This window comes from Episyrphus balteatus, chromosome 1 (genome assembly GCF_945859705.1).
Source record: "Episyrphus balteatus chromosome 1, idEpiBalt1.1, whole genome shotgun sequence".
Lineage (NCBI taxonomy): Eukaryota > Metazoa > Arthropoda > Insecta > Diptera > Syrphidae > Episyrphus > Episyrphus balteatus.
The window spans coordinates 115,253,045-115,375,621 of NC_079134.1; the positions used below are offsets into that span (position 1 = coordinate 115,253,045).

General features: G+C 31.9%; 5 protein-coding genes across 10 annotated transcripts; 2 read left to right on the top strand and 3 right to left on the bottom strand.

Moving 5' to 3' along the window:
* The first annotated feature begins 18,641 nt into the window (after window positions 1-18,641).
* LOC129906579 (diuretic hormone class 2) lies at window positions 18,642-42,938 on the top strand. Of its 3 annotated transcripts, none has more exons than XM_055982393.1 (4): window positions 18,642-19,040; window positions 40,540-40,632; window positions 41,881-41,991; window positions 42,496-42,938. In XM_055982393.1, exons 2-4 carry the CDS (start codon window positions 40,541-40,543, stop codon window positions 42,629-42,631), a joined length of 339 nt encoding a protein of 112 aa, XP_055838368.1. In that variant the 5' UTR covers window positions 18,642-19,040; window position 40,540; the 3' UTR covers window positions 42,632-42,938. The 3 variants fall into 3 exon arrangements, with proteins under 3 accessions (XP_055838368.1, XP_055838366.1, XP_055838367.1); XM_055982391.1 differs by having other exon boundaries at window positions 18,653-19,040; window positions 40,540-40,635; window positions 42,496-42,935; XM_055982392.1 differs by having other exon boundaries at window positions 18,653-18,834; window positions 40,540-40,635; window positions 42,496-42,935.
* Window positions 42,939-49,113: 6,175 nt separating this feature from the next.
* LOC129906551 (unconventional myosin-Vb) lies at window positions 49,114-80,545 on the bottom strand. 3 transcript variants are annotated; one of them, XM_055982357.1, is made up of 8 exons: window positions 79,471-80,544; window positions 58,600-58,913; window positions 56,827-56,932; window positions 56,427-56,689; window positions 52,576-53,283; window positions 50,134-51,697; window positions 49,907-50,061; window positions 49,115-49,831 (listed from the first exon to the last, which is right to left on the bottom strand). In XM_055982357.1, exons 1-8 carry the CDS (start codon window positions 79,559-79,561, stop codon window positions 49,550-49,552), a joined length of 3,483 nt encoding a protein of 1,160 aa, XP_055838332.1. In that variant the 5' UTR covers window positions 79,562-80,544; the 3' UTR covers window positions 49,115-49,549. The 3 variants fall into 3 exon arrangements, with proteins under 3 accessions (XP_055838330.1, XP_055838332.1, XP_055838331.1); XM_055982356.1 differs by having other exon boundaries at window positions 49,907-50,079; window positions 79,471-80,543; XM_055982355.1 differs by having other exon boundaries at window positions 49,114-49,831; window positions 49,907-51,697; window positions 79,471-80,545.
* Window positions 80,546-94,051: 13,506 nt separating this feature from the next.
* On the bottom strand, window positions 94,052-94,986 carry LOC129906573 (zinc finger protein 271-like). Its single transcript, XM_055982384.1, has one exon. The coding sequence runs from the start codon at window positions 94,972-94,974 to the stop codon at window positions 94,195-94,197; it is 780 nt and encodes a 259-aa protein (XP_055838359.1). The 5' UTR covers window positions 94,975-94,986; the 3' UTR covers window positions 94,052-94,194.
* A 2,911-nt stretch (window positions 94,987-97,897) lies between these two features.
* On the bottom strand, window positions 97,898-107,138 carry LOC129906560 (zinc finger protein 883-like). The gene is made up of 2 exons (XM_055982369.1): window positions 106,869-107,138; window positions 97,898-99,591 (listed from the first exon to the last, which is right to left on the bottom strand). Exons 1-2 carry the CDS (start codon window positions 107,022-107,024, stop codon window positions 98,041-98,043), a joined length of 1,707 nt encoding a protein of 568 aa, XP_055838344.1. The 5' UTR covers window positions 107,025-107,138; the 3' UTR covers window positions 97,898-98,040.
* A 1,365-nt stretch (window positions 107,139-108,503) lies between these two features.
* LOC129906559 (transmembrane 9 superfamily member 4) lies at window positions 108,504-116,810 on the top strand. 2 transcript variants are annotated; one of them, XM_055982368.1, is made up of 11 exons: window positions 108,504-108,631; window positions 108,814-109,196; window positions 109,260-109,415; window positions 109,473-109,584; window positions 113,998-114,163; window positions 114,230-114,433; window positions 114,489-114,678; window positions 115,742-115,969; window positions 116,048-116,231; window positions 116,285-116,423; window positions 116,486-116,810. In XM_055982368.1, exons 1-11 carry the CDS (start codon window positions 108,626-108,628, stop codon window positions 116,584-116,586), a joined length of 1,869 nt encoding a protein of 622 aa, XP_055838343.1. In that variant the 5' UTR covers window positions 108,504-108,625; the 3' UTR covers window positions 116,587-116,810. The 2 variants fall into 2 exon arrangements, with proteins under 2 accessions (XP_055838343.1, XP_055838342.1); XM_055982367.1 differs by having other exon boundaries at window positions 108,631-108,754.
* Window positions 116,811-122,577: the final 5,767 nt, after the last annotated feature.

Below are 122,577 nucleotides of genomic sequence, written 5' to 3' on the forward strand. Positions count from 1 at the left end.
TGCCCCCTAAGCTGAAAGGAAGACTCTACACCGCAGTTGTGCGTCCAGCACTCACATACGGTTCACAATGTTGGACAATGTACAAAAAGTATGAGAGTAAGTTAACGGCAGCTGAGATGAAGATGCTTCGTATGACAGCAGGAGTAACAAAGCTTGATAGAATTAGAAGTACGAATATCCGAGGAAGCCTTCATGTTAAAAACACCATCTACCAAAAAATTGAACACGACCGACTCAGTTGGTATTGCCATGTTCAAAGGAGAGATCCTGAGAACCCCGTCAAAAAAGCAATATCATACAACGTTCCAACACGAAATAGAAAGAAAGGTAGGCCTAAAAACTCCTGGTACAAGCAAATGCAAAACCACCAGCATTCAGTTGGCCTTAGAAATGGAACAATACAAAACCGGGAGGCTTGCCGCCGATTTCTGAGGTCAACCCGGCGAACCCCACAGGCGGATCACTAGTGTGAAGCAGTTACGTGGGATAGTTATGATCCCCTCGACATCGAGATCATAACAGCGCCGAGAAAAAGGAAGAAGAAGATTATAGCAGTGTTTTTTTGGTAGCTCAGTAAAATTTTGCACGGGAAACAACAACAAATGATTGTTAAGGATAAACAAAAGTTTTTTTATTTGCTGCTTTATAGAGACATTTTTTTTCTATACTTATACATTTTTGACCCTTCAACAGTAAAGGATTTTAATAATTATTAATATAAAATAAAAGATATGGTTTGTTGTTGTTTACAGCATAAAATGTTTACTCAGCAAAACGCTGATTACCAATTAAACACGACCTATATATATATATATATTAAGAAAAGTAATATCGCAAGCAATCTAAATCTAGATGTAGATAGTGCCAAAGTATTCAATAACTCAAAAAGTCTTTGGTAACACTATATTACTAGCATGTCTGCATTTATCTTGCGCTTTGATATAAAAGCTGATTAAAGAATAGATAAAATTAGAAAATTATTATTTTAGAACGGCACAGGGACATAAGTCCCCGAGACACAAGTCCCGAATTTTTTTTCGGGATTAATGTCCCACTTTACTGGGTCATAAGTCCCGAATCCAATTCGGGAATTATGTCCAACCTATTGAGACTAAAGTCCTAAATTTTTTAGTGGAAAATGGGACATAAGTCCCGAATAGAGTAAAAACTATTTTACATATGAACAGATTTTTACTATAAATGTTCATTAGTGTGGTCCACGTTATAAGGCAAAAAAATAAACCATATAATTCATTAGTTCCCCACGCATTATTTTGCTACAGACATCAATACCAACACATGCTGAAAGTTTTAGCCCTCAAAAGTAAAAGGAAGAGGGCGCTCATCAGCTTTGGAATATTAGACTTTGTTACCCTTACCTTACCCTTAATATCTGATTATATTGTATTAGGACTTGGCTTGAGGTTGGAATTTGGCTTAAACATGATAAACACGCATGTTCCCGACAACCATGTAAATGATTTTCATGTTTCCTTGGTTTTGAGTCACTAGCTCGTATTTCATTGATTAATTCTGTTTTGTTAACTTTAAGCAAAAAATACTTACAGACGAATTTAAATGAACAAAAACTATTATCTGTGAAAATATCACTTAACTATTGGTTTTTTATGAAAAACTTTACCACATCATAACTTAATCCACTTGATAAATCAAAACAAGAGTTAATTACTAGGCATAAGGACTAAGCTATAACAGCATGTGAGCAAAAACTTTGAGCTTGTTGAGCGCCCACTTACACTTCACCTAAAAAGCTGAAATTTCACGTGTGTAATACAAAACACATATGCAACCAATTTTTGAGTGGGGAACAACGGAAATGTAAAAACCAAAAAATTGGACCACCCTAATGTTCATATAGGTACTAAGTAATCCATTAGATTATTTTTTTGTGCCATGAAATACGCCCAAGTGTAATAAGGAAGTCTTTCGAAAATTGGCATAACTTTAATTTTCAAAAGAGAAATAAAGCCATTTTTCAGCATTTGACTTTATTTCTTTTTGACGTCAATATATTTTCAGAAAAAAAATAATAAAGTGCGAGATGTCACCACTTTTTGCAAAGCATATTAGTGTAGAGTTTTTAAATCTATAGTACCTATGTATACTCTTTCGTCTGAACATAATGTCTTTTCTTAAAAAATTTTAAGTTTACGGTACATATTTTCTTAGTTTTTAGGTCAGCTGTTTAATTCTATTTGTTATATTGAACGTGCTATTTATAATTGGCCTAAGTTAGCTTATAAATTTGTTGGCGGCAAATAGGGGTTCTAACATTATACAATGTCTAAAAAATAAAAAATATAAATAAATATAATAGATGAATAAGTTTAATTTTACAAGTCTGCTGACTATTTCAGTTACTAGGTTACCATATCGGTGTGTTTTTTCCGTCCCGGTTGTCCAGTTGTGGTATTGATTGTGTTGAGCTGGGTGGGTTGGCAATTGGCATCAGCGTTACCACTTCCAGAATAAAATTCGAAGTAGATCTGAAGTAAAAATAGAAGTAGATTTCAAATAAACCTTTTTTTTTTATAAATCTATTAGTGGAGTAACTAAATCTAAAAAAAATGGCAATATTAGGACACCCGACCGAACACCATAACCGATTTTTATGAAAATAATTTTAAACAAATAGAGAGAACGGTAATTTACAAAGATTTACAATCATTATAAATTTTGGCAAAACACTAGAAAAAGATGACAAAATTTTGAAAAAAAAAAATTAAGATACGGTGCGAAAGGCTTAACTCTGAGAAAATACAGTTTAGGAAAGATAGAGTTACTTATTTGGGACATATAAACAGTTCTTTCGGAATTGATCCGGTTAGAGTTAAGGTTATTAGAGAAGTACAAGCACCTAGTACAGTAAATTGGAACTTCAGCGCCTTCCGTTCATTCATAACTAATTTATCGGAGAATTTATAGAATTTAAGTATTGTAAACGCAACGAAATGAAACGGAGTTACGAATACCAAAGTAATGAGCGAGAGTTAAGCGCTTCAAAGTTATGAAAAACCAAAGTTATGAAGTTTAAGTTTTTTTTTAATTTATCCAAAACGACAAGACATTTTTGGATCCATTTGTCTGTTTTTGTTTAAAAACAAATAAGAGCATTGAATTTTGAAAACTTAATTTGAACTTTATACATAAAATTTTGAAAAATAATTAGTTCGATATTTTTTTAACTTTTTTTTCAAAATTTTGATTTTGAAAATTAATTTTTAAAAAACTTGTCCATTAAACAGATTCATTTAAAAACAAGTTTTCGGCTTTACAAAAAGATGCAGCACGTTATTGTTGGTGTAAGCGGTTGATCCACCCTGCTTATCATGATGATTCTTAGAAAAAAGTGTAAAAAAAAACTAATTTAAAAATTTGAATATTCAGGATTTTTAGAAATTTGAAAATTTAGAAGGTGAAAGTGAGGTGAATTTAGAAAAAGGTCAAAAAGTAATTTTCTTAACAAAAAGATATACCTACAAAAAATATTGATAAATATTACTAATATACATATAAAAGTCACACATACAAACAAAAAAAAATGTAAAAATCTGCAACTCGAGATATCGACGTTTAAAAGTCAAAACCGTGAAATTCGATGTTTGAGAAATAATTCAACAGTATCAGCACGAAAGGTATTTGAACTAATTAAGGTTTATGAAGTCCAAATTATCATGAAGCAAATGACTTAGCGGAACGATTTGTTCATAAAGAAATTAATGCGTAAATTTAACATATTTGTCGAATGACCGAGATTGAGGTATTCAGGCTTAAGGAAAATTAAAGAGCATCAGTCCTTATATTCAGAATGTGAGTTTGTGTTAATTTAGCCAACTTACATTAATAGGAAAACCCACGTTATTTAACCCCCCGAAAACCATATAAGGTCGCGATTTAAAGCTGAAAGGCTTATAAATAGCGCTGAGATCAAATATAATAAAAAAAATAATAGGTAGGTACGTTTCGGCTTGTTTGACGAATGCAGCACCTAATATAGGTACCTAAATGTATTTTTTTAACGAAGTTAAAAGATATAATAGTCATAAAAGTCGGCATCCAAAAAAAAAAATATGTATAGAAAGATAGAAAATTGTCATAATAGTTGACAAGTCAAATTATACCAGGCATTTACAATAGCAAACGAGTGCAGTCGTATATCAAAGGGAAAACATTGTAATATAATAAACTTAATAATAAAACAATGGCATTGATACCATCCTTTATTATATCATCTTTTAATATCGTTATCTCAATAAATGTTTAGGAAATCGAAGTAGAAAGTTTTTTCTATTCGCTGTTTTATCATGGTTTCATTTGATTTGTAGCACCAATGCTAGGTACAGAAAAACTTGTGACACACTACTGCCATTGATACTCTCTTAGAGACAAAATCTGTGTAAAACTATTCTATCGCAATTATGTATAAAAATTTTTCTGTGTATTTCACCATATTTTGAGGGGGATGTTTCCACTTTTTTTATATTATTTTAATTAATATTTTTTCCGGGTACTATTAATATATACTATAGTGGGATAAGTCATTAAAAAAGTGATCAATTGTGATCTTTTATGAATAGACTTTTACTTAAAGAGCAAGGTCAGTATATAACCAATAACTCTTTTTGAAAATAAGTGGTGCGATGATGAAATTTTGTGTGAACGTTTCTTACATATTACCATTGAAAAAATAAAATGCACGACTGGGTTGCACGAACTCGCTCTTGTAGTTTAAAGATAAAAATACTTACGCTAGTTAACGAATAACCATTTACTTTCATTATTATATAAACTAACGATTTTGAATTAGACATTATAATGATTTAAAAAACGGAAAAATGGACCATATTTTCAGTATCCATATTTTTGGAGAAAAACTAAAAACACAGTTTTTCTAAAATTACCGACAGCATTAGGTACGTATATAAATTAAATCAAAATCGTTAGAGCCGTTTTCGACAAAATTGCAAAAACTCAAAAATTTTGTATAGGAGGTACTATGCGGAATGCGGTCGGTTAGTATTTGAATGTTGAATCTTTTATTCTAAGGTTTACTTAAAAAAATATATAAAAGAATAATTTAAAAATAATTTTATTTAATTAAAAAGTACTGTCAAAAATGTATTATGTTCCTATAAAATTTGTTTTTAAGATAACTAAACGTCTTTTTCCGAAATGTGAAAGGAGTTTTCTTTTTTAATATTCACACCTTTGTATTACAGTTACAGAGTCCCTCGTAGAAAAGTTCCAAATGTAAAGTTCCACCCACAGCGAATACGAAAAAATTATCATAATAAGTTTCGAACGAGAGCGGAAAATTATTCGGGCTTTGGAAGTCAGCTGAGACTTTCTCATTTGGTCGAAAACTTTTGATCGAGTTACGTTTGGTCACAAATTGCGATTAAAATTTCAAAGACTTAGTGCAAAACTGAAAAATTTCAGATTTAAATTTGATCGCGGAAAAATTTGATCGCCATCTACTCCTCTTGTCAATACTTTTTAACAGTCCTTTTTCGTACTAGATTTATAATTGAAAATTATCTCAAAATTCGATTTTTGACAAAAAATTGCTAACAAAATGTTATAGTAGTTATGGGCAATGTTCCTTAAATATTGCATTTTTTCAGTAGTCTATTTTCTACTGAAAATTATCTGAAGCCGCTCGTTTTTCTTCACTATACGTGATCTAGGCTCTGAGTACCCTCGTCGAAATTTCACGATATTTAATTTGGTCAAAGCTGATTCGGGAATGTTTTTTTACCAAAAAAGACCCTAAGGCGTCGTTATGCGTCGGTCCAGGCCTCTACGTGGTTCTGCGTTCGGGGGAAATTTTCCACAGCAGCGGCAGCTCCTGTCGTCCAAAACTCTGGAGTACCTATAGTAATGTCGTCCATCGGATGATCTGATAAAATTAAGTACTGAGCCACTCTTCTGGACTCAGGATGTCTCAGGCTGGCATAGTACTTAGTGAAGTACTCCTCCACACTGTTTGGAGGTACAAAGGCTAGTGCGTTCAACATCCCTATCTCCATGGAGATAGGAACTTGCACTTTCCTCCAGATTATTTGTCCCAAATGGAACAAACAGCCCCATGCTCTGGCTGGAATAAAGTCCGTCTGGTCCTGATGATGGCTTTCTCAAAGTCGGACAGTACCTATGATGTCTGGACTGAGGAAAATGTTATATCGAACTGCTGCTGCTGCCAGTTGTTGCCAGAAGATATTGTAGGCTTCTTTGGTTATTCTGTTCACTTATAAGAAGACCAATGGTACAACCGTGTGGGCGTGCCCTCGATGAAGCTGTGGGCAGAAAACAGTTGCTCCATAATGATTGGGACAACTTTAAATGTCTCATCTACAACCCAGCACCTCGAACGTCCCAACAGCTCGAGGACCTGGTTGCCATGAGGATCATAAATTTCTTCCGATTGCACTAAATCCTCTCTGTCAACTCTGAGGAGCTCCTCTGGGATGTTGTTTTAATCGAGTGTTTGTTGTTCTCGGATGGGGGAGGCGCATATCCGATTAATTTGCATTTTTTTGGCTCACGTTGTTGGCAGATTTGAGCGGCCCTCTGGTTCCACTGTCATTATAGTGTCCCTTACTATAACGCAGGGTGGAACCTGTCCTTGCGCCTTTGATTTCAGCAAGGAATTGGCGTTGCACATCTCTTTTTCATGTGCTAGGGGATCGTGGCAGTGGTCACCTTTCACCAATGTTGTTGTAAGGATCACCAAAAGCAACAGTGTGAAACTTCACCCTGCAGGTGAGGCTTTTATGCTCTGCCCACCGCCAAATATGCTTTTCGTCCTTTTTTTGGTAGACCAGGTAGTCGTTGTGTTCTAACATTCAATTCAATTCAATTCAATTCAATTTAAGTTTATTGAGACTTTCTTTTTTTTTAACATTTGATTTATAAAAGTAGTAAAACTTATACTAGGTTTTGTTGCTGACTTGGAATTGGTCTAGTTCATACATACAAATTTTTATAAAAAGATTTACATTATCTTTTGAAAAAGTAATAAATAACTTGACTAGTTACATATGTGTTTAAGTGTTGCTCAGGGCACTTTTCAGAATGTACATGTGTTCTAACATTCGATAACTTTTTTTTGACAACCTGCAAAATAAAGAAAAAGGTAAAAGTTAATAAATAATAAAATGATTTTGTTTCGAAATACATATAATAAAATAAGGATTGTTTTTAAACGATTTTCGAATCTTAAGACAACAAAAAACACGACTATTTCGAACGTACTTGTGCTGGTAGATGACTGTTCTTTAAGCATTTATTTATTTATTAATTAAAATATGTACACGAAAATTGAATAGCAATATGCTAATTAAGAAAATTATTGAAAATGAATTGAATATACAAGAAATACCTACATACTTCTGATTTTTTGGAATGTAATAAAATAATCAAAAGACACTTACGCGAATCCTTGATGATGTGCGCACATAACCCTAGTCCTGTTGGGCTTGAACATTTAAGATTAGGAAAAAGTAGTAAAATTCGAGTATTAATATTTAAATCCACTTTAGTGAAGTGGTTTTCATTCCCATTCAAGGTGGGATTGAATTCCACTCTCTAAGGCTAGGCGCACACATGCGATTTCAGTCGCGCGATTATTTAGTCCCAAAAATAGATCACACGGATTTCAATGCCGGTGAACACACATGCTTCTAAAAAATAGCCGCGATTTAAAAATTGAAAATTGTCCCATTTTTTTGGCGCCGCGATTGTCGCAAATTAAAATGGAACAAATGGACCAGTATGCACACACTTGCGACTAAACCGAAAACGACTAAAAAGTAGCAGTCGCAAAGAGGCCAAATCATGCGCACACATGCGATTTTCAACCACTCGATTTTTTAGACGCAAGAAATGAAACACATTATTTTAAATGAGAGCGCACAGACTTGCGATTTTAAAATCGCAAAGTTTAAAAAAATGGATCCGGTTCTATTTTTCGCGATTTTTTTTTGCTGTACATAAGGATATATTAAACAGAATATAATGCACCTGCCCGCACGTGCGACACTTGGAACAATTATTTTAAGTACAATAATGGATATTACTAGAAAGTGTTGTATAGTGGCTCTTTTTTTATAAACGATAGGAAATTTAAAAGGACAATTCCATAAAATTCATAAAAATTTAAGAGAAGGCCCTCAGAAATGAGTAAACAATGCTTTATTGAAATAATGGTACTCGTGGGGCCTTAAATAAGATACAAACATACACATTGCAGAGAATTTATTTCTATTTCTAATCTGGTAAACAAGCTGTCAAACCCTTTCCAAATTTTGAGACATTTATTACTTTACCACTTTTACCAGAGCTAACACCGTTTCATGAATTCACCTTATCATAAAATTCGATCGTAGATACCATTTGTATGAAATTTTCTATTACGAACGGATTTCGTGATTGTTTTCTTTGCGGTCATTTGACCATTAGATTTGAACTGGCTCTTTTGATCTTGAGATGATGCATTTTTTTTATCGAAAAACGTTCAACTTTCTTTCGACCAAACATAATGTTTTTTCTTGCAATAGAAAATAGTCGCGCGATTTTTTAGTCGCAAGTGTGTGCACGGTAATTTTAGGTTGCGACTGCGATTTTTTAGTAGCAACGACTGAAAATCGCATGTGTGCGCCTAGCCTAATGGGAACCTAGTACACACTCAAAAAAATTAAAAGAGAATTTATTTTCAACAACGATTTAATAACGAAAAACGAAAGAAATAAAATAAGCGTGATTTTTCATAAAAGTACTTTTTAGTGAAAAAAATCGCGCAGGAGCATAAGTCCCGATTTTTTTTCGGAATTTATGTCCCACTTTACTAGAATCCAGTTCGGGATTTAGGTATGTACCTCACTACTCAGACATAAGTCCCAAAAAAAAAATGTCGGCACTCATTTCCCACATGTATTTTTTTTTATTTTTGCGTATAAGTACCCGAAGAGACAAGTTTATATGACCACTGCTGATAAAATAGTAGAACCAAAATATTAGAACCGGTCTTGATTTATTTTCGTCGGTAGTACCTAGTTCAATGCAAAGCACAATTACAACTTAAAAGATAGAACAAGAAAAAACCAACCAATCAAATCAAATCAAATCAATTCTGAAGAAAACAAACGCATTCTGAGGAAAACATACGCCACTCTTTTCCAAAGAATTGAAATGTCAAGTTTTTTTTCTGTTTTTTTTTTTTTTTTTTTTTTTTTTCTTCGACACTGACGTTTGGCTTAAAAGCCCAATTGAAAAACAAAAATGAAGTTGGCAAACTTAATGGTTAGTCGAAATAGCATCGTGACAAAATAAGATCATGGAAAGTGAAAGTCTTTTCGAAAATATTTTTGATATGTATTCTTTTTGAGTTGATAACAGGGTGAAGTGGATAAACTTTTTCTCACATGAGAATCTATTTAATTTGTACAACCCAAACGCGAAGCGGAAAAAAATTTTGCCCAGGGGAGAATCAATTTTGAGGTGTGAAAATAAAAATTCGCGCCACTCTTTTCCAAAGAATTAAATTGTCAAGTTTTTTTTCTGTTTTTTTTTTTTTTTTTTTTTTTTCTTCGACACTGACGTTTGGCTTAAAAGCCCAATTGAAAAACAAAAATGAAGTTGGCAAACTTAATGGTTAGTCGAAATAGCATCGTGACAAAATAAGATCATGGAAAGTGAAAGTCTTTTCGAAAATATTTTTGATATGTATTCTTTTTGAGTTGATAACAGGGTGAAGTGGATAAACTTTTTCTCACATGAGAATCTATTTAATTTGTACAACCCAAAATTGATTCTCCCCTGGGCAAAATTTTTTTCCGCTTCGCGTTTGGGTTGTACAAATTAAATAAATTCTCATGTGAGAAAAAGTTTATCCACTTCACCCTGTTATCAACTCAAAAAGAATACATATCGAAAATATTTTCGAAAAGACTTTCACTTTCCATGATCTTATTTTGTCACGATGCTATTTCGACTGACCATTAAGTTTGCCAACTTCATTTTTGTTTTTCAATTGGGCTTTTAAGCCAAACGTCAGTGTCGAAAAAAAAAAAAAAAAAAAAAAAAACAGAAAAAAAACTTGACATTTCAATTCTTTGGAAAAGAGTGGCGTATGTTTTCCTCAGAATGCGTTTGTTTTCTTCAGAATTGATTTGATTTGATTTGATTGGTTGGTTTTTTCTTGTTCTATCTTTTAAGTTGTAATTGTGCTTTGCATTGAACTAGGTACTACCGACGAAAATAAATCAAGACCGGTTCTAATATTTTGGTTCTACTATTTTATCAGCAGTGGTCATATAAACTTGTCTCTTCGGGTACTTATACGCAAAAATAAAAAAAAATACATGTGGGAAATGAGTGCCGACATTTTTTTTTTGGGACTTATGTCTGAGTAGTGAGGTACATACCTAAATCCCGAACTGGATTCTAGTAAAGTGGGACATAAATTCCGAAAAAAAATCGGGACTTATGCTCCTGCGCGATTTTTTTCACTAAAAAGTACTTTTATGAAAAATCACGCTTATTTTATTTCTTTCGTTTTTCGTTATTAAATCGTTGTTGAAAATAAATTCTCTTTTAATTTTTTTGAGTGTGTACTAGGTTCCCATTAGGCTAGGCGCACACATGCGATTTTCAGTCGTTGCTACTAAAAAATCGCAGTCGCAACCTAAAATTACCGTGCACACACTTGCGACTAAAAAATCGCGCGACTATTTTCTATTGCAAGAAAAAACATTATGTTTGGTCGAAAGAAAGTTGAACGTTTTTCGATAAAAAAAATGCATCATCTCAAGATCAAAAGAGCCAGTTCAAATCTAATGGTCAAATGACCGCAAAGAAAACAATCACGAAATCCGTTCGTAATAGAAAATTTCATACAAATGGTATCTACGATCGAATTTTATGATAAGGTGAATTCATGAAACGGTGTTAGCTCTGGTAAAAGTGGTAAAGTAATAAATGTCTCAAAATTTGGAAAGGGTTTGACGACAGCTTGTTTACCAGATTAGAAATAGAAATAAATTCTCTGCAATGTGTATGTTTGTATCTTATTTAAGGCCCCACGAGTACCATTATTTCACCAAAGCATTGTTTACTCATTTCTGAGGGCCTTCTCTTAAATTTTTATGAATTTTATGAAATTGTATTCTTTTTGAGTTGATAACAGGGTGAAGTGGATAAACTTTTTCTCACATGAGAATCTATTTAATTTGTACAACCCAAACGCGAAGCGGAAAAAAATTTTGCCCAGGGAAGAATCAATTTTGAGGTGTGAAAATAAAAATTCGCGCGAATTTTTATTTTCACACCTCAAAATTGATCCTCCCCTGGGCAAAATTTTTTTCCGCTTCGCGTTTGGGTTGTACAAATTAAATAGATACTCATGTTAGCAAATGTTTTTCCGCTTCGGGTTTGCCAAATTATAACACTGCACTAATATACAAACATTTGCGTCTGCCTGGCGATCCAACATTACCTCAGCAGAGGAACGAACTTGCGTGAGCGGTCCACTTAGGATATTTAAAGTCGCCAATGTCGGCGTCTTTTAAACTAACTGAAACCTTGCCTGGCTCTTCACGGGTTCTCAGTATTTTAAATCCTTTTTAGGGTTCTCTGGTCCCGCTCACGTAACTTCGTTGCTCCGTAAAGGGTATGTAAAGTCGCCAGGAAGGCGCTAATAACAACACTTTTTTAACTAAACGGTGCCTTGTCCCGTGGATGTTAATTCCAAATTAAATGGAACTAACATAAAATTGGGTTAGTTTCGTGGGTGGAACACTCTTTTCAGTTTCTTGAAAACTGGATTTCGAAATGAACTGCTGATTTTCCAGATTCTGTAAAAAGTCAAATTAAAAACTCGTGACTCTTTTTCTTCTTATTTAACTTCTTCTTGTAGAAATGGGAATTAAGTTAACATTCAGAGGGAACGAAAACCACAAGTTTTTTTCCGGAATTAGATTCCCACCTAGCATGGGAACCTACTCCACTTTACTAAAATGGGTTTCGTTCCCACTGAGTGGGAACTAACTACCTCAGTGGAGTAAGTTCCCGTGGACCTAGTTCCCCGCACCGTCCATATATGTTAAAATAACTAAATCCATCCTTGAACCAAAGTTGATCTACAGCTAATCCGCCGAAATGGGCGAGTAAAATTCCTGATCCGAGGCTGTACTACGTTTGTACAACTGGCACTTATGCAGTCACAATTTTGCATCATCCCTCAATCACTAACTATTTTTTCTTTTCTCTCTTCCAGAAACTTTTTTGTGCAAGTGGAGAATCGGAAATCAAAAGTAAAATGCATTAGAGCTGGAGTTGCTCAAGGGTCTAAACTTGGCTCTTTCCTTTACAGCATCCTTACGTCAGACCAACTGCCTGCAAGTGAGTGCGAGAACCTGCTTTCGCCAACAATAGCTGCCAGGAAAGTCGAAGTTCACATTCGGAAACTGTATGAGTTCTGCAGTAAATGGGGTATCCGAATCAACTCATCCAAGTCGGAACTATTGTGCCTTAGACGATCAGGAGGAAGAGGTAGTCGATTGGCTGGAAGCTGTAGAAGCATCACATTGACACCTCAAAAAAGCCAACTTTGCCTTCCATCGCCTTCACCCTCTGATGAAAAGAAGAACAGGATTGAGTCAACCAACGAAACTCTTGATCTACAAGCAGCTTCAGCGACCATCTTACAGGTATGGACGTATGGTACACCATCTCCAAGACAGCCATGAAGGAACTACAAATGTTCTAGAGAAAAATACTGAGGATGTGCAACGGACTTATCTTCGACCGACAGCGGCAGAAATACTATTAGCCCAGTCGGGATGTACAAAAAATTAAGCTGAAATGGAAATAATTAGATCGTGCAATTTTTTTCATAGGACGGTAGAGGGGATCACTGAGTTTTTCGGGAAAATCGACCTTGTGCTTAAGCCGTCATCTTGGATTAAAGGTAAAACACGTTTTAATGAATAACTCGGCCATTTTTGATTTTTGACAAAAATTATATATGTAAAACTTGTAGAAAATTGTATTTTCTATAACTTTTATCTTAATAAATTTTTGTATATGACCCATATTTTTTCAGTTAATTTGAAAAAAACTATACCCCTACTCAGCTTAAACTTTATACCCGCTTTGATTATTTATAGACTCATAGATCCACGCAATATGGGAGTGTTTTTCTATGTTTTTGGGGATGATAAATCTAGCTGCAATGTTAGTTTTTGCAAATTTCTGATATTTTATAAACAAAGGGAACTATCTCAAAATCGGTAAGTGTCGTTTTAAACAAAATAAGTAAATATTATAATTGATGTCTAGCAAGACAATTAAGTCTTTGAATTTTTCAAATCGCTTTATTAATGCCTGAGATATGACCAATTGTTTATAATAAAAGCTTAAAAGAGAGAGTGAGTTATAAACAATTGGTCATATATCAGGCATTAATGAAGCGATTTGAAAAATTCAAAGACTTAATTGTCTTGCTAGACATCAATTATAATATTAACTAATTTTGTTTAAAACGACACTTACCGATTTTGAGATAGTTCCTTTTGTTTATAAAATTTCAGAAATTTGCAAAAACTAACATTGCAGCTAGATTAATCATCCCCAAAAACATATAAAAACACTCCCATATTTCGTGGATCTATGAAACTATAATCAAAGCGGGTATAAAGTTTAAGCTGAGTAGGGGTATGGTAGGTAGGTAGGTAGAGATGGCGGTCAAAGCAAACCATGTTTGATGGACCCAATTAGCGCAGGATGCGCCGTTTTGATACCTGTGAGTGATAATTGGATTTATTTGAAATACATTTTTTAATTGGTTTAAAAAAGGGAAAAACAAGTGTTAGGCAGTCCTAAATCCACTTTGTTGCATTTAGGAACGAGATCAAGTCTTTGATTCTGAGATGTTATCTATGACATTAAAGAATTCACTCCCCAGAGAGAGTGCTCTATTCCTAGCAGGGCGGGACATTGACATAGGAAATGGAAGACCGTTTCTTTTTCTTGCTGGCCCAAGCAGCTGCGACAGTAAGTATTGTGCGGTATACCCAACTTTGCTGCATGTTCCCCTATCGGCCAATGTCCTGTGCACACCGCAACGATTCTGCTAATGTCTTTTCTGGGTCTAGAGATTAGGTCATATGTTTTGGATTTATTATAGGTGGGCCAGATTTTTCTTGATATGACGCAGCTAGTCAAGTTGTGCCACCTCTTGTTAGCTTTTGTTAGGTATTTTAAGAAGATATCGCCCTTCATGACTCCTATGGGAATGTTAACTATTTCTGCTAGTGACTCATGAAGGGCCGATCCTTGCCTGGCCAGTTCATCCGCCTTTTCATTGCCTTCAAAACCACTGTGACCTGGGAACCAGATGAGAGTGATTGTGAGGCTTCCACTCAGCAATGAGAGTTCCTCTCTGCACTGCTGAACCAATTTGGAGGATGTCGTGACCGAAGCAATTGCTTTTATAGCTGCCTGACTATCTGTTAGTATAGCTATATTTTGGTTTTGATTTGGATATACTCTAAGTAATTTGCAAGCTTCTTTAATTGCCAGCAATTCCGCTTGGAATACACTGGCAAAGTTTGGTAGTCGAAAGGATTTTGAGATATTGAGGGATTCATAGTAGACACCCGAACCGACCCCACAATCCATTTTTGAGCCATCAGTGAAAATGCAGGTGTCGAAGTCTCTCGTCACAATGCCCTCTTCCCAGTCTGATCTCGACGGGAAGCTGACCTTGCAATTCATTGCAGTATTCAAAATAGGGGTGCATTAGTCCGTGGGTGTCAGAAGCATATCCGATGGTATTAAATTTGTTGTGTCACTGTGACCAAAAGGTTTTGCCTTCCAACTACCTGTTTCTTTTAGCCTTAAACCGCTGTAAGAGACCTGGTATTTAATATGAAGGTCTATGGGTAAGAGGTGCAAGAGAACGTTTAGAGCCTCAGTGGGGCACGACCGGAGGGCTCCAGTCGTCCCTACGCTTGCTGTTCTCTGGATTTTTTAAGTTTGTTGATGTTATAAGCTTTACTAAGTGTAGGCCACCAAACAATGTCGCCGTAGGTAAGAATGGGTCGTACAACCGCTGTGTAAGTCCATAGAATCATTTTTGATTTAAGACCCCATTTTTTCCCAAAGGTTTTACTGCAGGCATAGAAAGCAATGCTCGCCTTTCTAACCCGCTCTTCTATATTTAGCTTCCAGCTCAGTTTAGTGTCCAAAATTACACCTAAATATTTGGCGCTGGAAGAAAGTGATAAGATTTGGCCGTTGAGCTGAGATAGAGGGAAGACACGGATTTTGGTTTTAGTTGTAAAAAGCATCAGTTCCGTTCCGTTTTACTTTGATTAACTCCTAGGCCACAGCTCGTAGCCCAGTTGCTAACTTTTCTCAAAGCCGTGTCAGTCATTTCACTGATCACAGGTAAAAACATTCCTGATACAAGTACAACCAGATCATCCGCATATGCCACTGCCTTCACTCCACTTCTCTCAAGCTTCACGAGGATATTGTTCATGACAAGGAGCCATAAAAGGGGGGAAAGAACGCCACACTGAGGCGTACCCCTATTAACGCACTTAAAACAGTTTGAATTTCCTAAACTTGCTTGAATTCTTCTCTCTTTTAGCATTGAAATAATCCAACTTCTGATGTAGTCTTCTACTTCAAAAGTCACTAGAGCTTCGAGAATAGATTCGGTTAGGACATTGTTTAAAGCTCCCTCTACATCCAAGAAGGTAGCTATGGTATATTCTTTAAAGTGTATCGAGTTCTCAATTGTTCGAACGACTTCATGGAGGGCTGTTTCCGTAGATTTGCCCCTCATATAAGCGTGCTGCGAACTAGCTAGAGGACATCTTTTAAAAATGTCTCTAATATGAGTTTCTAAGATTCGTTCTAAGGATTTAAGTAAGAAAGATGTTAAACTTATTGGCCGGAAATCCTTCGCAGATTCATGTCCTCTTTCGCCCACTTTGGGTATGAAAACCACGCTAACTTGTCTCCAAGACTTGGGCATATGATTAAGAAGAAGGCAGCCTTTAAAGATTTTTTCAAGCCATGGAACTGCTATCTCTTGCTGATTTTGCAGCATACAGTACCTTGCCATATTATTAGGCCCAAGCGAAAAAAATACAAGTTTTTGGTTCATGTTCTTGGATTTTTAAAGTTTTTGTCGAAATATCTCAAATTTTTTTTTGTCTCATTTACTTACACCTATCATGTAGATACTGATTGACTAAAAAAAAGTTAAAGAATTGATACTTTTTCATAAAAAAATAACGTACAAAAGGGGAAAAGCTCCAAAAGACGACTTCTATGGAATTCATGCCCAGAAAATTACCAGACCGGTCTAATACTTAAATTTTTGTACCGAGGAATAACGTGACATTCTTAACTTTATGGCAAGGACCCCATCTTGCATAAATATAGAAGCTCTGATCGTCTGGACAGTACGTAATATTCTAAGATTTGTGGTAGTTTTTTCTTTCTTATAGGATCAGACGAGAAGAGCTATTCACAGTTCGTTATTTTATTAAAAAAACATCCTCTGATCATTATTGGCTGTTCTGCTATCTCAGTAAAAAGATAAGGTTCCTTTTATATTGTGGAAAACGCCCTAACTCCAGACCAATACAAAAAGGTGTTTGGGAACGTCTTGATTCTACGATTTCGAAATAGACTCGAGGCTCGAAGCTTCTGTATTTATGCAAGATGGGGTCCTTGCCATAAAGTTAAGAATGTCACGTTATTCCTCGGTACAAAAATTTAAGTATTAGACCGGTCTGGTCTCCCAGCTTTCCTTTTTGGCTGATGCTATGCTACGCTTGTAGACTCTTAAGCAATCTTTATAGGGTTCATAGAATTTATGTTTATGGCAGATGTTGAAGATTGTTCTAGTCATTTTCCTAAGATTAGACAAGTCTTCGTTCCACCAAGGGCGAAATATTTTGCTACTATATCTCACCGGACAAGAGACTTTAAAGGCAGTGATCATTGCTCGTTCAAAGGTCATTACCTTTGATTCAAGATCATCAATCGAATCTGTATTTATATTGGGTATATTGGCATATTGCGTAACTTTGCACTAAAAACTTGACCGAAATTCTTCCAGTCAGTTCTTTTGGGATTTCTATAAGGGGGTGGGATTTTGGTTTCAAACTTAAGTTGGAACAGAATCCAACTATGGTCTGAAAAAGATTTTAAAGGGGATACTCTCCAATTTTCAACCTGCAATGCAAATTGGAGTTGCTATTTGTAATAGTGATGTCTAGTACATCCTCCCATCTTTCATAGTTTCTTGAACTAGGAAACGTGAAGGTTGGAGTAGTACCTCTAATGCAAAGAGTAAGGTTATTTTCAATGAGTAGGGGTATAGTTTTTTCAAATTAACTGGAAAAATATGGGTCATATAGAAAAATTTATTAAGATAAAAGTTATAGAAAATAAAATTTTCTACAAGTTTTACATATATAATTTTTGTCAAAAATCAAAAATGGCCGAGTTATTCATTAAAACGTGTTTTACCTTTAATCCAAGATGGCGGCTTAAGTACAAGGCCGATTTTCCCGAAAAACTGGTTTTAAGCTCTCAGTGATCCCCTCTACCGTCCTATGAAAAAAAATTGCACGATCTAATTTTTTCCATTTGAAATGTTTAATTCGACTGGGCTATATAGCAACAAGCGGCTCTACGAGGAAGCAAAAATCATACCACTGAACAAGTATCTACTGCAATCGACGAAGATACTTGTAGGAAATATCGCCAATCAACCCAATCAGCTGATGAGAAGAATGACAGCCCAACAACGACATCCTGAATCTAGGTACCTTTGCGCTTTGGATATACTGGATGAGGAAATAATTTCAATGGACAACGAAGAAGCAGTTAACTTTTGATTACCTCATAAAATCCTTTGCACTTGAAAATATTTATTAATTAAAATATAAATACATAAATGTTATTTATTGTCCAACGTTACTTATTGTCCAAGGCAAGACTTAAATCTCCATTTAAGAAAATATCTTATTGTAGAGAGCTATGTTAATAAGCACAACTTACATAAGTAGGTACCTACACAAAAATATTTTTTAAGGAAATGCATACAAATCTTTATTATGTGGAGCCAGTGCCCACTAGAAAAACAAGAACTGGCATCAACTATCAAACAAGAAGAGGCATCAACTCAACACAAAAGGAATTCCCATAGTCCTTAGAAGGAGCCGACATTCTCCAAAGTTTAGTTATTTTAGACTTTCTTTCGATTGACTTACTCATTTATTTTCCTTCCCTTACTCCTTTTTAGTTAATGAATTTAGGTCGACATCATTAAAAAACCTTCATCAAGATTATATCTAACATACGTAGGTACCTACATTCGAAATGATCTACAACTTCCTTACAGCAATTATACAAATAAAATTTCATTTAAATTACTCTCCGGACACATATCTTAGCCACCAGTTGCATTTTACTATACATTCGAATGTCAAGTACAAAAATCCGAGTACATCAAAACTTGGATACAAAAATCTCCAAAATCTCAACGCGCACTCTCTTCATAAAATCTCACTCTCCGAAATGAAAAAAAGCTTTCGCTCGAATTCCCCTTTATTTTGTGTTTTACGTCCGAAAAGTCGTTAGGATAATCATAAGTGAAATCAAATATCATCAGTCGGTTATTAAAATCGTATAAAACCGACGAGTTGTTTAAATGCAGTTCACTGTTTGTTCTGATAGTCGCACGTGGTAGTTACTCCTAAAAACACGGAATTTATTATGACAGAAGTGATTAAAGTTCCTTTTAAATAAGTATTTAAGAATAAAAATAAATAAAAAATAAGTGATACATATATGTATGTATGTTTGTACATAATATTTGACTGATAGCAGAGGCAGTGTTCCTTTTTAATAAATCAAAGAAAGTGCAAAAAAAAATCACATCCTAAATACTTTATTTATTAATAAGATATCAATTGAAAAAGGGTCAACAGGTAAGTTTTGGATAAGCATTGCAAATTTGTAACGGATTTAAAAGGCGTTTGTTTAAACAAAACTTATGAATTAAAGTTCTTCATAAAACTTTGTGCAACAGTTAACTTAGACGAAAAAGTAGAGAATAAGTGTTAATGTTCAACTTAAATACCTATTTAAGTTTTGTTTCAGCAAATGACCTTAAGTGTTATAGATATTTAAAATTGAGCGTCTTGAGCAGAATTTGTCACTAAGATGTTATCCTTTTTGAAAACAAATACTCGTAATTATACTTGAAGTCTGATTAACAAAACTTATCTGAAAATGAAAAAAAAAATCAAAAATCAATTTTGAAAGCGGCTATTTTTGGCTCTAAGATTTTTCAAATTCGGCTCCTTCCATCTTTAATATTCTGGCAACACTATACACAATAATTTCTTAGTTGGCTTCAAATTTCAAAATATAAAAAAAAATTGCTTTTTTTTTAGAAATTTATTTTTTAAAGGTTTATTTATTTAATTAGTGCAATTTTTTACTATTGCTAAACTTGAGCAAACTCTAGAGTTGACTTCAACTTCAACTCAAGTGTAGAAACATAAGTTGAAGATTTGTTTTGTCCACTATTGTTTCTCAACTCTCGATATAAAACAAATCAAAAGTTGGGCATCTTTTTGTTTCTAAAATATCCTTGGGGTGTTTGTGACTTGTAACAGTAAACACAAATACTGTTAGTTTGTAATCATATTTTTAATGTTTAAAGTCATATCGGTTTCAACTAAAATATTGCTTGTGTTTTATTTTATATTCCTGGCGTTTAAAATTTCGAATTCATAAGAATTCTTACTAACAACGAATCCATTTTTGTCCGATTGTAGATTTGTGCGCCGTTGTTTTAAATCGTTTTTTTTTTTGCAAATCAACACATATTTAACAAAAAAGCATTAGAAATAATCATTTTTATCAAAAAAACAAAACCGGCTTCCGTGGATAAAACTGGGTTTTATGGTTTTTCTTATAGTTCCTATGGCCAGAACTGAACGAAATTGAAACGGGACCACATTGTAGCCACCAGCTTCTAAATAGTTCCGCATTTTAGTTCATCTTACTTTTAGCCTGTTTTGGTATTGATTGTTGTGGTACATCTCGTTTATATATGTAACGAAAGAACATCTTTATGCGCTTAGCTTAGCAGAAAAAAAATTGTCTTAGGGCCTACGGTTCTTCTCACACGGTAGCTAGACCAATTCTATTCACAAAAACAAGCATAATTTTTTGCTCATCTGAATAGGTTCAAAAGCAAAAATGTTAATAAATGATGAGTTGCATGGATCAGTTGGACTCAAAATTGGGTCTGTCAATAAATCTGATTTTGTATAACCTGCAAGGACGAAAACGGGTCGGGAAAATCTTAAGGCGCGGAAAAAATGGGGAAAATAAAAGAAGTCTTTTAATTAGCCCGAAACCAACGATGCATTGGGACATAAAGATGTTCTCTCGTTACATATGCAAATAAAAAAGATGTACCATTACAATAAATACCAAAACAGGCTAAAAGTAAGATGAACTAAAATGTGGAACTATTCAGATGACCACCAGTTTATGTCCAACCCAATCCCATTTAAGTTTTCTTCTTTTTTTAAGGACATCTTCAAATTTCGTTTGGGTTTTTAAATTTTTGTGGTTAATTCGTTGAGATAACCTCACCTTCAGAATTGACCTTTCCATCGCTCATTGACAGGATTGAAGCTTATTTTCGAGGGCTCTTGTAGATTTCCATGTTTGGCAGCCATATGTTAAGACCGGAAGAACTGTGGAGTCAAAAAGGTATTTTCTTGTTTTTATATAGATGTTTAGATCCAGCAAATTCTTCACGTTCCAAAATTGTTTCCAAGCGTTTGCTATTCTTTGGTTTACATTTTTTCTATCTTTATCGGTGAATAATATTATTTGGCCCAAATAATTATAGTGTTCTACGTAATCTAAAACGGTATCATCTATTTTTATTTCGGAATTAATGCCATTTGACATTATTTTGGTTTTTGTCGATTAGTTGATAAGCCGACTTTTTTGCATTCTAAACAAAGCTTGTTTAGCATAGTTTGTAATTAATTCTTGGACGTGGCTATTAATACAATATCATCCGAAAACCTTAGATTAGATAAATATTTGCCGTTTATATTCAAATCATTTTAATTTGCGAAAAATTTCTCCCAAAGTAGCGGAAAAAAGTGCTGGTGAAAGAGGATCACCTTGACGTACTCAACGCGTTATGGGAAATATTGGCCCAATACTTTCCGTTTTAATGCACGCAATATTATCATTGTACATATTTTGCAGGATACGAACAATTTTCGGATCCACACCTTGTTTAAATAACGCTTGCAAGATAAAAACTTGTCCAACTGTATCGAATGCTTTGGCGAAATCAATAAAAATGCAATAATAGCGTGATATTATACTCCTTGGATTTTTCTATGATTTGCCTCATTGTTTGAAGATGGTCCATTGTTGAGAACCCAGATCTAAACCCGGCTTGCTCAAATGGTTGATTGAATTCTAGGCTTGCTTTCATTCGATTAAAAAGGCATTTCCCAAAATTGGATACATATAACTGCACTAATTTAATAAGTTCATTCAATAAATATAACATACCTATTTGTTCTATAAACCAATATATTCATTGTAATCCAGTTAAATAAGGGTTTAACCTCGGAATGAATGTTAGTAGAATTTTTTTTTGCTCAATATCTTCCTTTTGCCATTCTATAACATATCTCAAAAGTCTAGAAAAATCTCATGTCCGCTTGTCGCGATTTCAAGGTCATATCGCGAAATGGAGATTTTCAATATTAGCAAAAATAGACTATGGTAGTATATACACATATGATACATGATTTCAAGGTATTTTTTAATGCTGATTCCAAAAAATCTAAAATCAAGGCAATCTGACGTCTCTGGAAAAAGTTATACCTGTTTTTCATCTGTCAACTCATATTATTATAACAGTTGCAAACTTACTGCCGAAAAACCCTTAAAAGTTATGGTAGATGAACCAAATTTTGCATGAAGATTTTAGAATCCATCATTATTAAAAATCAAAACAATCCCTTACAAAAAATATATATACCTACGAAATAATGGTATTTTTTGATGGAGGGGCAAATTTTAGGATATGCACTAAAGAAGATTCTTGTTCATCTTAGGAATAAGTGCAAATAGGCTAATTTTTTCATTTTAATCTTTGTTTGGATATTCTTTAACTACCCTCAAAAATCTAAAAAAATCTCATGTCCGCAAGTCCTAATTTTCTTGGTTTGAAAATAAGGTGCAGATTTTAAAAAATTAATAAGAAAAGTTTAAATTTTTATATGTATACCAACATAAGCGACATGATTTAAAGGTATTTTTTAACACTAATTCCAACAAAACTCACAAACAAGTCAACCCCTGACCATCCCTGAAAAGTAATGCACCTTATTCATGTTGATCTGACACAAATATCTGAAGTGTAGTTTTCCAATTTTTTAAAATCTGCACCTTATTTTCAAACCAAGAAAATTAGGACTTGCGGACATGAGATTTTTTTAGATTTTTGAGGGTAGTTAAAGAATATCCAAACAAAGATTAAAATTAAAAAATTAGCCTATTTGCACTTATTCCTAAGATGAACAAGAATCTTCTTTAGTGCATATCCTAAAATTTGCCCCTCCATCAAAAAATACCATTATTTCGTAGGTATATATATTTTTTGTAAGGGATTGTTTTGATTTTTAATAATGATGGATTCTAAAATCTTCATGCAAAATTTGGTTCATCTACCATAACTTTTAAGGGTTTTTCGGCAGTAAGTTTGCAACTGTTATAATAATATGAGTTGACAGATGAAAAACAGGTATAACTTTTTACAGAGCCGTCAGACTGTCTTAATTTTAGATTCTTTGGAATCAGCATTAAAAAATACCTTGAAATCATGTATCATATGTGTATATAATACCATAGCCTATTTTTGCTAATTTTGAAAATCTCCATTTCGCGATATGACCTTGAAATCGCGACAAGCGGACATGAGATTTTTCTAGACTTTTGAGATATGTTATAGAATGGCAAAAGGAAGATATTGAGCAAAAAACAATTCTACTAACATTCATTCCGAGATTTACCCCTTTTTTCTCCTTATTTTACTGTATTATTGATAAATCTATTTCATTACAATAGTTAGGTATTGAAAAGCTGAATACATTGTGAATTGTAAGGAGTGTCAACTGTCAATTCTCTTTTTTATTTGCCTTGCTACAAATATTGTGAATGCTTTTTTAACTCTTTACAAAGGACACCAAATAATTGAACAGAAGTATACTCAAGAATTGGACGAACTTAACACATAAACTGAATTTAAAGTTTTCAATTTAAAGCATCTTTGTGGTTTCGCTTTACGAAACCAACCAATCAAGCATATAATTTGCCTCCGCAGGTGAAAAGAATATCTCAACTCTGATTTGAAAATAGCATTAAGATCGCATACCTATTTGAATTTCATTGAAAATTTGGTGGTTTGTGCAACATTATGGTCAAAATACGACGAGTCGCGAATATAGTTTTGTGTGTTATAATAGGTCTACGTCGAGTAGACCAATTGTTTGCCATGCATCTCCTTGCGCCTTGTTATATATTGAACTGGGAGTGTTGCATTTTCCTACTCTTTTAAACCAAAATTTGCATCATATGCAACTTCCATTGAATTTGGTTTAAGTTTTTTTGACACAGGTGCCCAAAGTTGGTCTGGCTTGTAGGATGTTCAATTTTCCAACTCTGGGGATTCCTACATTTGTATATTTAATGTTCATACATATATTAGGTATAAGTTCTATGTAAAATAAATTCTTTTAAAACCACTTACATTTTCTTTATCTGTTGACAACACCAAATTAACAAATAATTTTTCGACTCAGTCACTATAAAAAGAATTGGGTAATCCATGCACAGTTTTTGGGTTCATAATTGTAACGCCAAAGCTTCTATAACAAGCCACCCCAACTCCAGATTGTGCATTGAAACTATTAGTTATTTTAACCCAGGTTTGTTCCTTTTCCTGTTTTCCTGTTGTCTGTTTTTTTATTTTCCACTATATTTTTTTCCTCTAACACACATTGGAGTAAAATTGACATTTCATGGCTTGAGAAGTTTAGATTCCTTTTTTCTGCCATTTGATATTATTATTTTCAAAGCGACAATTATTTTTTCAAACCCAATAAAATTTAATTTTAATTAATAAATTGTCAAACCAATTCATAGCTGAGACGAAATATTATTTTTCCTAGCTAGAATAAACTATGTAAGTGAACTTACATAGTTTCACTTAGAGCTATGTTTGGAAATTTCAAAAAACTTATTCGAGGGTGGAAATAATTTCCCGAAATCTGATTCAGAATTTAAATAAGCCTTATGATGAAAAAGAAATTCTGAATATTATTGTCCGTTAGTATTCTATCCATTTTAATTAATGTTTGATTACGTTTTTGGCATGTTTCTTGCATCGATTTTAACAGCTTATATAAAAGTATCGAATGGACATGTTTTAAGCGGGTTTCACATTGAGTAACATTATTTTCATAATGTGAACGACACAGACGATCTGTCGGGTTTGCCGGATTGTTTTCAAAAAAGTTTGATATTATGGTCTGACAGACATATTAGTCAATTGAAAAACATGTCTGTCCGGCAAGTAGTGATATTCCATTTTCATTAATTTGAGAGCAGTTGAGGCGAAAGGAAGAATAAAAATTAGCTGAAAAACGTGTTTTAATGAAAATTGTCTGATGTGTGTGAACGCAATCTTATGATCCGGCCATCCATCCAAATGACAATCGGTATTTCCGGTAAGTTAGTCAATGTGAACCCCCCTTTTGAGTGATTCCGACGTAGATGGTTGGTCATCTGAATTAAGACAACTTATAATATCACAGTGACAGTGAGGACTGTTTATTAATGTATTAGCAGTTGAAATTGAATCTTCTGTTCTGAGAAGCATCAAAACCATTGACGAAAGTTTTCCTTTTAGCGCGGAGAGCATAAAAACGAAATTTTACAACCTTCTTAAAACAACATTCAAGAGGGTTAAAAAAAGAAATGATACGTCGGCGTCGGGGCATTCGTCCAAATCCTGGATATATTTCGACATTTTCAATACCATTGCAGACATCACTCCTCCAGAGGAAAATATGTGTGCAAGTTTTCCGGCTGATTTTAGTGAAGATCATCCATGAGCAGGAGGTAATAATATTAACGAAGGAGACACACCATATGAACCGCAATCCAGGCAACCAAAACGACGACGTAAGGATCCCGACGACAAATTACATACTAGAATTCATCTAAAATCAAAATAAAGATGAGCGGCGAATCAAGAGTTTTTAGAACTAGAAATGCAAAAACTTGAAATTTAGAAAGGCAAGTTAGAACGCCTTAAAGGCATCCATGATTTGCTTCGGAATATCCAATAAAAGTTTCTTTTAATAAACAACGTAAAACAAAATCCTCCCAATAATAAATACTAATCAAAAAAATTAATTATGCATGGTTAGTTTTCCCACGAAAAATTCGCAGGAATTTTTATTTCCACATTCCACACCTCGAAATGGATTCTCCCGTGGGCAAAATTAGTTTCCGCTTCACGTTTGGGTTGTGCAAATTAAAGAGATTCACATGTGAGAAATTTGTTTAGCTTCACGTTTATAACACAAGCATATCTTCGGAACAAACATTAAACTGGCAAAATATTTGCTTTGAAGTTTGAGTTGTTATTTTTACTCGTTGGCAAAATGAAATTTCTAAAAATAAATTGGTTTAATTGGGCACGGTGAGGAAATATTAGGGACTAGATATCTAGGTAATGTCATTTTCTGAACGGAAGTTTGAGTAAATTGACTAAATTAGTTTGGATATGCCATTATTGTCAAATTCCGAAATTTACTTGAGACAGATTATTTGGATTACTTAGTACCTATATGAACATTTATAGTAAAAATATGTATATGAAATAGTTTTTATTTTAGTCTGCACGTATGTCCCATTTTCGACTAAAAATTCTGGAATTCTGCCTAAGGAGGGTGGGACATAAAAATTCCCTAATTCGATCCGGGACTTATGATCCAGTAACATTAGTCCCGAAAAAAAATTCGGAACTTGTGTCCCGGGGACTTATGTTCCTGCGCCAATTTTGTCATTCTAAAGTGGGATTAAAAAACATCATCTGGAAACAATTTGATTTCATTCTTAAATTTCTTCTGGATAAAATTAAAGTCATTGTGTGAAGTTTTCTTATTGTTCTTTACAATTCAATGCCCTTACTTATTACCATTCCCTTCTCTCTCTAAAATATTTGCACTGAAAATAATCACGAAAATTGTCTGATTTTCACTATCTTCAGGTGCATTTTATCAATTTCTTGAACAAAATTTCCTTGATAGCGCCCATACGAACTATGGTATCCTTTTTTAAGGCGATCTTATAACATATAAAATAGTTTCACAAAAATATAAACAACAAGTGTTAAGAATGACGAATGACCTATGACAGAAACACTAATGAGAAAAATCAAAGACAAGGAAATCAAAGATAGATATAAAGAAATATACATTACACATGGACTGCAAGAGGAAATTATAACATAAAGACAAGGTCCTCAAAATTTTTAAATTTTTTTTTGTTAAAAATAGGTAATAATTAAGTTGCATGGTAAAAATTACACTGCACAACAAGGTTTTGGATGAATAAACTATACAATACTTTTCCAGGGGTTTTTGGTGTGCTGAACTCGAATCCGGTTTCAGAAATATTCTTTCAGCTCTAGTTTTGGAAAATGCAAAAAAACACGTTTTTTGGCTGATACTCTGGTCAACAAAATTTGACTATTTTTATTATGAATAAACCAAACTATACTTTTGCAATAGTTTTTGGTGTGCTTAACTCGAATATGAAGCCAGAAATATTCTATCAATCTTAGTTCTTGAAATATTGCCGTTAGAATTTGCGAAAAAAACGTGTTTTGTCTGTTTTTGAGGTTATGCTATGATGTGGGGTACGTTATTTCAATATCATTTTTAACGGGTTCTATAAGAACTGTTTTTCTTCTTTGATATCTGTTTTATTATCCGATATCTGTTTTATTATCCGAGATATCTTAAGTTTAAGTACGTGTGTTTTGGCTTATTTTATCAATAACGTTATTTCAAACTCCAGTAACTTCAAATTAAAATATCTCGGATTATAAAAAAGATATCGCAAAGATTTAAACAGATTTTAAAAGAAGAAAAGCAAACCTTCAAAAAGAGTGTTGAAAAAAATTCCCTCACATTGCAGCATAGCTTCAGAAACAGGTGTTTTTGCATTTTCTAGCGGTAATATTTAAAAAACGGGAGCTGATAGAATATTTCTGAATTCGGATTGTTATCCGAATTTTTTTGACACGGGAAAAAAAATAGACTGAGATCCCGTTCCGATCAGCGAGGTTCAGCGACTTGAGAGTGCGGGGAAATCCACCGCAACATTATTTCAGAAAATTTTTCGATGCTGTACCTAGATTCCAAACTTCTTGAAATAAATCTCTTTAAGAGATTAAGTAGATATGAGACAAAATTATATGGGACTTGGGCCATAGGTATACAGCCTCTTTAAACTATGTATTAAGAATTTCTAAACTATGCGTTGTAGGGTTATTGATAGTCAATTAGGAAGTTTTACATTGATTTGGTTTGGATATACCTAAGGCATCACAACTTCACAACCCACTATCCTTGTGAAATAACATGTCACAAGAATAATATTTCTTTCTTATTCCTACCTAAATATAATTTAAATTCTCTTATAACCATGTTTTTTTTTATGTTAATACATTTAATTTCTCTTTATGCTAATTTATTCACTTTTCAATAAACTAAAAGTTACCCAAAGAAAAAAATAAGAAATATGAGATATAAAACAAAATTAATTTATTCAGGTTGTGAGTGATATTAATGCAGGCTCTCTTCATTTATTCATTTACCATTAAAGTTAAGAGAATTTTTAGTTAAAATGTCAAAATGCACCTTTATAAGGAGTTTTTAAAGCTAAATGAAGATTTTAAGGAGAGTTTTTTTTTATTTATTCACTATCAATTAGCGTTGACATTGACTGTGAGTAATTTTTTTTATCTGAAAGTATAATTGCGATAATAATTCACTGATTCACTGTGCCGATTCACGGGGCCGATTTTCGGTCCTGCAGATAAATATCGTTCAAACTTTGTCTTGCAATACTCCGTGCAGTTATCACTCCGAGCTTTGAGCTGTTAATGTTAAAAAACGTAAAATTTGGGCATAAATTTGGAACGCATTGAACCCTACATCGTGGCAGTTGATTTTTTCTCACCATCCCAAAGAATAAAACTAACATCACCCACACAGTTTACAATCAATTTCAAATTATTTGCAACAACAATCTCTCTGTGCTCGGATAGTCTTAAATTCTTCAATAACGCTTTGGATTTCGTCATGTGTGCCGATGTCCCTGAATCTATATACCAGGCATTTCCTAAGATTTATTTTTTTACTAAAAAAGATGAAAACAAAGCAATCAAATATGGCCTTGTATAGACTTGAAACGTTCAAAGGGTTTGTTGAATTTAAACAGAATGCATATTAGCTCCACCATAGGTGTTCTTACAGGACACTGTTTAATAGGAAAAAAGAATGGGCGTGTTCTCTAACAATTTCTGCAGAAGTTGCATGGACGAAGAAGAAGAGGAAACTGTTCAACATCTTCTGTGCACATGCCCTGCTCTCTCCAGCAGAAGAAAACTCCATCTAGGAGAATTCTTCTATGAATACACTAGCGATCTAGCCCCGAGTGGTTCGGCTAGTGAGTTCCAACTTGCTAGTCTTTTGTGGTATCACAATGGATCCATAAGGGTCTAAGTGTATCGGGTAACTTGCCTGACAACCACTGCTACCTAACCTAACCTAATCTCGTTTGATTTGTTGCCTAATTTCTTTTTATTCTGACATTGCCTTGCAAAGGGACCAATTTCACCACAATTGTAAATTTTGATTGTGATTTTGTTTAAATGGAGATTCGGTTCACCGTACATTGCATTTTCAGTTGATTTGGCATCGTATTTGACTTGTTGAAGTAAAAGAGTCTTCACAACATCACTAGTTAGCACCTTCGATGAATTTTCAACAGCCATAACTAGTGCTTCAAAATCTTCTGGCAACCACGCCAACATCAACGAAGCAACAATCTCGTCATCTATTTTCAAACCTGCCTTCCTTTTCTTTATTGAAGACATCACCATCTTGTTCACGTAGTCTTCCATGGATTCACACTTTTTCGGCTTTAATTAAACCTGTTGCTTCAAACAATCCATCTTCCTACAAAGACCAGTACCTATCTTCAAATCAAATGTATTCATAAGGCTATCCCATGCACTTTTAGCCGTAGAAGAGTCCGCTATGTATGAATAACTTTGCAATTCAAGCAGCAAAATGCATTCAGACTTCGCATTCAGATCGTTGGCTTTCCGTGCCTCAGTCGCTGTGGCTTCTAGATCATTCTCGAATTAACTCCAAAGCCATTTAATTGCGGAATAAGATCTGGCCGCAACCTTCTAGACATCGAAATTTTCTAGTCCCTTCACCTTTTCTAGCATTACAACATTTGAACCCTTATTCTTGCTTTCTTTTTAAACATTTAAACAAAATCTGCGAGACCTAGGCCCAAAACCTAATGAGAATTGAGAGAAAATATTTCGAAAGGAAAATACTAATTTAAAAGGAAACACGTTTTAGTCTAAGAGCCGACAGCATATTTTGGCAGTTTTGATATAACCGAAATTTGAGTGTGCACATATCTAGATATGCACCACAGTATGTCAACGGAACAAGTCTGGCAGTGATCTTTTTCAGCTTTCCCTTGGCAGACGCATCCAAAGTGCAGCAAAAAATCAATTTTTGGCGTTTTGGTATAACCGAATAAATGATACACCAAAAAATCATAAAAAATCCCCTGATTTCGAATCTGTGGGTACCGCAAGTTTCCTTTTCAGCTTTCCCCCCGCCAGACCGCTTTAAAGCATTTTTAAGTGCATTTATCTTATAAAAAACCTAATTACTTATTTTCTGTTAGGTATAACCGTATGATGGTAACAAATTAATATTCTATGTCTATTCCAGGTCTAGAAAATATAATTTTTAGCCAGCTATTTTTCAGCCTTCCCTCTGCCAGACGCATCCAAAGTGCAGTCAAAAATCAACTTTTGGCGTTTTTCTAGGTATTACCCCAATAAATGATACTCCAAAAAATCATAAAAAATCCCCTGATTTCAAAAATGTGGGTACCAGAAGTTTCTTTTTCAGCTTTCCCCCCGCCAGACCGCTTTAAAGCATTTTTAAGTGCATTTTTCTAATAAAAACCTTGATTACTTATTTTCTGTTAGGTATAACCGTATGATGGTAACAAATTAATATTCTATGTCTATTCCAGGTCTAGGAAATAAAATTTTTAGCCAGCTTTTTTTCAGTCTTCCCTCTGCCAGACGCATCCAAAGTGCAGTAAAAAATCAACTTTTGGCGTTTTACTAGGTATTAACCCAATAAATGATACACCAAAAAATCATAAAAAATCCCCTGTTTTTAAAAATGTGGGTACCAGAAGTTTTTTTTTAGCTTTCGCCCCGCCAGACCGCTTTGAAGCATTTTGAAATGCATTTTTCTAATTAAAAACCTAATAGCTTATTTTCTGTTGGGTATAACCGTATGATGGTAACAAATTAAAATTCTATGTCTATTCCTGGTTTAGAAAATATAAGTTTAAGCCAGATATTTTTCAGCCTTCCCTCTGCCAGACGCCCTTAAAGGTTTCCCAAATAGGTTTTTCCATAGAAAAAACACCTAGTTTCTGTTTTTTTTCTTATAAAATTGAAATAATATTTTTTTGTTTAGAGTAACCATATGATGGCCAAATATTAACTTTCTCTGCCTTTTACTGATTTAGAAAATGTAAGTTTAAGCCAGTTTTGTTTCAGCCTACCCTCTGCCAGACGCCCGAAAAGGTATTTCAATAGTACGGAAAAGTTAGATTTTGCTATATGGGGCATGAGGGTCTGGGAAAAAATCCGAAATGCATTTTAACTTCAGGGCTCGAAAGGCATAAAGACACGAGTCGTAAACCAAATTTTGTTCAATCGCACTTAGAGTCATTTGGTCGCCATTTTTTTTAATACAAATTTTAGTTTTTCACATAACTCGCGTATTTTTGAACCTACAAAAAAAAAACAATGTATGACAAACTTGAAATAATTTAATTTTCTACAATATATGTTAAGTAACATTTTTCGATTATCCCTTTGGTTTAAAAGTTAGGGTGTTTTTTTTTTAAACACGTCAAAAAGTGATTTTCTTATTTTTGTCATATCTCTTTTACTTGAGCGTTTTTTTTAAAATTTGTTCGTTGTAAAAGTTGTAGATCTTTTAATTACCTTCATTTGTTACAATATTGGTTTTTCGATTTGACAGACCGTTTTCGATCTGTAGGCAAAAAACTTCAAAAAATTGCAATTTTTTGTATAGGGACAAACAAAATATGATTCTTGGTGCGGTTGTACAAAATGTGGTTTTAGACTCTTTCGATCCCTGGGTTTATGCTCTTTTAATCCCTAAAGTCAAAATGCATTTCGGATTTTTTCCCAGACACATATAGCAAAATCTAACTTTCCCGTACTATTGAAATACCTTTTCGGGCGTCTGGCAGAGGGTAGGCTGAAACAAAACTGGCTTAAACTTACATTTTCTAAATCAGTAAAAGGCAGAGAAAGTTAATATTTGGCCATCATATGGTTACTCTAAACAAAAAAATATTATTTCAATTTTATAAGAAAAAAACAGAAACTAAATGTTTTTTCTATGGAAAAACCTATTTGGGAAACCTTTAAGGGCGTCTGGCAGAGGGAAGGCTGAAAAATATCTGGCTTAAACTTATATTTTCTAAACCAGGAATAGACAAAGAATTTTAATTTGTTACCATCATACGGTTATACCCAACAGAAAATAAGCTATTAGGTTTTTAATTAGAAAAATGCATTTCAAAATGCTTCAAAGCGGTCTGGCGGGGCGAAAGCTAAAAAAAAACTTCTGGTACCCACATTTTTGAAAACAGGGGATTTTTTTTGATTTTTTGGTGTATCATTTATTGGGGTTATACCTAGTAAAACGCCAAAAGTTGATTTTTGACTTCACTTTGGATGCGTCTGGCAGAGGGAAGACTGAAAAAAAGCTGGCTAAAAATTTTATTTCCTAGACCTGGAATAGACATAGAATATTAATTTGTTACCATCATACGGTTATACCTAACAGAAAATAAGTAATCAAGGTTTTTATTAGAAAAATGCACTTAAAAATGCTTTAAAGCGGTCTGGCGGGGGGAAAGCTGAAAAAGAAACTTCTGGTACCCACATTTTTGAAATCAGGGGATTTTTTATGATTTTTTGGAGTATCATTTATTGGGGTAATACCTAGAAAAACGCCAAAAGTTGATTTTTGACTGCACTTTGGATGCGTCTGGCAGAGGGAAGGCTGAAAAATAGCTGGCTAAAAATTATATTTTCTAGACCTGGAATAGACATAGAATATTAATTTGTTACCATCATACGGTTATACCTAACAGAAAATAAGTAATTAGGTTTTTTATAAGATAAATGCACTTAAAAATGCTTTAAAGCGGTCTGGCGGGGGGAAAGCTGAAAAGGAAACTTGCGGTACCCACAGATTCGAAATCAGGGGATTTTTTATGATTTTTTGGTGTATCATTTATTCGGTTATACCAAAACGCCAAAAATTGATTTTTTGCTGCACTTTGGATGCGTCTGCCAAGGGAAAGCTGAAAAAGATCACTGCCAGACTTGTTCCGTTGACATACTGTGGTGCATATCTAGATATGTGCACACTCAAATTTCGGTTATATCAAAACTGCCAAAATATGCTGTCGGCTCTCGGTCTATTTGCTTCGATATAATTAGAACAGTATGATAGAAAAATCTATACGTTTTAATAAGAGTATTCACGTAAACGCGGAAAACCCATAGAAACCGTAGAATTTTCTATCAGTAGAAATGAGCTGTCAAAATTTGTATGGGAAAAATTTTCCGCAAATCATAGAATTTTATCTCACAAATTTGAAGCAGAAACCCTGATAAACTTTGGGTGTGTTCAATCACCTATCGGATAGGCTATCTGGGATCCCCGTATCTGGAATATCTTTTTGAACGCGATTTATATCTTATTATTCAGATAACCACAAATAAAATTTGTTAATATTGAAAAGAGAATATTATTTTATGTGAGCATTTTTTTTTATTGTTTCATAGTATTTGCAAAATAAGCTTGACTTTATTTTTTTTAATTAAACAAATTTTATAAGTTCAATTTGACGTTTAACAAACAGCTGTTTGTTTCCCTTGTTTACGCAATTATTTTCTGCTGGGGTGTTCATTTAAACCTTTTGCGGAATTTTCTATTTTTCTGCAAAGTAGAAAATTATCTCGTTACGTGAATATCCTTAATAAAAGCTGTGTTTTATTTTCCTCGTTATCCAGATCAGATCATTGTTTTTATTAGCTTAACAACAAAAGTAGGATTTTGTTTTGTTATTTTTTCGCAGATAAATTCATGATCTGATCTGGATCACGAGGAAAATAAGACACAGCTAATAATGAAATTCAAACATACGCAGAAGAAGTGATTTAAAAAAGCAGAGTATTTTTGAACAAACTGAATTATAACAGTTTAGATACCTACAATTAACTCTTTAAAATTAACAATAATTGTAGGTATACCTATAAAACATAAGAAAAAAATAGATGCAATTAATTCTTTAAAATTAACAATTGTATATAAAATATAAGAAAAAATAAAATTAAATCTTAATCTAATAATTTCATTAGTTGTATGTAGGCAGAAACGTACTTTGAGCTGCCCTTTCACTTTATTTTGCTTTTAAAGGAATTTTATTCTGGTTAGTGTTTAATATTTATTAGGTCATGTTTGTATACCCAATTAAAATGAATGACGACATAAAATTGTTTGAAAGCCATATAAATACATAATATATCTGTTTGGACCTCTGTTTGGAAAAGTCTTCATTTACATTAACAACAAAATCATTTAATTTTTCTGGGAGCCCAGTCCAATAACTGTTTCTAATTCATTTTCCCAAAAGCTCAATGCAGAGTTATGTGCAATGTTCCTAAAATATTGCACCCTTCCAGTAGTCTCTCTTCTACCAAAAACTATCGAAAGCGGATCGTTCTTGCGCACAATGCGTGATTTTGGCTCATCTATCCCGCCTATGATTTTTTTTAAAATGCCGGGGTGCCAGACCTCTACGGAATTCTGCCTTCTTGGGAATTGTTCCTCAGCAGTGGCAGCTCCTTTCGTCCAAAACTGTTCATGGTATAGGGTCGCATCCACCTGATGGATCGATGTGATTGGCCTTAAATTACTCGGGACTCGGGATTGACTGGCTAGCATAGTTCTCAATCTCATTGTGGTAGTCCACGACACTACTTGGAGTTACAAACACATTTCTTTCGATCGATTGGATATATCACATTTAAACACTATTGCATAATTCTGGATGAATAAGCAATTTATATCTTATGCAATTAAATTATAGGTAATTGAAAAACAAATAAAGATAAGTGAGCCTAGATTTTCGGATAAACTAATTGCTTTACAAAGTGCAATTAAATTAATGCTGTTAGATAAGATAAAGATACTTTTCAAGAGCGCCATTATTATTTCCATTTAATAAAGGATTATAGATAAATTCATATATGTTGGGCTGTCTTTCAAAATATATCCAGGGATAACCCATATTTTATCATTTATTTACTTATTAGGCCTTTTGTTGTTTCCTAAGATAAAATCATAACCCATATTTTCATTGAAGCAGGAGCTTTTATTTGAACAAAGTAACAATGGATTTCCTTCAAGAAAACTGAATTCTAGTTTATTATTACTTATAAGGAATTTTTGAGGAAAAAAATGCTAAGGATGCATTCAATTTATTGAGTGAAATATTACGAATGTAACAATATTATTTTATTATTATTATGCAATTGATATAATATATTGTTTTTTCCTTTAAATGTTTATTTTTTAAACGTTACAATTCTAATGAAGGTCAACATTTTGATTTTCAGAATTTCAAAGCATCTTTTCAGCCTAAGAATAAATACATGAATACAAAACAATAAGAATAGCAGTAGTTATACACGAAGCAGTATACGACATTGTATAAACTCGTACATAGATAGAACTACCTCCACAAGTAGTTTTTTCCTTTGTGAATTTATCTGAAACAAAAAAACTTAACACATGACAATGTTATATTCACACAATACGAGAAAAGTATGATTTAAATTGGAAATTTAATTACATGTAACAGGATTGTTTTGTGTGTTGGCTTAGAAATAGGCTCTTCGTAAGGATAAGTTTTGCCTGATGTTTGTCCTTGGGGTCGGGAAGAGATAGAATATACCCGAATTAGGCAAAATATCTGCCTTAAGAGGCTACTGAAATAAACCCTCTGTACCAGAACAAATACACGGCGGAAGGGAGAGTTTTCGGAAACGAAACCCTCCACCCCTTTGTGAATTCTGAAACATTCAAGTTCAACTTACAGTAAAAGGCATTTATATGAAACTCAAAAATAAAAAATTTTTTTTGTTTCTAACTTAGATATTTTTTAATTATCATATTCATAATGAATGTTTTGTAGTAGTTATAATTTTATAAGTTATAAAAATAACATCTTAAAATTAAAGAGTACCTTACCTACTTCAAATTATATGCGATGCTTTTGCGACAAATTTGTGTCAATCACTTCTTGACACAACCGTCAATACTTCCATTATTTACAAAATTGTCCAGAAGTTACATTTAATAATATTAAAATTGATACTTTAAAGTTTAAAGTATTCCATTTTCTCTCACTACTTCATGAAGATTATTCTGTGGGACCAGAAGGTATTTCTGCAGCAGTTTTGAAAAATTATTATAGGTCAACTTTATCTCTTTCACTTAAACTTATTTTTGAATTATCTCTTAAGTTAGGAACATTTCTTAGAATTTGGAAACAAGCGTTTATCACAGTCCTGTTTTTAAAAAAGGAGACAAACCCAATATAGTGATTTATCGACCCATATATAAGTTGTCGTGTATCCCAAAGCTTCTTGAGCCTAGTTTTCCACTGTAAGAGAATTATGTGCAATGTGCAATCTACATTGCTTTATGTAAAAACGATCGACTGTAACAAATTTGCTTACTTTCGTACATAAGTGTTCAAATATGATAGAAAGCTAAAAACCTTAGGTTTTCCTTTAAGCCTCGTCTACTCCGGTCAATGACTGGAGGCTTCTGCAAAAGGATATGAATTATTTTGCTATATAGTGTAGTAAGAATAGCTTAGTTCTGAATTCAATAAAATGTCAGACAAATGACTTTTTTCAAATAATATCCTCCGTGATTGGATTTAATAGATATACCACAACACGGAACAATTATGACTTGCATGAACCTGTGCAAACTTTTAAAACCAAACTCAATTCTGTTTGACTTCAATATTAATTAAAATCAATTAAAACTTTCACCAATGCAAAACCAGTGTACCCGAAGTTTTGAAGAGATTATTTTTCAACTAAATTCATAAATCAGTTTTGAAAATATTGATTTTTGAAAAATAAAATTGAAATAGTTCAGTCTAGATACTGAGAACTAATTATCCATTATAAACAGTTTGTTCATACTATCTAATATTTTTCTCAAAGTCAAATGCCACAAAGACTTAACTTCATTGGCCCAAAAAATGAGAAGTATCTACAAGAGCGAAATTTTCTAAACTTATTCTTTGATAGTTTTTGAGACTGGAAAACAAAAATGAAAAATGGTTTAAAAATAGAATTTTTGTACTCTTGCAAACTTTTTTAGCTCGAGTCTAGACGCATTAGTGTTTATGGGAACCAGGTGTTCACATAACCTCATTGAATTTTTTGAGATTTGTTCTTATTTTTCAATTGAAGCTACTAAAACGTGTTTTTTTTTTTTTTTTTAAAACTTTCCTTAAAATCGGTTAGTGGTTTACGAAAAAGTCAGAAATCAAGAAAACTGTTCTATATCTATATGCATTTTTTTCGGTATTTTTGACACATTTTTTTGAGCTCAGGGGATTTTTCGGGAACTTTCTGCAATTCTTTCTTATTAATGAAACAAAAATTTTTACCAATTTTCACCTGCATACGTGTTTTGTATAGGTTTGCCTTTTTTGTGTTGTTTTAACTGAACTAATCAATGTAAAGATAAAGCGAAAAATCACTTTTGCCAACCGCTGTTTCTTGGAAAAATCAAATCAGAAAAGCCCTCTCTCAAAGTATAAGAAAGCCCTGTACAAGACCTTATAAAATAATCAACCCAGTTCTCCTGTATGAATCAGATGCATGAGCATTGGTAAGAGCAGATGAATATACTCTGGGTTGCTTTGGAATAAAGATTCTTCAAATAGTATTCGGTTTAGCGCGCATCGATGGGGATAGCAGTGCATTACAGCGACACTGTTCTTATCTATTACTTTATCAATAGCAACATGTTTTTTTTTGCTATTTGCGGCGGCTATTGAAGCAGAGTTAAGTTTTTGACAACTCGGCGTATCGATAGGTTTGAAAAATAATGAAAATCATCTCTCCAATATTCCCTTGTAGGTATTGGCCGTCATTCTCGATGATTGGAAGCTCAGTAGGTTACTGCTCCCTAAATCATAACTCCAACTTCTCGGCTAGTGTGTTTGAAGTAATGAAGTGCCACCTTGAACGAGGTCTCTCTCAACTGCACTATCTCTCTGGGTTGGAGTCGAAACGAAAACCATGTTATTTATAGTTCATACAGTTATTTTGACAGCATTGGACTTTAAAGGTCCTGCTTTATAAATATGAGTTATAAAGTTCTTACAGGTATCTTTAATTCAATTTATGGAGGTCGCAAATATTATTATTTATCAGTGTTGAGCAGTTTATAAAAACAGCAATAAAGATTACACATAATATAAGGACATGTAGCATCCTGCATCATTCCAGCCAACCCCTGGTACATTGTACATCATCCACTGATTCGATTATAAATTCCTTTAAGAATAAAACATTTTGCAGTTGACTGCAACAACCTCACCGTCATCTTCTACTTTTTTTTATAACGAAGGCTGAAGTGTGATAACAAATGAAAAATTATGATTAAATCCTAACTGAACTGCCCCCTTGAGCAATCTACAAAGGGAAAAAACAAATTAAAACTGGAACTCACATAATTGAACTGGATAGATGGTAGTTCGGACAGGTCTTGCTAGTTGATTTATGTTTATTAAAAATTTTCTCGTAAAAGGTATTTAGAGGATTTAGAACTATAAATAAAACGGTGAAACATGAAAAGCATTTGTATAGATTATAAATAAATTGAAATTGAGATTAAAAAATCGTATCGAGTGTTTCGAATCAAAAGTAAAAACGGCGGATTTAAGGGAAGGAAAGCACAACGCTTCAACAGGCTTTTCAAAGCGAAATCGGGATTTTTTCGCTTTTTCTTGATAGGGGATATTTTCTGTGATTTTAAATTTAAAAAAAAAATAGTAATAAGCAAAAATCTAAAAATTAGCAAATGAGTAGTATGAATTATTTCCTTAAGTCACTCAATTTTTGAGAGTAAAAAAACTATGATCTTAAATTACTTTTTTGCATATTTCTTGCGACTTTAAACATAATTGAATGAATGTTTTTTTGCGTTTGTAGGGTGATATTTAGACCTTTCCAAAACCGTTATTAAAAATGAAATTAGTCCATTTTAAGCTGATCTATTACAAAAAAGGTGAAAAACACATTTTATTTTTTTTTCTAAAAAACCCATTTTTTTATTTTTTTTTTCAAAACTGTTTTTGAAGTAAAAATTTATGATCTTTTCAAAAAAAATTATCCCGTTATGATTTTTACACTTTTAAGCTATTTTTTCAACGTTTTTTGTTGTTGTTTTTCTAGGCATACTTAGTATTTGGGTTATATCTTGAGTAATAAATGACTAATCTGAACAAAAGAACCAGAACCTGAAAGCTGAATAAGTAAGAAACACTAAAATAACTTTTCTGGGTAACTTTAGATGTTTAAGTGCAATGTATTTAAACATTTAAAAAAAATCGATATTTTAAAGGAAATTTTTGCAAAAAAATCAAAACCTCATAGTTTTAAATTTTTCGTGTATAGTACATTTTCTGTCAAAGATAAAAAGATAGTTTTCTTCAAAATCTATGGATAATTCATAAAGAAATGACAATTTTTGTAACGATCAATATTTTCGACTTTTTCTGTTACTTTTTGAGTTTTTGTCTATAAATTGAAAAGAAAGCCGAATTTGAAAATTTTTATTAAGTAATTTTTTGTAGATAATTAAATTTGCTATCGATATCTTATCGGTATTTTTTTAAAATAATTAAAATAACTATGAGGATTCGAAAGGTTTTGATTTTTTCTTTAAGTAATAAAGTTTTTTTTGCAAAAATTTCCTTTAAAATATCGATCTTTTTAAAATGTTTTAATACATTGCACTTAAACATCTTAAGTTACCCAGAAAAGTTATTCTAGTGTTTCTTACTTATTTATTCAGCTTTCAGGTTCCGGTCACGTTTCATACCTTTCTTTGCCTTTGAGCTATTCAGGTACAGATAAAGGGGATACTGGCCCCTATAGTATTAAAGGCTTACCAGCCACGCCAGCCAGTGACAATTCTTTATAAATATAACTATTTAGGTACTAGTATAGGTATTCTTCATATTTTTTTTGTAATGTTTCTTCCAAACAAAGATTTATATACATTAAAATGTTTTTAATCGTTTGAGTTTGTTAAAAATCTTGATCGATCTAGTTTTTTTTAATGTATGTGTTAATTTTACCTACATGGGAGGATGCTTCTTTGCTTGTTTTGTGACGAATGTTAAAATAAAAGGTAATATTTCATGGTACAAACTCCTGTCTCACACAACATTTTCTTCAAAGCAAAAGAAAAATGTTATCTTACAAATTCACCTCGACTATATCATATCCTCAAACAATTTTAGGACTAAATTATTTCATCATATAAAATTCGTTCATATAAAGATTTGAATTTCAAAGGAAATATTTAAATTTAAAGTTTCCAATTTCCAGCCGAGTAAATTGATGTGTAATTCATTTTGGTTTTTAAAAGGGTACATTCTTTATTATTCACTCATCTGAAGCTGATACTTACCATTACCAGTACTCAATGCAATAAATGTTAATCTATGAATATGTACCTATACTCTGTGAAGTTATTTTATTACATACCTACATTGTAGAAATCAGGGGCTTTTCTCCACCCGTAAATACCTTAGTAACAACTGTTTTATAAATTAATGGATTCTCAATTGTTTTGTTTCCAGGATGATGCCAATACATATGATGCGTTCTATTGGGGTTGGAATTATAGTGACTTTAATAGTGATGTCGACACCGAGCGCAGCTCCAGTACCCAGGTAGTTGTATTTAAAGCAGCTTATTTAATAACAAAATAAAAGCATCATGTACATTTTTACTTTTGAGGATATTTATAATTTACAATAACTCCAATATTTCTTGTAGACTTTATGTTACAAATGAAATAAGAGTGTTACACTTTTTGCTCATACATAATGTACATTTATGTATAGTAGTGTGGTCCAAAAAATATTTTTCTTGATATTCGGTCGGGCCACCCGCTAAATTTGTCCACTTATTTATAATATTAACGTTGTGAAATTACAATCACAATTACAATTACAATCACAATTACAATTACAATTACAATTACAATTACAATTACAATTACAATTACAATTACAATTACAATTACAATTACAATTACAATTACAATTACAATTACAATTACAATTACAATTACAATTACAATTACAATTACAATTACAATTACAATTACAATTACAATTACAATTACAATTACAATTACAATTACAATTACAATTACAATTACAATTACAATTACAATTACAATTACAATTACAATTACAATTACAATTACAATTACAATTACAATTACAATTACAATTACAATTACAATTACAATTACAATTACAATTACAATTACAATTACATTTACAATTACAATTACAATTACAATTACAATTACAATTACAATTACAATTACAATTACAATTACAATTACAATTACAATTACAATTACAATTACAATTACAATTACAATTACAATTACAATTACAATTACAATTACAATTACAATTACAATTACAATTACAATTACAATTACAATTACAATTACAATTACAATTACAATTACAATTACAATTACAATTACAATTATAATTACAATTACAATTACAATTACAATTACAATTACAATTACAATTACAATTACAATTACAATTACAATTACAATTACAATTACAATTACAATTACAATTACAATTACAATTACAATTACAATTACAATTACAATTACAATTACAATTACAATTACAATTACAATTACAATTACAATTACAATTACAATTACAATTACAATTACAATTACAATTACAATTACAATTACAATTACAATTACAATTACAATTACAATTACAATTACAATTACAATTACAATTACAATTACAATTACAATTACAATTACAATTACAATTACAATTACAATTACAATTACAATTACAATTACAATTACAATTACAATTACAATTACAATTACCTAATTTCTGTCTTGTCCTTTTTTTCAGTCATACAAATGTTCTATACAATGATTTTAACGAAGTTCCCGATGACATTTTGGTAGACTTGATGGCTCGCTTTGGACAGACGATCTTAAGAGCTAGAAGTGATCTTGAAAAGTGAGTATCTACTTCTTTTATTTATTATTTTTTCATATGAAGAATATTGTTAGTAGGAAGGTTTCCAAATAAAGTGAAAATCATAAAAGAAGCCAAGTTTACACTGAAGCAATATTAAATTTAATATGACCATACTTTTTTTGACGTTAAAAATAATTCCTAGAATTTATTTTAATCAAAGTCGAAACATGTTTGGTAACTGAAGGCTTTGCATATTACAAACTATATATTTTATACAGGTTTGATTGAGCTTTCTGTGCAAAAATGCTGAACAATGTCGGCAGGGTCATCTAGTTTGTTATTAGATTACTTATCTATAAATTTACAAATTCCTCTATAAATTTGAACTTAAGAGCAAATTAATTTTGCATGATCTAATAATTCATTTTTCATATTTTGACCGTTCTTTTGGTCACATTTAATGAATTATAACCGTTTATTAAGTATTAAGTTTAGTATTAAAATAAAACTCATCTACAAACATTTATCTCTTTTGAATTTTAGCTCGAAACGCACAGTCGATTTTGGACTCGCTCGTGGTTTTTCGGGGACACAAGAAGCAAAGCATCGAATGGGACTAGCTGCAGCAAACTTTCCTGGTGGCCCAGGAAGAAGACGACGCTCTGAAACCGAAGCCTAAATCAATTATAGAAATCACTGAACGTATCCAAAATGCCTGTTTTGTTTTATTTAATTTTGAAATTGTTTGAGAAATAATGATGAAAAATGACACATAAATAAAAAAAAAAACTAATAATAAAATAGTAAATAACTTGCAAAAATATTAACATTACTATTATTATTGGGGAAGGTGTTTGTTACTTCCCAAGAACTATTTTGGGAATGAAAGCATAATTTCCAATCATTGTAAAAAAAATATATACATACACACATACATGTTTATAGAATTACATATTTAAATATAATGCAATATTTTTATTTATTACTTTATTTACTAAATAAATTATAATTTCTTCTTTGTTTTTGTAAATGCCTTTAAAATTAAAATTCAATTTATGTTTTATATCTAAAAGGAGATTTATGATAAATTTTATGCTATTGCCCGGCTGCTATAAGCCCGGCGCATCATTACCGTTAGAAAGTTAAAAAAAATTGTTTTTGGACTTATTTTGAAGTTAACAAGATTTTTCCCAGATAAACCAAAATATATTTTTCTGAAGGTTTTCGCTGTGTTAAACTCGAATCTAAGTTCAAAAATATCCGTTTTTTTACCACTTTTGATGTCATGTCATAAATCATAACGGTTTCTATAAGAACTATTTTCCTTCTTTCAATATCTTTTTTATTGCCCGAGATATTTTGAAATGAAGTAAGTGTGTTTTTATCAAAAAGGAGATGAAAACGTGATATCTGTTTGATACATTACAATAAGCCAAAAAACTGACGATATCTCAAACAATAAATAAGATATCGAAAAGTTTTAAAAAGATCTTGAAAGAAGGAAAATAGTTCTTATAGAAACCGTTAGGCTACGGCCACGTCCTGAGCGGCTGAGCGTCAATCCTGAGCGACGAGGTGGCCAGGTCCTGAGCGGCGATCCTGAGCGGCAATTTCAAAACCCTACAAGTGCAAAATATTCGATGAGTATTCGGCTCGCACGCGGGAGTCCCAGGTTCGATTCCTAGAAGTGCCTATTTTTTTTTATTTTATAATCCTAATAAAATAAAGTTGGTATGCCATATTGTAGTTAATATATGTAGATCTATACCTAAAACCAAAATTTCAAAAGAATCTAATAAAAGTGCATTTCTTAAAAATTTTATTTTTGATTTATACTAAGACTATATAAATGCTCTTGTATAAAAAATTTTAATAAAATTTAATAAGTAGTTTGAGGGAAATTCAGAGTTTAAAAAAACGGTTCTATGACAGGTACCGTTAATAATGACTTTCGAAAAAATCTTTTTTTGTTAAAAGATAGGCCTTGTCCAAAAACCCACACTTAATTTTTTTTATTTTAATCGTTAAAAGAGTTTTTGAGAAAATTATACTTTTCTAGAATTGGTGCATCACAGGTATGGTTAAATTAGGTTCTAAAAAAATTAATTTCATGCAGTCATCTGCACAATCTCCAAAAACTGCTACATATCAAGTTTGAAGAGAATTGATCCATCCGTTTATGCTATAGCTTCTTAGACAGACAAAGATTCGAGTCCCAGGTTCGATTCCTGTCGGGGCCTATTTATTTTTTTTTTTATTTTACCGAAGAAAATTAATATTTATTAATATTTTTCTTCAAAAGAAACCATAATTTCCACCATTTACTAAAATTTTCGTGGTAATTTAGAATAAAATGTAGTTCGCCGCTCAGGATTTCAGATCCGAATTCAGCACACCGAAAACCTACAGAAAAGTATATCTTAGTCTCGGTACCAAAAACCTTGTAGACCTGTGTAATAGGTGTGTTTTTTAGCCACCGGGCTAAACTGGACAAAAAACAGCAGTCACAATAAAAATTTAGAGTTGTCATATTTTTCACTTGCGGGTTTTTGTTGTATTTTTCATGTATGTTTGACAAAGAGATACAAAAATGTATGCTGGCAAAACCAGTTAAATACATTTTGTCATTCCAAACGTTAGTTTTCACGTTTGTAAACAAATTCTAAACAATTTTTGAAAAAATGAGTTCAAAACTGTTCAAAAAGTTAAGCCCAGAGATAGAGAAATCTCCGGGCTAAACAACTAAGCCCAAGGGGCTAAGGTGTTGTTGTATTTAATAAGTAAATTGGTTAGCCTAGACTGCGTTTTTTGTATCCAGTTAAGACCGGTTGTAATAAAAAACACACCTAATATTTTGTGTTCTTATTCGAACAACGGGATCAGGCAGCATACTTGCTATAATTAATTATAATTTAAAATTATTATTAAGTAATCGCTGGTATGATCCTTTCACCAAAATCATGTCTCAAAATAAACATGTGATACTTCCAATATTGTGGTCAATACAAATACAAACAATTTACTGAAAGACCTAACCGCATTTAGATTTACGGCGATGCATCGCCAGCGGCCTCGTGGAAACCTTAAACTCAAGGCCTTTTTTGCCGCTTGCTGATTCGCGGAATACTATAAACCTTAAATAATAAAGGAGTTATGATATGAATACCAGAGTTATGCTCGTCAAAGTTATGAAAAAACAAATTTATGAAAAACCGAAGTTATGAAAAACCAGAGCTATGAACATCTAAAGAAGCTATGAAACGTGGTTTTTGGGAGGAATGAATACATAAGCGTATATATATTTTCAATTAGAAAGATCTTTTCAAATTTTCTTTCCGACAAGTCGTTCTCGAGATATGGAGACTGATGCGTTTTTCAAATTGGCGGGAGATGAACAGGTAGGTATACTTGAAAGTTGGAACAGACGAAAGTGATGAGGTTCATGAAAGAAGGAGGGAGAAGCGCAACAGTAGACGGAAAATGGAAGAGCAAAAGTGTGTGGAAGTGAAAGACTTTTAATACGTGGGGACTTTTGAAAAATAAAAATATTTCATACCATTTTTGTAAAAATGTTTCGAATTTGATTTTGCTCATATAATAGTGATTAGAAAAAATATACTATTTATATTTACAAAAATGTGGTGTTTTACTTCACACCAAAAGTTCGATCCCTTAAACTGCGTCCACATTATGTTGATTTGTGATGATCAACACGCTTGATCAACAAAGTATAGTAAATGTGGACGTGTTGCTCAATAGCGCTGTTCAACTTTTGTTGACCTGAACGCAACCCGTTTGAAGGCGGTAAGATAAAAAAATGTTGCAAATGTTCCAGCTTGATGACAATGAAATGGCAGTTGAATTCAAAAATGACATTTAAATGACATTTAACATCAGCAATAACACGTCCACACTCAACTAAGGGTGTGGACGGGTAGCATGCTGGTCAACAACTAAAAAACAGTGTTGATCAATATAATAAGGACGCAGCTTTAGAACCGAAAAATTGTTTCTTGAATACATGATACGAGTACATCTGTAGATTTTCTGATATACAGGGTATCCCAAAAGAAAAGGATCAAACGAAATTTGCTGATAGGCCACCATAAAGGCTCTCTTTGGTAACTTGTTGATCCCAAATCCATACGGTTGTAGTTCTTCTGAAATTTCGAAAAATTCTTACTTTTCAACAATATTTTGCTTCCTCGTCCATACACCCTTTATTTCAGACATATTAAGCTCACAAAATTAAGCCTAATTTTTATTTTATCACCACTTTATAGAATTGCGGTAAATGTTTTAGTACAAGATTGACTTTTTCGCGCTAATCTAGCCCAGACAAATTAGTAAATTAAATCGCATTTTCCACAGGACAAAACTTTTTGCATCAAATAATGTGTTCGGGTGGTTATCCTTATCATAAAACTTAATTTGTTGGGATGATAGAAGGTCGGGAGCAGTCGCCATCTTGTAATTCATTTTTACAAAAAATGACAAAGGTAAGACTTATTAACAATAAAATAGTCTAAAAAATGTTATGCAAACTAATTCCAGAAAACCACATCTACGATGTCCTTAAGTCGGGTTGGAATAATTTCCTTTTTGAGTTGCGGTGTTCCAAAGTTTTGTAGAGATTAACCGGCTTTACCTTAACGTCGTCCTCAACTCGATCATACAAATGCAGAAATTTTAATGGAAATTTGCGGCGCGGAGGAAGAACACAAAATTATATTAAAAACACAAAAGAAATATAAACAAATCCATTTATAAATTTATAAATTTCACAAAGTTCAATTTAGTACGTTTACCAACTTCACCAACACAAACACATCCAACTGAATTTTCAGATAAAAATTTCCACCTGAAAATCGTAACTAAATGTCAAAAAACGTAACTAAATGCCACCTAACTTTTTATGACATCTGACCAATCAGAGCCTCAAAAAATTCAGATCTTAAGTTCAGGTGGCCTACGTTGAAGACGGGGAATGTATTTCTGTCGGAAAGAGTCTTCTTCTATACCCAAGCTAATTAGTAAATAATCGCATCAGCATTAGGGAAATTAGTAAATCAAGGACATTAGGTTGCTTACAATAACGATTAAGGCCTCATTTTAAAGATAAATTAATGGTGTTTTCGGTTGGTAAAAAAATCAATTTATTTTTTGATCTAAATCTGTCAAAAAAACAATTTTTGATCTGTTCAACTACAATTAAGTAGTCGCAACAACAGTTTTTTGACAGATTTAGATAAAAAAATAAATTGATTTTTTGACCAAACGAAAACATTTGAAAAAATGTCATTTTGCCCTAACCTTGCGAGACAAATCTGGGGTCAAATCGTCCCATACGTTAACGAGTAACTCGTTAACGAAATCTGTTCATTTGGCATGATGTCATACGTACAGCAAACGACTTCGTATTCAACTGAACGGAATGTCATTCGTTTGGTTTGAAGCTTTCGAACAAATTGTTAATGGGTTTAAAAAGTAATGAAAATATAAGAATATCTTATTTTAAAAATAATCAAACTGTTTGAAATCACGAAAACATACATTAGGGCATATATTAAGAAAATAAAATTTCACCAAAAGAGTTCAAAGCAACAGCACCAACCCCCAATGATTTAAGAAAAAAATAATTCCTCAAATTAGAATTATATTGAAAAAAAAATTTGATTTTAAACCTAAAACGACTTGATTAGCCAAAAAAATAATAAAACTCTTAAAAAAAATAAAAAAAAAAATTCTTGTCAAAAGTGGGATTCGAACCCATGTCATTTACGCTCCCATATTTTTAGAAGGCAACATTGTTTTTTGAGTCAGGCGCCTCAGACCACTCGGCCATCCTCGCATAGGGGTCGACGAAGTCAAATTTGTCAACAATTATGTTTTGGCCTATGCAGTTGTACATTCTACCAAAAATTTCGTTCTGTTTTCTAACGTATGCCGTCATCCCAATCGCTGTGCTCGTTTAATGTATCACGAAATTATCTTTCGTACGCTTGAGGTTTCGTCAACGGATGCGACGATTTGGCCCCTGGACTTTGACCGACTATAAAATTGAATTTACCTAATTAATGTCGAATTCCTTTCAACTTGCAGTGGAAAAATCGCTACTAAAGTCGATACTTTTTGGCTGTTATTACAAAGGTAGTAAACTTCATAGTAAGAACAAAATAACCTAAAATTTGTTTATTTTGTTCACTAAAAAGATTGATGTTTCACAAATAAACAAAAATTGGGTCTGGTTCTTCAATTCTTTACAAAATTTAATTTGGTTTGACGTTTTGCATTTGACAAAATTGTACTGTGTGTGAAAATCTGTGTAAATCCGTCTCAGAAGAGAGATTCAAAAAGGATCGATTCTTCGGAAAAAAGTAACGATTTTTTTTTCATTGGAATTCATTTAAGGAAAAAGTAGCGACTGCAAGTCGACTGCAGATCGAATTTTTGGTTCATTATAATTCGACATGATTCACGGAATTCATTTATGCATATCATTTTTTAGACAATTTAACCCCTTGAAACCCAAGATCGTAAATTTTAAAATTAATATCAAGCGACTGGCCTTTACATATAATAAAACAAGTATTTTTTAATAATTCAATAAATTCATTATTTACTTAATTATTTCGATAAAGGGAGCATAAAATTAAATTATTTATTTTTATATAAAAATGCAAAAGTTCAAACAAAAATACTATCTAATATTTATTTGTAGACACTTTCCTAAAATCTAAAAATAAAACCCCATTGGTTTATCCAGGAAAACTATTTTTCTCTGAATAACCCCAACTTTCAACATTAACTGCCAATTAAAAACTATGGACCCATTTATTAGAAATAAGGCGTACTATATTCTAAATTCTATTAGACTTCATTTTTTAATTACATAGGTATTACTGTTATAAAAACTTTTTTTTTACTATTTTTGAGATTATGCTTTCAAATAAATTTGTAATGCTGTCTATAAGAATTATTTTCTCCTGCCAGAAACAGTTTAAATCATTTCGATATCTTTTTTAACTGTGTGATTCACAAGCATACTGACTTCGGATTCCTTCAGAAAAATATAAAGTGGTTCTTGTGGGAAAAAAAAAGTTTAAACTTTGACCAGTGTTATCTAATAGAAGACAGACCACCCTAAATAAACAAAAATTTTGATATACATGAAAGAAATACTTTATTCACTCATTAATATTGCAATAGTTTTATTTATAATCAAAAGTTCATTCTAGGAACTTATACACAAATAAAACTTGTTGGTGGGGAAATACTGACATTCTTAAATTAATTTATTTTTATATTCTGTACTTAAACATTGGCACTGGAGCGTATAAATTGTCTCAATAATTCTTCGATCATTCTTTTCTCCACCAAAAAAAAAAAAAAAAACTAAACAATAAAATAATATGAGAAAAATTATTACAGTTATTGAACAAAAGTTTACAAGTAGATCAAATGCAAAAAGTAGAAAATTAATTTTTATGAGAAAAAGAATTAATCTTTAAAATAAATTATTTACAGTCTTAAAAATTTGATTCAAATCCAAAAGACCACATAATGTGGTTCAATGAATATAATCCTTAAGTTTAATTTATAATTTCACACAGGAGCCCGCTGTGCCATTTTTTACAAGCTCCATGTATTGAAAGGGAACGTGGAAGCTTTGCCCATTGTGTTCGACAATTAAATGACCACGACAAGAAGATGCACCGACCACCGTAACAGTATCTCCTTTTTTGAGTTGCTCAGATGGGGGATTAGTGACTGAGTCCTCAGGGAAATTCATTTTCATCAATCTATTCTGTGGATAGCCAAGCTTTGAGTTTCCAGTTACGGTGTATGGGCGTGATGGTGGAACCGGAGGTGGACGCTCCTATGGGGAACGAAAGCATTAGAATTTATGTATACCTATGTACATATGAATATAGTTTTATGAAATATATCTTACTAAATCTAATCCGAAGAGACTGCACGTTTGCTGTATAATCTTTGAATCATACTTTTCGTTTGGATCTGGTGGAGGGGTGCCTGCTATTGGTTGTGGTCGTGGCCGTGTCGTCGTTGTTTGAAGATTTGTGTTTCCTTTGGATGAAACTCTTTGTGCTAGAAACGAAGTAAACGCTGAAGAAAATAATGAAATTGCAAACGAATTTAAGCTAAGCGTTTCAATCTTACCACCATTGGAGCCTTTTAAGGTTTTTGTAGAATACATGAGCATATCTCTGGGTTTTTTGATACTTCCTATTTTTTTGCGAAACTGCCATCCGCGCCAAATACTTTGAATCATAGTCGCACTTTTAGTGCGAATTTCAGATCTTAAATTCTCTAAATGCTGACGAATACCTTCGCTGAGGAAAATGTGTCTTTTGCCAGGAGCCCAAGATAACGTTACTGAGCCATCTACTTCGGGTGGATTCTCCATTGCATATTGGAGTATAAGGTTACAATCCTCCAAAACTTTTTCTTCACATCTTCTCAACAAACGAAAAGGTGCCAGCATACGATATCTTGCATTAAACTGTTTGAAACGCATTCGATGTGGAAATCCTGAAGCCATTAAATTGACTGTTTCAAGCACTTGCAACGCACGAACTTGCTTTACGATAACCAAACGTTCAAAACGCCCTGCTGCTTCTGATGAATTACTGCGTATACAGCGCACAAAATGTGGCCGAGCATGCACAAGAGTGCGAAGTAAATTATCGAGACGTGTGTGAAAGTCTTGTGTTAAAGTCGACACTGGTTCGTCGCCGTTTAAAAGATCGGTATGGGAGGTTGGGGATATACGAAAGCTTAGGCCACGAGGAACACTTTGTAAAGCATAAAGTGCTTTAAGTTCGGACCCAAAAAGATGAGTGGCAAACCCAAAGTTGCAGGAATGTTTGTAAAATACAGCAACCAAGTCGTCAGGGACAACGTCTCGATTAGTGTCAAGAAATTCAGTTGCATCGTATTCAACTTTTCCAGCGAAATGGCGGATTGTAAACAATCGTGGATCATGAGGCTCAGCGTGCTTAGTCTCTAGACGTGTGGAATTTCTGTGCTGTACCTTGATTTTTGCGACATAGCTCTCGGCGGTTCCACGAACTGAGCATTCTGCATCGAGCATACTTAAAAGTCCAGTCCTTAAAGAGGATATTAAGTCAATACATGGAACATTGTCGACATAGTCAACAATTGTATCGCATATAATTCCTTCATCGCGGCAAGATTCGACGGACGATTTAAAAATGTGGGTATTGTAAAAGTGTTGCATTGTCTCAGCGCATAAATTAATGCAGAGATGCTCCAGCTGCGCTTGTGGCGATGGTTCTTCAAATCCAAACATGTCAAGTATTCCAATAAATCCATCAGTAGCATGACGAACTGCATTATTTAATGCTGTCATCGACTTGGATCCTGAGTTTCCACCAATGGTTGAAGTGTGCTGGCTAGCTACATCGGCTTGATTGTGTACGGATTCGTTAGAATCAGAACTTAGTGTTCCCAATGTTGAACCTAGTCTTTTAAGACTATTTGCTCTTCGAACAATTGTTGCAACTGTACGACAGTACAGAGCTTTTGCAAGGCAATCTCTTGTCATGTTGGACATGTTTGCGTCGCATACGGATTTAACAAGTTGTCCTCTAGCATTGTGAGTGCGGGTTGTTAGACCGCGAAAGAGAGCTGCTGGAGGTACTCCAAGCAAATTTGCGACTGAATTAAGTTCTGATTCTCCCTTGACATCAACTTCGAGTCCCTGAAAAAAAATTAAGCATGAATACATTGATATTTTTCTTCAAATGTCGCGGCGGTAATTAAAAATACTTTAACATCTATTGGTTACAAATTGCCTTGGTTGCCGTATTGTTTTTTTTTTTAACTAAAACTATTTTTTTTAATCTTTGTTTAAATTTCATGAAATAATTTTGATAAATCCCTGATTGGAAATTTTACCAATCAATGAACTCGGAGTTCGAAAAATTGCACATTCATGATTCTGGCCTGAGGGGGACGATTTATATATGTATATTAGGGTGGTCCTTATTTGGTACATGCAGTTGGATAGCCACCATCCGGTTGGAATAATTCTTCGTACAAAAAAAAAACAAAACACTTTTAAAAAATACATAAGACAATAAAGTCGACGGAGAAGGTTCCAGGGGAAGAACAGTACAAGTCCATTCCAACTCATTTCGAGAAAAAATACATTTTTAAATTTTGTTCTCCATACAACTTAGTAGGTACTTAAAGCACAAAATTAATTTATTTTTTCAGCAAGGCTTGAATTTGTTTTATAAAAGTAAGGATGCCATCAGATAGTGTTCAGTAAATACTACAAGACCTCATCATTAGTTTATTTTTGACAAAAAAAGGACATGTGCCGTTCTTCCCCTGCCTGGTCCCTTCAATTGTTCTAACTCCACTCCGCCGACGATATGTACAAATATTGAATATTGAAATATTTCAATTGGTGCATCGTACGAAGAATTTCAGTAGCTTTTTTAACGAAAAAAGGAAACCCTTTTTAGTATCTACTTTAATTGGTACTGTACATTTATGTACGTACGTAGGACCTACCTGGAATTAATCCACTACAACACCCTACTACAACGGCCTTCCTGCCTGAAATCTTACCTGTCCGTCAATGAACTGCACATTTCCCAAAAGTAGTACTGCTGCCAAAACTCTAACAACATCCAAAAAAGGTATACCTAAGATTCCCAAGCATGCTTTCCATGCCTGGAACCTGCTTGAATCTTCTTGTTCTCTTTGTGTTATATCACCATGTTGAAGGTATCTTAGATTCACCAAAGAATAACCTTCAAGGTTTAACTTAGATCTCTCATCTCTGTTGAGTCCCGCCAGCATTTGATAAAATATGTGATAGTTTTTCTCATTCCGCAATGGTCGTATAACTCGTGTTTGGTCCAAAAAATAGCAATGTATTTTTGTTCTATAAAGGGCTCCGTCTGTAACTTGAACCTCGATGAATTGCCCAATACGGCTAGATTCTGAATTTGTGGTTGTTTTTGCCGAGCCCAATGAACGTAGAACTGTAAATGCAGCTGCCAAATGCTTAAAGGCATCTGTTTCGGGACCACCACCCGCAACTGCAAATAGTTGCCGCAACAATAGCATGGAACAATGTGTTTTCCCAGCACCTGAAGTTCCAGACAATATTATTGCTTGTGGATAACCCGTTTCAGCTTGTTGTCGAACAGCTTCTTGTACAATTTTTTTAAGCTGCAACGCTAGTGGAAGTGAACGTGTTGATGACAATGTAAGTGGGTTTCCAACATCAAGATACGGATTAATCGATAACAAAATGGGTCCAACATTGGTCTGCAAAAAAAAAGAAAATGAAAAAAACCTTGTTTAATGAAATGCATAGTAGAGAGGGTCAATAATAAGTTCTTAATTTCTCATTTTTATGGAAAAGAACAAAATTCATATCGGTTAAGCTATAGCAAAATGTTTCGACGTTTATACGCACTAATTTTGGAAATGAAAATTTTCAAAAATTTCTTAAGTTACGCTTTACTGTAAGTGTTGCCGTTGTTTTTTAATATTTTTTTTTTTTTTGATTTTAAGTATTTTTTTTAGAAAATTACCCCTCTCGCCTAAACGGGGGGAGATGACACCCCTTCCCATAGTAAACAATTATTATATTTTACCCCTCTAAAAAAACCGCTATCAATTCTCGGTTTCTAAGTTATCGTACTTTCCCCTCAAATGTATCTTTTTTACTTGAGTATAACTGAAAATGCGAAAAAATGATAGGTTTAAATGGCCATACCTACCTCGGTTAATTTTCAATGAAAAAATTTAATAAGCCCAGTATTTTGAAGGATATTTAATCTTCTCTCTTTTATTAGAGCTATGTTAATTCCTATCTCAGCCCAGTTAAAGACACAACCAAAAATGTGAAAACACTAAAAAAATCGAAATTTTTTTATCAATTTTTAAAAAACTTTATTCTGATAGGAAATTTAATTCTCTACAAAAAGTTTTGCATGCAATTTATCAAAATTTTGCTTTGTTTACGAGATATATTAAAAAAAAACAAAAAGGGGGGGCTTTCGCACCGCTATCTTCAATTTTTACCCTCTCAATTAATAGCACTACGCGGTTTTATCTTCTATTATAACTCATTGAACGATTCCTGCAATAAAAACCCGTGAACGTCTTAGTTCCTTATTGCCCTGTTTTCGACACAATGGCAATGGCAAACCAAAAAATTAATGATTTTTACACTTCGAAAAATATTTGTATGTTGTGGTTTTTAAGGTGAAATGAAACAAATCAACTAAAGCTGCTTAACAGGAATGTTATATGGAGTACATTCAATCGAGAAAAAAATTTAAGTCAAATAAATAACATTTGAGGTGCAATGCAAACATCGGTGGATTAAATTTTTTAAATTATAAATTAAAAAGGTCACTGTGGTGTATGCGTACTTTTTTTGTATGGTGTATAATAACTAATTCTTTTATAATTTTTTAACTAAGCGTAGGATAGCGAAAAAGTTGGGCTATCCCGGGGATAACCTTTGGTAATCGAACCAGCCAGGTTTAAAAAAAAAATAGCATTTGAGGGTGCCAGCTTCACATATCCCTCCTTAACCAGGTACAATTTATGAAAAAACGTAGACGAAATGGATTAGAGTCGTGTATTTTAAACTTTTTGATTTCTCGACCCCCTTGAGAGGAAAAATATTTTTGCGACCCCTCACAATATAATGTGTCAGTATTTTTAAATAGCTGTGTACTGTGTACTCGTTGGGCTTATTTTGTAAAGCTCTTCCTTCTTACACAAATGGCCAGTGTTCGTACATGTTTTTAGAAAGTTGTCGCGAGTCGCAACCACGAAATGAATTGAATCATTTATTTGCAAAACATGATAAGTCCATGATTTTAAATTTTTCAGGAGAAGAAAAAAACGTTCTATTTTCTTTGATATGCGTAGAAAAATTTATAAAAAATACATTCTGTAGAACTCTTGCCTAGCTACAAAATACCGTTTCGTTTTTAATTTTTGGAGCGATAGCTCAAAAGATAAAAAATAAAAACGCTTTTGGACTTATCATACTTTGAAAATAAACGGATGTGAAATTAGTTTTTAAATGGATATGCAATTTCGCTTTTAGCCCCAGTCTATCAAACAATAGTATTTGAGAATAAAATACAATGTCCGGACTGCTTATTTAACTTTAAAGTAGCTTTAAACTTAAGATTTTCAGCCATTAATCTAATATACCATTTACACAAAAAGAAGCTGTTGTTTATTTTCAAAAGATGATAAGTCCGGGACTTATTCTGTTTTTGATACTAAAAAAATATTTCGCGTAGCTGTAAAATCGGATATAGATGGAGTAGATACTTCATATTTTAAAGACAGACGTGGTTATCCATGGAGTACAAATTTAGTCAAAAAAACGAATTTTGAAAAAAAGTGGACTTATCATGTTTTGCAAATAAATGATTCAATTGGACAAAATGTTTTGCTTTTTGTAGCGATGGTACCAAAACTTTGACCGGCAACAAAATGACACACTGCTTTCTTCATCGACAAGTTCTTGCATCGAAGGGATTGCCTGCAGAATAAAATGATGTGCATAAAGATGTGATCAGAGAAGTGAACTTTATAAAAAGCAAGGCCTTGCAAAGTCGACTGTTTTGGATTGTATGCGATGAAATTGGTTCACTGCACAAAAAATCTTTTTTACCACGCTTTGGATGCCAAAGGGAAAAGTATTGACACACGTTTTGGAACTACGACCTGAATTATTGGTGTTTTTGTTCAAAATCTGACCACTTAAACATCCTAAATGAGCCTCCAAGGGAGAGAGGAAAACATTATATCTGCAAAAGACAAATCATAGGATTTTTCGGAAAACTTCGGTAATGGTCCGTGTCTCTACAAGCAAACAAATTTGATTTTTTACCCCGCGTTCAAAACATTCTCAAAGAAAACTCATCGGAAGAATCAATATTTGTAAGCTACCATATTCATCTCATAGCACAGAGTACCCCCAGGGGGTCGCGACTCGCGACCCACATTTTGAAAAACACTGGATTAGAGATCGGTCCTCAACCTGTGGTTCGCGGAAACCTGGGGATCCGCGTAGAATTTCAGGAGGTTCGCGACAGTTGAATTTTGAAAAAATAATTGACCCCGTCAGAATTTTGACCCCAACCCCAAAATAATTTATGAAAATTCAGTCTAATCACGATATTTTAACTTTTTTTAGTTACCACACTTAGGGCCGGTTTGTTCACACTCGATTTTATCTTTTAATCAATGGTTTTCGTATGGAATAATCCTTGGTTAGAAAATAACCGACTATGAACAAACTGGCCCTTAATAACTTTAAAAATGTTTATTATATGAAAAAGTCAACAGTTAAACAAAAAATACCAACAGCTTTTCATCTAGTATATTAATATTAGTAATATTAGGTAAAATTAGTACTAATTTTTACTTACAAAATACAAATTTTCATTAAATCGAGCTTGAAGCGTTCTCATCACGGCATCTTCTGTTAATGGACCAGCCAAGTGTATTAGATCCTTCATTTCGTTCGGCTCCTTTTGCTGTCCATTTCTTGTTATCGAAGAATTTTGAAAGTATTTGTTTATGCCATTGCAAGGATTTATATTTTTCTGCACAACAGGAATAAATGGAGTATTGAATAGTCCTGGCCCTGTCGGTCGCGTCGTTGGCTGTGTTTCGTTAAAAGGTTGATTTGCTGCAAAATCAAAACCAAATTCATTGCATTTAAGAAATGCCTTTACTTGTTTTTGTATTATCATATTTCCAATTTGTGGCACTCATTTTCAAAAAATTCTGTGTCACGACAATTATTGATATCTATGTTAGATTTACCTGTTAATTGATCATTAATGTGTTGCGGAAGTGGATGGGGAATTGATGTATTTCTTGCTACTACTCCTGTGGTTTGTTGTAAGCACGAATTAATGGTATGTTGATTCTAGAAAGAAAAAAAAAGAAATTTTATTAATAATTATAAATAAATTATTGAATTTAGATTGTTAAAATAAATACAAAATTACCAATAAAGTATAATCGCATTAAATTATTCCTGACAAAACTGCAAAAATTACAGCTGAATTTCTTAAAGATAATAAATATAATTCTGTGTCATCAACCGATAAAGGGAATGTGACAACAGACTACACTGGTCAACAAGATTTTTGCCATAAGAACCAAATATACTTTCCTGAAGGTTTCAGGGTCGCTGAACTCCTCCAAAACCTTAAGAAAAGAATATTTTGGTTCTTATTTCGAAAATGACGAAAGATAATTTAATTATTGCCAAGGTATCTTATTAGACTTAAGGCCGTGTGTAAATTGCGTTAAAATTTAGGGGGAGAGTACGATAACTTGGGCGCCAAGATTTGATAACGTTTTTTTGTAGAGGGTTTAATACATGTATTATTTACTATGGGAGGGGGGTCTATCTGCCCCCGTTTAGGCGGGAGGGGCAATTTTCTAAAAAAAAAATTAAAATAACAACGACAACAAACAAAGTAAAAAAATAATGAAAATTATTTGTATTTTTAAGCGGAGTGATAGAATATAATTCAATTAAAAAGTTTAAGTGACGTCAACTCCATATGCGTTTCGCCCAGGTATGACAGTGGGCTCATCAGTTAGATGCTGTTGCTGTCATACCCTTACTAAGACGCAAAATGTTGGTCCATTTTTATGAGTGTCTGTATTCATGGAACAAAATTTTGCGTCTTAGTAAGGGTATGACAGCATCTAACTGATGAGCCCACTGTCATACCTGGGCGAAACGCATATGGAGTTGAGGTCACTTAAACTTTTTAATTGAAATAACAACGACAACACTTACAGATAAGAATGATACCTTTTTCAAAAGCCACAGTTTTATTATACTTTTTAAATCAAGTTAGTTCAATCAATAGTTTTCTAAATAATCAAACTCAATAGCTAAAATTATAAAAAAAAAAAGGTTAGAAAAAAAAACACAAAGAACTGAAAACAATACTTATGTTTTTATGCCATCTAGTTTTTGAGAAAATTGAAAAATAAAATTAAAAAAAACTTTTTCAGATTTTTATTTTTTTTTGTTGTTTTGATAACTTTGGTCACCAGCAAAAAAGATCTTCGATATTTAATTTAAAGAGTTAGTTGGCAGCCTTGCGATCCGCTTATGTTCTCTAAAGTCGCCAGACAGGCGCCAATGTCAAAAGATTTTAAATTAAAAGTAGTTACCAGGATTTTAAATCCCTTTTCAAGTCCTCTCATAGTTAAAAATACATGTATTGAACCCATTTATAAAAAACCGTTATCAAATCTTGGCGCCCAAGTTATCGTTCCCGTGCGAAATTAAGATTCAAATTTTCACCTTAGTTAAAATTTTATCCTGTTCACAGTAGAATAAATTTTAACCCATTCTTTTCACCACGCAAGTCGCAAGTGTCAAAATTTAACCAAAGTGAAAAATGTTAACGCAATTCACAAACGGCCTAAGAATTGTAAACTGAACGGGAATATTACTCTCCTTAGAATTCAACGCTTTATAGGCGCATTTGTTTACTTGCAGTAAACAATTTGCACGAAATTAGATATCAAAGTTTGTTAACAACAGAAAACGTTTTCCATACATACCTTACTAGCAGTCAACTTTGGAGGAGTACTATTCGATGGTGAACGTTGAAGGTTTCCTCCTGCGATAATTCCACTTTGTACTGTAGTTTGTGCATTGATGATGCTGGTCGGCTGACTAGATTTTATACATTTATGATTATTCGTAGATACAACACTGTTTTCTGCATTAGCTGGATTAGCAACATTCACCGTTGCATTTGCTACTGAAGTTTGTGTTTGTCCTACGTGCAAACGATTTCGAAGAGTGACCAACTCTGTACTAAGACACTTTAAACGCTGTTGTAGGTGGACAGCTTCGTTCGAAGATGATGCATCTGTAAAAAGAAAAATACAAGGTTTTAATTAAAAATATTAAAAAGTTTAGAATGTTTTTTCCATAGACTCAACTAAGGTCCATTTTCTTCACTCGGAGTTGAACAAAACTTGAGAATTTTTATATTAAAAATTCTCAAGTTTCAAGGGTTCTCAAGTTCAAGGGTTCTAGGTCACATAGCTTTTACGACAGCAGACCCACAAGAGTTTTTTTTTTTTTAATCAGAACTAAATTTCAGATTTCTTGGTTTGAATTTAATGATCAGTAATGCTTGAATCGGTATCTCAAATTCTTTTATTGGCATTCATATTTTCCATTGAACAAATATTACACGTTTTTAAATAAAGATACCTTAACAGTGTATTTATTAACAAAATATTTAAAATGTTCTAGCAACGGGTTTGTTAGTACCCTTAGTCTCTAGTAGTGCTACGGACTACGATACCGGGGGTCTGGTTTCGATTCCCAGCCTCCTCCACCTGAAATAAATCGATTTGGTGTAAAAGCAGTTATCAGAATTTGTTCTTTTAAAACCAATTAAAGTGACAAATTTTTGAAATCGCTCATTTCACATCCTTGAGACTTGTTTTAGACCATACAACGCTATATTTAATTTGCAGAAGCGATTATCAATTCCAAAACCTTCCGGCTGTCGCATGTAGATTTCTTCATTTAAAAGAGGTTGTCTGTAAAGCCGGTTTACGGACGATGATTTTACGTGATAACGTCGCACAATGGGGCAAGATACCCCAAAAGTTGGAATTAATTCATTTGCGAAATTTAGTTGGCTGAATTATATTTGTGACGTGGTAAAATGTTATAAATCGATGAACCCGTGCTGCAAATACGAAAAGAGATGACTATTCCTCACGTTCCACTTGCCGTAAGCTATGTGGTATAGATTGGAGTTTCATCTTATTTCATATGACGCCAAAAGACAAAATTTAATATAGTTTATTTAAAAGTTTGAACACTGAGAAAGGATTTCTAAAAATTCAATCATTAGATTAACCCTATATAGGGGTAAAATGACATTGTAAGAAAAAAATTATTTTTTTACAACGGTTTGTCGCAGAACGTGAATTTTTGAAAAACAGCTATTTTGTAGGAGTATTTTTGAGTGGTATTTTTTTTTTAGGATTTCTTGAAAGCTTGCAAAAAATCTGAAACTTATAGTTCTTATAGGTGAGATTGATTTATGTTAGTGTGCAAAAATTTCTATTTCTAAAATGATTTTCACCGAATAAAGGGGAAAAATATTTATTTTGCCCCAAAGTTTTTGACCATTTTTTTCAACGTTTTTTATTTTAATTTGTTTGATGGATGAAATTAATGTGGAAGTGAGATAATCTATTTGTTTGTAGTACTATAGTAAAGTATGTAATATTTACGCTAGATTTTAAAGTTTACTATTCAAGGCAAGGACTAAAATCCCATACTGTTCCCATAAGAAACTTCAGTTCCCTGGAAAAACGGGTTAGAATTAAGTCAGGAACTTTAATTGAGGAATGTAAATTCTTATTTTTTTTTTCAACCATATGAGATTATGGGAGCAAAAAATTATATATATCTCCAAAATAAGAACCTTCCTTATAAGCCTGGATCAAAAAGTAAGCGTTTTAAAATATACTGAGGATGTACTTTAAAAAACTAAAACAAAAAATGGAGCAAATATGAGCACCCTTTCTTTTTAGAATTCCACAGATAATAAGTCAAGGCATATGAAAATACTAAAATCTCGATGTGGAAGTGTGTGGAAACTAACTTTAAGCTAAAGTTTTTAGAAAATAACTTAATTTCCAACTAACAATTTTAAACACTCCACATTTAATACAAAAAAAGAGCAAAATAATTCATTGATTTAAATTTTTTTTTGTTTAAATGATAAAATATACAACCGAATCTTTCGATTCCATGTTTAATCAGAATTATACTGTTATTTAAACAAAAATGGCAGCTAGTTGAACATTAAACCTTTTTGTTAATTTTTTTACAACACAATTAAAATACAACTAATGTGGCAACTTCAAGTGCTCGTTTTAGAGTGAGAAATCATGCACCAAGATAAAATGAGTGTGGTTTTGATGCATAGGAATGTTATATAACGGAAAACTAACAAAAAACACCGATATCTTTTGTTTTATTTTTTGAATTGTTTTCAACATTGCCATATGGGTCGCCCCACTGTGCGTCGTAAGAAAACAGGTTGTATGCTTTTGTTTAAAATGAGTCAATTGAACTGCTTATTTATTTCAAACAATCATAATTTTCAATTTCTCTTTTCTCATTTATATTAATTTTTTTACAAAAAAAAACTATACCATTAAAAAGCCAAATATTTCTTTAAAAGAATAGAACCATTTTTAAATTTTTACAATGCGCAAAAAGTATTAAAATAATTTATTAAAAACAATCATTTCTATGAAAAAAGTGAAAAAATCATTTCCATCACCCAAAAATCCAAAAAAAAAACATATAATTTTATCTTCTCACGCTATTGAATCAATTTTTTTCAATGACAACCTCATTATTTCATCTTTCAAATGACGTTTCAATCATTTTTCTGCGATGCCTAGAAAAAAAGTAAGAATTTTTTAAAGCCAACCATGTCGATATTCCAAACTGAGATTACGGTACTTCCCACACTGGTGGCTGGTCATGGGCAACAGATCTCCACAGGTGTTCTGAGGTATTTCTAAAGTTTTTTAATTTAACATTGTGTAGCTTGTAGTGAATGTTTAGTTTTGTGTGATATTCCAAAATGAAAGGTAATATCATCAGGATTCTCAATAAAGTTAAATCAAATTTGTATCTGCTCTAGATCAAAAGAAATTATCTGTTGAAAAATAGAACTTTATTTTACCGTTATCTCAAAATTAATTGAAATTTTGCACAGATATAGTCCTGTCTACTATCTATCTACAGTATAAATTAAATTCATTTACCTGTTGAAGAAAAAAAGATAAAAATAAAAGAAGGTTAAAAACGGTCAAAAAACTTGGGACAAAAAAACTTGTCTTTACCGTTATTCGGTCAAAAATAATTTTAAAATACCAATTTTTTGCACATGTATGCGCACAATTAGAGACTACATATTCTATAAGTTTGAAGAATTTAAAAAAATTAAAATCCACCCAAAAATACCCCAAAATAAGTAGATGTTTTGCAAAAATTCATATTTCGAAACGCAGAGACTTAAAAAAAAATCCGTATTAGACCCATAACATTTTTTTTAATTATATTTCGAATGACGTTTTTTAAATTATCAAAAAAAATTTCCCCTGCCTATAATCACTACTTCGTCAACGGTCTACTTCATGTTTAAGTTTTAGAAAACCATTCATTACTTGGTTTTGAAATTTTTTTCAATACCGTTGTCAGTCTTGCAATAAATTTATCTATCGATTAAACAAAAATTCAACTCTTTACATTGTCGCGTTTAGAAAATAGCCAATTTTTTGCAATTTTGTTTTACCCCTATTTACCCTATTAAAAGATGAAATTTTTTTAAATCCTTCAAACGTATTCAACTTTAGGTTATTATCTTTCAAATAAGCTATAGAAGATTTTTGTATCTCTAAAAGTTTAGTTTTAATTTTAAATTGAAATTTTTGCCGCACTGCGAAAAAGCGAGAGTGGAACGGGAGAAAATGGCGTCACTTTTTTGTGGTGGCTGCCATGGTTCATCGATTTATAAGACGTTATAACGGCAAAAATGCCGATTACATGTAGGTACATCTGATGAATTTGTATGGCAGTTTTCTTCCCTACAAGGTAACAGTACTCGTACAAAAATAAGTTTTTTCTACAAATTCGTAACTAAGCCTAGTACGCAGCTGAAGCCAAACGAAATTTTCCATACAAAAATTCGATTACGAAATCTTGAACGAAATTAAATTTGTTTTGTTTTTGCTTTAAAACTCATTTTCTGATGTTTTTTCTTGAATCTTTTGATTTTAATTTTTATTATTTTTAATTTGCTTTAGTACTCGTAGACCAGTGCCGATGCCTTCAAAAACATTAAAAAATACAAAAAAATCATAGTAGGATGAAACCCATTGGAAAAGGAGGGGAATATGATAAGAATGAAAGGAAAAATAAATTACGGGCGAGCCGAGTTCGGGAAGTGGGTGGGTTGAGTTTTTAATGGTAAAAAATGGTATATCTCGATTTCCGGCAAAACTACAAATCCTATAGAAAAAAGTTGTATGGCAAAGTTGTAGGTAATAAAAAGATCTACAACTTTTGTATTGACAATTTTTTCACATAACCTCAAAATTTATGTGAAAAATTCAAAAAACCGAGTTTTTGGTTTTTTATTTTTATCTTTTTCAAAAACAAAAATTTTTCTTCGAAAGGACCCCGCACAATTTGTATGGGAAGTGGCCCTCGGTGAAATTGTCTGAAATTTTAGTATGTTGTTTTCTTGGAGCCCTTGATCAAAAGTCGATATAGGCAAAAAGTCGAAAAATGGACAGTTTTTAAAATAACGGTTTTTTTCCGATGACCATCTCAAACCTTTTAAAAGGGATAGTAACTCTCTTATTGTGTTTTACGCTATTTTTTAGTGGAATCCATAGGTTTAAAGGGTCGCTGAAACCGAATCCGAAATCCATTTTGCCCCATCACGTCAGATTTTCAAGATAACCTCAAAAAATATTACAGCCTCAAAAAAATTTTTTTTTGATCTGGGAGTGCGACTATGTTTATTATATGTTTTTCGGGTCGCTAAAACCAAATTCGAAGTTTATTTTACCCTATCACCTCAGGTTTTCGAGATAACCTCAAAAAAGATGTTCGTTTCTTTTTTGATGTTATCTCAAAAACCTGACTTGATAGGGCAAAATAGACTTCGAATCTAGTTTTAGCGACCCGAAAAACATATATTTAGCAGTGTCGCACTCCCAGTTCAAACAAAAATTTTTTTTTAGGGCTGTGACATTTTTTGAGGTTATCTTGAAAACCTGACGTGATGGGGCAAAATGGACTTTGGATTCGGTTTCAGCGACCCTTAAAACCTATGGATTCCACATTAGAATAGCGCAAAATACAATTTAGAGAGTTACTATCCCTTTTAAAAGGTTTGAGATAGTCATCGGAAAAAACCCGTTATTTTAAAAACTGTCCATTTTTCGACTTTCTGCCCATATCGACTTTTGATCAAGGGCTTCAAGAGAACAACATACTAAAATTTCAGACAATTTCACCGAGGGCCACTTCCCATACAAAATGTGCGGGGTCCTTTGGTGAAAACTTACCTTATTATGTCCCAAATACACTGTAATTTATTTGATTTAAAATATTAATTTGTTCACCTTATTTTGACTTAATACCAAAAAAACACCCTAATTTTCAATCGAAAATTCACGTGTCAAAATATCAGCTTTTTTCAAAAAGTCGGTGGGCATTTCGTTCGTTAAAATGTCTATTTTCTGATGGTGTAAAAAAAATTTTACATTAGTATACTATAGAACATGTTCTAGTAAAATTCCAAAAATGAAAAAAGCTTGAATTCGAAAAAATTTTTTTATCATTGTTTACAATTTTGGCCTATTTATTCAAATTTACACTTTAATTACTCAAAAAACGTAAGATTTCATGTAACATTGATTAGTCTTACGTTTTTTGAGTAATTAAAGTGTAAATTTGAATAAATAGGCCAAAATTGTAAACAATGATAAAAATTTTTTTTCGAATTCAAGCTTTTTTCATTTTTGGAATTTTACTAGAACATGTTCTATAGTATACTAATGTAAAATTTTTTTTACACCATCAGAAAATAGACATTTTAACGAACGAAATGCCCACCGACTTTTTGAAAAAAGCTGATATTTTGACACGTGAATTTTCGATTGAAAATTAGGGTGTTTTTTTGGTATTAAGTCAAAATAAGGTGAACAAATTAATATTTTAAATCAAATAAATTACAGTGTATTTGGGACATAATAAGGTAAGTTTTCACCAAATTTCGAAGAAAAATGTTTGTTTTTGAAAAAGATAAAAATAAAAAACCAAAAACTCGGTTTTTTGAATTTTTCACATAAATTTTGAGGTTATGTGAAAAAATTGTCAATACAAAAGTTGTAGATCTTTTTATTACCTACAACTTTGCCATACAACTTTTTTCTATAGGATTTGTAGTTTTGCCGGAAATCGAGATATACCATTTTTTACCATTAAAAACTCAACCCACCCACTTCCCGAACTCGGCTCGCCCGTAATTTATTTTTCCTTTAATTTTCATCATATTCACCTCCTTTTCCAATGGGTTTCATTCTACTATGATTTTTTTTTGGTTTCAAAAATTATCGACCCTGGTCTATCGATGGAGATGGTGTTTAGCTTTTCAAAAACATTAATTTACTCCCAAATTGCGTATTTCCATTTATTCCAGTCGCTGCTATTCTTTGCTTCTTGAAGTGAAATGCTGAAAGATTTGTCGATAATGTGCCAACTACAGGGATCGGGTCAAAATTCTGGCTTCAAAATTCTGCTTTTTTAACGAAAATTCTGTTTTTCAAAATTCTGCTTTTTTTCTATTCTGCTTTTCAAAATTCTGCTTTTTAAAATTCTGCTTTTCAAAATTCTGCCAGCATTATACTTGAACAAAAAAAATTCTGCCAATTCTGCTTTTTTTTTTATGGCATATGCGCTGACTAAAGAAAAATACACCTCATTAATGTAATTCAACATTGGTACTTTCCTAAATTTTTTTTTAGTAAGTGTCGCAAATATTTTTTAAAATGCAAAGACTGACTTTCTTGCAAATAAAATCTATAACTTATTGGAACAGATGTTGTTTGATACAAGATATTCCTTTTCTTATTCAAATTTTTGAATATTCATCTTATAGGTCGTTTCAAATCAAAAGTCCTGACTCAGAGTTTATTTTCTCCCTTCCAATAAAATTGAATACAAATAAACAAAAAACTCAATTTTATTGGCTCATTGCGACAAATCAACTCAAAAATAACAACAAATCATGCTTGTTTGAATGAAAGAAATGCTAGAGAAAAAAATAAACAAACGAAAAATCTGAATTTGTTTATTAATGATTTCTATGGTGACGACTCCAAAATAATTGAAAAATAAAAATAAGATATTTACTGCCCAATTATACAAATGAAAAGATGTGAATAGATTTTTAAGTCATGAATTGCTATCATATAAACTGGACATTTCTGGTCCATCTTCACCTAGTCCTATAATAATATCTTCGGCAAAGTTATCCCAACTGCCTTATAATGATAAATAATTAAATAATTGTATGTTTTCTTGTACTGCCCGCGAATATGGAGTGATGCAAGCCCGAGAGACTTGCCTCCGCTTTCTGAGGCTAACCCAGTGAATCTCACAGACGGATCAATTAATTAAGATAGGAATATCAAAAACTGTTCTTCATTACTTTATCGTAATTTTAGAAAAAGTTCAGCTGCCTCATAAATGCTTCCTTCCAGTAAGCGAATGAGTTTTTTTTATTTTTGCTCAATTTTCCATGGGACTTTTGATTTGAAACGACCTATAATTTGACAAATAAAAAATTTGAATTATTTTCGGAAATGTTTAGTATTAAAAACCTTATCTTAATATTTTCAAATTTATTCATTTATAAAACAAAAATTAATATGCACTCAAAGAATGCAAATTATGTAGGTAAGTTATCAAATAAGCAGATCATTTTTCAAGAAGATGATTTTACAGAATTTAGCAAATAATTAAAAAAGGGTTTGGAAAATGTTAAAAAGCGCGCGCTTTTTAACATTTTCCAAACCCTTTTTTAATTTTTTGCAGAATTTTGAAAAACAGAATTATGAAAAGCAGAATTTTGAAAAACAGAATTTTAAAAAACAGAATTTTGAAAATCAGAATTTTGAAAGCAGAATTTTGTAAAGCAGAATTTTGAAAGCAGAATTTTGACAAAAGAATTTTGACCCCGGCAGAATTTTGACCCCAACCCCCAACTACATTATAGACAAATCTTTCAGCATTTTCTCTCCCTTTTCCAAAAGCACGTGTGAAGCTTCGACTCGAAAACGGAAAACGGACATCAATGCGAAATAAGTTATATCAATATAACATATGTTTAAAACATACTCATTCTTGACATTCAGCCCTATTCTGCTATTCGATTCACGTGAAAGTCTAAAAAAGGAGCGTTTAAAAGGTGTTTAAAATTTAATTTACACAATTTTTTTTTCCTTAGAATTTCTAAAACAGGCAGTAACAACACTTTCCTATCTAAAGTTAGAAGTTTTTCAAATCCAATTTGACATGATTAAGAAAGGGAATCCTTCGTTTTACGTGAATCGAATAGCAGAATAGGGCTGATTATCTCATAAGTGTTATATGTCCAACAACGTCACTCTGAATGAGCTCTAACGGTCCTGAAGGTCTGTTTTTAGAAATACTTGCATGTGGTCTGCGCTGTTGTTTGCCAACTACAAAAGATTCGCAAAAGTACTTCTATCCCTTTGCCTTTAATTTACCCGTAACGTAAATAAGAGCAATACCTACCGATACCAACGGATTCAAGATGACTATCTGATATGCGATAGATTTTATTAATGATTTACATTTCATCCCTCTTTTTACTATGGCCAACTTAAATGCTTCATTTATTTCAGCATTTAGAATATTCTTCAGGTCCTTAGATACAAATTCCTCTAGATCATGTTCCTCGAACATCGCCATCAAACAAAATTTCCAATTGTTGAAATTTGTACAATCAAACAATATGCACTTTAGATTTTAATTCTCCCAATCTTGGCCCACGGCCTATTAACTTCTTTTGGTTAAATAAAACAATTTCAGGTAAAAGAATAATATGAAGATTTATTCTATAAAGAAGCTATTAGAGAAGTTATTTTAGAAAGAAAATAACTGACAAGTCGCTGGCTGAGAATTATAGGGTTGTATGTCAACTCCCCTTAGTTTTGAGAAAATCGATCTCAAAGTTTTTTAAGGCTGGTTTTTGGATAAAATAGTTACATAGCAGTAAAGTACTGATGCAATCTTATAAAGGACCCTTAAAAAATCATAAAACCATGAAAAAAACATTAATTTCACCACAAAAAAGGATTCTATGAGAATTTTTAAAAAATGACATAGAACCTTTTTATGAAAATGTTTGTAAAAAAATTTGAAAAAGGTTCTATGTTCGACATAGAACCTTATAGTTATAAAGAGCTTACATGTAATAAATGGATTTTATATGAAAAAAAGTGACTTCATCGTGAAATAGGCTTTGATTTAATTTAATTTTATTAAAGTTTTGCACAAAACAGTCAAATTCTATTTTAAATAACAGAAAAAAATACCACAAATCACAATTCCTGCTTTTGTTGAATAAGGTACCTATACAGAAAAAAGACATGCTAAAAACAATTAGAATTTGAATTAAATCAATCGGATTTTTGCATGCTTTTTTGCCAAAAAGACAGTCGTCTTAACACAATCATCTTCAACGGTGAAAAATGTATGCCAAAAAAAAAATTGAAAGTTTGTTTAATCTTTTAATTTTAATTAGAATGCAAATAAAAAAATGAAAAATCATTTCAATCTTAAGAAAAAAATTCTTGTTAAAATGAAGTTCACTTGGATTTTAACAAAGTTTAAACAAATTTGACTTATTTTTATTAGAAAGCTTATTAGTCCAGTAATTTTAGGTTTTATCTGCGGAAAAATTCCTACTGGGCTGAATTTTGGTATACAGCTTAATGACGGCTTTGTTATGAAGATGTGAAAAATCGACATTGATATCGTGTCCGCGTTAAGAGTTATAGGGGTCAAAAGGTCACAAAAACTGGTTTTTTACGATTTTCAGCAAAACGGTAAGTCTTATCAAAAAATTTTCAAAGCAAGAATTGTAGACCAGATTATTATATATAAAAAGTGTTATGACACTTTTTTTCCTAAGACCCACCGTTTCTTAGGTATAACGATTCAAAAAGTTGAAGTTTAGTTGTAATCGTCATAATCCTATTCCTGAAAAAAAAAAACTCCTAACTGAAAAGTTCCTGAAATTTCATTATTTTTTTAGCTTGAATTTCGTTCCTCAACTGTTAAGAATATGGGGAAACCAAAAAAAAATGGAAATTTTCGCCATTTTTCCGATTGGGGCCCTTCTCCCGAAACCATTTCCCTGGGAATTTTTGTTTAGAATATGTCTGAAAATATACAGGGTGTGCAATAGAGAATGGACAACCCTAAAACGGCTTATAGCTACACTTATGATTGTTCTAAAAACAGATAGAAAAAAGTTCTATCGCAACCAGTTCATAAAATATGGACTTTTTTTCGTTCAGTGTATTTTAAATTTTATCATCTTATGTTTTCGTTCACTACAACCACGAATGAATGAATTTTATTTATTTCTTTTTTTTATAATTTTCTACAATAATTGGATGAGTACATAAACACTTTAAAAATTTCATAGCTATTGCACATTTTCGTAAAAAAAATTTTGAAATCTGTTTTTTGATGCAAAATGCAAAAAAAGTATTTTATGAAAAATTTTAAACACCTGTGATATAAAATAAATCTATAGAAACCTAGGTGGCCAACTTTCTTAAAAATATTCTGGTATAAGGAGAATATTTTTAAGAAAGATGGCCACCTAGGTTTCTATAGATTTATTTTATATCACAGGTGTTTAAAATTTTTCATAAAATACTTTTTTTGCATTTTGCATCAAAAAACAGATTTCAAAATTTTTTTTACGAAAATGTGCAATAGCTATGAAATTTTTAAAGTGTTTATGTACTCATCCAATTATTGTAGAAAATTATAAAAAAAAGAAATAAATAAAATTCATTCATTCGTGGTTGTAGTGAACGAAAACATAAGATGATAAAATTTAAAATACACTGAACGAAAAAAAGTCCATATTTTATGAACTGGTTGCGATAGAACTTTTTTCTATCTGTTTTTAGAACAATCATAAGTGTAGCTATAAGCCGTTTTAGGGTTGTCCATTCTCTATTGCACACCCTGTATATTTTCAGACATATTCTAAACAAAAATTCCCAGGGAAATGGTTTCGGGAGAAGGGCCCCAATCGGAAAAATGGCGAAAATTTCCATTTTTTTTTGGTTTCCCCATATTCTTAACAGTTGAGGAACGAAATTCAAGCTAAAAAAATAATGAAATTTCAGGAACTTTTCAGTTAGGAGTTTTTTTTTTTTCAGGAATAGGATTATGACGATTACAACTAAACTTCAACTTTTTGAATCGTTATACCTAAGAAACGGTGGGTCTTAGGAAAAAAAGTGTCATAACACTTTTTATATATAATAATCTGGTCTACAATTCTTGCTTTGAAAATTTTTTGATAAGACTTACCGTTTTGCTGAAAATCGTAAAAAACCAGTTTTTGTGACCTTTTGACCCCTATAACTCTTAACGCGGACACGATATCAATGTCGATTTTTCACATCTTCATAACAAAGCCGTCATTAAGCTGTATACCAAAATTCAGCCCAGTAGGAATTTTTCCGCAGATTGGGATTAAAAATGACTAAAATGACTGGGCTATATTAATTTAAGAGGATTGGATTTAAGAGGAGTATTACCTTGATTCTAAGTGCCTTATTTGTCTCCATGTATAACGTAAATTTGCTTCAAGTTAAAAAAAAAAGTTTTATTCGATGAAACTATTAATAGAAATAAACTAATATAATTGTAAAGATGAATAACGAAGTGTTCACTTCGGTTAGTAGAGTAAAATCTTGACCTTTGAAAAAAAAATACTCAATTTTCCAACTAAATACAACTAAAAATTAGTTAATTTTTTGTTTTTTGGCTACTAAGGTGAATGAAAGCTGAATCTCGTATGCAGTTTCCCTATCCTAGTATATCTTGCTATCGGATTTAGGTTTGTCTGAAGGTACCTTTTTGGTACTGTTTGAGTTTTGACTTCTTTTGTTTTAAGTTAAGGAATCTAAGTGTTTCTTTAACTTTTGGTTTATTAATACGAACTATGAAATTCCCAACCTCGATTATGAAAAAAAGGTTTCAAAAAATCACTTCCAATTATTGGAACACAAAATATATTACTCTAATTTAATTATGATGTAAGAATATCTGGGTTAGGTAACCCGATAGTACATATTTTGGTTTAAAGAGTACAGAACGAGATACAAAAATTCTTTGCTGTTTAGCAAAAGCCCTGGAGTGAAATCCGCTAGCTTAATAGTCGATAGTTGATAGTCAAAAACTACGAGTTATGGAGCAAAATCGTCGTTTTTGACTGTCAACTATTGGCTATCAAGTTAGCCGATTCCACCCCTGTTGTTCTTGATCTTTTATTTTTAATTTAGTTAAAAAAAAAACATCATTTCCATAAGATTTCATTTTGAAAAATTTGCGCAAAAAAGTTCTATGTAACTTAAATCAATGTATTTTTTTGTTTGAAAAAAAATCAGTAAAAGGGTTCTATGTTGCAATTTGAATGACATAGAACCTTATTATATCAATACATTTATGTGAAATCATGAAAATTGTATGTCTTTTTTACCTGTACCGTCGCCATTAATTTTTTTCTAATTTTTTTTTAAATTTCATCTGAAAGCCGTTAGAATTACGAAAATTTTGGTGTATAAAACTCATTTTTTGTATTTTGTATGAAATACACCCTTATAATTCTCAGCCAGCGAAGTGACTACAAAAATAAATTTAGATAATCAATTGCTATTGAGTTGAGTTTCTAAAATGCTAGAGTAATTTTTATAACAAGTGTCATATTTCAACACGTGCGTCGCGTCGTTGTCATACCAAAACAATATTTCTAAATGTCCTCAATCTTAAACGTTCTACCATTTGCTTTAAGTATCTATAAACTTAAATTAAAATTCAGAAGGTAAACGGAGAAAAAAAGGGCACCTTAAAATTAGATGATGCGCACATTGAATTTCACCACTTTAAAATTAGGTGATATCCGCTTAAAATAAGTTGATTCCACTTAATCTCAGTTAAATTTAATTTGAACTTCATCTTATTTTAATGTGAATGTTCACCTTAAAAAAAAAACGACAAAAAAAATTTTAAATTATAGTTACACTTTAGCTTAAGTTGCAGTTTATCATGCTTTTTTCCAACAGTGAGATAGCACGATGGTAAGGCACTCGAATGAATGAATTTTTGTCTAGCTTTAAGATAGTTTTAAGATGAGAAATAAAAATGAATTGAAAATTGAAATTGCACTCGGCTGCCTGTGCCTGCCTGTTCGATCCCCACTGGCTGCCAGTTCTTTTTTTTTATTTGCGCATTCAAAAAATGGATGTGATTTGTCACCTTTGATGGAAGTCATCTTAGCAAAAAAAAACCATGCAGAAATCCCTCTAATGGAATGGACCGTCTCAAGACTGCCTTCAGTTTTTTTGCTTTATTGTCAAACTTAACAAATATTTTTCGTTTAAACAACAAAAACTTGTTGTTACTTTCTCTTACTAACATTTTGATACCTTTTTCATTCAGCTTCGACCACGTGTGTGAGAGCTGTCATTAATTGAATATCAAAATTCATTGAATTTAGCGCGAAAATTAATTCATTTAGTTTCAATTTTTCAAGTATGCAAAAAAACATCTTAGAGGCATAAATATATAAATATTAATTTTACTGCAAGTAGACTATGTTATTTATTTGTGGTATAATAAAATTGAAGTGAAAAAAAAGTGAAATGGGTCTTGTAGAAGAAAAAAAGTCAAGACCGTCTCAAGACGTTCTTGCATGTTTACGTGTAAAAAGTGTTCGTCCTTGGTTTTGTTCTATTGCTATATTTTATGATAAAATTAAAATATAATGTATTAGATGGATCTCCGTAAACGTGAACAGTCAAAAAATTTAATTTGAATGAATTGACTAATGTTCAATTGGCAGAATTCATCGATTATATGGAGAGTGATGATGAATTCATCTGCCATTTCAAAGTCTGGCTTCAAAACCCCTACCGTTCTTTGAGGCTACTGGGCCAACAATTGAGACTCTATAAGTGCCTGGCTACACGGTGATTTTTCAATTGCCTAAGCAGTGAGTTTATAGGCAAGAGGGATGAGGAGTGAAGGGGGAAGATGCTTACGAAGGGAACTGAATTTTCTGAGGGCAGTACAGTTCCATTGCCAAATTTTCCTCTTTTTGACGTTTGTTCCTAGAAAATGTAAAAGTGGAACGTGATTGGGCACAACAGTGTGTAGCCACCGCTTGTGATTTTTCAATCGATTGAAAAATCACTGTGTAGCCAGGCACTAACAAAGGACCCGAAAAAGCTTGCCAAATTGATCTGGCGTAAGAGCTCAATGTGTCTTTACGTCAATGAAGTTTTGATGTGATGCATCACTGCCATTGAGTGTTAGGAACCTCAAAACGCCAATGGAAATATTCAATTGGTTTCATTGATCATTGATCTGGTAACTGAGGAGACAAATCGTTGTGCGTTAACGGAAAATATAAGCTCCGGCTTCAAAACTTCTTCCGCAGAAATACGGAATTATATTGGTATAATGATGTACATGTCGATATACCGTTATCCCAATACAGAGAGCTACTGGGTAAAAAATGCGTTTCCTGCGATTCAGAAGGGTTAGCCAGCAAAACAATTTGTTGCCATCAAAAAACAACTCTTGGAGATTACTTCTTCGATGAGTTAGATGACGTCTCGTCCTTGCCACTGAAAAACATAATGAAATTTATCCAAATTTCAGGATGGTTCAGGGAGGCCCCTAACACTAATTCTCTTCCCTTACCCATCCTCACTCCTTCCCACCCTAACCCTGGGGATCACAATGGATTCATCGAGATCCGAGTGGGGTGACTCGACTTGTCGGATTATCACCCCGTTTAACCTAACCTAACCATCAAAAGATATTTATGCTTCCAAGATGAATCCCAAAGAAGAAAAAAAAGTGAACCAGGCTTTGACCATTTATTTCGAATTCGAGCTTTCGTATAAACAAACTAAACGAGTGGTTCGATTCGATACCTAAATCTGCAAGACTATGTGTTGACGAACAAATGTGCAGTACCAAGACGAAACACCATTTTCGTCAATATTTGCCATACAAGCCGCATAAATGGGGTATCAAATTGTTTGTTCTTTGCAATTCGAACGGATTTGCCTACCGTTTTGGGGTGTATAATGGTGCATGTGATAATGTCATCCTACCTGGTAAGCCAGATTTAGGAGCCACATCAAATGTTGTTGTTCGGTTAGCAGAATCAATTCCTGAGTTTGCTAACCATTCCGAGTACCTACTTCGAATGCAGGAAAAAGAGCAGTTCAGAAAATGTGCAAGAATTGCAAAAAGTCCGACACACAAGTAATGTGTTGCAAGTGTAAAATTCATTTATGTTGCACAGCAAACAAAAATTGTTTCTTTGATTATCACCACAGAAACTAAAAAATTTGTTTCCATTTTTTATTGAATAAAAAAAAATTGAATTAATATTGATCTCACTACTTTTTCTTACTTTCAAACCGGCAAGACCGTCTTGAGACGGTCTTCAGTATTTGTCACTTAAAACTCGATGTGGATACAATTTTTGGGTGCAAATTTTAAATATAAGCTTATAAAAGGTATATCTACCTGGAAAAAAAATATGAACTTGGTACGACCATTTTTACCATTTTGCCCGTTAGAGGGTTAATTGAAGGTGGGATCCGTTTAAAAGATTTTTTTTCAAATTGACACAATTTCATTTTGGGACCTACTGAAAACTTTATACGCAGCTTTTGGAAAAAAAAAAGTTCGGTTTTTCTACTATATTTATACAAAATTTCAATGAGTCAATAGTCAAACAAAGTTAAAAAGAATCTTTAGACGTGAATTTCATAAAACTGTGCCTTTTCTCACTGGATTGGGGCTAAACTACAAATAATGCACCCCCATTCACTTAAATCCGTTTATTATAATTTTCTTCGTGGAATGATTTGAACAAATAATAATCTGCTCGGAAATCGGCTTTTGGGTAAATTTCAAAAGGGTATACATTTTCTGTATTTTAAGACCATTTGATTAAGGTGCGATGGCGATGGAATCAATTTTTTTTTTATTCCTGTCCTTTGTACTTCATATTCCTAAATAAGTATCTTCCGCTTACAATTGTTTGATTGTATGTACATTAGTGTGGTCCAAAAATTATTTTTTTTTTATTTTCGGTCGGGCCACCCCCTAAATTTGTTCCACTTATGTATCTACAACATTAATGTTGTGAAATTTCAATTCGCTATCTCAACCGAAAGAGGGTGCTAGTAAAAGTTCAATTTTTAGGTTTTGTAGGTTATCTTGATTTTTTTCTTCATTTTTTTTTTGAAAAAAAAAAAAAAAATATTTTATTTAAGTTTCACTTCTCTCTATGAAACATATAAAATATTTTTTTTTTCGAAAAAAAGGGAGAAATAATTAATTATAATTAATAATAATAAATAAAAAGCAAAATGTGCAAATAAAAAGTCTGTGTAGGTAACATCTGTTGACGAAATTTACTTGGAAGTGGCCCAAAAATTATTATTTCGATATTTTTTCAGAATAAGTGTAACAACCACAACTTTCAAGCAATTTTTAACTTAAAATTAAAAAAAAAATATTTATTTTTACTTTTTTCCTTAAAGATACAATTTATCAAAAGCGATCAGCTTCTTATAAGATAGGAGGCTGAATTCAACGATATGATACCAGTAGGATGTGGAACCAAACTAGGGGGTGGCCCAACGTTTATATGAAAATTTTATTTTTCCCATACAAGCGTTGACCACCCTAATGTACATTTATCTTTCACTTTGAATATAACTTTATTGAGCTAACAAAGGAAATCAAAACAATGAAATAGTAATCGATAGCAAATTTAAAACCCAAACTTGGCGTTCTTTTATATCTCAATGCTTTTGGTACCAAAATTAATCCAAACATAAGAGAACTTGGCTTCAAACACTGCGAAATCTTAACTTTTGCGATAGCGGGAAGTGCTGTATAATTTTGATAAACTGTCAGTGAGTCAGTAGGCGTTATTTTTTGGCAAATCTATCCGCAGTTGAATATCTAAAATATCAACACTGAACAAAAAAGTAGGATGCCCGCAGCGAGAGAAAGAAAAACGTAAACTTATTATACACCTCGTCAAAATTCTATTCGCAGATTGGTTTTGCTTCTATTCCTATCGGCAGCCGCAGCTACGTGTTGTTTCTGTAATGCATGTAAACGCCAACTGCGGATATGGATAGCAATGCCTATAAAACACAGTTAATGTATGTCTCAGAATCTTCTAAGGACTCAACAAATGTTACAAGTTTGAAATTCATTTCTGGATGATTTACGTTAGAGGAGAGTTCAAAAAGGTCTGAAAATAAATAAATAAGGGTGTACTGTAGGGTACAATGTGCAAGTGGGGGTAAGACCGCTTTTATGGGGAAAGACCGTTTTTGTTCTCTGTTGCATAAAAAAATGTAGTGTTGAGAACACTTGTAATATAATGGCCGTGTGTGAATTGCGTTAAATAGTTAACCCCGTGTAAAATTTTTGACGATGTTGAGGTCAATTAAAAAATTTCAGCTGTATGGCTTATTGTTTAATATTTGTCTCTGCCTCTTTTCTGCCATGATACTCCTTTATAATAAAAAACAAAACCATCTACAAAAAAAAATTTAACCTTAATTTAACCAGGTCCCAGAGCCCATTAAATTTTGAACAGCTGAAAATTTTTTATTCACCTCAATAGTGTCAAAAATTTTACACGGGGTTAACTATTTAACGCAATTCACACACGGCCTAAAAATAAAATAAGTGGCTTCTGATATTATCGATCATGTCTGTAAGTATTAGACAATTGGTAAATTGGAAAAGTTACGGTAATTTTTTTTATTTTTCATCAAATCTTAATCGTGCACGTGGGGAGAGTACGATAACTGATAACGGTATTTTGTAGAGGAGTTCAATACAATCATTTTTTACTATGGGAGGGGGGTCTATCTCCTCCCGTTTAGGCGGGAGCGGCAAATTTCTAAAATATCAAGTAAAATACAAAAACAATTATTAAAAAACAACGGCAACCCTAACAGTAGTTATGAACGATAACTTTTTCAAAAGCCAGAATTGTACACTAGATTCTAATTTTTAAATCAAATCATTTTAATTAATTTTTCTAGAAATAATCAACTTCAAAGTTAAAATTTGGGAAAAAAGTTAAAAAAAAACACATTAAGGCCCAATTTATTCACTCTCCATTATTTTTAAAGGCTCCATTAAAAATTATAAAACTGTCAAATCGCATACAAATTTTAAAATTTCCCTTTTTTAATGGCGACTTTAAATTTAATGGAGTGTGAATAAATTGGACCTAAATAATATTTCTACCAAGACTGTGAATTTAAATATGAAATTAATCAATGAAATTAATTGCCTCAATTTATTTCTTATCAAATTCTGAAAACCATTATGCTTCTTTGGCTTCTAGTTTTTGAGAAAAAGGGACACGGTAGTGGCCAGCCAAGTTCTCTAGCAACTTTGGCACTACACCCTTATTTACAGGAAACAACTCAAGCCATTTTTGACCCCCCTCTAACTTCCAAACCAAAGATACCAGAAATTTCAAACTCGCTTCATTTGTTGAGCTGTTCAAAACCAAACTCCTTACAAAATTTCAACTAGTTTGGTGATGGGTCTTGTGGTGTATACAAAGGACAAAATTTGAGATTTTCATTCAGGGGGTGTGGTAACCGCCCATTTCGCTGAATTTTCATCAATTATGATAGAGCACTTCTGAATATCATAGAATCTTGAAATTTGGTAGAATGGTAGAGCTGGTAGTTTATACAAAGAAAGAAATCAAAAACGTGAGAATTTTAGCCAAATATTAAGAAACTTTAGATTCTACAGCAATAGGTACCTTGCAAAAAGTAGTGAAAAGTACTGAGATGTAAAAGTGTACCAATTTAAAGTTTGGTTTCAAATTTGTATCAATATAATTTTTATTGTTTACTTGGCAATTTCTCAAATAACTTTAAAAGTTGGTAATTAAAAGAAAAATTGTCATAAGAACAATCAAAATTTTATTGATACAAATTTGAAACCAAACTTTAACTTGGTACACTTTTACATCCCAGTACTTTTGTGCCATTTCAACATAGGAGAACTTGGCTCTTTTTTTAAAAGTAATGTTTTTGTTGTCATAGATCCTTACTTGGTTAACAATAGTGAAATTGCAAGACTACCCGTGGAGTTAGATTTTAGTAATATGCATAATTCTTCCGAAAGTGATAGTGACTAATATATGTATGCAAGAATAAATTTGTTTAACTATTTATCTAGATTTTAAAATTATGTAATCTGGGTAGCAAAACATAAGGAAACAATCATAAATAAAAATTACAATAAAAACAAGTTCGCTGCTCAGCTCTTTTATATATAACATCTTAGATTGTTATGTATGCGCTAATGCTTTAATTTTAAAGTCGCCAAATTTAAAATTTTAGGAGCCATATTTTGATAAATTGACAGAAATTAGAAACTTGTTGGGCGATGAATAAACAGCTCTAGAAACACTGAACCGTGTTATAAATCGAGAAAGATTCATCAAGGACAAATTTACCTACTTTAGGTGTAATTCATAACGCGCAATCCACTTTCCCAATTGGTCTTAAACTAACGGTGATTTTTGTAACAGTTTTATAAACACTTATAAAAAATACTTTTGAAATGGAATTCTAATAGCATCTGGATTGTAGGAGCACTGATTGTTTTTGCGCCATTCTCATAAGCGAAAGGGTTTATCGGTCTTATCGTTGTTGATTTTTTTTTACATGAAAAAAAATCTTTTAAAGATAAATCAATGTGTAAAAAAATACATTCTTTACAATTCAATCCAAATAAAAAGATAGTTATATTAATTTAAATACTAAAAATGACACAAGTTTGACTGTACACAGGCCTTTGACTATGATATATAGGCACTATACAAATGAACATTTTTGGTATTTCAAAGTGCAAGTGCTGGAAAAAAAAGTATTAAACTAAGTCCAAAACCAGTTTATCTTGATAAAGCAATCACCCACGGCACTAAAATGAGCCTTAGCCACAAAGTCGTCATGTTTCTGCAACCCAATAAATATAAAATACAGGCAAAATGGTTACCCAAAGAGGCAGGCAAAGAAAGATAGGTACACAGAAAGGTCTGTCCATATTATTGAGGTCTTTGAGAGGTATCCGAGACCTCATTATTATGAATAGAAATGTTCAGGGGAAATTCTTAACTTTTCTATCATAAAGATGAGAATTCGCATATACCTATTCAACTTTATGTGATTCATTTTAAGCAACAAATTTTTACAACTCTTGCTTATTTCTACTCTCCATCAATCTGTGAAAGGACTTTTATACGAAAAAAAAAACCCAATCGATCTGTGCTCCTCTAATATACATCACCAAAATGAAAACAATACCTACTAGAATTCTAACTTTTTTTTATTTTTTTCTGTGGAGGGGGGAGGGGGAAACGACCAACCACACTCAAACAATCAAAACGATAATTTTACCAATAATACAACTAAGAAAACAGTAGGTAACCTACCTACCTTGTAACTTTTTTTCAGTCTCCCAAAACTTTTGCAATTCCGTAAAGTATTTATCCAGGATGAAAACTTTTGAAAGGCCTAATGTGGCCATCGTTTACATTAGTGTCTGTAATATAGCTTATTGGGTATTGACAATTTTATGTACAATCATTCAAATTTGTATCCTCAAATTCCGAGATTTTGTATAAAATGAGAAATCAATTTAAAAATTAATTTTTGCCCAAATCACTAGATAAACTTAAAAAATAAGTTTCAGAATTCTTTTTCAAAAAAAATAAACATCAATTTATTGTTCGTTGGAATCTAATTTGAATTCACGTTTCACACAATCACAAAACAGCAAACGATTTCCCTGTAATTTTAAGATGCCAATACAAAAAAATATACCAGCACACGCGAACAAAAATTTGGTAAATATCCAAACATTTTATTTTTTTAGGTAGGTATCACAACAAAATCATGTTAACACTTTTTGTATATATTTGACTCTTTCTTTCTCGTGTCAAACCAGCTCTATACTTTACACAGAAATTACACACTATCGAGAAAACCTTTATATACTTATTATAAGTACACAAAGTTTTAAATTAATCATTGCATTCAATATTAGTATCTATTGAATTTAAAACTCAATAATGAAACATAATTGCATCTTTGCACTTTAATATCTTTGCGAATGTATCCAAATATTTCTTTAAACTCTTAAACATTTTATAGAAATTTAGTTTTCTCTCTATACACACCCGACCGTCGCAAATTTTTGACCTCAACTATCTATGACTTTAACAAAGTTAAATCTTTAACAAGCAAGGTTCCTTTAAAACTGAATTACTCAATTCGTGCATCTAACAAAAGGTTCCAGAAATCCAGACACAAACAAGTTGTTTTTTGTTTTTTTTTTTTTTGTTTTTGAGAGGGGAAGATAACCACGATCACGAAAGACACAGTACTGTGGAAAGATTTTTTTAAAACTTGTTTGTGTCTTGAGTCTGTTTACATTAGACGATCTTATTCTGTATAGTGAGCAGGAAGAGAACAAAAAATCGTTTGATCAGGGTCGATTTCCGTTCTGTGATATTTTGAAATGAAAATGCACAGCAGCTTCTAACTTAATTCGATTCTTGCCTTATTATTTTGCAAATTGTCCAAGTAATGGCTAACAAAATAAAATACTATTGTAGTCCTCTAAATTATCTATAATAAAAAAAAATTGTTAGCCATTACTTGCACAATTTGCAAAATAATAAGGCAAGAATTTGCAAAAAAAAAAAAAAAAAAATTATTTCGACTTAATATTATTTATTTTATATTTGTTTTAACAAAAAAAATGTGCACCAAATCGATAAAATACGTTATAATAAAGAAATTAATTTCTGGAGCCGAGTAATTCTCAAAAAAGGATTTTTGACTGTCATCTCACCGATTTTATTTGCGTTTATTTATCAAGTTCTTGACCATATTTCATGATATAGAGTTGATTTTTAAAATGTAGGGAATTAAGAGAGCTACAAAATATTTAAGAATAATACATAATATAAGCTTTTTTCGAAATAATCGGCCCTAGCGAGGTAATCGCTAGAATTTCGCTTTAACTGGCTGCCATTTTGTATTTTCTCATTTTAATACAACGAAATTGTATTTGAACCAGTGGCGTATCCAGCAAAAAAACTTGGGGAAAGTTTTGGAAAATTTTTCAAACATTTTTGATATGGTACACTCAAACAATTTATTAGTAAAACGGCTACGAATGGCATTCGTAGCAAAAATATTCGTGTATTGTACGCATATTCGTAAAATATACGATGTATTAGTATGGTAATATTTTTACAAATGCATTAGTAAAGTTTAACTAATAAGTGTGGTATAATGCACGAATTTATTCGTTCAATTCACTAATTTTATTCGTAAACAAAAATTAAACAAATTTCATGAGTACATTGTCAGTGGCGTAACTAGAAAAAATTTTGGAGGGGGCTGCAAATTTTTTCAATACCTAATATTTGAGATGATAAATGTACGAAAAATGTATCTCTATTTTTAATTCCTGTGAGTGAAGCGCTGTTCTGCGGTACTATGTAAAGTAGTTTAGTAGCATTTTACTGCTCTCGATAGCTTCGGACTACTGTCTCCTCCTTTCACATTCAAAGTAGTGTTTTTTCAGAGTTCTTGTATCCCAAACATTTTACACAAACAGCAAGTTTTTGAGTCATCCTTAAAAAAACACTTTATTTCGTTTTGGAATTGAGGACTTTGTCATTTATGCTTAATTAAAACTGTTTACAGATTAATTCCTCTATCACGTCTAGTTTTTCTGCTCACCAGAATTTTCGATTTAAACGCCCATGTTCCGCAATTGGACCAAAAGTGAATTAAAATCACTTTTCAATTTCACGTGAAATGAAATATATTTAATGTTCTACATTTCGATCGATTTCGAAAAATTCGAAATTGCTTCGAACTTTCAAAACTGAAGGATCATCCATTTTTATATTGTTTCTTAAGTGAAATTACTACTGCAATGGATGCAATTTAACTGACAATTTTAATCAAAAAAGTAGCAGAATTTAAAAGAAAAAATAAGAAGATACATTTTGCAAGACAAATTAAATAAGTAAATGCAGAAATGCAGAAATTGGGTGATATTATTGCAAATTTTAAAAGAATAATACATTAGGTAAAGTGTAAAGCGAATGAGCCTGCAAACACAGATGCAGTGCGTCATTCCTAGTGTACCTATGTATCCAAAAAAGTGATGAGTTATGATATTTCATGTCTCATCTGTTTTATGTATGTATGTATTTTGTATCAACAAAAAACAAACATTACAAAACAATAAAAATATATTAGTTTTTAGGTATAATATTTTGCCCGAAAATTACACATTCATTAAAAAAGCACCAAATTCACGAACAGAAACAAAGTGAATTGAATTCGATCAGAAAATCTAAATGAGTGAAAAAATGCAGAACACCTAATTTCACTTTCAGCAAGTTAATGCACAAAAATGCAGGACGTGAAACTCTCAAATATATCCGAAATATATATTTTTTCGTAATATGTTGCTTTTTTAATCCAAATCTGGAATTTGCTTAAAGAAACCATTAGTTATGTTGACCAATAAGATGTTGATATATTAAAAATTTCAATTTTCAAAATCAATTGAACATAAGCGACTTAGCACCACTGAAAGGAGTGTGATGATCGGGTTGGTCCCCGTGAAATAGCTATAACTCCAGCCTATGAACTTGGTGGTAACACACACAAGTTGTTGTTCATTCAAAACCTTCAATATAAATTGATTACACAAGCAGCTGCCTGCAAGTATGAAAATACACAAACCTCTTTTAAAAATTTCTATTTCCAATATACAGTTCAAACTCGATTAACCGGGATGGTCGGGACCGAGTCCATTACGGATAATCGAAAATCCCGGATAATAGAACTTTTTTTTTCAAGAAAAAATTTATATGTTTTTAAGTTTTTATTAAAAAAATTTATAAAAAAAAAAAAAGAAAACAATTAAAAAATTATTCCATACAGTAACAATTCATATTTTTGTTTGAACATACATTACAATATCACGAGATTAATTACGAGTATTATGAACTTTAAGGAAAATTAAAAAATTGTTGCATGTTTAGGTTTTTTTTTAATACCACCGGGCTTAGCTGGACAAAAAAAGCGCAGTCAGCTTAGCCCCTTGGGCTTAGTTGTTAAGCCCGATGATATCCCTGGGCTTAAAGGTAGAACTATAATTGACTGAAGCGTCCGATTTAACGGAGGGGAACAGCGCTTCCAACCGCACTCGACGGATGAAAACTTATCAAAAATTCAAAGAAAACAACAACAAAAACGTAGGATTTGAAAAATTGAAATATTTTCTTTATTTTTGAGTGCTGATTTTGTATTTTTTAGTTAAATTTTCTTCTTTCATGTTCTCATATTACGGATAGTAGATTTTATTACGGATAATAGAGTTTAAATAAATAAATTTTGTTTATTAGGTGTGTTTTTTATTACCACCGGTCTTAACTGGACAAAAAAAAACGCCTCGGGGCTTAACCTGAAATCTTGGCAGCACTGTATATTGAATGTTCCGAAAACAGCAGACACAACAAAAATTTAGAATTGTCATATTTTTCGCTTTCGTCATTTTCTTGTATTTTTCATGTATGTTTTACAAAGAGATACAAAAATGTATGCTAGCAAAACTATTTTAATACATTTTGTCCTTCCAAACGCGAGTTTTCACATTTTTAAACAAACTCTAAACAATTCATGAAAAAATTAGTTTGGTAGCACAGATTTAAAACTCTTCAAAAAGTTAAGCCCAGAAAAATCTCCGGACTAAACAACTAAGCCCAAGAGGCTAAGGTGTTGTATTTAACATGTAAATTGCTTAGCCCAGACTGCGTTTTTTTTGTCTAGTTAAGACCGGTTGTAATAAAAAACACACCTAAAGTCGAGAAAGAATTTCAAATATTTTCATCACGGATAATAGAGCGTCCCGGTTAATCGAATCCCGGATAATCGAGTTTCAACTGTATTTGAGAAAAATGTTATTTTTGAAAAAAAGGAAATATTTTTAAGACGATCAAATACGGCGTTTTGAGATTGCATTAAAAAATTTGCAAAATTTAACGGTGATGTAATTTGACGTCAAAGGTCAAATACTATAAAAATGATCTGAGGAATTCCGAATAAAACTAAAATCCTAACAAAATTTACCCCAACCCTGAACGTCAGCTAAGGCTCTTATTCAAACAAACAAAAAAAGCGGTTTCAGTATTTGTAGGGGGCTCAAGCATATGAGCTGCCCCTTAAACTCTAAGGTTTACGAACAAGTTTCAGTTAATCATGTTGATTATGTTGAAATCAGCTAAATAATAACATGATCTTGAAGGCTTGGGGGGGCTTGAGCCCCCTGAGGTGGAGGGTGACGCACTGTCGCGACATGTCGCTGTCATCCCCAGCACACAAAAAAAAAGTTTCATGTACCAGGAACCAGACCTATCTTTCTATATGTTTTTGGACCCGCTGAATTCGAATTTCAAGTCCGTTTTGCCCGAACACCCTTCAGTTTTAAGAAAAATGCAAAAAAAAACTCCAAAAAAGTCATAAAAATTCAAACAAAATGCAGTCACAGTTCAAAACTGGAGGGAGGGTGGTTCAAATGGACTTGAAATTCGAATTCAGCGTGCCCAAAAACATATAGAAAGATAGGTCTGGTTCCTGGTACATGACACTTTTTTTTTGTGTGTCAGTGTATTCATTATATGAAATAATAACAAAAGGAATTTTAGTTTATTTAAAAATGCGTTTTCGTAATTTTTAAAATTAACAAACATTTGAGGAATTTTATTAAGTAACTAATATTAATTTGAACTGATTAATTTTACACAAATATTTTTTTTACTATAAAATATGTAGTAGGTATATATGTGCCCATGATTATGAAAGTGGACTAAGTCACTTTTTGCATTGTTTAAAGAAAAACTTACATAATAATTTTCTTATAACGATTTAATTATATTTCTTTTATGAAATCACTAGAGGAGCAATAAAGAAGTTTATTTACTGCAATTTCGCTTTCAAATAAACTTTACCCCTTAAATAATAATTATTTTAAGGCTAGATTTGAGGCCATTTTTAGGAGTGACTTAGTCCACTTTCATAATTAAGGGCACATATATAAGTAACTAAAACTAATTTGAAGTGATTAATTTCTACAAAAATATTTTTTTATTATAAAATAGTATATATTTTAAGTAACAAAAATTTTATTTTAAATTAAATTATTCACATATTTAAAAAATTATAAATTAATCAAATTTATTCTTCATTCATTTATTAAGTAACTAAAATTAATTTAAACTGATTTCTACAAAAATATTTTTTTTTTTTAAATAGTATATATTTTAGTTAAAAAAATATGATTTTAAGTTGAATTATTTACATATTAAAAATTTGTAAATTATTAAAATTTATTCTCCATTTGTTCCACTGAAGGCCACTAAAAAAATATTTAACATTTTAAATTCAAAATATTTCGAAATAAGTGCTGTACTTACATTCAATATCTCTAATTAAAGCATCAGTCACTGGACTTCGCTTTGACTTACTGCCTTTCATTTTGAAAAAAGCCCCATCGATAAACTCCCACATATATTCGGCGGCTTGTGGGTGTTCCATATTAAAAACGAAAAAGGCCTTAAAGCATATATCCAAGGCTTGCGAAAGATGGAAAAATTTGTATGTTATGTTTTCAAAGTCTTCCATGAAGCAATTTGGGTCTTTGATTGGTCCAATGGCAGAAATGAAAGGTGCTATGGACTTTTCCGCCACCACCTTGGAATCATACATTGTCATTTATTCTACTTCTGTTTTACACATCATTATAAATGATCTACTTGAATCGGTAATTGATTAAATTTTTTTTTTAGTGGGTGTATTTGTTAATGTTGATAATCCTTTTTTGCTCATTCTGGCTTGTGGCAAGAGTGATTGTACAATAAATAACACCATCAAGTGCACTGTATCTAAAGTTAAGAAAAAGAAAATAATGAAGAATTCTGAAAAATTTATTGTATTCAATTTTGTTTTAATTAGGGCCATTTGCTGAAACGAAACTTAAATAAATAAGTAGAATATACAATCTTATTCCTCTGCGTAAACTGTCATATAAAGTTTTATCTAGAACTTAAATTATTAAATTTCATTTAAACAAACAGCTTTAAGGTAATTATTAAATTCAAATTGTGTTCTTCTTGACTTAGTTGATTGAGGTAGTCAATTTCTTTTAACTTGCTTAGATGTTGCGGAAAAATTTTGTGTATTAAAACCTCACAAACCTTGTTTAATCGATCCAGTGCCCCTTCTTTGGATGTTCCGAAAAGGAACTTAAAATCCGAATCGATCTGATAAGACGTTATCATTTAATTATTTTATAGAAAATTTAAGGAAATTTTCACTATACCTACATCTTGGTAAATAATACATAAATATGTATTGTTACATACCTTTTCTATCAATTAATTTTATTTTGTTTTGTAGGAATTACTTTTTTTTTATTTTTACGCGCACTACACAGACTAGAAGGGAACAAAACACGTTGGAACTCGTTGACAACAAGAATACTTTACAAAAAAAGCAACAACCGTATTTTGTTTGGGATTTTTAAAGCTTTACTTATGTCGTTTTCTTTCACTCCAATGAGAGTACCCTTTTAGTACTTATTTTTGCACTTTTGAAGGTTTTGTGTTCTTTGACGCCACAAAAGTGTAAAAAAAAATTACTCCGGAGTAATTTTAGTACTACGGAGTACCCCGGATTTACTCCACATTTTTAGTCACTTGCACACACACTTATGAATTTGGAGTTTGACATTTTAAAATTTTGTTTGAAAATTGAAGAATGCGAAAAGTTTTTCTTTCAAACTCTTTTGTAGTTAACAGAAAACAACCATTATGAATATATTTTCTACTGTTTTATATTCCGCCAAATATATTTCTTCCATTTTTTCATTAATTCTTCACTTTTTCCATAATGAAATTGAAAACCGAATAAAAAAAAAATTCCGCCAGTGTTCTTCATCAATTTTTTTTATTTTTATCCTGTGCCATATAACAAAAAAAATCCCATTTTTTTCTGCGTTGATGGGATATTTTTATTTTACAATTATAAAATCAAACTAAGAGTGTGTGTCAATTAGGCTGAAAAAACCGATCAGAAGCATAATTAAAAATAAGCTTCTACACGAAGACGCAAAGCGCGAGACGCAAATAAGAGCAAAGGAGAAATAAAGTTCGAAAAAAAAGGGAAGGAAGATTTTCTACCGTGAGTCTCTGGTAAAAAATTTTGTGACTCTTTTTGACGTTTTTCTTTGATCTTGTTCTTTTTTTTTTCTGTTCTGCTTTATTTTATTTCGTCAGTTGCGGAATCTGCTTTGTCGGTTGTGTATTATTTGCGTGTATAGTAACGTTTTTAATTTATTCAAAAGTTTTCGTTGCACATAGACCCCGCACGGGAGTTGTTGTTTTTTTTTTTTTTGTGTATTTTGGTGTTTTTTTGTACATAGTCTGCTTCTACACGAAGACGTAGACGCACAAGATGCACATCATTGTATATATATTTCTATAGTACTATCATGAAGTCGAATTTAGTATTAGTTCATGTCGCCACTTTTTTGAGGTGGCGCTCAGTGTGTTTTTTTCATACAAATTCTGATTTTTGAAGTCACCACTAGAGTTCCTAAGATCGTTTTACTTCATGATAGTACTATGGAAATATATATACAATGATGCACATAAGAGCAAAGGAGAAATAGATCTTTCTCTCTCTCTTGTTCGTATGTGCATCTCGTCATAGCCGTATTTAGGGGGGGGGGGGGTTTTGGGTGTTTAACCCCCCCCCCGAAATTTTTTTTCAGAAAATCAAAAGATACCTATATTATAAACATATACAAGTCTAATGTGTGCAGCACTAAATGATTTGTTTTTGTGATTTGATTACCTATATGAAAATCTCCCTTAAAATCACTACCAATTTTGCATCGTTGCAGAAGCTGTCGATGAAGTTTGTATAAAGGAAAACAAAAATTGTTTGGTCCATTACAAAGAGTTTTTATCTCTTTGACCATTTCCTTAAGCACTATGTTAAAACCTTAAAATGCTCTTTTAAGAACCCTTTAAATACCACAAGTACTTATGCAAGGTTTTTGGTGCCGAGACTAAACTACGCTTTTTCAAAGGGTTTCGGTGGCCGAACTCGAATCCAAAGACGGACTTATTCGATCATATCTCGTTTTTGAAATATTACCCTTAAATCTATTTAAATCTTTCAGACATCCTTTCTACTGTCCGAGATATCTTCAGTTGCTTATTACCCACTTTTGTTCTATGTTAACCTTAAATCCAAATAAAAATTAATGTATCGATTTATTCAGAGACTGTAGTTCTTCTCAATATTCTTGTTTTTTGATCCCCTTTAATAAAAAAAATAGTAGGATGTCGCTGCAATACTCGGTTTTATATAAATAGCATTTTTATATGGTGCGATTATACTTTTGCAAAGCACTGTATTTACAACATTTCGTTATTCTTTTGTTTCAAATTATAAAATTAAACAATTTCAGTTTATTATTAAATTTCAAAGAGAAGTATAACACTGGTCAACAAAATTAAACTTCTTTTTTGTTACAGAAACCAGGGTATACTCTTCTATAGGTTTTTTTGTGTGCTGAGCTCGAAACCGAAGTCAGAAAAATTCGATCACATCACGTTTTTGAGATTTTCCCGTTAGAAAATCGAAGATGCCGCTTTTTACCAGTTTTCAGGGTTATTTTTTAGCGTTTACTTATTTTTTTTTAAATTGAATTTGTAACAGTTTCTAAAAGAATTAAATTATGTCTTTCTAAATCCGTTTAAATCTTTTAAATATCTATTTTCTTCCTCGAGAAATCATAACTTGAAATCAAAGTGTTTGGGGCATCTCATATTTTGCTTTTAATAGCAAATATCGAAAAGTTCTGTACCAATCGCTTTCAAATTTTTACACAATTCTTTTAGAAACTGTTACAAATTTAATTTAAAAAAAAAATAAGTAAACACTAAAAAATAACTTTGAAAACTGGTAAAAATCGGCATTTTCGATTTTCTAACGGGAATATCTCCAAAACGTGATGTGATAGAATTTTTCTGACTTCGGATTCGAGCTCAGCCTATAGAAAAGTATACCCTGGTTTCTGTAACAAAAACCTTGTTGACCAGTGTAATTAGCTCATGTCAAACAACTTGGATTATTTAAAATTTTGATTTTTAAGTATTGCTAATTTCATTTAGAACTCAATAGATAGAATGTACCTGTCAATTTTCTGCTACAAAATTTCAGTGCAAGAAAAAGTCCATTTTTCAATGTTTTATATATTAAATTGTACGAAATAATTTTTTTTATAAAGCCTTAGAATGGTTAAAATTTGTTTCTTAAAAAAAATTTTCTTGCTCGCTAACGCTCGCAATTTATATGAACCAACTTATCACTCTTTGTACCTACAAAACTAGAGATGCCGCTGAATATTCGGCCATTTTTAAATTCGTTTACCGTAAGCAGGGCTTTTTTAAACTTTTAACTACGAATTCCTCTCCTAAAAAATACTTAAAAAGGATATTGGCAAATTTTTCGCTTCTACACAGTTCAAATGACTATTTGATTTAGCGGGATTTAGAATCGACTGCAGTTACATATAGTTGATACAAAGTATTGTGATTTCTAAAAAAAAGTTTGTTTGGTCTGAGCTACCCCCCCCCCCCCCCCCTCCGAAATGATATCCTAGCTACGGCTATGCATCTCGTGCGTCTACGTCTTCCTGTAGAAGTCATCATACGAAAACAAGAACAAAATAAAACCAAAGAAAAAAACTGTCAAATTTTCGTCTTCAAAAAAATAATACGTGTAGAAGCGCGTGACGCACCGAAACGAAAATCAAAAGGAAATTGGAAGATGATTTCTGCGCCTTCCGTCTTCGTGTATTATGCTTCATATGTTATTAATATTAATTTTTCTTTTCAATACATAAAATGTTTTCCCTAGCCCTGTTATCACTATTTTTTTCAAGGAAATTATCCATTTTTGCCTTGTCACACACACAATTACATTAAAAAAAATTACTCTTATTATGTTCTTTCACTCCAGAAAAAGGAGTACAAATTTAGAGTACTCCTTAATAGAGTGAAAGAAAACGACATTATACTTCGTACATTCTACGAATAATGCGTACTCTCAACGCTCAACCACAGATATTAGTATTTTTTTTACTTGTTATTAGTAAATGATACTAATGTCCTGGATGAAAGTACAAAGTTATTAGTAAATTCTACTAATAATGCGTACAGGTACCTTACGAATTAATTCTGGCTACGAATATTAGTTTTTATTAGTAAATATTACGAATTTATTAGTAAATACTACGAATTTATTAGTAAAAACTACAAAGTCATTCGTACGAGGAATTAACGAATTTTATTAGTAATATGTACATAAGAATTCGTACAATGTACAGTGGCGTATTGAGGGGAAGGTTCAGGGGGCTCAAAAATGTAAAAAAGACCCCAAAAAAGGTTTTTTGCATTTTACCTAAACCTGGAGGATGACAGGACCAAACGGACTTGAAATACGGATTCAGCGTGCCAAAAAAACATGTAGAAAGATAGGTCTGCTTCCTGGTACATGACACTTTTTTTTTGTGTGCCGGTGATATTTTAGAAAATGGTAAGAAGCATTATTTAGGGTAAGATCTCCAAAATATTCGTACAATACACACATGGAGCTGTACCATTTACGAATGACTTACAAGGGCATTAGTAAATAGTACAATATCATTCGTACATTGCACGAATGGAGCTGTACCATTTACGAATGAATTTCAAGGGCATTAGGAAATAGTACAAAATCATTCGTACATACGTACGCTATGTTCTCGAGTTATAACGGTGTTATTTTCTTTTAACAGCTCCATTTTTGTTTTATTTTTTTAAATTTTTATGTAGCAAAACAGAAATACCTACATATTTCAATTTTTAAACAAAAAGTAAAACCAAAAAAAACTGAATTAAAAAAAAAAAAAAAAAAACAACAAAAATGGTTAAAACACAACGACAGAGCTGTTTTTATTTTGATGAAGCTCAAAAGTAAAAAAAATTAAAACTGTTAAAAATTCATTTTTTTTTTCAAAAATTAAATTTTTTTTGGTCTTACTTTATCTTCGTTTTTTTGTTTAAAAATTAGTAATTTTTTTTTTATTTAAAAAGGAATATTTATCCTTTTTAAATAAAAAAAAATTACTAAGAAAATAAATGATTCTTTCATAAATCAGAAGAAAAAGTTACTGCTCAATATCGTTTTTTTTTTATTACATTATGTCAAAGTAAAAAAAAACTCCACTAAAACCGTAGGTAACAAAAACTAAATAAATTAAACTTCAACATAAACTTAATACAAAACATTATAAATTATAGTAAATAAATATAAATTATAATAAATATTATTAAATACTTTACCCTTTCTTGTTTGCAACTTTTTTGATGTCATTTTTTAGGTAAATAATTTTTAAACAAAATTCAATAAAAAAATTGTAAACATATCTTTTGTAGTTCGAAAAAATAAATTTAAACGTATAAAAACGGCAAAAATTTCAAAAAAAAATTTAAAAAAAATTAAAATTTTTGATTTATACACAAATTTTTGAATGCAATATTTGAAAAGAATTAAAAACCAATAAAACTGCATTTAAAATTATGTGATAGATGAAAGCAAAAACTACGAAAACAGCTAATAATTTCAAAAACCGAAATAAAATATAAAAAAAATTTTTAACGGGAAATTTTGAATGTAATCTTTTAAAGGAACTATTTTCCAACCAGAATCAACAAACATTATAAAAATAGATGATTTAACTCGAGAGAAAAAAAAATTTATGTATGAGTTAAAAATTTCCCATACAAATTTGTATGGGGAAAGTATGACCTTAGAGGCACGGGTTAATGACCTCCAAAAAATTTGTTTTTGCTAAATTCCCCGTATTTAGGCCCTTAACTTTCGATCTGGGGGGTGTCTTCCCCGAAAACATCACTTTGGGAAATAACGGACACCCTACTGTATATTCACTCGGGGGTTCGTTATTTAGGTTTTTTTCGGGAATCAAGTTCCTTAGTGGAAAAAAAACGTAAATTTTTCAGATCTTTATTTTGGCGCTAAATGGCGCCCCAAGAGGGTTAAAGTTTTTTTCTCATTTGAAATAGGTATATGTTTACTTAATAGGCCATTTTTTTAGATATAGCCTTAATGTACACATTTTTGATGAGATTCTTTTCTATATTAAACACCTTTTTCAAAAAGGTTTAAACTATTTTACTAGGACAGGACATGCATGTCTTTTTTGGGTTTTACTTTATTTTCATGCTACTCATTATGTTTTTTTTAGTAAAGTATGTTTGGTTTAATAAACCCAAAAAAGCCATGCATGTCCTGACCCCTAAATGAATATTTTTCTGTCGAGATTTCGCAAGCATTTCGTTTGCCTCGTGGAGACCGACGAAAAATTTCATTTCGCATCAGCAGCGTACTAGGCTTAAGTATGATAACTAAACGATTTTTCATAATTGTCATAGATAATAAGTTAACATTCAATGAACATATTGATTATATTGAAAAGAAAATTGTTAAAAAAATGAATCTACTGAAATAACTTAGTCCAACTGCAGTTTTGCTGTTCATAAACGTCAGTATGTCGTCAACATCGGGCAGATTGCGCAGCCAAAATTTTATTGCTGCAGAACTCAAAAAGAAATTTATTTGACTCTTGATTCGATTTTTTTTTGTTAATAAATGTAAATATTGTTAAAAAAAAAATGAAAAGCAAACATATTAATTAGGGTGGTGCAAAAAATGTTTCTTTTTTCATTTTTCAAAAAATTTAAATTTTAATGACACAGAAAATTTCGAAATCGTGTTTTTTGAAAAAAGGAGTTTGTATTAATTTTTTTCTTATTAGGGTGGCTCTAAAAAATGTTATCTTCTACAAATGCTTGAATTATCCAAACAAAATCAACGTGGATTTTGTTTTGACCAAAGTATCGAAGAAAAAAAATTTTTCCATTAGGGTGGTTCAAATTTTTTTTTTAATTAATTACAAAAAAAATTATTTTTCACTGCAAAGAAAGTTTGTAAAACATGGTTTATGAAATATAATGTAAAATTGGGGTAGGTATTTTCGAATTAGGGGGCTCAGAAAAATGGTATGGGTATTTAACATTTACGCTTGGAATTCAACCAAATTCAATATAATTAATTCGGCATGAATTTAAAATTACTATAGCAAAAACGCACTTAACAAATTTTCTGTGCAATAAAAATCATTTTTTTTCAAACGCATAAAAAAACTTTCTTGAACACCCTAATTAAAAATATTTTTTCCATAGATAATTTGTTTTAAATGTGAACTACTCGGTGTTTTTATTATTTTTTTTTTTTTTTAGAAGAGAGTATTTTTTTTTTACCCACCCTAATGTAACACGGTTTACAAATTTTTCGTGTTATTAAAAACAATATTTTCGGGAACTGAAAAAGAAATTTTTTTCGCTTAAACAAAACTCATTCTATGGTAATTTTTTTATATTTTTTTTCTGACGTTTATGAACACTCAGTGACTGCTGAAAATTGTACAAACGCAGGCCTGCAATTATTCTGCAGAATTGGTGTGTTCATTAATGCAGCAAAGCAGAAAGACGATTGGACCGACGCAGATTTCCGACGTTTATGAAAACACCCTACCTATGGCAAGAACAACTGCAAGTCAAAATAGTCTTTTCTACAAAGGGCTTAAAGCCTTCAATGATCTACCAAATGAATTAAAGACTGAATTAAATTTAAAAACATTTTCAAACGAAAAATTATAGCTCATATAAAAAGTCAGCGCCCTGACTGAGACTTATTGTAACATTAAAATGAATCGGTTACATCTCACGCAAAAAATCTGCTCCCAGCTCTTAGACTAATCCAACAAATTGGGAAATAAGAAGAAAATAAATTAAAAATTTTAATGTATTTATTTTAAGGAAATAAGTTGTAATCAATATTCTTGAATTTATCAGTTACTGGTAAATTTAGCACAAGAAAAGAAAGATACAATTAAAATAATAACAAAACATCAAGCCACTGAACAAGGCTCGCTTATTTTTCTGGCTTAATTTCACTGTAGAAACCTAAGGCCATAGGAGTTTGTTTGGGATAATTATTAAAAATATGGGGACCACTATCAACTTTCGGCGAAAAATTGTTGTGCAAGTCGTGGACCTTAACATGCATCTGAAGTGCTTCTAATTTACTATAACTCATGTTGCACTGATTGCAGTTATATTGCTCTGCATGATGAATTCTCTCGTGACGTAAAAGTTTATCTCTACGATTAAAATTTTTGTCACATTGCTTGCATTTATACAAGCAATCCAAATGAAGTGCCTGATGACGTTGAAATTCTCTTTTCCTTGTAAAGGTCCTGGAACAAATATTGCAAATGTGCACTTTTACGTTGGGTTTGAATTCAAATGGAGTGGCTCCTGTTCGAATTTGCATTTTAGCCTGTGGCTTTTGGAGTTGAGCAGCTAACAAACTATTTCCAAAATTGGAAACTGGTATTGCCGGTGGCTGATTATCTGTAACTATGGTAGAAGATTTGTGATTGATTTCATTTATTGGATTTTGTGCACTGATTTCTTGTGTGGATTTGATACATTCTTTATCATAAAGAACCGATTCAGATTCTTTCCTCAAATGCGAAAGATAATGTTTTTGTAACTTATCTTTTCTTGTAAATGATGCTGTACATTTCGTGCATTTATGAGGTTTTATTTCGGTGTGAGCACGTTGATGGCGGATGAGATCTGCATAAGTTGTAAACGATCTTGGACACTTTTGACAGACGTGCGGTTTAATACCACTATGGATTCGCATATGCTTTGTAAGATTTGTAAAAGTAAAAAAAATTAAAACTGTTAAAAATTCATTTTTTTTTTCAAAAATTAAATTTTTTTTGGTCTTACTTTATCTTCGTTTTTTTGTTTAAAAATTAGTAATTTTTTTTTTATTTAAAAAGGAATATTTATCCTTTTTAAATAAAAAAAAAATTACTAAGAAAATAAATGATTCTTTCATAAATCAGAAGAAACAGTTACTGCTCAATATCGTTTTTTTTTTATTACATTATGTCAAAGTAAAAAAAACTCCACTAAAACCGTAGGTAACAAAAACTAAATAAATTAAACTTCAACATAAACTTAATACAAAACATTATAAATTATAGTAAATAAATATAAATTATAATAAATATTATTAAATACTTTACCCTTTCTTGTTTGCAACTTTTTTGATGTCATTTTTTAGGTAAATAATTTTTAAACAAAATTCAATAAAAAAATTGTAAACATATCTTTTGTAGTTCGAAAAAATAAATTTAAACGTATAAAAACGGCAAAAATTTCAAAAAAAAATTTAAAAAAAATTAAAATTTTTGATTTATACACAAATTTTTGAATGCAATATTTGAAAAGAATTAAAAACCAATAAAACTGCATTTAAAATTATGTGATAGATGAAAGCAAAAACTACGAAAACAGCTAATAATTTCAAAAACCGAAATAAAATATAAAAAAAATTTTTAACGGGAAATTTTGAATGTAATCTTTTAAAGGAACTATTTTCCAACCAGAATCAACAAACATTATAAAAATAGATGATTTAACTCGAGAGAAAAAAAAATTTATGTATGAGTTAAAAATTTCCCATACAAATTTGTATGGGGAAAGTATGACCTTAGAGGCACGGGTTAATGACCTCCAAAAAATTTGTTTTTGCTAAATTCCCCGTATTTAGGCCCTTAACTTTCGATCTGGGGGGTGTCTTCCCCGAAAACATCACTTTGGGAAATAACGGACACCCTACTGTATATTCACTCGGGGGTTCGTTATTTAGGTTTTTTTCGGGAATCAAGTTCCTTAGTGGAAAAAAAACGTAAATTTTTCAGATCTTTATTTTGGCGCTAAATGGCGCCCCAAGAGGGTTAAAGTTTTTTTCTCATTTGAAATAGGTATATGTTTACTTAATAGGCCATTTTTTTAGATATAGCCTTAATGTACACATTTTTGATGAGATTCTTTTCTATATTAAACACCTTTTTCAAAAAGGTTTAAACTATTTTACTAGGACAGGACATGCATGTCTTTTTTGGGTTTTACTTTATTTTCATGCTACTCATTATGTTTTTTTTAGTAAAGTATGTTTGGTTTAATAAACCCAAAAAAGCCATGCATGTCCTGACCCCTAAATGAATATTTTTCTGTCGAGATTTCGCAAGCATTTCGTTTGCCTCGTGGAGACCGACGAAAAATTTCACTTCGCATCAGCAGCGTACTAGGCTTAAGTATGATAACTAAACGATTTTTCATAATTGTCATAGATAATAAGTTAACATTCAATGAACATATTGATTATATTGAAAAGAAAATTGTTAAAAAAATGAATCTACTGAAATAACTTAGTCCAACTGCAGTTTTGCTGTTCATAAACGTCAGTATGTCGTCAACATCGGGCAGATTGCGCAGCCAAAATTTTATTGCTGCAGAACTCAAAAAGAAATTTATTTGACTCTTGATTCGATTTTTTTTTGTTAATAAATGTAAATATTGTTAAAAAAAAAATGAAAAGCAAACATATTAATTAGGGTGGTGCAAAAAATGTTTCTTTTTTCATTTTTCAAAAAATTTAAATTTTAATGACACAGAAAATTTCGAAATCGTGTTTTTTGAAAAAAGGAGTTTGTATTAATTTTTTTCTTATTAGGGTGGCTCTAAAAAATGTTATCTTCTACAAATGCTTGAATTATCCAAACAAAATCAACGTGGATATTGTTTTGACCAAAGTATCGAAGAAAAAAAAATTTTCCATTAGGGTGGTTCAAATTTTTTTTTTAATTAATTACAAAAAAAATTATTTTTCACTGCAAAGAAAGTTTGTAAAACATGGTTTATGAAATATAATGTAAAATTGGGGTAGGTATTTTCGAATTAGGGGGCTCAGAAAAATGGTATGGGTATTTAACATTTACGCTTGGAATTCAACCAAATTCAATATAATTAATTCGGCATGAATTTAAAATTACTATAGCAAAAACGCACTTAACAAATTTTCTGTGCAATAAAAATCATTTTTTTTCAAACGCATAAAAAAACTTTCTTGAACACCCTAATTAAAAATATTTTTTCCATAGATAATTTGTTTTAAATGTGAACTAGGTACTCGGTGTTTTTATTATTTTTTTTTTTTTTTAGAAGAGAGTATTTTTTTTTTACCCACCCTAATGTAACACGGTTTACAAATTTTTCGTGTTATTAAAAACAATATTTTCGGGAACTGAAAAAGAAATTTTTTTCGCTTAAACAAAACTCATTCTATGGTAATTTTTTTATATTTTTTTTCTGACGTTTATGAACACTCAGTGACTGCTGAAAATTGTACAAACGCAGGCCTGCAATTATTCTGCAGAATTGGTGTGTTCATTAATGCAGCAAAGCAGAAAGACGATTGGACCGACGCAGATTTCCGACGTTTATGAAAACACCCTACCTATGGCAAGAACAACTGCAAGTCAAAATAGTCTTTTCTACAAAGGGCTTAAAGCCTTCAATGATCTACCAAATGAATTAAAGACTGAATTAAATTTAAAAACATTTTCAAACGAAAAATTATAGCTCATATAAAAAGTCAGCGCCCTGACTGAGACTTATTGTAACATTAAAATGAATCGGTTACATCTCACGCAAAAAATCTGCTCCCAGCTCTTAGACTAATCCAACAAATTGGGAAATAAGAAGAAAATAAATTAAAAATTTTAATGTATTTATTTTAAGGAAATAAGTTGTAATCAATATTCTTGAATTTATCAGTTACTGGTAAATTTAGCACAAGAAAAGAAAGATACAATTAAAATAATAACAAAACATCAAGCCACTGAACAAGGCTCGCTTATTCTTCTGGCTTAATTTCACTGTAGAAACCTAAGGCCATAGGAGTTTGTTTGGGATAATTATTAAAAATATGGGGACCACTATCAACTTTCGGCGAAAAATTGTTGTGCAAGTCGTGGACCTTAACATGCATCTGAAGTGCTTCTAATTTACTATAACTCATGTTGCACTGATTGCAGTTATATTGCTCTGCATGATGAATTCTCTCGTGACGTAAAAGTTTATCTCTACGATTAAAATTTTTGTCACATTGCTTGCATTTATACAAGCAATCCAAATGAAGTGCCTGATGACGTTGAAATTCTCTTTTCCTTGTAAAGGTCCTGGAACAAATATTGCAAATGTGCACTTTTACGTTGGGTTTGAATTCAAATGGAGTGGCTCCTGTTCGAATTTGCATTTTAGCCTGTGGCTTTTGGAGTTGAGCAGTTAACAAACTATTTCCAAAATTGGAAACTGGTATTGCCGGAGGCTGATTATCTGTAACTATGGTAGAAGATTTGTGATTGATTTCATTTATTGGATTTTGTGCACTGATTTCTTGTGTGGATTTGATACATTCTTTATCATAAAGAACCGATTCAGATTCTTTCCTCAAATGCGAAAGATAATGTTTTTGTAACTTATCTTTTCTTGTAAATGATGCTGTACATTTCGTGCATTTATGAGGTTTTATTTCGGTGTGAGCACGTTGATGGCGGATGAGATCTGCATAAGTTGTAAACGATCTTGGACACTTTTGACAGACGTGCGGTTTAATACCACTATGGATTCGCATATGCTTTGTAAGATTTGTGTTGCGAGAGAAACTTTTTGAACAAACTGGACAAGAAAACGGTCGCACTCCGGTGTGAACTATTGTATGTTTTTTTAAATCAGAACGACGACAAAAACCTTTATTGCATAGAGTACAAACAAACGGACGATCGTTATCGTGGGACTCTTTGATGTGGTGAATAAGAACCTGTCGATTGACGGTTCGAAACGGACAAAAATTACATATGAATGGATTTGCTGCATCGTGACGTGATTCATGTTCATCGCAATTCATTTGGGTGGTAAAAGCCATATCACAGTACTGACAGAGGAAAGTATTTTTGGGTTCATTTGTGATATCGCCATAATTTTGCTGAGCAGGTAGGGTAGTATTTTCAGATTTTGAAGTAGTATCGTTGCCAGATTCTTGTTTTGAAAGCAATCCATTGATTGCCTTTTTTGTTGGGCTAGGAAAATCAGTGTCAGAATCTTCCATTGAAAAACAATCATCAGAACTTTCACATTCCTGGTTTGGGTCAACAACTGTTATTTCGCAATTTTTATCTGGTACAAAGCCATGAAAACCATTTAGACCTTCGTAGCGGTTATCAAATGTTTCTTGTTTTAATAAAGTTTCTCCTTGAGCTTCATTAGATATGGTCTTCATAGACTCCGAAAAGGCTTTTAATTGTTCTTCGCAGTTCTTGACGTTTAATCGAAACGAAGTGAAGGATTCAGTAAGATACAAACATCGATGGCAAATATTTTTTGGCAACCCATCGGTTTCCTCGACCTGAAAAAAAGGAAACATTTAGTTAAAATTAACCGTTTCATAGTAAACAAGTTCTGATTTACTATCAAAACGTCAATGGGCTAAGGACAAAGATCAACACGGTCTACAAAAATATAAACAATCTCCAACACGACATAATTATATTAACAGAAACTTGGCTTAATAACTCTTTCTTGGATACTGAACTCTTCGACTCATCCTACCAAGTTTTTAGACGAGATAGACACCACTTGAATGACTCACTGACAGTTGGTGGTGGAATTCTAGTTGCGGTCAAAAACTGTCTAATAAGTACTTTAGTTGATGCTTTTGATCTCTCTGACGTCGAAATACTATGTATTAAAATCAAAATGGAAATTGGTTACCTTTATATTATCTCTATATACATACCTCCACGATCTACAAGCTGTATCTACGAGAACTGCGTAAATTTAATTGAAAACATTCATGACCAAATGGAACCAAATGACGAGCTCCTAATCGTAGGCGATTTCAATCTTCCGAACCTGAACTGGACAAGATCAACAGATTTCAATAGCTTTTCGCCTATTAACCCAACTTGTACTAACGAGTTCTTTATCATTGATGGTCTAGCTTCTTGTGGTCTTATTCAATTTAATGGGGTTGTTAACCGCTTTAACAAATTACTAGACTTAATATTTTTCTCGGACACAATAAATGCTGACGTAGCTGTAACTCCAGCCGATGTTATACTATTAGAAGAAGACCGTCACCATCCAGCCTTAAATATATTACTGAATATAAACATATGCAATATTCCCATCAGTTTAAACGAAAAACTTGAATTCAATTTTAAAAAATGTAATTTTAACGAACTTATTAATTTGCTGTGTAATGTTGACTGGAATCAAATGCTCTCAAATCGAAATATTGATCATATGTGTTTTGAATTTTATAGTTTTTTATTTACTTGTTTTTACGAAACTACACCATTACGAAAGTCTTGCTATTATTCTAAAATTCCACCATGGTTTGACACTAATTTGAAAAACTTGAAAAATAAAAGAAATAAGGCTTGGCTAAAGTTTAGTAAAACCAGAGCGGATGTTGATTTCAGAATTTACTCCGAACTTAAATGTATGTTTGCTGACTACTTCAACACCCTTTATTCAGACTATATTTGTAAAATTGAGGAAGAGTTAAAACAGAGCCCAAAAAACTTTTGGAACTTCGTGAAAAGCAAAAGAAATTCTGACGACTACCCTAACTCTATGTCATATAACAACACATCAAGTCATGACTCTAAATTGATTTCGAACATGTTTGCTAGTTTCTTCAAAGATGCTTTTGATGTTCCTTCTTCTTGTCAAACTACCCCTCCATTCTTTCCTTCCCAAAATTTTCCACACCTTAGCTCACTTAATTTTACCATATGTGATGAATTAATTGTTCGAAATGTCTCAGAACTTGACGACTGTTTTAGCCCTGGCCCTGATGGTGTACCATCATGTGTGTTAAAAAAATGCGTATCGTATTTATCCTATCCTCTTTATGTTTTATTCAACGAATCTCTGAGGTGCTCAATCTTTCCAGTACTATGGAAAAATGCTTTTATAAGTCCAATTCACAAAAAAAGGGTCAAAGAACGAAATCACGAATTACAGACCCATTGCCAAACTTTCTGTTATTCCTAAACTATTTGAGTCCATTATCTGTAGCATGTTATCTTTTAACTGCAAGTCAATTATTTGCGACAATCAACATGGCTTCGTCCAAAATAAGTCAACTATTACTAATCTGCTCCATTTTACTTCTTTTTGCCTTGATTCCTTTGAAAACCGGAAGCAAGTAGACTGTGTGTTCACAGACTTTAGTAAAGCCTTCGACAAATTGTGCCACAAGACTTTAGTCCACAAACTAAAGGCCTTAGGATTTAATGACAAATTTTTACTGTGGATTTCGTCATATTTAAAGAATAGAAGTTATACTGTTACTTTCAGAAATGAGCAATCGGACCAATTTCATGTCAACTCTGGTGTTCCACAAGGTAGCCATTTAGGTCCCCTTTTATTTATTTTGTACATAAATGACATAACATCCATTATAAAAAACTCGTCTGTTTTAATTTACGCTGATGACATTAAAATTTTCAAAATTATAAACTCAATTAATGACTGCTCACAGCTTCAAGAAGATCTACATAGATTTAGGGAATGGTGCAATATTAACCGACTTTATTTGAATATAGACAAATGTAAAACTATGTGTTTTTCACGCAAAAAAACAATTATAACTTATAATTATATTTTAGATTCTTCTTCTCTCTGTAAACTTTCCGAGTTCTCTGATTTAGGAGTTATTCTTGACACTAAGTTGACGTTTACTGACCATTATAACTTTATAGTAAAAAAAGCTAATAAGATTCTTGGTTTTATCAAACGATTTTCTCGTGATTTCTGTGATCCCTATGTCCTCAAGCTTCTTTATATTTCTTTTGTTAGACCTGTACTTGAATACGGCTGCGTAATATGGGCTCCTTACTATTCTGTTCATATAAATAGACTTGAAGGTATACAGAGGAGGTTTTTGCGTTTTTGCCTTCGTTTTCTTCCATGGTCCCAAAGATCCATACACCCACCCTATTCTCACAGACTCTTACTTATAAATCTCCCTTCACTTTTACAACATAGAAAATATATTCAGCTTTTTTTTATTGTCAAATTAATCAATGGTTCAATAATATGTCCATCAACTCTGTGTCGTCTAAATTTCAGCTATAGTCAAACTAGCATAAGAAGACAATTGCCTTTATGTCCGATTTTCAGCAGAACAAACTATGGTGTGAATAGCCCATTAAATCAATTGATTTCAGTCTTCAATAAATATTACTTTTTGATCTCATCTGTAAACGACAATGTCAAAAGCAAAACATTTAAAGAAAACTTTTTTAACATATTATAGTTATTATTTATTTTATTATTAAAATTGTATGTACATAAATAGTTTTAAATTCTAACGTTAGGCTATTAACGGATTAAATAAATAAATAAATAAATAAATGGGAAAAATTGCTATTAAAAAAATAAATTGAAATCCCCATGAAACCAAATTGAAAACCTGAAACTGTTAAAAAAAAAAAATAAACAAATTGTTAGTTTTTCGCAAATCAGGACTATGTTTGATGTTTATTACAAAAGAAGAAAAGATTATTTAAGTTAACAATATGATAAGCATTTAAAAGGGACGGAGTTGGTTCTTTTGTTTACAAACATTTTATAACTTGTTGATTTGTTTCCCAAAAACATTTGCAACTTCTAAATAGTAAAAGCGTCATGATTTTTCGGTCTAAAATTAAGAATCTTCAATTACACTGGTCAACAAAATTAAACTTTTTTTTTTGTATTGGCAGCAGCCAATCAGAATAAATTTATTAGTTTCCGTTTTTTGATATATTACCGTTATAAAATGCAAAAATAATTATGTTGACTGTTTTTGAGGTTATGTTTTCAATGTGTGGTAATTTATTTCTACATAATTTGTAATGCTGCCTACAATAACTTTTTTCTTCTTTCAAAAGCTGTTTAAATGTTTGCGATATCTCTTTCTTTGCCTCAGATATCTAAAGTTTAATGTTATAAGCCAAAGACTAACTCAACTTAATCCAAAGATTAAGTTACTTGTCAACACTGTTTTTACCATAAGAACCAAGACATACTTTTCTGAAGGTTTGATGGGTGCTGAACTCGAATCCGAAGTTAGAAATATTCTATTGGCCTCCGTTTTTGAAATGCTACCGTTAGAAAATACAAAAAAAAATTTGTATAGCGGTAATATTTCAAAAAACGGAGACTAGTAGAATATTTCTAACTTCAGGTTCGAGTTTAGCACCCTTAAAACGCGTACTCTTCTTCTCCGTTACCGTCTTTGGCAGTAAATAATTTAGCTAATTTTAATTAATTTTTCGTAAAACTTCTAGAACATCAACTTTATCATGAGACCCAGCGAGTTTCAAGAAAAAATATTCTTTCTTTAAGGAGATATTCTGGATAACAAGCGTCAAAATGTTTTCAAAGTTAAAATGGAATGGCCGATACCTTCAGTCAAAAACGAAAACTAATAAAAGTTTTCTGACTTCGAAATTGTGTTCAGCACCCTTCAAACCTTCAGAAAAGTATATTTTGGTTTCTGGTTAAAAAATCTTGTAGACCAGTGTTATGTATGGCATCAGGTTTTCCGCTCCTTTTTGTAGTAAAGCAGGGAAGATTCCATCGAAACCTGGGCCCCTGTTCTGTAATTTTAAAACTGGCCATAAACATTTTTCAACGTCTCTGAAATCCATTTTCTTCCATCAATAAAGCAGAAGGAGAATGGGCAAATTTGTATGGAACGTCGACTTTTTGCGGCCATTAATAAATTTGTTATTTTATGATGTTAATTAGTCTTAGACATGCTGTGCAGAAGTTATCCTTGTGACGTACTTCAGAAATTGACAAAATGGATTTTTGCTTTTAACACTTCATGAAGATTGTCTCAAATATGTATTTTAAGAGCAAAATATGATGCTCTGTCATTTTCCTTGAGCCTGAAGACCTTTATCTTGAATATCCAACCTATAGAACCCAAACAAAAAACTTTTTATAACAATAATTTCGGGTCAATTCTGAGAGTTTTGTTATTCAATTTTTTGTTAGTTTGAATCGTTTGACACTTTCGAACTAAATCTCGAAGTAGTTGTCTTAAAAATCTTAAATTATGAATTCTATTCGTGGGATCTTCAAGATTAATGTCTTAAGACTCAGGGATATATGTTTAATTCAATTTGGCCTCCACACACTGAACGATGCATTAACAATACTAATATTGCAATACATCCCATTCCCCAGAATAGGAACAAAAACCATCAAATTTACAAGTCTTTAAAAAGACTCAATACTAAAAAATTATGCGCCATTGTTTCTAATAAAGGGTTCCCAACAAAATATTAGTTTAAATTAATAAAATATCAACCTAAAAAACCAAAAAAATAAACAAAAAATATGAATAAATCATTATACTTTATTGTTTTTTACACATTTGCATTTTTTTTTGATCGGCTAAAAACGCATATTTAGGTAATCTTTTGACCAAATAATTGTCTTCGAATAAATTATTCCAAAAATTGACTGTTTAATGAAAATAAAACAGTTTCAATATTGTATGCACTTTGCGACGATTCACTCACATACTGCAAGTCCATCTCGCCAACAATAGCTGACAAGAAAGTTGAAGCTCACATATGAAAATGGTATGAGTTCTACAGTAAATAGGTTGAAGTAATCAATTCATCCAAATCGGAACTATTGTGCCTTAGACCATCGATTCTCAACCTGTGGTCCGCGGCCCCCCGGGGTCCGCGTAAAAGTTCAAAGGGTCCGCGACAGCTTTTCCATAAAGCATCAGAAATTATTGAAACATTATTCTAATGTGACACTCAACAAGCTTTGTACTTTTTATCTTTTTTACTTGTTTCCTCACTTCATTTTATTGCATTTTCTTACCCCTCTCAATAATAGATACATGAATATAGTTTTAATTACAAAAGGGCAACGCAATGCTCTTCTATGTTATGATTGTGCCCCAAGTAAAAGTTGCATTGGTAGTCCTAAAACTTATTTAATGATTTTTTAAAATTTTTATCCCAGCGCTAGAGGTCGTGCATTGGAATGCAAAAATTTATCTTTCCTTGTATTGTATTTTCTTTTTAGCTCAGAATTAAGAAACTAAATTTTTAAAAATAAACAAAACGAAGGTTATGAACTGAAAAATATTTAAACGATGTTTTTGCTTCGTAAGCCCTGATCTATCGGCTTTTTCTAGGCCTATTTTTTCAGGTTTCAATTGCAATGAGGAATGGCTGATGGAGGCTTCTTAAAGAAGAAGAATGCATAAATTAATTAAAAAAAAAAATATTAAAAAAATGCAAGATTATGAGTGTTTTATAAGCCTATTTTGTTCTTTGTTTTCAATTTTCAGTGCGAATGCGCGACCCCTAGCGGATATTTTGAAAACTAAATACAAATCTTTTTATACTTTTTGGTATGGAGTATTATTTTTCAATTTTATTTTTTCCCATAAAAGGTCGCTCCGGGCTGATGGGCAAGATTCAATGTCAGCAACAGGGTATAACGATGTTAATTTAAAGATTCTTATAAAGAACATTAAATTAAATTTATTTTTGAAAGGGGTCCGCCAACTTACAATTCTTTGTTAGGGGTCCGCACTCCCTCAAAGGTTGAGAACCGTTGCCTTAGACGATCAGAAGGCAGTCGATCGGCTGGAAATAGTAGAAGCATCACATTGACACTTCCAGATGGAACTAGATTGCCAGCCAACTCTGCCTTCTATAGACTAGTCATTGCCTATAGTTTTTCGGTATGGTACATCATCTCCAAGGCAAGCATAAAGGAACTATAAATGTTCGAGAGAAAAATATTTAGGATGTGCACCGCACTTATCTTCGACCGACATATCGAAGATAAGTCCGAGTCCCTGTCGCGACAGGGGCAGATGTACTATAGTAACAAAGGACTCTACAAGGAAGCAAAAATCATATCTACAACAATCGGCGAAGATATCCCAAAAGTAGGTACCTTTGCTCTTTGGATATAACTGGATGAGCACATAATTTCAACGTCAACGAAGAAGTAGAAGCACCCAGTCGGCATACTACGCTAAACGCCAACTAAACCAACCCAACTCAACCACCCAACAACTGGAATCTGGGTCTGAACACCCCGGGGACAACCAAGTCAGCAGACTTTTTAAATTAATTTATCCATATATTTCATTATTTATATTTTATAACTTAATTGCATAAGGTTAGGCCCCCTCTGTGCCAACAAAATTTTGTATCAATCAATGAATCTTAGAAATAAGTTAATTTGAAATCCAATGTAGGTAAATAGCAATGATTGAATTGATGCAGCCCTATAGTCTGACCAGCGATATATCGGAGACAATTTTGTAATTTTGAAAACCTTAATAAGCTTATTCTTTTTGTGGACGATATGACAAGTTCGGAGAGTTTAATGAAAAACGCAGACAAACATCAATGTAAGTTTTGATGGAGTTTAAAGCACATTTCGATAGAGTGAATTTGATTCGTTTGTATGTTGATCTAAGTGCACTAGTTTTTATCAAATCTGCCACTTTGTATTAGCAAACAAGTATACTTTAATTAGAGCAGAATTATTTAACAACTGGCATTATTTGGTATATTAAATTATTCTTTAAATGTAACAACTTGATTTGTCTTTTTAATTGAAATGTTTACTTACTTTTACCGCGTAAAGTTCATAAATTCTTTCAGGCAATGGCTCTTTATCAGACTTCCCATCCAATCCATGAAATATATCCACAAAAAAATCATCATTTTTCAAGCATAATCGACACAATGCTTGAACGTTTTCTGGCGACAAATCTATATCGGCCATGTTTCATCAAGATTTTGTTAATATTATTTATATTTAAAAACAATTTCGCACAATTTACAATAATTTGTTTTTCAGTTGGATTTGAGTCAAAGTTTTTCCAGATTTTATTGTCAATAAGTATACTTATTATAACTTCCAGCGAATGTCAGTTCTGGGCTGGTGAAGATGTAAACCATAAACAAACTATACCAAGACTGGAAGCTGAGCGGTCAAATGACGTTTGCCTATAAGCTCCCTTCAAGCAAGAAAACTGAGTTCAGAAAAGACACTCCGACCTCAAAACGAGAAAAACGGGGTTGCACTGACACACTTGCAACTTTTTGTGTATGAACACAAAGTCGAAGGAGAAATCGTGGTGAAAAAATCAATACATATAAAATCGGCTCCGCGGTGATTATAATTTCCATACTAATTTGAGCCGCCGTGGGACCCGTTTCGTAGTCGAGGTCGGACTCAGGCGGAGCGGATTCGGACCGAGGTCGGACTAGTTTTCTTGAAGGGCTTCGACCTGAACTACGAAACGGTTCCGACGGTGGCTAAAATTAGTATGAAAATTATAATCACCGTGGAGCCGATTTTATATGTATTGGTATTTTCACCACGATTTCTCCTTCGACTTTGTGTTCATACAGAAAAAGTTGCAAGTGTGTGAGTGCAACCCCGTTTTTCTCGTTTTGAGGTCGGAGTGTCTTTTCTGAACTAAGTTTTCTTGCTTGAAGGGCACTTATTCACGGACTTCATGGCAAAATTACAAAAACAACACTGTAAAAACTAGGGTTTTGGGGGGTACGAAAGTTTCCAGTCTTGGTATAGTTTGTCGATGATGTAAAACAAACGTTTTTTGTACTGACTAAGGCCGTGTGTGAATGGTGTTATATAGTTAACCCCTGTTAAATTTTTGACACTATTGAGGTGAATACAAAATTTTCAGCTGTATGGCTTAAGGCTTGGTCACACCGAAGGCGACACATCCACGTTCAGATGTGGAATTTTGTTCATACAATTACCCATACCGCTACCGCATATACCCTCCGGTGTGGCTTAACCTTTATTGTTTAATATTTTTCTCTGCCTCTTTTCTGCCATGATACTCCTTTTTAATAAAAAAAAAAAACAAACCCATCTGCAAAAAAAAAATTTAACCTAAATTTAACCAGGTCCCAGAGCACATTAAATTTTTAACAGCTTAACATTTTTTATTCACCTCAATAGTGTCAAAAATTTAACAGGGGTTAACTATTTAACCCAATTCACACACGGCCTAAAGTGACAATCCCCATAGAAAATTCCAATTCGACTAGTGCCACATATCTTGCGACTAAAATAGACTGATGAAAAGTCGGCATTAGGTACCAGGCTGAATGCGACTTGCTTGGCAAATCTTCCACATGTAACTGTTCAGTTTTGTTTAAATATCAATTGAACACGGCCATTCATAACACACAACGTAACAATCTGTCAGTTTACGTAACGGTATGTGAGTTCCCTTTTTTGACAACTGACCAGTACAAAAAAATATCAGAATTTTTCTATTGAACGCCAAAAATTTCTCCGGTTATTCACGCTCCTGCTTCTTCATCGCTAGGCTATTTATTTTGGCCATGAAGGTAAACTTCATACCCTAAACATTTTTTACGTCTGTATTCGTATTTTGTTTGTTCAAAAAAAAACTTATTTGTTTTCAAAATCATATTGAAAAAAGTACACAATTTATCAAAATTATGCGCAAAGTACGAGTTGTCATAGATGTCTAAAAATGTTTTAATGCAACTTTTTTTTTCATTTTAAGGGAGTTTTATTGGTAATATGTGCGTGCTTGGTGAAATGTATGCAGGGATTTTATGTCCCCGGAGTAGCTCCCGTAGAATTTGTAAAGGGGCAAAAAATCGATGTTAAAGCTGTTAAGATGACGAGTAGTCGAACTCAACTACCATACCAATACTATTCGCTTCAGTTTTGTCTTCCAAAAAATGGCACTTTGATTTACAAATCAGAAAATCTTGGTGAAGTGCTTCGAGGCGATCGAATTGTCAATACGGCTTATGAAGTGCGAATGGCTGAAAATGTCAATTGCAAACTCCTTTGCAACAAAAAAGATCAGCCCATGAATTGGGATAAATATCAATCAGCAAAAGTTGCAGAACGAATACAACATGAATATTTTGTGCATTTGTATAAAACTTTAAACTATCTGTGATTTTCTTTTTTTTATACAAAAAAAAAACATATTTTCAGATTGGTCGACAATCTTCCAGTAGCGACAAGAATCATGAATCCTACTACGGGAGATGTCACCTTTGAGCATGGCTACCGCCTTGGCATGGTCGAAGGAAACAACATTTACATCAACAATCACTTGAAATTCATTCTCTCATATCACATGCATACAAAGTAAGTCAAATTGGATAAATATATTGTTTTCTAATTGCAATAAGTTTTTGTGTTTAGGAATAAATATAGAGTTGTTGGTTTTGAAGTTGAAACAACATCGCTTTCTTATAAGGACGTGAAATTTGAAGGAGACACTTGTAATTTCCCCGATACTCGTCGTCAGCAACAAGTAAGTAGAAAATATAATTATCTTTATTGAAAGCATGATATTGTTTCAACATTAAGAATAGTATGCTGCGGTCCTAAGTAAAAAGGGCGTGCGCCAAAATCCAAAATTAAAGTTAAAGGCATATTTGGCATCCTGAAATAATGCCTCATTTTTATATGTTAACAAAAACAGCGCATTTGCAAATTCCAAGTGGCTTAAAGCAACAGTGGACACGAGCGCCCAAAAAACTTCGTTCGTTTAATTTTTAATACAAAACAAAATTTGAGTAACATAAAACAATCAGGCACTGCTGGCCAATAAAATAGGTTCAGCCTATTATGCATGAATAAATTAATTTTTCATCTAAAAAAAACCGCAGAAAAAAACTTTTTACTAATGCAAATTCAAGGATACCCCTTTTTCTAACTTAGGGCTCAGTAATAGCTATACTTAAGCACTAAGGTTTAAGTTATAGCTAACCGTAAAACCCATCAGTAAACATTTTTTTGGTATTTTGAATACTTTAATCTTTCATTTTGAAGGAAATTTTGATGAAATAAATTGAAAACTACTAATTAAATTTACTAATATTTTCAAAAAGAATCAATGCATTTGGTGTTAAACTTTATTCACAAATTCATTTTATAAATTTTACTGATGAAATTTCATTTTACTGAACAGCTGACTGCCAAATGCCAAAAAAAATTCCATTTCGTTTTACTGATGGCGTTTCATTTTTTTACTCTTCCGGTGCCATCATTAAAAAAATTACTGATGCAATGATCAGTAAAATAAAGTGTTTTGTTGCATGTTTTTTTAGGTTTATTAAAACAAGCATGTTTCATTAAAACAAGCATTTGAAATAGTATGAATAATAAAATACAACCCAAAAAGAACATGCATGCCCTGATTGAACCCCTGGTCCTAGAAAAATGATTTATACCTTTTTGAAAACGTTGTTTAATGTATACAAGAACCTCATCAAAAATATTTGATTTAAGTCTATATCTAAAAATGGCCTCATATGGTCTTAGTTATAGCTATCAGTAAAATCCATCAGTAAAAATTGAAACATCAGGAATCTAAAATCTTTTACTGATGAGCGTTTATAGCAATCAGTAAATTTACGTCATTAAATTAAATGTTTATTTGACATTCGCACCTCAAGCAATTTTTTTACTATTGATTTAATCATAATTTTTTTAATGAACAGTAAAAAATGAACAGTAAAAAAATGGAACGCCATCAGTAAAACGAAATGGAATTTTTTTTGGCATTTGGCAGTCAGCTGTTCAGTCAAATGAAATTTCATCAGTAAAATTTATAAAATGAATTTGTGTATAAAATTTAACACAAAATGCATTGATTCTTTTTGAAAAAATTAGTGGAAAAATGTTTTCAATTTATTTCATCAAAATTTTCCACAAATTATAAGATTAAAGTATTCAAAATAGCAAAAAAAAAATGTTTACTGATAGATTTTACTGATAGCTATAACTGAGCCCTAAGACAACACATACCTATTTCAAATGAGAAAAAACTTTAACCCTCTTGGGGCGCCATCTAGTGTCAAAATAAAAATCTGAAAAAATTAGGGGATTTTTTTTTTTTATTTAGAAACAGATTTTCCACTTAGGAACTTGATTCTCGAAAAAAAAACTAAATAACGAACGCTCTAGTGTGTATGCAAGTCCGTGTGCAAATCGGTGTAAATCTGACTAAAAATGTGGAGTAAATCGGGTGTACTCCTTAGTACTAAAATTACTCTGGAGTAATTTTTGTGTTTACACTTTTGTGGCGTCAAGGAACACAAAACCTTCAAAAGTGCCAGAATAAGTACTAAAAGGGTACTCTCTTTGAAATGAGGGAAAACGACATAAGAGATTAATGGGGAAGTTGGTTTTCAAAATATTTTAAGTAAGTTTGAAAATTAATTAAAAAATTTATTTCGGAAAACAATAATTTATTTCAAAAAATAAAAAAAAAAACATTGATTGAGTGATTAATTTGACTTTCAAATATTAGCTGCGTTCCTTTGGAAATATTTATCTACTGTTTAGTACTTACTACTACTTTGAACTACTTTTGCTATACTGAAAAAGTAGTTCAAAGCAGCTTTAAGTACTAAGCAGTAGATAAATATTTCCAAACGAACGCAGCTATTCATGTATTAGAGAATTCCGGTTTTAAATCGAAAAGAAAATTTTTCTTCCGAGAAGCGTTTTGGCTGTCATTTTCATGCCAATAAAACAGTTTCAGAAGACTTCTAAACTTCTACCGAACGCTTCTGGACGTTCAATAGAAAACGACATAAGATTCTAAATAAATTCAAACTTTTTTTTTATTCATTTTATCATATTTTTGTTTGAATACAAAAAAAAAAAAACAGCTTTGCTTGACAATTTTCAGTCATTTGCTCTACCTCTAAAGTAGGAACACAAAAATTTGAACTAAACGAGAAAACTTCATGCTAGAAAACTTCATGAAACACAAAATGACAGATTTGACAGATTGTAGAACAGTGTTTTTTTTCATGGAACACACAAACCTGTGTTTTTTTGGATCTTTTCAGTTTTTTTCTGTGTGGATCAAATTTTACTGAATTATATTAAACAAAAAAATGGTTTTATTTACAACTTTACCAACAATTTTATTAGGTTTCGGGGTAATTTTTTCATTTGATTGGATTTTTTGATCATTTTTTATTTTATAATTATAATCCACACTCATACAATTCACGAACAAGCCATTCCCGACCTTTTCCTACAAGTTTGAGGTCCGTTTAGTAGAAAAACAATTCCAACAGTGCGAGATTTAACTCCACAGAAATACTGTTTTGTATTTCTGTGGATATATAATGTTAAGGGCACAAGATATGAGCCCTTAGTATTAATATCCCATTCATAATACCTACACGTAAACTTAAGTTTTCATTATTTTTTATAACTCAGCTGCATTTTATTCTATTTAAAAAGCAAATTACTTAAGATTTAACGAACTAAAAAAGCTGTTGGTTTCATTTAGGCCAGTTGTCAATTGCATTCTAATTATAACACTTTTAATTTTTATTAAATACACCAAAAAAAATAATCTTACACATTTGATGCTACGAAAAAGCTGTTGATTTCAATATACATATTGTTTTATTGGAACATTTAGACACTTCTCAGTTGGTTCAATGATTGTTATGTTATTAAATTTGTATGTGTTGTTTGTTTGATAATCAAATAAAAATTTACACAAAAAATAACGCACATAATTACAATTGGATAAACAGTAGTTATATATAAATAATAGGGTGTCCGTTATTTCCCAAAGTGATGTTTTCGGGGGTGACACCCCCCAGATCGAAAGTTTAGGGCCTAAATACGGGGAATTTAGCAAAAACAAATTTTTTGGGGGTCATTAACCCGTGCCTCTAAGGTCATACTTTCCCCATACAAATTTGTATGGGAAATTTTTAACTCATACATAAAATTTTTTTTCTTTCGAGTTAAATCATCTATTTTTAAAATGTTTGTTGGTTCTGGTTGGAAAATAGTTCCTTTAAAAGATTACATTCAAAATTTCCCGTTAAAAAATTTTTTTATATTTTATTTCGGTTTTTGAAATTATTAGCTGTTTTCGTAGTTTTTGCTCTCACCTATCACATAATTTTAAATGCAGTTTTATTGGTTTTTAATTCTTTTCAAATATTGCATTCAAAAATTTGTGTATAAATCAAAAATTTTAATTTTTTGAAATTTTTTTTGAAATTTTTGCCGTTTTTATATTAAATAAATATTATTATTACCCTTTCTTGTTTGCAACTTTTTTGATGTCATTTTTTAGGTGAATAATTTAAAAAAAAAATTCAATAAAAATATTGTAAACATATCTTTTGTAGTTCGAAAAAAATAAATTTAAACGTATAAAAACGGCAAAAATTTCAAAAAAAAAATTTAAAAAAATTAAAATTTTTGATTTATACACAAATTTTTGAATGCAATATTTGAAAAGAATTAAAAACCAATAAAACTGCATTTAAAATTATGTGATAGGTGAAAGCAAAAACTACGAAAACAGCTAATAATTTCAAAAACCGAAATAAAATATAAAAAAAAATTTTAACGGGAAATTTTGAATGTAATCTTTTAAAGGAACTATTTTCCAACTAGAATGAACAAACATTTTAAAAATAGATGATTTAACTCGAAAGAAAAAAAATTTTATGTATGAGTTAAAAATTTCCCATACAAATTTGTATGGGGAAAGTATGACTTTAGAGGCACGGGTTAATGACCCCCAAAAAATTTGTTTTTGCTAAATTCCCCGTATTTAGGCCCTAAACTTTCGATCTGGGGGGTGTCACCCCCGAAAACATCACTTTGGGAAATAACGGACACCCTAATATATAACGAACTAAACAAAGAATTTATAATTTTAATTGTTAAGGTTTTCCCGAACACGAACACTCAACTCTACTTTACATATTCAGTAGAATGGAAAGAATCTGTGGTGAGCTGGGCATCGCGCTGGGATATCTACTTAGGGATGAATGATGTGCAGATTCATTGGTTCAGCATAATAAATTCTTTAGTAGTTGTATTTTTCCTTTCTGGTAAAAAAAAAAATAAAAAAAAAAATAAAGACACTGAATTAATAGCGCAACTCTATTTTCTTATAGGTATTCTAACTATGATAATGATTCGAACTTTGAGACGTGATATTGCGCGATACAATACAGATGAAAATATTGAAGACACCCTCGAAGAAACTGGATGGAAACTGGTTCATGGTGATGTCTTCCGCCCTCCCAGAAACAGTCGATTTTTTTCGGCTGTTATTGGAAGCGGTATACAAATATTCTTTATGGCACTTATAACAATCTGTACGTAGTCCCATATCACAGCTCTATTTGATTGTTAATCATGTTTGTATTTTAGTTTTTGCAATGCTTGGAATGCTATCACCGTCGTCCCGAGGTGCTCTTATGACATCAGGTATATTTATGTACGTTTTTATGGGAACAATAGCTGGATACTTTTCAGCTAGACTTTATAAGACAATGAAAGGACGTGAATGGAAGAAGTCAGCTTTTCTAACAGCTACGCTTTATCCGGGGATTGTCTTTGGGTAAGATATATAGTCTTTTAAGAATATATTTTTAATTATTTTTTGATAAAGAAAACGCAAATTTATTTAAGAGGGAAGAATTGTGAAATAATTGTTCTCCAACAAATTAGTAAAATACACAACGCTTAGCTTGAATAAAGGCAACACATTTATTTAACTACATAGAGAGTACTGACCCATAGACTTAAATTCAACGTTAATTCTTAGGTGAAAAAAAGTATCAGAACCTTTTGAAAGAATGCACTTCTAAAAATTGCAGTTCTGTACAAGGAAACGTTAATTATCCAAAAATTTTTAAAAGAGCCGAAAAAATTGAATTTGGATTATTGATTTGAATGGAAACAATTTTAAAATTTTTTTTAACAAAGTCAAACAGATAAGTCGTGATCAAAAATGGGAACAGGAAATATTTTATCTATAAGAAAGAGTTTTATCGCTTAAAAGGTTATTTCAACCGCAAGAAAACTTTGGCGATGAACGAAATATCTTTCTCTCAAATATTTGGCAGGTCCTGATTTCTATGGAAAATAGTACAAAAAAGTAATCAGGCATTTCAGCCGTTCGATTTTCAAAATTTACTTTTGAAAAAAAAATACCTTCAAAAGACATTCGTAAAAAGCAGCGAACAATTTTACGAACAAACAAATAGCTTAGCAAACTCAAATTAAGAATGACTAGAAAATTGTTGTTTTCACGAATTAAAAAAACAGCTTAAGACCTTATTTGTATTCGCGATTCGATCGTTCGACTTAAATCCAACAAATTGGGAAACACTCATCCCATTCAAAAGTGCCTTTCTTTCCGTTTTTGAATTGGTACTCTGTAAAACTATCGATTTGGAAAAAAACAATAGTTATTAGTATTTTTATTTTAGAACCTGGAATAATTTGTAACAAATATCCAACGAGGCGGATAAAAATAAACTGTATTTGTTTTAGAAAGAATTTTATATAAAACTAAGACGAATTGTTTTCACTGTTGCAATTGACCGAACCTGTTTTTTTGGTGTTGAGGAAAACACCATTCCTCTTTGGTTTTTGTATTAATTTTCTATTCGTTTCAGGACCGGATTCATTTTGAACTTCTTTATTTGGGATAAACAATCTAGTGGTGCCGTCCCATTTAGCACCATGGTTTCTCTACTCTTGCTTTGGTTTGGTATTTCTGTGCCCCTCACATATCTAGGATACTATTTTGGCTACAGAAAACAATCCTATCAGCACCCTGTTAGAACAAATATGATTCCTAGGCAGGTTCCATCACAGCAATGGTACATGAATATTGTTTTAAGGTAAGTCTATGTCCTATTAAACTATGCAAATGCATGATATTATTGATTAATATTTAATTGTTTCTATTCTAATTGCAGCACTCTTATGGCTGGTGTCCTGCCTTTTGGAGCAGTTTTCATAGAACTCTTTTTTGTGTTCACAGCAATATGGCAAAATCAATTCTATTATCTTTTTGGATTCTTATTTTTAGTGTTTTGCATTTTAGTAGTCAGTTGTGGACAGATTTCGATTGTGATGACCTATTTTCAACTCTGCGGAGAGGTAAGTTTATTTAAATTCTTGTTTTTTTTTATTTTAAATAATTTTGTATCTAGGATTATCGATGGTGGTGGCGAAGTTTTATTGTGTCTGGTGGATCTGCAGCATATGTTTTATTTTATAGTATATTTTATTTCTTTACAAAACTGGAAATAACTGAATTTATACCCACTTTATTGTATTTGGGTTATACAAGTGAGTAAATGAATTAAGGAATACTTTTTATGACTCCTTCGATTATTTTTTTTATTCTATAGGCCTTATGGTAATAACATTTTGGTTACTTACTGGGACAATTGGTTTCTTCGCAGCGTACAGTTTCATAAGAAAAATTTATGGTGCTGTTAAAATTGATTAAAATATTAGTACTTCTGTAATCTCAAAAAAATAATTATATTATATTCTTCTTTACGTAAATCTATTATTATTAATAACATTATACTGTATAAATTTAAACTTATTTTGATTTTATTGACTGTAAAAAAAAAACTAGTAAGTTAAATTAGTTTTTAGTTATTTTTTGTTACTTTTAACCAAACAGCATTGTTCAATTTGAATGAAAACTTCACTCTACAAATAAATTATAAAATAAGCATTGTAAGTTATTTTCCAATTTTGCTTGATAACAACAATATTTGTTTAATTTTCTCAAAATCACTGATAAATATTATATTATATACTTTGTATTGGTAATTTCTAATATTTTTCGTACTGAAAGATTTCCAACCTGCCGAGCTCCCTTCGGCCGGTAAGTCATCACTAACTTAGTTTTTATTGCAAAGGGGCATAAGTTCAAAAAAGAACGTTTTTGAGAAAGAAGCACAGACAAATTCTCAAAAAAAAACTATGTCTCTGTGTAATTGGAACGCTGCTCCTTCTTATAGTATCTTGATTTTGAGTACCAAATACGGACTGGTTTTCAAAGAAAAAAGAAAAGTAACTGGGGGTCTATTAGGTAATACGAAACGAGCGGCAAGTCAACGATACTGAAGTAAACGATAGTCACGACTAAGAGCGATTATGTAAAACGAGAAAGTCGTCTTGCCAAACTAAACCAAAAAAAATATTTTTTTGAGGCTCACATGGATTCTACCAGCAAACGCAATAATAATTATGACAGCTAAACGAAAACGAAAGTTTAAAGATAGGTAAATGGCAGTCGTAAAGATTTACGAGTATCGTTGAAGTTAAACGATTATCGTAATACGTAGTCGGATTTCAACGAAAACGAAGTAGTTTCAACGATAATCGTTTTACAAAATAGGGCCCGCTTTGTAAAACAATCATTATCTTAGTCCTATCGTGTGATGCTCTCCCCCAAGGACATGAAACCTCTATGGAAGACCAAGTCGAAGGTGATCCTTAAAGACTTGATGTGCGAAATCGGAGGAAAGTAGCTGGAGGTCGAGATAGACAGAAGAGACTATTTAAATCGGCCTCAAACTACTCAGCTCTGTATTATACTGGCCAACAATTTTCAACTTTTTAAAATTTTCAGAAAATTTTTTGTCAGATTTTTGGGATTTGGGTTCAGTAAGCCCAAAAATCACACTGATTCTATTCTAGGAGCTTTAATTTTTGAGATATATTCAATTTTTCAACATTTGGGGGTAACTTCTTATTATTTTTTTTGGTTTTTGTTATCAAATGCATTTTTAAAGTTTTACTGGAAAAATTTGATATACAGGGTGTCCCAAAAGTAATGGATCAAACAAAATATGCTGATAGGTCAACTTAAGAGCTCTCAGAATTCATCCCAAATCCTTACGGTTTTCGATTAAATGCATTTTTTGTGAAATTTCAAAAAATCCCTACTTTGCAACAGTATTTTGCTTCCTCCGCCCCAATTGATTTTTGTTTTTTATTATTCGTTCATTGCCCAATAATAAGAAACAATTAATTGATCAAAATATTTTTTATTTCATACGCCATTTTGCTGCAAATTAAGAAACAGTTCCATGTTTTTTCAAAACTCAATTTCATACATTTATTTCAGATTACAATTTTAATTCAACAAAACAGGGATTTTCAGGAGGAAGCAAAATACTGTTGCAAAGTCGCGATTTTTCGAAATTTCACAAAAACTGCATTAAATCGAAAACCATAAGGATTTGTGATGAAAAAGTTACCAAATTCTGAGAGCCCTAAAGTTGGCATATCAGCATATTTCGTTTGATCCATTACTTTTGGGACACCCTGTATACATATAAAAATTTTCTACCATTTTTCAAAAAAAGTTGGTAGGGGGAAGTGGTCACCCTTCGTACAGTTTTTACTTATTTTTTTTTAGTTATTTATTTACTCACTCCAGCTTCGAGAAAATGGACTTTATTTGTAATATGTATATTATTACACTTTAAAAAAAAAATTGACACTTCTAAGTCAAAGGCTTAAATAGTTATAGCCATTTTACTGGGATTAGATTTTTGTACGAATCCTCCCCACCCGTGGGGTACCTTCGTACAGCACATGGGGTACATTCGTACAGGATATTTAAAACGTTAATTTGACTAACTTTTGATTTGTCAAATGCCAAATATGAGTTTTAAAACATTTAATTACTTATTAATTTATTAATTAATTGAACTTGACTCAGAAAAAAACAAAAACAAATAAAAAACTTAATTTTTCGCGATTCGATGATTCTGAAACAAATTATTATTTACATATATAAAAATACCAACCTTAATTTACTATAGAATGCGAAAAACTTATTATAGAGGTTTAAATTTCATTTCAATAAAACTGTAACTCCGTGTTTTGATTGTTATCTGATCAAGAAAATTTACTGGCGGGCATACGTATGCGTACGAATGTTCCCCATGTTTGACTGTACGAATGCTCCCCAAGCTGTACATAATGCAGAAAAATCGATTTTTGAAAAAATGTACTGAGATTTTGTAATATTTATAATTAAAACACAAATTTAACACTTTAATCAACAATTCTTCATTACTGTTTAGCCAAAAACATACTTAACTTAAACACAACATATCATCAAATGTACATACAAAAATTACTCAGAGCACTAAAAAACACTAAAAGTCTTGTGGCGACCGAATCCGTTGCACTTAGGATTCAAAATTTATCTAGCAGCTCGGCGCCTACTATGTCTATGCACACTAGTAAGCACGTGTTTCAATACCGTTTAGTTTTTGTTTTATGCTCACTGTACGAAGGGTGACCGTGTACGAAGGGTGACCACTTCCCCCTATGCCATTTTGAAGAAATATTTAATTAACATGAAAACAAAATTTCAAAATTTTTCACCAACCCGTTTTAAAAATTGATTTTTCAAAAAAATTGTTTAAAATTTTTTAAAAATCCAGAAATGCTTTTTAATGTTGCCTTTACCAAAACGCTTTTGTATAAAAATTTTCGTTGAAATCGGGTTAATTTTGTACGAGATATTCCTAAACCAAAAAAAACAAATATTTTTTTATTTCAGCCGTTTTTGAAAAAATTAACTTTTCTATTTCCGTTATATGACAGTTTTGGTCATACAAAAAAAAAAATCAATTTCCCCTCTATGAAATCACCCTAAAGCATAGTACATACTTCTGGTGAAGTGAACATGAATGCATCTCCACTTGCGAACATTTGACATTCATCACTAGTACACACTTCAAGTTTATTCATCTCATGAATATACAAACAAACAACAAAATACATATGGCGTTTTCGATTGGCAGTCCGGAAGCGTCCGGAATCATTCTGAAAAAAAGTTATTCATACAAAACTGTCAGTTTTGTGCGAATAAAACGCTTTCAGAATGATTCCGGACTGCCAATCGAAATTACTAATAATGTACATACATTCCTTTTTTTCTTCAATTTTCAAATAAATTTGTTCGAAAAAATATAAAGGAGGCATAGAAACTCATGCTAAAATTTAAAATTTTAAAAAAAATCATCTGTGTGAAAGAGATTCCCGTACATTTTGCACGTGAACTACTTCATCGCTCGTGAAGCAAAACTTTCCACTTTTTCCTCCAACAAAGTTCACAGGAACCTTCACGGGTGAACACAAAATACAAATTTGTATAGTTTACGACTTGCTTCACTAGTATGTACTAGGCTTAAACTGCTAACTACCAAGTTTGAAGAAAATCACTTCACTCTTTTAGGCTGTAGCTCAAGGTATATACAGACAGACAGAATTGCCGGACCCACTTTTTTGGCATTCTCCATTATCGTGATGTCATGAAAAATTGTTATCTCGAGTTCAATTTTTTTTACGAATCCTAAACTTTCCCTATAGTACCTATATCGCAAGTAAAAATGATTTACAACGGTCTAGAAATTTTTTGTGTTTTGGGCAGTGCTATCATCATAGAAGTAGTTGGATGTTTCTGACCAAGTCGAGCACCTATTTTAATATCATTGCACAAAAACTTAGAAATTGCTCAGAAAGACTATTTGTAATCTTTGTGGGCTACGGCTATATTAGGCGTTTTCCAAAAGTAAGAGCTCAATGTCATTTTGACCAGACTAAAATCATTTTTTGGGACAAATCTCTCAGTTGAATCCTATTTTTCTTCTTAATCCCACACTATATTTGTCACAGTACAACTTAAACTTTTCAAATTTTAAAATTAGGCTATTGATTATGTCGAAAAAAACATGGCAATAAGAAACTAAGACGTTCACGGGTTTTTAATGCAGGAATCGTTCAATGGGTTATAAGAGAAGATAAAACCGCGGAGTGCTATTAAATGAGAGGGTGGAAACTGAAGATAGGGGTGCAAAAGTCCCCCTTTTGGTTTTTTCAATATACTTCGTAAACCAAGCAAAATTTTGATATATTTCCCATAAAACTTTTTGTAGAGAATTAAATTTCCTATTGTAATAATGTTTTTTAAAAATTGAAAAAAAAAAATTCCATACCAAAATAGTCGAAACAATCATAAAAAAAATATCAAAAAAATCGATTTTTTGAGTTTTTTTGCTTTTTATGTCGAATTCCTTTCAATTTTTTTTGTTAAAAAGGAACATGAAAACAGACCGAATTCTTTTTGCGATTGTATGTGTGTCATTTGACAACAATTTTTACACGAACGTCAAGCTGAAACCAAAACAATTTCTGCAAAATAAAACCAGAGATTGCTTTGATCAATAATTTTGTTTATTTTCTTCGGTAATATAGATTTATTTTAATCAGAATCAAAGGGAAATTGCAGTTATTATTAAGATCTGAGTGAAGATGAAGTAGAAGGTTATTATTTTGGCCGTATGCTGTGGTTTTACAGAGAACAAATTTTCTGACGACAATTACGAGAAGAAAAGTCACAGTAATTTGACTTTTTCACAAGAACTATGCCAGTAAAAAATATATTTTGATCGCACATTGTTTTTTTTTATTTATTTCATATTTTTCCGCAATAAAAATACGATATTCTATTAAAATTTACTCTTTATTTGAAGTTGGTGTTCTCAAAAAAACAAACAACACGAAGAAAACTTTCAGCTTGACGTTTGAGAAATGTCAAATGTTCCAAGTGTGTGTGCAAATCCGTGTAAATCTCTCAAAAAAGAGGGATTAAAAAAAATTCGAATTCTGCTTCGTTTGAGGCGAATTTTTTTTCTATGGAACATGATTTTCAGAAAAAATTCGCTTCGAGATCGCAGAAAATTCGATTTTTCAATTGAAAGGAATTCGACATTAATGTCGAATTCCTTTCAATTGAAAAATCGATTTTTTTTTTTTGAAAATAGCCCCTCCCGCCGAAACGGGGGGACATAGACCCCCCCTCCCATAGTAAACAATGATTGTATTTAACCCCTCTACAAAATCTCGTTATCAGTTCTTGGTGCTTAAGTTATCGTACTTTCCCCTCAAATGTTTCTGTTTTGCTTGAGTAAAACTAAAAATGCGAAAAAAAAGATAGATTAAAATGGCCTCGGTTCATTTTCAATGAAAAAATTTAGTGAGCACAGCATTTTGAAGGAAAATTAATCTTCTTTTTTTCTTTGGAGCAATGTTTATGTCTATCTCAACCAAAAAAAAATGTACAACTAAAAAAGCAAAAAAACTCAAAAAATCGATTTTTTTTGATATTTTTTTTATGATTGTTTCGACTATTTTGGTATGGAAATTTTTTTTTTTCAATTTTTAAAAAACATTATTCCAATAGGAAATTTAATTGTCTACAAAAAGTTTTATGCGCAATACATCAAAATTTTGCTTAGTTTACGAGGTATATTGAAAAAACCAAAAAGGGGACTTTTGCACCCCTATCTTCAGTTTCCACCCTCTCATTTAATAGCACTCCGCGGTTTTATCTTCTCTTATAACCCATTGAACGATTCTTGCAATAAAAACCCGTGAACGTTTTAGTTCCTTTCTAAAC

Bases quoted from the DNA above. Each gene is read 5' to 3' on its own strand.
- LOC129906579 (XM_055982391.1), top strand. From the start codon at position 40,541: ATGATGCCAATACATATGATGCGTTCTATTGGGGTTGGAATTATAGTG. The intron at 40,636-41,880 runs GTTGTATTTAAA...CCTTTTTTTCAG, and splicing joins GCAGCTCCAGTACCCAGGTA to TCATACAAATGTTCTATACA. The intron at 41,992-42,495 runs GTGAGTATCTAC...TTTGAATTTTAG, and splicing joins GCTAGAAGTGATCTTGAAAA to CTCGAAACGCACAGTCGATT.
- LOC129906551 (XM_055982355.1), bottom strand. From the start codon at position 79,561: ATGGCCACATTAGGCCTTTCAAAAGTTTTCATCCTGGATAAATACTTT. The intron at 53,284-56,426 runs GTAAGTAAAAAT...TTTTTTTTGCAG, and splicing joins TTAATGAAAATTTGTATTTT to ACCAATGTTGGACCCATTTT. The intron at 51,698-52,575 runs GTAAGATTTCAG...ATTTTTTTTCAG, and splicing joins TGCAGTTCATTGACGGACAG to GGACTCGAAGTTGATGTCAA.
- LOC129906573 (XM_055982384.1), bottom strand. From the start codon at position 94,974: ATGCGAATCCATAGTGGTATTAAACCGCACGTCTGTCAAAAGTGTCCA.
- LOC129906560 (XM_055982369.1), bottom strand. From the start codon at position 107,024: ATGGCCGATATAGATTTGTCGCCAGAAAACGTTCAAGCATTGTGTCGA. The intron at 99,592-106,868 runs GTAAGTAAACAT...CCTTTTTTTCAG, and splicing joins ATGAACTTTACGCGGTAAAA to GTCGAGGAAACCGATGGGTT.
- LOC129906559 (XM_055982367.1), top strand. The intron at 109,585-113,997 runs GTAAGTAGAAAA...TTAATTGTTAAG, and splicing joins ATACTCGTCGTCAGCAACAA to GTTTTCCCGAACACGAACAC. The intron at 114,164-114,229 runs GTAAAAAAAAAA...ATTTTCTTATAG, and splicing joins AGTTGTATTTTTCCTTTCTG to GTATTCTAACTATGATAATG.